Below are 117004 nucleotides of genomic sequence, written 5' to 3'. Positions count from 1 at the left end.
TACTCCTGAACAATATTTTAAAAAATCATATTAGTGTTTTGACTTTGGAAGGCATTACTGTGGTGATTTTGATTTATTTTATTGATTTATTTTGTTTGGCTTTTTTATTTATTTTGCTTAAAGAGCATTAAATCTGTACAAAACGTAACCTGCCATTTTTATGGGAGGATGGTTACTGTGTGTACATAGGAAAAGGAGACATCATATAATGACATGTAAGTTCAAGTAACTCCCCTTCCAAAAACAAGAAATCCTCAGCTTGAGACTTATTGTCTAGTTTAGATAGAACTGAAAAAGTTGTATAAGGAAGAAGAAATTTACTAGGCAGGACTTCCTGCTATTTATTATCCTTCCTTGTTTATTACCTGTTGCCATTGAGCACAGAGTGTTTTTGTGGTCTAACACTTCATCTGCATTCTCTCACACTCTTTGTAAACCTGGCCTACTAGATGTTTCTCAAATTCAGAGGTCGGGCTGTAGAACAGAGCAGTTGTGCTTTGTTTCCATGGCTTCTTCAGCAAATTCAACTACACTTAAACTCCTGTTGATAATTTTACAGGGAAGTAATTGCTACACATGAAGTATTCCCAAAACATCTAAGTGGGATATACAAGAGCAAGCCAAATTTAAGACAAAATCAGTGTGAAGCAAGTGGAACTGGCCCCATAGGCCATTTGCTTCTGGAATCCACTTTTTTCTCTCCTTGCATTGTTTTTCCCACTGTGGGTAGCTCCATTCATACGTGGACAGCTGCATTCAATTCTTGCTGCTCACTTCATGCCACTTACCCACCCCTCATAATCCAGACCAGAGGTTAACCTATTCAGCCTCAGGAAGGAAAAGTGTTGAGGCATATAGGTGGAGAGAGTGAGTTGTAAAACGTTATAAATTCTCCAGGCTCCATGTTTTGGAGTGTGTGCTGGGATTTTGGATATTTAGCTTTCTTTAGCTAAAGAGCTTGTTTGAGAAGTAGTATGTTAGATAAACACGGCAAGACATGTAGATGGTCCTGCTCAAGACTTAATAGAAAGCAAATAAACATGAGCTTTATAGACAGATTCAAAGGGGAAAATGTCATAGCTTGGGAAATGTGTTCTAAGGACAACTGAAGTGCCTCAGATGCAGCTATTTGGTAATTCAGTATGCTAATGACTTCAAAGTGACCTGTGCTCCACTGTGCTGCAAATAGATTTCTTTGTATTGGTACACACAGGCTTGTGCTTTCTGGTCCATAGCCTTATTCATTAATCCTTACTGACATCTGTTATTGAATTTGCCTTCTCTAAACAGTTGGTTTCCACCTCTGCTATTAAATCTCCATCCTAGAAAACAGACAAAAACTACCTTTAAAACACAGCCTGGTGAAGACACAAGCTAGTGACTCAGACATCCTTTTTTTCTGAAGACAGTACCCCTACTGTTTAAATATAATATTTTTTTTTCTTTTTTGTAGTTGATATTCACATGTGTGTTCAGATCTGACAAGAGTTTTGTTCACTTGGTGAGGGAATTTTTCCTGGAAGGTTACAAAAGCCCATTAACAGAAGCACACAATGCAGTGCTGAGGAGCGTGCATGCATGAACTACAAGTCTGCCAGCTTTTTGTGAAGCTCTGCATGGGGCAGTATACTGAAATAAAGCCTTTCAGACCCTTTTAATGTAGTTCTGACCTTCCACTCTATATTAAACAGATGACTGGAACCAGAAAGATAGGTCATTGTGATTGCAGTTAATATTTGTAAGGACCAAAGCAGCTCTCAGCCTTTGAGGTAGAAGGGAATCATCTTAAGTGTGAAAATGTATCATCACAAGAATGGAGAGGATCAAAGGAAGGCCAGCTGGTGCTCGGACATCTTTTCATAACCTTTATTACAATGCTAGAATACACTAACCTCAATGGGAAGTCCATTCAGTTCATGTATTTCAAATAGATAATCTGTATTCTGGTGAAACAAAGGACGTGAAAAAAAGCCCTTTCTAAAAAGGAGGTGGTCAGCACAAATTGCCTATGATTTAATCATTTTGGTTTTCTAAAATCAGCTTAGCTTTTTCAATGCAAATATATGAGTGTTTAACATGGTTATTTTAGAAGTGATTGAAAATTGGTAAAATTTAGGTGCAGAGAGTTCTAGCTGATTTTACTGTGGTTTACATCCACTTCAGAATAAACGCCCTCCACATATTCACTTGCCATGTACAAAAAGTAAGACATAGTATTTCATGAAAAAAAAGCCAACAGAACAACCGTAAACATTAAATCATCCAGAAGGTATGCATATGTGGAGTTGTGAAAAGGCCAAGATTAAGGCTGACTAGTTTTGACAAATACCCAAAATTTAAGTTTGGGCCTTCAGGGAACATCATATCACTGCAAACATATATGAAATTAGCAATATCAAAGCAGAAAATCAGTGAGGATTGCTCTTTGTTGGTCTGCTGCTCCAGTAAAGTCCTGTGCCCCGGGGCTGAGGGCTGTGCTTCCCGATCCATGCTAAATGGATAGGGAAAAGCAGTGGGCCTGCAGGCACAGACCAGAGGTGGGAACTTCTGCCAGGATATTTTTTAGATGGGGAATGCTGTGTATCACTAGAATATCAAAGTTCAAACTCAATTGTTAAATTATTTAGTCATTGCTTTTGGATTTGGATTTCAATCAATCACTTTCTGGATTTGTTCTGTGGACGCAGATAGTGGAAAGTATCCCTTCTACTTGTTGAGCAGGGACTTGCTTCTAGCCTGTTCTATTCAATTTTTTTGACTAAAAATGGACACCAGTGTCCAAATTGCATTATTTATGAAGATAGGACTTGCCAGGAAATGCAGCAGTCAGTCTCTTAATATTGCAAAATGCCAAATGGACAAAAGGATATTATTACCTTTTCCTACCCAGGAAGTGATGGCAGACAGTCATAGCATCAGCTGGATAACAACTTAGCCTGTGGAGCAGATCTGAGGGGCACTGAAATTCCAACAGCTCCAGGAAACGCAACTTCATTTCAATTTAAAAGTCATTAAAATAATTCCTAATTTCTAAAGCTCCAAAGAAATGGTACTTAATTTCTTTTTCTCCAAGGAATTTGCATGTCAGATCTCTCTCCTTCTCTCTCTCACACGCTCTCCCCCTCTCTCTCCTGTCAGTGATGTCTCTCTCAGCAGCTGTCTAGTCATGAATCACTCCTGTCATCTGAAGCATATTTTTAACACCTCTGGACGTGCTCTAAAAGCAAATGCTGTTAAGCAAACAATTTGCACTGTTTTTCCATACACTTCCTTCACTTGCCCAAACCTTTTATAATCATGACTTTAAAAGCTGGGTCACAGGGGAATCAGGTACTGGAAAATACAACCTTTTGTACTTGTGAGAGTATCATAATGTTACATCAAGTTCTCATGTAATGCAGATATTGTCTGACTTGCAGAAGACTTGAAGTTGCCTGAAGCTTGAGAGTTCATTAAGATTCATATAAATGTTGCCTTTGGTTTCACCCATTGTATTCTGCACCCTCTCAAACTCAAACTTCACTTTGAGTTTAGGAACTGAGCAGACAAAAAGAAAATCACTGTCAAAGCTTAGCTCAGCTGCTGTTTCAGTGAAGTAGATTAGATTATGCCATGTTTGCTTCAGAGCAGCTACTTTACAGCTGAAATGGAGAGCATAATCATGGAGCTAATAAATTATTTTCTTTGTAATCATGAGTTTCAGAGCTACAAGAAAAATTACAGGTTTTGATCTTAAAATCTTCTCTGTTTTTCTCATCTATTCTTTGGCAGAAGGATGCCCTCTGGGGCCTTAGGGCAGCAAGGATTTTTGCTAAGTGCCTGGAAGGCTTTTGGAGGAAGAAAATCTTGTTCTTCTGCCATTGGCTAGTAAGTTACTCTTCTGGTAACTTTAACATTTGTCAGGAATACAAGTTTTTGAACTCCAGATCCAAATTATTACATTGGCACATGGATGAAACAGGAACCTTGACTGTGCCCAGCTGGAAAGGACTTTCTTTTTCCAAAAAAAAATTGTGGCTTTTAAATACCCAGGACCAAGTTATGCTTACTTTTGCAAAGACTAGAAGCAGTAACCCTAAAGGATGCTTTTCTCTGAAGTCTAATGAAAGCTCATAAACTATGAGCCATGTACTTCCACTTCGTGTTTGCATCTGGAACTTTTCTTTCTTGCTGCTTTAATGTCACACCCCTTTGTATTTTTAAGTGCTTAGAAGAACTCTTCTGTGACAAAAAACTAAATAATACTCAAAGTCTGGAAACTATCTAATGTACTTCTGATATAGAGTGCTATCATATGTGGGCTGTGATATGGATGAGCACTGAGCACTCTGACTGTCCTGGGTATATAACTTCATCTTTCTGACAAGCCTGGCTGCAGTGGGATAATCAAAGTTTTATCACGTTGGAAAGCTTTGTTTTAAACAAGGAAACTTTGTCAGCCACCAGTAATCATACCACCACTATTCAGGTGCTTAATTACATGATTTGTGCTACTTGCTTTTCTCAAAAACCCTTCCCTTTGAAAAGAGCATTACATAAAACCTACCTTTGAAAGGGGGTAGCCCCTGTCATTGCAAGAAAAGCCAAACACGCTTTAAGTGCCTAGAAATCAGAAGACAAAAAGCGTTTCAAAACATCTCCACGAGTGTAAGCTGAGCAGTTGGCTTGATCCCGGCAATCCCCAGAGCCAGTGCCCCTGGGGCAGCGCTCCCGGCCAGCGGCTGCACGGCCCCGCTGCCCGCCGGGTGGCAGTGAGAGCCCGGGCGACACAGGGCTGGGCTGGGCTGGGCTGGGCTGGGCTGGGCTGAGCTGGGCTGGGCTGGGCTGGGCTGGGCTGAGCTGGGCTGGGCCGGGCCGGGCTGGGCTGCTCTGCTCTGCTCTGCTCTGCTCTGCTCTGCTCTGCTCTGCTCTGTTCTGGTCTGCTCTGCTCTGCTCTGCTCTGCTCTGCTCTGCTCTGTTCTGTTCTGTTCTGTTCCGCTCCGCTCCTCTCAGCTGCGGCCCCGCCACCCTCCCGCGGCAATCGGGCTGCGGCGTTATCAGCAGGGATAAACCTCCTCCCGTTTCGTTAGGAAGCGATAATGTGTGAACTGCTTTGTTATCCGCATCTTTACTAGACTGCAAGGACATCATTTCTTGCCCTTGGGCGTTCCTGCAGGGCAGAGCTGGAGATTGCATTGGCGGCGACAGGCAGAGCGCGGCGGTGCCTCCGTCTCGTGGGGATTGTGGCGTGTGACACGAACACCGCCAGTCCTGGGGCGTGTGACACCAACACCGCCAGTCCTGGGGCGTGTGACACCAACGCCGCCAGTCCTGGGGCGTGTGACACGAACACCGCCAGTCCTGGGGTGTGTGACACCAACACCGCCAGTCCTGGGGCGTGTGACACCAACGCCGCCAGTCCTGGGGTGTGTGACACAAACATCGCCAGTTCTGGGATGGGTTTTATTTGAACACCGTCAGTTCTGGGATGGGTTTTATTTGAACACCGTCAGTTCTGGGATGGGTTTGTCTCCGTGCTTTGTGACCGTGTGCTCCCACCCCACGCCTGAGCCCTTCCCAGCTGTTTCTCTTGCTGCAGGTTGGCACACAAGGTAAGCCAGCTCCCTGGCACTCCTGCAGAGCTCCCTTGGGAAACACTGATCCCCTGGCAGAGCTCTGTGGGTTCTCGGGTCCTCTTACATTTCCATTTCACACAAACCCTTAACCATTTCCTTCACATGAAGTGAAAGTGCTCAGCACAACACCACTGCCCTATTTTGGTCTTACTGGCAGCCACCTCTGCCATTCTTCGACTGTAGGATGCCCACCTGCCAGCTTAGGAAGTCACTCCACACTAAATCCCCCCACAGAAAATTGTTTTGGCTTCTACTTCTGGCAAGGGTATGAAAATATTGCACAGCTGCATGTGTTCAGGCTGAAAGGGCAGCGATTGCAGAAGCCAGACAAAGCATAAACAGTAAGAAGTCTGTGTTCAGAATAATTAGAGTAGGAGTGGGAAATGCAAAGCTGAAATTGTTCTGCAATGTCTTCTCCAAAACAAGAGGAGAATAGGTTAATAATAATAATAATAATAATAATAATAATAATAATAATAATAATAATAATAATAATCTGAAAGTATTTCCTGTAAGAGTAAGCAGAAAATTTCTTTAAAAATTTACAAAAACTAAACTTTAACAGTAAAGTAAAAAGTATGGATTTTGTTCCCTACATGTAATTTCTAAGGATGTCCTGATAGGGAGTTTCAATATTTGGCTTTTTGGTTTTGGCTGTACAGCTTGGTTATAGATACAGATCAAACACTATCATTAATTTTAAATCTACTTACACATCTGGAAGCAAAAAAGGTGTCTGTAAGGTGCTGTGAGTCAAACAGAATGACTTTGTCAATGCCAGAGCTTTACAGCCCAGCTACATTTCATTGCTGTAGCAGTTGTGGTGGTTGCTGGCTGTAACTGGAGCTGCCCTGTTGTTAGTACCTGTGCCACAGCAGAACAGCAGACTGCCAAAAGTGATTCAGGATGTGCCCTTCCCTCTTGCTCCAAGAGGGATTTGACTGCTGTTACATTTTCAGCTCTGTTCAGTTGAATTTTCCCAAGGAAATCTTGAGTAAATGTCACTGTGTCTATTTGCACATTGTTACTCTTTGAAAGCACCGTGCTTTCACAGAGTAACAATTTTCAAAAGTTTTCAGAGTGCACGGCAGCTGATAACCACAAGTTATGATCAGCACTGCTTGTTTATCATATTGTAAGTACCCAGCTCTACCAGAACTGTCAATTGCTCTGTTAGTTGGCAGTTTTGTAAAGCAGATCTGTTCAAATACTGTTCCATAAAACCCTTCTAAAACAACTTGAACCAATTACTTTCAAGAAAACAATTACTTTCCAAATATATTAAGTATTTTGGTAATAGTATTTTTCTCATTAATGGGGTTTTCTTTAAGTAATCTAAATGAGTTGGGTACATTGGATGTAAAGGCTATTCGGGCTCTTTGTTAGACTTGGGAAAGCACTGAGGTGTCTCAAAAATATACCCTCCTGTACCTACCTATGTAAAAATGTCTCTAAAAGTTGGCTGTGAGTTTCCAGCAGAGCTGGTCACTGGTTTTCTTTAGAGTTTGTGTATACAATACATGTTGGGTTAGTTACACTACTGAATGAATGTAGGGTCCATATTTAAGGTCTATTTGTAGTCACTGTTATTTGGAGTCATTATTTATGCTTGACATACAAAAATGTAATTTTTCCCAAAAGAGAGGAAGAATAAGCTTGATGAGGATGAAATGCCTCGACAGAAATGGAACTGCCATTGTGTGTTGTGTCTGTATGACACTCTTTGGGTTTTGTTTTTTTTTTTTAAATTAAAACATTTTTAAAAACTAGACCATGTCCCAAACTCATATAGCCTTAGCAAAAAATCAAGTACTGAACAGGCTTAAATTTCACTGAAATTCCATGAGTTAATTTGCTGATCCTCCAGAAAAAAAAAAAAAAAAAAAGTCTTAATAAAGTAATTAAAAGCCTCTATGCATTAAGATCACAAGTTTTCCCCAGAAGAAAATTTTGGAGACTTAGACTGACTGAAGCTAAATGTGATCTAGTTTAAGGAAAAATGTCTATGTGGATTAAATGTTCTTCCCTTGCAGTGGGAAGAAGGCACCCAGTCCTTGCTGCTGCTCCTCCTAGAATGTTGTCTAATATCCCGAGCTGCCCAGCAGGCTAGACTGGCAGAACAGACAGGACAGCTCTTAAATGGCTGATGTCCTCCTTAGGAGAAGTGATAGATTCTTCCTTGTCACTGCCAAATACCTCCTTACACTCCTTTTTGATTTTCTAGGAGTCAGCATTTACATATGATTATTGAAGACCGATGAAAACAAGAATAGACTACTGGAAAAAAAAACCCAAAAATATCCACCTGCTCCTCTCTATGTCCATCGAGCTGTTGCTTTATGATCCTCTGACTATCTGCAAACTCTTTTGCTGGTACAAGCCAGTTGGATTGAGTTCAGCCAAGCAAAATGCAGTTAGGCAGCTAGGAGTGTATTAAAATATACCACTTTGGACTTTTCTGTGGGAATTATGACCAGGACATTCTCACTAAACTACTACTACTATTAACTAGTTTGGCCATCCCAACACTCTTGAAGAATTGTCCTTTTCCGTCTCTCAAGCCTGAGGCCTGATTTGCTTTTCTTTTGGAATTCATCTTTGTCTGCAATGGGAAATGGAACAGGGAATTGTTAGTTTATCTTTGTCCAGTGCTTTGAAGATGTAAACTATTTTTTGGAAGCTGCTTGGTAAAATTGCCCATATTCTCCTCAGGGAAGCTAATGCAACATTTGCTCTCCACAGCCCTTAGTGGAGCATTCAAGGAGATCTCTCTTCCCTTGTGTTCACAGAAGGCAACTGGATGTCTTTACTGCCAGTTCTGATTGAAGACACTGATTCAAAAACCCAGTTTATGGGGAGTCTGGAATGTGTTTGGTGGATTTCTTCAGCAGACGTACTTTAACGTGTAGTGAGAATCCTGTCTTTCTGGAATTTCTCCTCATTTGTCATTCTTATTTTCTATTTTTCACAGTGTTTTCAACTAATTATTTTTCAAATGTGCAACATGTTTAGAGATTTGATTGATTTAAAATTCATAACTACTGGATTTAGATTTCTCAGCATGTAGGGTGCTTAATGCCCTCAACTGCAGTTTCTTGAAGTAACATAAGTAATTCAAATACAGCAGTGACAATGTTGTGCATTTTACAGAATACAAATAGGGGGGTTTAAGTTTTTAGGTCTCTTGCTGTGAAGTACCAGTAATCCTGTGGTAGTCAACATCTGTGCTGTCTGGATGTAGCTGGTCTTGGGTTTAATTTTTTTGAGCTAGCAGGGAAAGAATTATTCCTGTGGCAACCAGATCCTGCAGGGTTAATAAGATTTCTTTGAAGTTACTGCTGAAATTGCTTGCTACATCCTTTTGTCGTTGCTTTTCAAAGTATCTCCTGTTGCATGGATTGTCAGTTTAAAGGAATGCAAAATGGGTTACCAGGATAGGAAAAACTCTGCTGTTTTAAAGCTCTAATCTTACAGATGAGTGTGATATGCAGTGCAAATAAGCTGCACTGCACATCACAGGTTTCTGCTTTTATAGTTCTTAATAACAGGCAAGTGTAAAACCCTTTCCATTTAGAATATAAAACTGATGATATTATATGTAAATAGCAGTACATTTTTAATCCAAGACTACCCTTCTGATATTAGTTAATTAGCTACACAGTTCTGCTTCATTCATTGCTCAAAGGTGCACCAGGAGAGGTTCCAACTGGACATTAGGAGGCATTTCTCTGCCAAGAGTGTGGTCAAACACCAGAAGAGGCTTCCCAGGAAGATGGTTGATGCCCCAAGCCTGTCAGTGTTTAAGAGGCATTTGGACACTGCCCTTAATAACTTGCTTTAACTTTTGCTCAGCCCTGAATAGGTCAGGCAGTTAAACTAGAAGATCAGTTTAGGTCCATTCCAGCTGAAATACTTTATTCTATACTGTCCTATACCATTATTCCATTCCCATAATTACCTTGCTCCACCCACCCTGAAAAATATGAATATAATAGTGAGCACAGTACCTTGTTTTTTAGTAACATCTCTGTTTGCAGTTTTTGTTTTTCAAGGTACCATATTGAAAGCTTTCTAAAAAAAAATATACACCAGTGGACAGCTGCTGCATTCTAGGCACCTAATTCTAATAATTCATTACTTACTTAAAGGAATAATTCATCCTTTCAGTAAAGGTGGCTGGCTCATTAATGAGTTGCTTTGCAGATTCCCTCTTATTTTTCACTTGTTAGTCATGGGGAGTGAGTAGATGTTTTGTACATCCCCCTTTTGTCTTTTGACATTTAGATATCTGTGTAAATAAGCATATTTAGGAATCCCCAAAATGTGCCATAGTCAGTACCAGAATTGCCTAGAGATTTAGGCTCCTCTGTCATTTGGCTGTCTTGGACAACAGTTCCATAATGCTACACCCCTTTCTATTCTTTTCAGCATTTCTTCTTATCATATCTTTAAATATCAAACATCTTTTTAAAATGCTGACTTTAATTATCAAAAGTGATCTTTAATTTCCTGTGCCTCAGATTTTAAGTGCCCAAATAAAGAGTGAATCTTGATGAGCTGGCTTTTTTCCCTTGAAGCCAGTTAGATTCCCTGCTAAAGACTGAGATACCACAAAATCCCTTGGTGCTTTGAGCAATTTCAGTCAGTGAATACTGAAGTGAAAGTGAGATCCTAGAACTCCAGCACAAGTACAAATTGAATGAAAGAGCACAGACACAAAAGATGCAGAGCTTTGAATTTACATGTGCATTAGAAAATGTCTGATTGCTTTTTTTTTCCCACTCTGGCCAAGTTCTATTTGCAAGCTGAAATAAAGCAAGATCAATGCCATGTGCAAAAACTTAAATGGCAGCTTTTGAAAAATTGTCCCATTAACCTGATGAGTTTCTAATTACAGTAAGATATAAGAGCTTTTTTCCTCATGCTATGTAGGATTTTGTCCTAACAGATTTTTTTTTTAAAGCTACCCTGCTGTTAAAATAATTTAACTGCAGCGTTTGAGTATAATTTGTCCTATATTTCTTTTGCTTTCTCTGAGGAGTTACATAACTTTTTCATTTCTAATGAGGTTTCCTAAATATAAATTGTGATGTTATATTATGCACCTCCTTTGGCTGCAAACCAATTAATTTGAAGTGGTTCAAGGCCAAAGAGAAGTTTAGGATCACATTCTAGCATTCCTGGTGAAAGGTTTGTTTATGCACTTTTTTTTAAAATAAATGGTTTAGTGGTTAAGTCCAGCTTCTGTTGGAATTGATCTTATCCTTTAAATTCATGTAATACTCTAAATGAATAGAGGATTGTTTTGAACTACATGACCTTGTGTTACTTAGATGCTGTTTGAAATCCATTTGTATAATAGCCAAAATGTTATTTTGCTTCTCTAAATCAGGTAACTTTAGCCATTTAAATGACTGTTTAAATCATAAGCAGGATTAACCTGGGAAGAGATCAGTAAAAGATCAACCTCACTTTACCCCTAAAGCTGTGCTTCCTTGTGTTTAAGTACATCCCACCACTGCTGTCTCCCCAGATCCCTCTGCCAGACAGAGCTTTGCCTCCTCATCACAGGACTGTCACTTCTCTGCCCCAGCTTAGCCAAGGGGTGGGTCTGATACCTGGGAATAACAGGAGGCCTGGAGAACAATGCATCTGCATTCTCCCCTCCCTTTCTTGCCAGACCCAGAGCTGTCATCTCCCTGCTGATTTTGGCACCTTCTCCTCACCAAGAGATGAACCTGCAGGCCTACAGATGGTGTGAGGAGGCACAGGACATAATCTGCCTTGCAGCACAATTTATCCCTTCTGCTGCACCTGCAAGCTCGGAGCACTGATTCCCAGAGCAATCCTTCTGGCTTTGGCTGCCCTGTATTTTATGGGGGTGTATCACTGATGCTTTTGCCACCACTTGAGAAATACTGCTCTTGAGAATCTGAGTGCTTGGAACTTGTTCTGTCTCAGCATTATTCCAATGTGTGGACTACATTCTTTCTGAAAAATCTTATTTAGATAGCTATGTATGAATTCAGTATGATTAATCTAAGGATGCCACACTTGAAAAATGGTTTGGTGCTTTAAAGAATTTCACAGCTTTCCAGTGACCATTTCTCAGTTTTCCCCAAAGCAGAATTCAAACACATTCTTTTCAGTAATTTTGGAAATAACAGATGTGCATTCTTCAGTAACAATACCTTCATTTTCATTTGACAGTTCTACAAATCTGACAGTAAGTGAAAACCAGTATTTTTCATATTGCTATTTTCTGTCACGAAGGTATTACTTCTGTTCGTGCACAGGTTCACTATTCATTTATCCATTACCCATTTCAGTATGAATGCCACGATTCTAGACTTGCTCACAAATAAGCCTCTCACATATAGAAATCCAAGCATAAAATCCCAAAGAAAAAGTTAAGTTTTAGGTTCCCTGCTCTCCCAGTGTGGATTTGCTGGGGAGAGGGAGGGACTAAAGGGGCTCTATAACCGGAGCACTGCTGAGGGGAGCTCCTGGCTGCATCATGTGCTAGTAGCCATGCAGCTGACTCCACCTGGCAGGCTTCACCATGCATTTCCTGCACCTCTTTCAGTACATCACTTAATCCAAGTTTCCCTATTGCCGCCCAAGAGTTTAATATAATTTCTGACATTTATTAGCTTCCTAAAACAGATTTGTGGGAATGCTCTTCTTCTTTGGTATTTTTAAGTAGCCTCAGATACCAAAGAGACTGGATGCTTTAGGGGAAAAAACACTGCTGGGACACCTGACAAGCAGCAATAGGTAGTGCTGCTCTCCTTCAGCAGAATTTGTTCCCTTTCATGAATGCTTATGTTGCACAAGCAATTGCAGCATTTCCCTGCATCAGCACTGTTCCTAATCCTGATTTGGAAACATCAACTGTTAACTTGACAAAGCGTGACACATGGCACATTGAAGTGTTTTCAGCTGCACTCACACAACAAATTGTAACGGCTCCAGAAGAGTCATTTCAATTGATTGTGTCAGTAAACTACAACCCACAAAGAAAAAGACATGTGACCAACCTGAATAAAGTATCATCAAATCACAAATAATAGATTAATTGTCACAATTTCGGCCTCATTTTTAGAAAAACTATTCTGCAGGAAAAAAATCCTGTAATTTCTAGATGTTTTGCCCATGACGAATGAGAAGTCCAGCCCTATGGAGCATAGTAGTTTACAATATTTCCTTAATTTCCATATGTAGAGACCGCGTGATTTTATTTTTCACGTTTGTACTTCAGAATGAGGGCTTGGCAAGTGGTGAACATGTGGGCTGTCCCATGCAATTGCTTTTTCTCCAGCTTTTGGGAGACATAGGCCCATTCTTATTTGAAAATGACTTCTGTATCTTTTCCTAGACCAAGTGCCAGCAAGCACAAGCTTCACATTACTTCCTTTTTTCTATTTCCTCCAGTAGTTACTTCATTGGGAAGTACTACACCTGCTTGATGGTGAAGTGCAAATTTTCAGCTTTCATAGTCAGGCTGATGGCACACACGGGGAATTCTAACCTCACTGAGACCATTAAGGTTTTAGAGTAAGTAAATCAGGGTACAATCTGACCTAATGAGAGTAGCCACTAGGTCATCAATTCTGTGAGTGGGCTGCTTCTCCTGCTGCCCACAGACCCACAAGGGGCTGCCATGTTTCCTCAGAGATAACTAACACAAGATAAGGATTGCTGGCCATGACACCTCAGTGGCTCAGCAAGGATCTGGGTAATTTGTTAAGCACCTGGAACCTGAGTTACTTTGTAGAAGACAGAGGACAGTTTCTTCCCCAAATTTAAAACCTCCTGAATAACCACAGCAAAAGGACCTACAGCAGGAGCCCTGGAGAAAAGGCGTGTGCTAGTTTCAACAAATCAATTTATTTTCAAATAATGTCTATGCTAACAGCCTTGTTAAGGCAGCAACTTCTGACTAGGAAGTTTTTGTAACTAAGTTACTTCATTTTTTCTTCTAAAACCATCAGTAGCAAGCTAGAGTTGGCTATTTGATATCAAATTAAAGCCTTTTAATGGCTCATTTTACACAGCTGGCAAATAGAGTTATTAGTCACAGATATTTGTGTGTGCATGTACATGCAGACAAAAACCCAGAGCTTTTCTTCTTTTACATCACAGTACATGGGGTGACATGCACTTAAAATGAAAATAATGTAAGCCACTGAGTGTAAGTACTGAGTGACAACAAGTGTAGTGTTCAGCTGCTTAACAAAAAGATTTTTTTCTGAAAGACTAGAAAACCAAGTAAGACCAAAAGCAGATACCAAAAGAAATGCACAGTGGCAAAGACAATAACTCACTCTGTAAATGGGCTATCCAAATTTCTCCTTTTCTCTGCAACAGACTCTAAAACAGAGTAACCTGTGCACATGCTCACATAACTAAATAAAAAAACCTCACCAGCCAACTGGGGAATTTAAATCCATTCATCTTTATTCAATACTGATTCTTCCTCAGGCACACACACTTAATACACAATTGCCCTAAGCTTTTGACAATCTTCAGCCAAAAGGGCTCAAATATAAAATCACAAAAGCTAGAGATGAAAGAACATAGTCAGTCAATTTGTTAGACCATTTGCTGTGTTATTTGGGCTCCCTGTAGTATACTGTCAAATACACTTCTGATCATCACTTGGACTTTTGATGTCATTTGGATTCTGAATTACTTTGGCTCCACATACAAATGAATGGATTACACTCATCCTTCTGTGGGTTATTAATCTGTTCTGTTCAAGAACACTTGTAAGACACGGGCTTTGCCAAAATGAAATAATTCAAGTGTTTCTTGTTTTCTGAGAAACCCCTTCATTTCCACTCACAGGTGCAATTTTCTATATAACATGAAACCCCTTTTCTTCTACTTAACACATGCAAGTATGATTTATGAAATGTTACTCAGGTAAGACAAGCTTATTTTACACTTTATTTACTCAGGACAGGACACTGATGGGAGAAATAAATGAGATAGACAGGATGATCCGTAGCTGGAGACACGACTTGCTTTGTGCCACAGCTGGAAGGGGCCTTTAGCATCACAGACCACTGATCTCAGGAAAACGGGATACATGTTGGATTGAGCAACTGGAACAAGCCACGCAAAGAGGCTGCTCATGCTGGCATCTGCGAGAAGAGGCTGGCTGGTTTTGAAGCATGAAAGTGGCTCTAGGCTGAGCACCTGTCTGCCTCTCCTCTCTCAGAGCTGCCTACCATCCCAGGCACTTGTTGCATCGCCCACAGCGCTTTCCCTGCACCGGCTGGGAAGCAATGCACCTGCAAGACTACAAGAGGAGCATGCTGGCTGCCTCGGGTTATAGGAGACAGTGCGGTGAATACGAATCACTCTGGGCTTTTTCCGCCCCGAGCCAGCCGAGCTGTAAGATGTCCTCTCCCTCTCGCTGCAAGGCTCCGCAATACGCCTTTGCCGTGGATCTCCGCTCCGCCGGCCGCAGGGCTCGCATCCCCCGCTGTGCAGAGCGGACGCGGGCCGGGCTCGCACCGCGCTGACCCGCAGGAGCGACCGGCGGGAGCAGGGCCGGCGGAGCGGAGCTAACATCACCCATCGCTATTCCCCGCTCCGCGGCCGGGGCTCCTCGCCGCCGCCTCGGTTAGCGCAGCTTCCCCGCCCCAGCCGCCGCCGCTGCCCCGGCCGGGGCTCGCCGTGCCGGGCAGCGGCAGCGCCGAGCGGGGCGGGACGGCGGCTCCCGGGCCCGCCAGCGCCGGGCGCGGCGCGGCCCCGCCTGCGGAGGGGCGCGGGGGGCGGCGGCCGGGGGGGCCGGGGGGGCCGGGCGGGACGCGCCGCCCCCTCCCCTCCGCCCCCTCCACCTGCTGCCGCTGCGCCATCGCCGGCTGGGGGAGCCGCCGCCCGCTCGTCCCCGCGGGGCCCCTTTGTGCTGCTGCTCCGGAGCTGCCTCAGCCAGGCGGCGGCTGCGTCACGGCCCCGGCGCTGCGGCCGCCCCGAGCCACCCGCGGAGGGAGAGCCGCGCCTCGCCCCCCGCTCCGCCATCGCTGCGCGGCCGCGGCGGAACGACGCGCCCCGAGCCAGGGCCGGCAGCCGCGGCGGTGAGTGGCGAGCGCGGCCCCTGCCCTGCGGGGGGAGCCCGGAGCCGGGAGGGGGCGAGGGCAGCGCCGGGATGGGGATGGGGCTCCGAGCCCTCCGCACGCCGCGGGCTGCGGGCGATGCCGCACCGGGCCGCGCCGGCGGCATCGCTCGCACCAGGCTGACGTGTCGGGGATTTGGGGTGCTGCTTTGTGCGCGTGGTGGGTCGGGGTTTTGTTCATTTTGGTAGGAGAAGCTCTGGTCGTCGTTCGTACTTCCCAGAACGCCAGTAGCTAACCGAGTCATAGCGACCAACACCGATTTTTTTTTTTTTTTTTAATTTTAATTTTTTTTCCAGAAGGTATTTCGGGTCCCCCGAGGGCTGGGAAAAGGTCTGGTTTCTGATATTTCGCATTTCTTTGCGTGTGTGCCTGTGTGTGCCAGCAGAAAAATCCCTCTATCCTGGAAGAATGGTGAAACTGGGGAATAATTTCAGCGAGAAGAGCACAAAGCAGCCCCTTTTGGAGGATGGATTTGACACCATCCCCCTGATCACACCCCTGGATGTCAATCAGCTCCAGTTCCCACCTCCTGATAAGGTACAGTAGGCTTTAGTTTCCACCCTGGAGAATCACACCCAAATCTCTGGCAAACAACAAAAGAATAGGTTATGGGGAGAGAGCAGCTTAGGAACGACGAGAAATATGGGGTGTTTCAAGGCATGCTAGTTACCTCTAGGGAAAAACCCACACAGCTAAGCTCATGAAATTCCACTAATGGTGATTTGCATTAAAAATCAGTGTGAAATGTTGGCAATAAGCATGTAGAGATTTCTGTGCTGCTATATGAAACATGTACTATACAAATGCAAGCTTCTCTATGCTGTATTGTCATAGCCCTTCCTACTCTGTATCTTTCTTTCTTGCATCTGGAAGGTCCTGTGTATTTTCTGTGAATAATACAAATTTTCTCTGTCCAGAAAATTCCCCCCTGATGGGGGAATAGAGCTCTGCCTTATTTCTCTGTAAGGTGGGCTTGGCCGTACTAGCAACAGAGAGCACTTCCATTTTCCTTCTGTTCTTCAGTAAGAAACTAATGCTAACCTCAGATGAGCTGAAATAATGATATGAGAGCAGGCCATTGAGTTTTCTCCTTGGCAATTTGTTTTGTTCAAAACCCTCCGAATCGGTGATTCAGATATCCTCTGTAGCTGGAAGGGGGCAGTCCAGTGAGCTGCTTACGGGCTGGAAGGGAAATGTGCTTCCTGCATTCCTCATTAAATGCCTTGATTATTAGGGATTTCATTTTAAAGATTTAGAAAGGTGATGTGATAGCCTGGAAATATGTTTATTGTCCTTACAATAAAGAATTCAGTGAGGCACACAGGAGTGTGAGGCACATAGGAGTAGGATTTTTTTCAGGGTTTTCAGCATCGTGTTTTAATAGGATTCTTACTTGTAATTTCCCACATGCATCTGCTAATAAAAAGCTTTGTGGTCTTCATACAGTTTTTATGTTTGGCCTTGTGTCTTCCACAAGCTGAATTCTACTTCTAGTTAAACTCATAGCTATACATTCCTCAAACCTCAAAAAAATTCACATAATCTTAACTTAGGGTAAAGAGTTTTATCTTGTAAATTTTTCCTCGGTAGAGTGTTGCTTGTAGGCAATACAAATGAATGTGTGACCTCCATTTTAATTGCTATCAACACCATTCTGTGTTGTGTGTGGTGACCAGTTGGCAGGCATAAATGCAATAAGCCATAACAGCTGTTCAGGAGCCTGAGGGTCCATTTTATGCCCTCAGTTACATGGGTGTAAATCTTGTAACTGAGGACAAAATCGCACCCTAAGGCTTTAGAACAAGTCTTACCGTGTCTGATATATCTGCCGACTGGTGACTGGATAGAACCGATTACCAATGACCAAAGGAATCTGTTCTCTTCCTGCACTGCTAAGCAGAAGTCTGAAGGAGGGATCTGCATGGTAATAGCTTTAACCTGAGCAGAGCCTCTGTCGTGAGCCCAGGGGTTCTGTGCCAGCCCATTTGCTCCTACTAGAATGGGGCAGAACTCCTCCCACCTGGATGGCATTTGCCTTGAATGAAAGCAAATGTCCAGCTAAGCTAGAAACCTAAATAAAGGAATATTTGATTGGTTCTTCTACTCGCCACTGCCCAATTGTGTATTAGCTTTCTTTTCCTTTTGCACACATAGAGGGGGAAAATTAAATTTATTGGTCCTGCTGGTGTCCTTCTGTAACTGGTTAGTCACGTCAGTGTCTCTTTACTGGTTGTTAGGGACTCAAAGGCAGGAGCAGAGCCACTAACATGAAAAAAAGAAACTGTATTAAGAAAAGATTGACACACAGATCCAATTCTGAAGTATGCAGACACTCATGTATAATGAATAGAAGTACATACTTCATATGTCTATGCTTATTATCTACTTGCAAGGCTCCAGCATGGCAGTGAAGCATAACTTCTTGAACAGTAGTGACTACTGCGCTAAGGGTTTGATGATTTTGACAGTTTCTAAATTAAAGGGATGAAGTGATTTAAATTCATATTTAGATATGTTAAACAAAAGAAGACATTACATAACCAAGCAGTTAGAACTGTACATTCAGTGTCAGCTGAATGTGATTTGAGTTGCCTGAGATTATGTAACATAAAGGGGGGAGGAAGGGAACTCAGATGTTAAAAAGCATTCCAGAAATCATCAGGTGGTTACCTTCCATGATGCTGTTGGGCAGCTTTAGAGTTCAATAGGTAGTAACTAGTATCTTACTTATTATAGCTGAAAATAGGTAAGTAGGTTTTAAGCCTGTGTCCTGAACAAGTATGTGTAATACTGTGGAAGTGTCTAATGAAGTTTATGGTACTGAGTCTCGGTACAGTTACACATTCTAGGTGCCACTCAGGGAAGTGAGAAGAAGGGAACCCAAGGCTTCTCATTTCAGTGTCTGCTACCTGAAGTGTCACTGTCTTAATTTCAGAAAGAAGGAGGGAGACTGTTTACAAGGGGATGTAGTGACAGGACAAGGGGGAATGGCTTAAAACAGAGAGTAGGTTTAGTGTGAGGGTGCTGAGGCCCTGGCACAGGGCCAGAGAAGCTGAGGATGGAGGAACACTTCCATCCCTGGAGGTGTTCAAGGCCAGGTTGGATGGAGCTCTGAGCATCCTGGTCTAGTGGAAGAGGTCCCTACCTTGGGGCATGGGGTTGGAACAAGATAATCTTCAAGATCCCTTCCAACCCAGGCCTTTCTGTGATTAATGTGTTTGCTATTAATACCATGGGCTGTGCTAAAGATAGAATTTGATTTTCAGAAATCTAAAGGAATAAATACTTATTCCTTGGGAAAAACAGAGGAAATTGAGCAAATTGTAATTAGCACCATCACTACAATAAACTGTACCCTAGCTTGAGAGTAATACTTGGAAAAAGTTCCTGAAAAATGCAGAAGTCAAAAATGAGGCAAATAGGTTAGGTATGTGAAAATTTTGTATGATTAGAATGCCTAGGAGAACACTAGAGATACGACTGACGTAATGAGTATTTTGGGAATATGGCTAAGGTGCTAAATTGTGTAGCTTGGGGCAGCAGTTCATAGCAAGGAATAAACTGAAGAGCCTTGGCTGTTTGAAAAAATCTCATTAACACAAGGGTTCGTGTGCATCTTGCTGCTTGCAGCTGATAATTCAGAAATTAGATGTTAAAAATAAGAGTGCCAAGGGCCATAGTCTATCACATAGTCTATCACATGAATAGCAACTAGACTACATGGGTTATTTCACTTTTTTTTTAAACTCAAAATCCTGACATCAAAGAACATGGCATCGCCATCTGCAAGATTTTTATGGGTACTCTTCAATAATCTTCGGTTGGTGTCCAGTTTTAAATCCCATTAATGGAATTTCCTGAAGCAAATGGAGGTGGATATTTTCAAACTATACAAAGTGGGAAGGTCCATGATTTGGATTTGACCTATCCTTGCCTGGTATAAGAGCACAGTATCACCACTGATGAAAAAATGGAACCTTTGTGAAACTGTTGCATAACAAGTCTTGCTGTAGGTCCATCAAAACCACTTTGAGAGGTAAGTTAGTTGATGATTGATATGCTGGAAAAAATAATTAATAATTTAGCACTTTCAAAGAAGAATTACACAAAGTGGGGAGGGGAAAGATATGGTGCTAGATGTGCTTGTAAGCAGATAAAAGAAGAGTTAAAGAATAATTAAGGTTTTTGTGGCCAGCTTTAGTTGACAGTTTTGTGATTGATTCTTTTTCTTAAAGGTTGTGGTCAAAACAAAAACAGAATATGAACCTGACCGCAAGAAGGGAAAGTTCCGTACTCCTAAAATAGCTGAATTCACAATCAGCATCACTGAAGGGGTTTCAGAAAGATTTAAGGTAAGCAGTGCTATCTGGAGATGTTAATGTCTCAGTTGTGCTAGCAGAAGTGCTTAAAATCAATTGCTGGTTGTAGTCAGAACTGGCTATAACAGAGTGCCTGTGGTGGATATAGCTGGGCATGGGAAAAATTAATTCAATGTTATAATAGTTCAATATTGAACAATTAGAAACAAAATCAAATCCTGCAGCTTTATTGGTTGTAATCCCTCCCTGGCAGATGAGTTCCAAAGGCTTTTCTGTCAGTGTGTGGGCTCCAGAATGTGCCTTGCCAGGGTGTGTGTGGGCTGCACAGGGTAGTGCTCAAGGCATGGATAAAGCTCCTGTTTCTGTTGAAGGACAAGAACCACCAGAACATTTCTTTTCTTTTTTGGCTTCTTATTTATCACTGTGGCCAAACCATTCTCTTAAAAGCACTGTCATAGTCCATTATGTATTTTTATAGTTAAATATATGACTTGGCAACCCAGGGATATATACCAGAGCTCCTTCCTACCAGTTTTCCTGGTCCCATTTAATCTTATGGTTTGGTGATGCCTGTTAGTGCAACATGACAGTTCAGAAAGAATCTGATTCAGATTGTGTCCACACCCTTACTACTCCCTTTGTTAGTCCCATAGGAAACCTGAGGGCTTAACTGATGCAAGGCTTGAATATCCTTTCTCCCTTCCCACTAGAGGATAGTTTTTTCTTGCTCTGTGTAATTAAAGCAAAGCAGGAAAGTTGGCACTTCAGCTCGTGCTCCCCTGTCCTTTTAACAATAAGACTGCAGGTTTTTGGTGCTTCTAATTTGGCATCTTACCCAAGGATACCAAAGCATTTTTAAGCAGTAGGCATCCACACTCTGCAATGCACAAGTACAAATACCTTTGGAAAGCCTAACATTTAGTATGAGGAGGAAATACAGAGTTTCAGTAAAGGTGTAGATTCTCTTTCTACTGCACAGTTCTAAACTCTGTCTACGTGATAAGAATTTTAGGGCACACGCAGAGATTTTGGTACTGTTGTGCCTGAGCAGTGCTCTAAAAGCTGCCCAGGCCCTCTAAAAGCTGACCTTCAGAAGTGTATATGCAGCTCTCAGTGGAATCAGAGCATGCTAAACAAACAAAGTGAAGGCTCAAGGAGGGATTAGACTATATTTGGAAAGGAACTTTGCAGAGTGTTGCTGTGACAAATGTTGTAAGTGCCATTTGCCTGGTGGTCTTTAGCCATGCAGTGAGGCATGTGGGTTCCCAGTCAGCTCTGTGGGAAACCACCCCAGACAGCCAAGAAGAGATGTTATGGGATGTGATAGGGTTTTACCAAGGAGGTAAGAAACCTAGTTCCAGGTTTTCCTGTTCCTTGGTTTGGGGCAAGGACATCCCATTCCTCAGAGAAAATGCTACATTCCGACTCACTTCTCTCTTTGTCCTCCTGGCACCTTGGTACCAGTCCTTGAGAGCAATCCCCTTCCTCTCAGGTGAGGGTAGGGTAAATGCAAATGGACAGCTCAGAACAAGCAGAGCTTATGTCTGGCTGTCTTTGTGCGTGTCCTGGTCACACTAAGGTGATTGGAAAATGCTTACTGTGTTGTAGAAAAGAAAGGTGAGGCAGTTTTTAGTTTGAATGCCCTGATAGGACTTTGGTTCCAAGCAGCTGAGCAGAGCCTATACCTGAAGAACTTTGCACTTATGGTTTAGTAGTAGGGCCCTAGGGATTTAATTGCCGGAACATTAAATTGTAGCTAAGGAAAGGTTTTGAGTATCTTAGTCACATTTATAAGGCTTGTGCATCCTTCTGTAAACGTGGTGGTGGCGGGGGGGTTATCTGTCTTTGTTGGGAGAGCTGAGCAAATGAGACCTTGCTGAAAACAAATAAATAGCTTGTACTGTTGGGTAGTCTTTTCTAATTTGTGTAGCTGAACAGCTAAAAACCTGAGGATTTTTGCATTGCATTTTTATATACCTTTGGATGGCACACTTAAATAAAATATCCTTTAGATATTACTTTATGATGAGCGCTCTGGGATTAATCTCATGCTACGGGGTTGCTAGGTTTTGCTGCTAGGTAACTGCTGCATCAGAGAGGTTTCTGTAGGATTTGCTATCTCTTGGGTATTGCAGGGTGATTCACATTGTGGCTGTAAGTCTAGGTTTCCAGAGGAGAGTATGGGGATTCATCAGTTAGGAAAATTTTGGTTCAGTTAATTGAAAACAATGCTCATGCAGAACATTCGGGTCCTAAAAATGTCCCTTAGTATCTATATAACAATTTTAGAATTGAATTATGCTGTTTGCAACATTTTAAAGAAAACTGACTAGCTCTCCAGTGGGGATGACTGTCATATTCACCACTCCCAGTAGTAAATATTACATGAATAGTTGATAACATTTCATAAATATGTAGATGAAAAGTACTGATTGTGTGAGGTTTTCTCCTGGGTCCATATTAATTGTGAACCATCATGTTAACTTCTGCTGTTGATTCTGAGAGAGCAAGAAGATATTTGTTTGAAAATTAAATATTTGTTGTAATTATGAAATGCATTATTTAACTGGTGAGATATTGACTTTGGCTTGTGTTCATGTAAAAACTTTCAGATGCCATTTTAATGACTACAGTATGGTACATCACCAATGCACAAGCTTGCTACAAGACACAGCCCAAGTGTTGTGCTAAAAATAAAGCAAGTGAGTCAGTCATATTTACAAATAATTCACATGTGTATTCTAGGATGTACTCCTTAAATAATGACAAAGCAGATTGCATTTTTGGGATTCAGCAGTGCAGATCATCTAAAGCTGTTCTTCTTGAGAAGTTACACATTATAACAAATGAAGTCACTCCAGCATGTGCATATGTCATGTAGGTCATTTGGTGTTTTAGCTGTTTTAGCATCTGGTGAATAATCAATTATAAATGTATTTTTCTGTATTTGATTCACATTACCAGTTATTATAACAGAGCTGAGAATGTTTTCAAAGAAAACTGCAAGTATAATTTTCTTCTATGAAGCTGCATTCTGAATTCAAATCAGAATCTCTCAAAAGAATGTGCAGATTTCCTGATCCTGAGAACCCTGTTGTCTTAATTTATTTTTATGGCACTAACCACACCAAGGAAGATGTAATTTTTTCACTTAAGATTACTTCCCATTGAGAAGCAGATGTCTTGCTTTTGTTCTTTGAAGAGTGTAGGCTGATGTGGGGAGATGGTTCTGGAACACATCTGGAAAGCAACTTGGAAAAAGGCAGATTTTTCTCTCTTTTAAATTGTCCACTCTGCAGAGTAACAAAGGATCCCTGTGAACCAGGACATAGGAGGAAGTTGGGGCAGAAGAAAATTGATGGTCTGAGTTACCCAAGGCCAAACCTTTGCCTCCTCCATTGACAGAGCAGTGTTTTTACAACCTCCAGTTGGATTTTGTAGTGGGATGTCTACTCTGGCACCCACTGACTTGGCTGCAGCTGGCAGTTGTGCACAAACACAACAATTTAAAAAAATCTGTTGTAGCAAAGCATGACTTTTTTTTTCTGACTTTGAGAAAACCTCAATAAAGAACATTTAGAGGTATTTTGAAAGCAAACACTGATTTTTCATAATAGATTTCAAGCCCTTAAATCAACCCAAGCTGTGATGTGCCTTCAGCCTTTAGTTCCTGTTCAAAGGCAGTTCAGTTCTTCTGACTTTAGCCTTGACATCTCTGCATACATCTAGCTGCAGAGCCAAAGCCTCAAGCTTATCTCTGTGCTATGAGCATGCAAACTGTGTACTATCAAGTAGCAAGCAGCTGATGAAATGTCTGCATGAAGCTACGGAAGAGGAATTGAAACTTCAAGATCAATTCTTGCAGTTTTACCTGTCACTTCAAGACTGCAAAAATGCATGCATCATATATCTAACTGTTCAGGGCTTTTTTCTATCTTAAAAGGGACATCCTTCAAACATGTTTCTGCCTCAACACTTTTGTACCTCTTCTTAGTAATGCCAGTGGTTATTATTGCTGCAAAAATAATCAGAAGCAAGGAAAACAGTTCTCTCTTTGCTGCTGTGTGATTACTTTGTGTGTTGAGTAGCTCTTTGCTTCCACTTTAAAAGTCTTTTAAGAGCAGGAGATGTCAACTGATTCCTGTTCAGGTATCACTTCCTTAAGTGGATTCTGTGTCTGTCACTTAGTGCTGCAAGAGTGACAAGTACTTACTGTCATTAGTAGTTCTGTTTCTCCAGTGGAACTACTCACAGGATTAAAGTTGCTCACAAGTATAAGTGTTTGGCAGGCTTTAAATTTTTTTCATTACTACTTCAAATAAGAAAAATAAAGGAGGTGGTTCTTTCAATGTAACAATTATTTTAAAATAATTGATGCAGGTAAAGGCACTGCATGGCAACTGTCACTTTTCCTTTTTTTAATTCTTGATATTCTTTGATATGACATTGACAATCCTCCTGCTAAATTTTTGGTTGAAAGGAATTTTATAGTCAGAGCTGGAAGATTTAAATAGAGTGGATGCTTAACACAGCTCCCCTGCTATAAGTCAGCTGTCCTGTGCCACTGTCTCCATTAGAAATCCATTTACTGGAACAGAACCAGTCACACAGGTGACACAGATGATGTTTTGGATGTCTCCAGATGCATCACTTAAATAACCTTTCCTCTTCTGTAATAACATTATGCAGCCTTTTTTCTGGCCTCAATAGTATCTTCTGGGTTTGTATGAGAAGGTAGTAAGATTCTTATCTTGGTGCCACAGGGTTTCTTGAACTGCTTCCTCAGATCCCTGTTGAGAAATACAATATATGGTGATGGAAGATGACAGGAACATTGCCATGAACAGCTGAGTTAAGCTGCAGTTCTAGGATCTCAAGGCCAGTGCCTTGTTAACCTGTTTTTGTGTAACAGTGTGTCCCTCAGGTTTCATTAATCAATTCCCTTGCAGACTGGTCCTGTTGTCTTGCACTGTCGCTGTTAGTAAGCTCTGGTTCTGTAGCTTCTTTTCGCTTCCTGTCCTCATGAATCTGCCTGCCTTTTTTGCATTTTTTTGCTGCTACTCCCAGTCATCTCCAGGTAAGCATCCAAGACAGTTCTCTCCTCCTTGTCATTTCTGTTTGAGAGGGACAGTGTTTTGATTTCTACTGCTTTTTCTGTACAATCTGCCCCCAAACCATCATCCTCTTTGAGCACAAAGTTTTGATGGGAATGTTGTGGTGAAACAGTTGAGTTCAATGGATGGATACCAGTCATACAGCTAAACATGACATGTAATGTTAGACATACTCTTCTGAAACAAGGCACCTGGTTGTCTTTTGGGGTCACATCCTGTATATTCCCACAGCAAGCACAGGGCACTGTACCAGGCTGTTCTGTGTCATTTGCATTGCTCTGTAAATGAATGTGAGTCAAATGTTGCACGTATAGATGTAAATGTTCCTTTTTTCTTTCACATTGCCATTTCCCATTTCTTAACATTTCTTAATCCTTGAGTGTGTTGTTTCAGACATGTTTTTCAGTTAAACTTCAGGGACAGGCTGAGGTAATAGCAAACAAGGACATAATTTTGCAGAAGCAGTGATAAGTGGAAAGCTGATTTTTGTGTTCTCTAATGTGCTGGTAGAGGGCATTGTGTAGCTGGAGATGCAGGATTTTAGTGGAGAGAGGTGAAATGGAGGTCATGGCCATTAGCAAGAAAGTCAATGCAATGTTTTACAAATTTTTGTCTGTGGGATGTAGCCAGACACAATCTATTGTAATTACAGGCCGTCTGCCTAAAATTCTCTTGTAGTTTAAATTGGATAGCAATAATCTTAATTTCCTGTCCCAAGTAGTTGTACAGCGTTGCTGTGTTTTACCCCAAAGGTCTCTGCATTTTACTGGTGAGCAAAGCATTAATTGGCTCTAAATCATTTCCCATGAAAGGTGCTCTGTAAGTGTATGTTTTCACTCTTCTTGTTCAGTGCTGGCAGCAAGTCTGTGCCTTGCATTTCACAAACCTAACAGAAATGAAAGTTGTGTTTCCAAGAGGCTGCAGTTGAAATAGATAATGCATAGATCTGGAGCAGAGAGGAGATGTGACCAAGAGCCAGTGATTTAGCAGTGAAAGTCATTGCATATCTTGTTAGTTCTTCTAATAATAGGAATGCTTCTACATGGGTTTGTGTGCTGACAGAAGAAAAAGCATGAAGGAAGGCGTGGTGCAGAACAGCACAGAATGAGAGGCTTAATGAAAGAATCCCAGGCAAGAGGAAGGATTAGACAAGTAGATGTGAAGGCAGGGGATAAATGAATAGTACCCAGGCTTTAATGGGACAGTGGGATAAAATAAACAGCAAAAGGATGGAGCTGAGAGGAGCAAAATGGGTAGACTTGGGCATGCCTTGAAATATAACCAGGAAAGTGTGTGAAGAGAAGCAGGCATTGTTGGTACAGTTTTGCTGTAGTATTCCAGCTTGATTAAAAAGGGAGTCCAAATAAACATTAGTGGAGTGAGGAAGGAGACTGCAGTAGTCAGGCAGAGAAAATATGGCTTGTAGTCTTTAATCTATAGTCTTGTAGTCTTGAGGCAAAGTAGCATGGACTGATGGGGAATATCTGCTAGATCTTATGGTAAAGGCCTTATCACAAGCTGTTTACATGATAGTGTAGTTGTCAGATATGGTGAGTTTCATTTGTTCAGCTAACTGCTTACAGAGTCTGAAGACAGGTTTTTTGCTCTGGGTATGCTTAGTTCATTCATTAGTCATCTCTCATTTTGATTACTCTAATGGCTTCTGGCTAGACGTTGTCCTTCTTCTGCTCTTCACTTACAATCTATTCAAAAATCTGCCACATACGTAATATCTTGTCATCTTCTCTGTTTGCTTCGTTTTGCTGCCAGATCCCCTTAAAACTAACTTTAAATGTCACAGCCAAGATGAAAGCAAAATCACACTTTGAATTCCTAGTTAAAAGAAATGGTTGGTTGTCCTATCTTACAGTTACTTCAAGAAAAGTATTTTAAAAGCCCATCACTCTTGAGATGTGACAGTCACCTTGGAGTTCTGCAGGAGGTACATGGCAGTGAATGATCGCAGTAATTCACAGGAGTTCTGCTTGTGAATGTACTGTGTGGGGTCCTGCATTGCCAGCTGGCTACCACAAAAAAGGAGACTCAGTATTTCCTTCCAGAAGAAGGAAAGTGGTATTGTCCATGCATGGCAGCTGCTCCTGCCTGAGGAGGAGGGCAAGTTGTGAATAGTTGTTGGTAAGAAGAAGAAAATAACTTTAGTTTATAGCGAGTGTGCAAAGTTGCTGTGGAAGAAAGCAATACAATGACAGCTTTGGGGTTGCTTGTGGTCTGAAGAGCTGCTTGTTGCCTTCTCTTTTTTCATGCTTTTATCTCTGAAAAGCACGTGGGAAGAGAGGGCTCAGAAGGTGAGGCACAGAGGTAGGGTTGCCCTGTGTTAGGGAGAGAAGCTGACTGCCTCAGGTTCAGAAGTGGTCCATGTGGGCCATCAGTGGTGGGTTATTATGAGAATGAAGAGAAGAAATGGCTATTAGAAGAAAGAAAAGGATTTTCAGTTTAAAAGGGAGAAGTGGATTGGATTAACAGGTGATGGCAATCACCTTGAAAAGAAATCCATTGCTGGATCTCATCTGTGCCATTTTCATCTGCAACTGTCTTTAAATAGAACTTGCTCGTGTCCTGAAGGGTGCTAAGAGAAGGGAGCTTCTCTCCTAATAGGAAGGAGACAAGAGCTTACTTGATTAGGGATTTGCAAATGGAGTGTGATTGCAAATCACTGGAGATAATGAGAGTAAAAATTTACATGTTAATACCAAAATTAGTAACATTAGGAAATACAGTAAGTGAGAGAGAAAATTCTGTGGTATTTTTGAAGCAGGACCCCTGAGAACTCTTCCCATGGCTTACTGTGTGGCAGTGGAAGAACTTGTACAAGCAGTGAGAACTCAGAGCTCCTCACTGCCACTGACAACAGGTCTCAGCAAATCACCTGAGGCCATGGCTCTGCAACTTGCCAGGCTCCAGCAATCAACACAACACTGGGCTTTTATCTTCTTTTAAAAAGCAGTGACTTCTCAGACCAGTTTTGAAGCTTTGAAGAGTGATCCTGCAGTGACTGTGGAAATACAGGTCTCAGTATGTTCCTGAGACCTTATCTGTAGGTCTGAATGGTTACAGCTGGGAAGTAACATTACAATTCTACTACTGGCTGCTAGTTGAAGGGCCAAGAAACACGGTTAAAATACTTTTATACATTATTTTTCAAATATATTTTCAAATATATTTTCAATTTTTCAAGAGTATTTTTCAAAATATTTAAAACTCTTAGCTCCTATCTGTGGTGGAGACAAATAGGAGCTGAGCTGATCTTGGCCACAGCAGTTCTGCCTGATGCCTGTGTCCCATGTCACAGCCTGTGCTCCTGAAGGGAGCAGCCTTTGCTGAAGGCTCTGTGGACCCAGAAGCCTGATAAAAAACCTGTTGGAAGGGCTGAGCCAGGGCACAGCTGGGCCAGGAATGGGGACGTGTGGGAGTGCTTCGTTAGTTGTTATTAAACTGCGCCACAGAGAGTGACCAGAAAGGAAGGTGAAAATGTGCTTTTGTCTCTTGGATTCATGCAGGACATACTGAGGCATGGAAGATGTAAGGAGAACATACAATGTTGACAAGACAGAGGGAGCTATCCATGTTAATTTTTGTGTATGCAAACAAGTAATAAACTTGGAGAAAGGCTAATTAGACATGAAAATTGTTGTCAGTGTGATGTTTTCAGAGGTTAATTAAGAATACTTTTTTTTTTTCTTTTTGTACTCCAGTGACTGCTGAGAAACTAAACATGTTGCTCCATGTCTCATTTCAATTGTTACATTAATATCTACATTTCTACTGCTAAATTACTTTTTGATCTGCAGTTCTCCTTGCCTCTACTCCGGCCTTCCCTTTTTTTGCTTATTCTATCAAAAATCCTTATTAGATCCTTGGCTTCAGCAACACACAGGACTCAACCTTGTAGTCAACCTTGTTTCAGCCAGGCAGTATAGCACTTGCTGTTGTCTGCCCATGATGAGATTTGCTTTCACAGGGTGAGAAGTCCCTTAAGTTTATTGTTGTCCTAAAATGTCCTAACACCCCTGCCACACACAGCTTGCAGTGTTGCAAACTGTTAGTTCAGAGGTTTATCAAAAGGCTGCTGTATGGTGGTTGTTTTTACCAAGAGGCAAAGCTACAATTTTTTGTTGTTTGGCTTTTTCAAATACCAGATTATTCTTGTTTCAATTAATTGACCCTGATATACCTAAATTCATTTTTCAGGAGGTGTATCTAGCTGGTTTACTCATCTTACTTTAAATTTAGATCATATTATGCTTTGTTTTAAAAAATGAATAATATAATCTTGTTTGTTTCTGTTCATTACTGTTTCTTATGCTGTAGCACATGCCTGCTTCTTTCTAACTTGCTAAAAGAAAATTAATCTCAATCACTCTTACCATGTAGTCTCCATGACCTACTAATTTGCCTATCAGTAGACTGTTTAGAACATTAAAAACACACATCTGGGATACTTTCCCAGGTAAAGAATGCTATTTGCTCAGCTCACACTTTCCACCAAAATGGGTCTGATTTAGAGAGCTTTGTACTGTAACTGCTGGACAAAATGTTGTGCTTTCTCTTGTCAGTGGGTGATGTAATTCTAACGGTAACTCTGTCTTGTGACACACCAGAAGGCTGCTGGTCTCCAGCTGCTCAGAGTTTGTACCTGGGGAAGGTTAGCTTGATCCTGACACTGATTTCAGGTTTGTCTTAAGGTGGTGTCTTGGACTTCTCTGCAGCCCAAGCTCAGGGGCAGAGAGGTACTGAAGGACATGGTGGAAAGCCGTGTCAGGCTGTGTGTAATGGCTTCTCTGTGAGCGCTGGGAAGGGGAGCCACACAACTCCTGGAGGCCAACCCAGTGTTGAACAGAGGGTATTTCCTTACAGATCTGGCAGTCAACTACTCTGTACAGGCTCTGTGTGATGAAGTAGTACTGTTTCAACCTATAAATTAAGGAATATTGAGCAACCAAGAATGCAGACTACTGGTGTAACAATCCCTAAGTTCAGGGCAGGTGCAGTGATCTCTAATCCTAACAAGAGAGGGCTGACATCATTTGTCCATGCCCTGCAAGTCACCTCTGGATGACACCTGTGCTAACTTATTATCACCTGACTGCATTCTTGGACAGGCACAGGGAAAACAAACATGCTTAGCAGCTGACATAAACTAGACTTAGACTTACATCATCCACATACTGAAAAAACAGCAGACACAAGCTACCTTGGTGTGTCCTGGCCTCATGTGCCTTGAACAGAAATGCACTAAGAAAAAGCCTTGCAGTACACAGGCAATGGGCCACTGCCCAGATGATCCTCTTTCTTCTGAGAAGGGCAGGGTGGAAGCACTTATGTGCTGCTTCCCTGTTCTCCCTCAATAATTAAGCAGCTGGTTTTATCCTTGCTTGATTTTACTGTAAAGTGCATTCACAGCTGACTTCTGCTGCCTGCAGTAACAAGCAGCAATAGAAGAAGCAGTGCATTACTAACATCAGCATGTTTTATTTTTCTTTACAGGTAACTGTGCTGGTCCTTTTTGCCCTTGCATTCTTAACGTGTGTTGTATTTCTGGTAGTCTACAAGGTTTACAAGTATGATCATACCTGTCCAGAAGGATTTGTTTTCAAGGTAAACTGCATACCCATTCTAGAAAAACAGTAGAGTGTGTAATATTCTGTGTTGTTTTAGGCATAATCTTGATTAAGGCATGCTATATTGCACAGATTTGGTGTTTCTTTACATAGGTTAGTGTGCTTCCTGCTGTGCTTTTGCTTTGTAATTTATATTTGAAGTTGTACTATTGCACAATATTAATAATGTTATTTTGCTAAACTTTAAACATTGAAAATATAGCAAAAGTCTAGACACTGGTGTCTCTCAAACTAACTTCACCTGCAGTTGTCTGGACAAAGCCCTCATTTATGGGTCATATGGCTTAATGTTGCACGTTCCTCCAAATTACTGTGTCTTAGGAAATGAGAAAATGATAAAATGTGGAGGAAAAAAATCTGGAATATGTGTCAAAGAAAAAGTAGAGTGATGTTCTCATTAAGAGTAGTAGAGTTACTTCAGGGTTATTTTTGTACTAAGAACTTCTTGTTCTAGAGCAGTGACCTCTGAGCCCTACTGCCAAAAGTGATGCCAAAATGGGAAAACACATTTATTGTACAAAATACTGGTTCTAACCAAAAGGAGGCTGGGCTCACTTTATTCGTGTGAGATGGTGGTGCTGGCTCCTTTGCTATGACCTGGGCTGAATGTCAGGAAAGTAACATTGACTTCCCAGTGTAAATTTAGCAGAGTTGAACTTGGCTGTAATTAGGTAAGAAAAGTAGCAGCGATAATGGCATTATTCACTTTAATTTTTTTTATAATATTTAGTCACATAATAAATCAAAAGGGTACCCAGTACCAACTTCAAAAGGATTCAAGAAGGGATGAAGCCTCAGCACTCCTCAGCAATCCTGTTCAGGATTTTATCTGTCACTTCAAGCACACAAATATCTTACCAGAATCTAGTTCAAAATTATAATCAGTGATGCCCTTCTGGATTAATTTAGGTTCAAGCATTCAGTTGGTTACTCCTTCCCCTTTGTTCAAGGGCAAAAGATACTGTGGTTAAAATACTTGGCTGTAACTCAGGAGATCCAGCTTTTGGTTCTGCTGTTGGCTTTTTGTGATGCCACAGACAGGCACTGAAACCCCTCTGTGTTCATGTCTCAGGGGACAGTAGGCCTTTTTTTTCCCTAAGCTTTCTCTTGGCATTGAACAGTTTGGAATATGAACTGTTATGTTCCTTTCAAGCCTGTCTTGATGTGGTCCTGACTTGACAGGAACAGCCAGTTACATGTTCCTGGGTGAGTCTAGCAACAGCCTCCTGCTTCTGCCTCCTTTCACACCACATTGTCCTCTCCTTTGGCTCCTTCTGGCTTCTTGTGGCTTTTCTTGCCAGTGTCACAAATATTTAAGGAAAGAACACTTTCTCTACTACATTTCAGTTGCCCTGTGTCCAGAGTCTGGTTGTGTTTCTCTCTTTGGGGTCCTGTGTTTGAGACAGAAGTTAGGCAGAATGTCCCATAGCTCATGCTCTGTTCATAAGGTGCAGCACATGCACAGGGCTGCATCATGGTTACTCTCCTGGTGGTTTTCTTGGAGCAGGTGTTTTGTTTCCAGCTGCTTGATGGCACAATGCCAGGAGACAGAGCATCTTTGGTCATGCACCTCTTTTAAGAAAGAGTTCTACAGGATAAGGATGTTGGCAAATGACACAAGGCCTGCAAACTACCACTGTTAAGATGACTTTGTGTTTATTTGTGTCTTTTTTTTGGGAGAGTCCATGATATGTGATGGCATAGCTTGGCACAGATGTCTTAGGAAACATGAAGTCTGTCACCTTGTGACCAGTGTCTCTGTGGACTGGCTTCATGTTTCAGGTGGACTCAAGAACATTATCTGGCCTGGATGTTCCCAGGCTTTAGATGCTGATGTGATTTCCTGGTAAAGGGCAAAGATGTGCCTGCCTCAGGAAGCCTGGTGCTGCAGGAATCTCTGCATAAAGGCTGAGCTAACCACAGCTCTGAGTCAGCCTCTCTTCTCTGCTTTGATGCTCTCATACATGGAGCAGTTCCAAAGCTTTCTGCTGTACTACGCCTCCAGGGCATGAAGGTGTGCTTAAAAAGGTGCTCGTTTTCCTTTGTACAGCAGTCTTATTTCTGTGCTTGCTTAAACTTTCTGAGACAGCCTTAGCACTGCTGCTGCGCAGATTGCTTCTCTGGAGCACTCATCAGAACCTCCTGGTGAGACTCACCACAAAAACCTGAGTGCACTTACATCCTGAAGAATTTCCCCAGGGTTTCAGTATGTTCTGTACCGTATCTGTTACCCTTTAGCTTTTGTTGCCAAAGCGCCTGCATTCTGACAGACTTGTGGGCAGTACAACAAAGTCATTTCAGTGCACTGAAGACCACACCATCATCTGTTAAACTGGGAATTACTGACCCAGCAAAGTTATTGTGACAGAAGATACTATTTATAAGTGAATTCCACTGGGGTCTTCATGTCAAAGGAACAAAAGGAATCATCTTAATTCAGCCAGATATAGACAGGCAATCAGGATTTTCTCTGGCATCAAAGGCCATAACCAGTAACTAATTTCCAAAACAGAAGGGTTGTGAAAAAAAGACTGGCAAGTCACTCTGGAGCATCCCAGTTTCTCCTCATGGCCTTCCTTCTTCTCTCACCTGGGAACCATGGAAACAAATAAAAAGGATGGAAATAAATGTTCTACATAGCTGAAAGTGGCAGGGTAAGAATCAGCAGCAGTTCCCATTCTCCCATCACTCAGTCACTGAGTGTTGCATGGCTTGCCTTGACTGGGAACTAATCCAAGGGGCTGTCCTTAGGCAGTATTCAAGGGGCAATGAGTGAAAGGAGAGGTTGTTTTCCCATCTCTTCTAGAAGCATGAAATCCCAGGAGCAAAAATGCAGTCAAGACGGAAACTTATGTCTGTTTCTTAAGGCTCTTCTGTCAGATATCTTGCATGTTAGTAACTACAAGTCCCCCTGCCCAAATATAAAAAAAGAACCAAAAAACATTACTGAGTCATTTTTGCCTGCTACAAAGCAAATTGCTTCTGAAATCAACACAGGATTCTGTAGCTTTTTTCCAGACTGTCATTAATCTTGGCTTGTCTTCAGCTCTAATAATTATATTTGCTTGAATTGCCTTGGCAGATTTCATTAGTTCAATGGATTGTGTTCCTTTCCCCACTTTAAATATTTAGAATTGTGATTACTTCCCATGACTAAGTGAAATAATCACTACACATATGTCTGTGTCTTTGTGCTTCTTAGTCATTTTATCACATCAGAAGTAGTGTCAGTTATCCCAGATAAAACATGGATAATACTTCCAGAAGACGACATGGTTGATGTATATGAATATGCATCTCAAATACCTCTATTCCGTATTCCAGGATTATGTTTTTATAAATCTAGGTCTCAGTCTTGCAGCTGGCAAACACATTGACTTTGAGCACAGGAAAGCCTCTGTTGACTTACAGTGCTGGACTAACACAGGTGCTGTTTAGCCAGGATTAAATCCCATCTGCTTCACGGTGCTACTTCAACAAAACTGGGAGGGAGACTTGCCCCCGCTGCTGCCTTAACAGAAGGTTACAGGGAACCAGGGTGGCTGTGGAAACTCTGGGCACTCCTGTGAGTCTGACAGGCTTTGAGGCTTCTGTCACACCCACGGGTTCGAGGCAGTGAGGTGCTGACTGTGGGAGGGCTGCCAGTCTTGTGACAGCCAGGCATCTCTGAGCCATCACACGTGCCACGTGATTGGATTTGTCAGGGGCACACAGGTTCTAAGACTACCTGTGGGCTTCTTGTTTTCTTGTTTTGGCAAGTATTCCTTTCTTCTTTCATACCTTTTGATGATTTTTTTTCCTTTTTAGGAGGCAAAATTTGTATTAAGCCAAGACTGTCTGCTGGGTCTTTTCACCCATCTTTTGCTTTATGATTTAAAACCATTTGAAACAATTGTTACTCGTGCTTATTTATGCCTTTTTTTTTTCTTTTTTTTGACATGGACAAAAGTCAACTCAGAAGTAAATGTGGACACTTCTAGGGTAGTATCTGGTCCTGAAACCCATGGAATTTTTGCATGTGTTTTTCTGCTGAGAAATTCCTAATATAAAATTTTGTTTGCTGGGTAGGAGAACAGTAGCAGTTCAAAGCTGCTGTGCTGTAGTATTATAAATTTTAGTCCTCTGGTGCTGGAAACAAGAAGATTGAATACCCTATTTCTTTTCAAAACAGCCAGAGTAGAAATTACTAAATTAATTTTTCCTCAAGCTGCAGCTACTTCTAGCTTACAAGAGAATTTAATTGCTCAGGTGACTGCCCTAACACAGTAAAGTATCAGGCAAGACTGCCTGGACTAGCCAGTGTGGCAAGAGGACCTGCAGAGAGACCCCAAGACCTTCTGGGGCAGAACCTGGGGGTCACAGTATATGCCTAAACAACTTTTTTTTTCAGTGCAACGAGCTGCTCTGTAGGCTCTTCCTGCACCTTGACTGGAAAAGCTCCTGGATGATACTTGTGACAAACACACTGCACAGGCACATTCACTTTGGCTTTTAAGATGACAGCAAAGTGGATTTGACTTTTACTTTACTCTCTAAATTATCTATTTCACTTTCCAAAGCTCTGAGCATCTAGCAGGTTCTATTTAGTGCTCCTACAGTCTTGGGAAATGAAATAATGTAGTCTCACAGCTCCAGAGAGCTTTTTAAAAGCCTGCTGTTGGCTACATCTTTCTGACAATGAGGAGTGAAGTATTTTGTATGTGTGTACACACTTCCACATATGCTTGGCCACCCACAGAGTTTTCCCTATAATGTTTGAGCTACTGGGCTGTAAAACTGTTCATACATTGGCACCAATATATCTAGATTAATTTCTGTCCCTCTGACTGCAAATACCAGGGCAAATTGCCTGAAGTTAATCTAACAGTATGATACAGACAGCTGTAATTGTAAACCGAACAGTTGGAATTTGGTGGGCAGGAATAAACAACAAAATGGGCTGGAACTGGAGACTGAATACTTTTTTGAAGTGATTTTAGGCAAGCACATTTCTTGTATGTTAATTGTTCTGGCATATAAACCCAGATTGGTCTTCCTGGTAAATGCACAAGTAGTTTAAGGATTGCAGGGAAGAATATTTTGAACACTGTAGGACAATACTGTAGTTAATTGATGTATGTTGCATCTTGACTCACAGAGAGTGACTCTTGGCTTAGACTAAAAGGAAAAGGAGAAAAAACCCTAATCTACTTCATGTGTGTGTGGGGGCTGTATCTGAAATCTAAGGAATGGATTTTCTTTTCAGAATAATCAGTGCATTCCAGCTGGGTTGGAAAACTACTACTCTGAACAAGACTCCAGCGCTCGAGGGAAATTTTACACAGTCATAAACCACTACAACCTGGCCAAACAAACCATCACGCGCTCCGTGTCCCCGTGGATGACAGTACTGTCAGAAGAGAAACTGTCTGAACAGGAGACTGAAGCTGCTGAGAAATCAGCTTAGTATGATAAGCTAATTATTAAAACTATGTCATTTGAAGGTAACTAAGGGACTTCAAGGAACTTTTCATTAAATATAATTATGGATAATTTAGAGGTTACTCATGTTTATGGTGTAACTGCTTCTGTTTGCTGATACTGCTTTGCAAAAAAAAAAAAAAGAAAAAAACTGAAAACAAAAACTTGCTGCAGAACATTCATGGGCATAACCCCAGGTGCATATCAGCATTGCTGTAGAGCTTTGACACCATTTTCAATGTTAAAAAAATCCAATGTTAGGTATGTTCTTGCAGTATATTGGATACTGATAGATTTTGTCACTGGATTTTCAGGGCTTGGACCTTAGATAAATCATGTGTTCTGTTTTCTGAACAGATACTTAATTTATTAAGTTTTTGAATTCTTTGTCATTTTGCAAACTGAAACACCCCAGCCATAACTAGAGTGATCTCTTGTTTAGCTGAAAGCTGTAAGTAATGTTTAGTTTGGGCTCAAGCAAGAATGATAGTCAACACTGACATCGGGGCATAATGTTATGACTTGTATGGAGAAAGAAACTGTCAGGTTGCATTTTCCTTACATTTCCTTTACTGTTTTTGTAAGTGATAATGAAGTTCTCTGCAACAAGGCATGCTCAATGTTTTCTTATTGCTGTCAGCAGGATTTAACTGCATTTCCACTGTGGCTTTAGCATCTTGGTAAGGATGTGCACTGAAACACAAACTAGATAGACTTATGGAAAAACACAGGCAGTTTTAGTGGTGGGTGTTGAGGATAGTGTAAAAATTATAAAGTTCAGGATGTTTTAATGAGAAATGACATCTTTTGATCATACTAAAGAGGCAGAAAGCCTATTCACAGTACATGTAGTCCACTGTGTTATTTGTTGGATACAGCTGAAGGAGTAATATGTCTAAATTTTCTCCTGTATTACATTCACATTTTCCCTTTCTATTAGTTAGAAAGAGCTTTCTGTTTATGTATGGTTTGCAGTTTGATACTTTTTAAAACATGGATCATCACAAGTGAAACAGTAGCGTGTTAGATAACACAACTGGCTGTTAAAGCTCCATGTGAAACAGAGTGAAGAGTAGAACTGTTTGTGTATGGCTTGGGAGGGGAAAAGATGTAGAAGAACATAGTATTGTGGATGCACGTTAAAGTTCCATTGTAATTACAAACTTACCTATTCTTTGTGTGAAATCATGTTTTCATTTTTATTATAAATCTTAAATATACATTATAAAAAGACATCTTATTAATTTAACATACAAAAGTGTGTGAAGCATCTGGGCAAGGAAGTTGCCTTTTTATTCACGTGACTTGAATGGGACAAGGTAGAGTGGACATGTCAAAAGTTCTTTTTTTGTTAGAGTCTTCACAAAAATTAAGGGAAAACATCAGTATAGGCTGTTTCTCAAGATCTGTAGTAGAACAAATGTGGTCAGCTCTACTTCTGTTTTTCTCCAGCAGAAGCCTGTCATCCCAATTCAGTAAAAATAACCATTATGACTCAGTGCTCTAAATTTGATAGGAAATATGCATTACACAGTGCAGCTGTGAAAGGCTTTTTATTAAGTCATCATGGTATGTGGAATGCCTAAGAAGCAATAAACTATGTGCCAAATTTTTCTTTGCAATTAAAAATACCAAGCTTCTGTTAAGATCTTTAAACATCCATGTTTGCATTTTCTAACAGGCAGCTGCTTTATTGAATATAATTGATTCACATGTAACTTTTGACATTTTCACTCTGTGCATAGTAAAGAATAAGAATGATTATACCTGTTGTATGAAATGTATAGAAATATACATTTCAGAAGAGAGATAGGAAAACACACACATTTCCTATCAACATACTTAGGAGAGGACATTCAGATTTTACAGGATGGAAAGTTCTGTTTCCCAAGACTGCTCTAAACAGAAATGATTCACGATACATCTCCTCCCCTTAAATTTAGGACAATAAAAACTTTAATGCAAAAGTAAATACTGATGAGAAACAACTTCTTTTTCTCCTCGTAACAATAACAATAAAAATTAGTAAGCCTTACGATCTAGGAGAAACAGATTGTTTATGCTTCTTGAAGTCAAAACCATTTTCCGTCTGATTTATCAGGAGGGAGTTTATTGAATCTTATCTGCACTTGGTTTTGAGACTTTTTTTAGTTAACAAATTGCTCCCGGGTTTAGTACTTTTGAGTAGTTTAATTGTCTATCCTTTGGCTTTATTCCAGCATCCCAGAACATCTGTTTCATTGCACAATCTGTTTGTGCTGTATTCTCTCTTTTCACTTACAAGTAAAACTCTTTCGTTGACTCCTTATCATTATTAGTACCATTAGATCAAGCTGATTTCTGAGACAAGTAGTTTCAAAGGATTAGAAGTAAAGGTCATTTATGTGCAAAGTGATCACTGTGTACTGAAGTGGTGTGATGAAATAAACGCCTGAGACAGCGTAGATGCTTCTGCACAGTAACAGTTTTCTCTTGCACTGGGATGGGAGCTGGACTTCCCAAAGCACAGGTGGGTGGCTGTGACAAAACCAGTATTGTTGCTTTTTCTTCTCTTAGGTCTGCTCCAGCTTGTAGCTTTCTTCACAGCTCTTTCACAGACTTTTATGTTCTCCAGAGGACAAGCGTGGTTTTATGCTTGATACAGGGATTTAAAATGAATGTACTAATGGATATGTGCACAATTTATTTACTGGAAAATATTCCATCATAGAGGTATGAGAAAATGCATAAAATACCTAAGTGTGCTGTTATACCCCGCTTCACGAAAAAAATGTCAGAACATTTACAAACAGAGCATGGAGCCAATATATGTTTAATTAATTATCATACCAGTCCAGGAAAAGCAAGGAGAATGAACACATCACAAGGAAGAAGAGGATCCATACTCTAAATCCTGCATTGTTTTTGATGGCCTGTGAGGGAAAGGTTACCCTGTTACCATTACCAGTAAATACAATTTCAACAGTGGCAACTGAGAATGCCTGTTTGTGGCATCACTTTTCCCTCCCACAAGAAGTTGACCTTAATTTCAGGTGAATACAAGTCAGGTTGGCTGGTACCTCTTTAGATTTATCACACTGAAGTCACACTCAAAATCTTAAAAATTGCACAAATCAAACTCCAGGAGCTATATCGCTAAGTACATGCTTCAAAGTTAGTTTTAAGTTTCAAAAGTGAAATTCCTTGATTAAAAGGAATCAGGCCTTCATCCTTCTGATAAAGATCTGACTTGAAACAAATGAAAAAACAACAAAGCCAAACAACAAACAAACAAAAACAAAATCCCTGACACCTGTGGAGGTAACTCAGTCACTTATTTCAGTCTCAGAGCCAGCATTTTTCTTGGCTACTCCTTTCCAAAATCGAGACCAGCAGGGGACTTGTTTTTTGCTCTCATTTTTTAGATTTACATAAGGAATTAATTTTTATATGATACAAATACTAGCGTGAGTAACAATTGTTACTCAGGATGGTTTAGGAAACAATTTCACAATTGTTTCTCAGGATGGTTTAGGAAACTTAGTTCTACCTAAAAATGTGAAAAGTGAAATAAAATCTATCTTCAGTTCTTGCCATATTTGGTGCACTTTTCAGAAGAGCAGAGCAGTCAGTGGACAACTCATCCTTGAGATACCTTTTCTGTTTGCTCTCAGGAGGGAGAAAGAAGTGAGCCATTTACTCAATAGCCTAATTTAGGAACTCCATTTTTACTGAAATCTCAGTTCCCAAAATAAAACATCCTTTCCTTCTACTTAGTAAAAGTGGAAGAGGTTTGTTTACTAGGAGCAGACAAGAGGTGTTCCAAGTCTCTTCTGCTAACACTCAGCATTTTGTTTCAACCATTTCAACACTGTCTTATAGTGGTAGTCTGCAATTTCTGCCCCACACTTCTTTGTTTTAAAAAAACTTCACAGATGCTTAAATGCAAGCCAGGTGACCTTCATGTTTAAAAACTGCTGAGGCCAAGTGGATTTCTGCAGTCCTGTGTAGCTATTCCGATCATGCTTAGCAAGTGTGAACTATTGAGAAGCTCAGCTACCTTGAACAATTTTTCCAAGCCCCTGTCCTGACACCCAACACCCACTGCACCAGTGCCATGGGCGAGCTCACACATGCTGTTTTAAAGCAACACCTGGAAAAAACTGAAAGTTAAGAGAAATGAGTCTAAAACACAACTTCAAGATAGTACCTCTCTTATGTCTTCATTGCCTTCTTTTATATTCTCTGTTGCACCCACAACTAATTGATGGATATTGTCAATATCAGTCTCCTGTTTAAAATTAAGAAATAGTAATGAGTGTTACAAAAAAAAAACCCAAAACACTTCCAAGGACTTGGGTAACAAGCAGAACTCAAAAGTAAAATAAAGTCTGGTATTACTAACATCTTTGTTTCATTGATGCAAAGGCAGAGAGTATTACATTAAAGTTGTAATTTCTTTATTGGTGATTTTATGAACCTGAATGGAAACCACCAACACCAGCAGGAAGTCTCCCACTTATCTAGAATCAAATCTAACCTGCCTGATTTTTTCCAGCTCTTTTGGAAGAGGTGCCAGCATTTCCAAAAAGGATGCTGTTACATAACACGTTTAACAGGACACCAGTTCTGAGGCAGAGGGGTCATTCTAACACGTATCTCTCATTTTCCATTCCTGGTACATTCTAGTAAGTAACAACAGTAACTATCTTGATTTTGAATTTAAAAAACAAAAGTATTTTCCTTCACATTTGGATTAAGATTCATTAATTTTATATTCACCAGTTGGCAATCAAGACCAAAATGCCACCAAGAAAATCTTCCAAGTTGTATTTGCTGCTGTAGTATTAAATTATACTAACCTGTTGCAAGACTTTCTCAGTGAATATCTCTTGTAATCTGGAGATTTCCACCACTTTTCCTTCAATTTGTCTTGACAAAGAACAGAAACACTCCATTAGAAACTAATGCAAACATGTCTTGCTGCTGCAGATGCAGACCCTCCAGCCCAGTAAGTGGCTGCCCAGGAGGCCACTGTTCTGTCAGTTGTCTGCGAGGCAGCAATAGTCTGGGACTAGGGCTTGGACAGTGCCTGGTTGTAAGACAACCAGCCCACAGTGAAACCCTGGGAAAGGCACCCCCAGAAATGCTCAGCGAGCAGCTTTCACTGCCAGGATTTTTCACCTGTCTTTCTTTCATTTCATATAATAACACCCACTGCCTTTAAGCAGTTGATTTTGACACATCCTTTTCATACACTACTCTGGTATGTGCAGTTCACCCTGCCTAGGACTGACACCCAAAAGTCAATTTCTAGCTCAAGTAGCCCTTTGGGTGTTCTGCACAGCTGGGGAGAGTGAATGGCACCACTGCCTGTCTCTGCATGGGGTCAGCAATGGCACCTCCCCTGCTGTCATCTGGATATCCAGCAGACAACAGGAGAAATGGAAAATGCAGTACTTTAAAACGTGGATAAGGGAGAATGTAAGCCTTCCAAATGTAACCATTCATTACACTGTGGGACAGCATATGGTTCCTTTCCTGGGCACTGGTGATTTGTCCCAGCTCCTCCCACACCACTGGAGCAGGAGCTGGCAGGTGTCCTGCAGCCAATGCCCTGCACACAGGGGCTGACTGGGGCATGGGACCAGCACAGGCCACTGTCTGTCAAGTGACAGAAAACTGTACCTGACTTCATCGAAAAGATTGTTCATTTCACCAACAAGTCTCTGGTTCTCCTGTTCAAACTGGAAAAAGAGGAGAAGGAAATGACACACTAAATTTATACATTTAACTTCTCAGAAGTGAATCTGAAATGACAGGTACGTGTTTGAAGAAGGGTAACGGTGCATCTCACAGAGAAAGGTTTAGTCTTCTGACATGGGCAATTTCTATCATAAAGAATGAAGAAAAATATTTTATTTCTTTAAACATCCAGATTTCTTTTTGTACTGGAGGCTCACTGCCTACCTCATTGGTAAAGAACAGCCTTCTCTCCTGGGTTAAAGGATTCCATGGAGTCTAAGAGGAAGGTTACTGGGCACTGCCACCTTCACTGTGGGGTAGAGGTCAAAGGGAAGGTGCCCAGCTCCATGAATTGAAGGGGAACAGAGAGCAACATACTGCACAGTTCCAATGATTTCCACTCTAAATATCCAATGGTTTTGTCAAATGAAATAATACCAGTGTTGCAATTCATTCAAGTGTCATTGTCACTGCTGTATGTAGTGACACCACCTACAGAGCAGAGCATTTCTGAAAATATAATCGCCTAAAATATATTTATTTTATATTCACAGCAGCAGATGCTGTGCTTCATCACTGCACTGCTTTACATTTATGACTACTGTATGTCTGGTTCTGGTGGAGTCACCTCACAGCAAAGCCAAGGCACAGAGCAATGAAATAGAGCCACGAGATTTAGCGCTGTCATCACTGGTTGGTCCTTGAGTGACTAAGTGGGGCCACCATGCTGCAATTGGTTTTTCTGGCTTCTGTAAGGATATCCGTACAAATATTCAACATTAGAAATCCCCTATTTTACTGCCTTAAAAAACAGATGGTAACTAATTGAGAAGACAAATTTCCAGTAAAGAAACAGTGAATGACTCTAATCCTTTACAAATAGTACAAATCCACTTGAGAAAGTATTCTTTAAAAAGTCTCTTTGATATTTAAAACCTTCCACTGGCACCGACTGCCTTTTAAACTGCTAAATGATCTTTGCAACTTGAAATCATGGCTGATGGATCACTTGCACAGACAGCTGTTAAGATATGCTAAAACAGGCAACTGAACAAAGGGTTTGAGCACTGAAGACATCATACACCAGTGCGTCACAAAGGGATTTACATGATGGGAACATAAAACCCAGCTCTAGCAATTGGTATAGCTCAGTGATTTATGGCTTACTGAAGTAGCCTCTTTTATGACAGTGAAATATTCTGTAACCAAAGTACGGCATAAAGTGACAAACTGCTTAACGTGTGGCTAAAAATCCAAGGCGTGAAAGAAATAATCACCACTCCTTTTAGTTATTCCACGAGAGAAGTCATTAGATGTGCTGTCCCTGAATTTAAGACAAAACAAACCAACCAAAAAAGCTAATGTCAAAGAAAAGTAGATATTTTCATGACTCCAAACAGCAGAGATTTTTTCCACTCAATGCAATTGCAAGACATCTGCTCACAATAACCATAAAAAACATTAATATACCTGTATTCAGAGTTATAAACTCAAATTTATTGTGTAAATCATACAGTAGGCCTGCAAATATTTTGAACAACATCAAGCTCTCTCCTGAGGGTAAAATAGTGATAGGAATTGGTGCTTTAGCAATGACAGGGCTTTAATTCATTATTTTATCTACATGAAGGATCATGGAACCATGAGAGAGGATTTGTTAAGTATGATATGACACAAACCATCCCAACTTAAAGCCAACACAGCAGTTTACAGATTGCAAGCTATCCTCTTCATAGAATTGTTTAGGATAGAAAAGATCTTACAGATCAAGACAACAACCCAAGGCCACCACTACACCATGTCCCCAAGTGCCACATCTACATGTCTTTTAAATACCACCAGGGATGGTGACTCCGCCACTTCCCCGGGCAGTCTGTTCCAAAGCTCAAAAACCCTTTCAGAGAGATTTCTCCTGTGATCCCAGGCCTACAAAACACAACCTGCATTATTTTTCAGTCAGAAGGCCCTGTCAGAGCCAACTCTCATTTCCCCTGTTTCACTGGAAGCTGACAGCAAGGGGCCTAACAATATTGTGCCTAAAGAAAGGAGAATGAAAATATGTGAAGAATTATCTTACAAAAGAAAACAGAAAGCAGGAGTAAGCCTCTAGATTTTAGACTGGCACTCAAGAACAACATGAGAGCATACAGAGCAGCCTTCGAAGAACGTTTTCTCTTTAACAAGCCATACCATAATTGTGTGCAACTTAGTCATCTCTGACTGGAAGAATGATGTGCACTGTGTCTGGGAACACCTCGAATCACTGCCAAGGAAGCTTCACAAAGTCATACTGCTGCAGCCCTTTGCCCTGTAAAGCTCACTCTTCTGATATCTGCACAGCTACTGATTGAAATCAGTTTTTCTTTCTTTATATAAACCCAAGGCAATGTGTGTTAATGTAGAGAGGTTTTCTAAGAACCTTGAACTATGCTCAAAATGATAAATTTTAGGAGTATCAAAAAATCTGACAGGTTGTCAGCAATCATACCTATGTCAGAAATTTCCTATTCAAATGTAAGCAGAATTGGATCAATGCTGATAGCAGAGAAATGCAAAAATGTTAAAATTAATGAAATTCTGTTGTGGCAGACACCTTGTAGCTATTCTTTCAAGGAAACCAATCTCATTCTGATAATAAAAAAATTAAAAAGAAATAAAATTAAGTATAACTTCACAGTAATAGTTAAATAGTACAACTATTTGTGTTCTAGAAACTGTCCAAGAAAAAAAGGCAATTTATTCTTTCAGAAGTTTCATAATGATTCTTCTGATGTTGCCTTGACTTCTGTTGTTGACTGACTAAACAAAGCAATTTGTGATTGTAATGGTAGAAAACAATTTTAATTTCGATTGCTGAAAGATAGTTTTTATTAATTTCATGTATCCATGTAAATATTTTGTAGCATTTTTAAATATTAGCTGCTACCAGAAGAATCAGAAAGTCACAAGCAAAAAATTATTCTGCATAAAATGTTAGAAGTTAATTTAGGTGAATCTGTACTTCTTTTTTTTTACCACATGTGAATACAACAGAAAATACAAAAAAATGGACAATTAGACACAGGATAAACATACCATTTGTATTTCTTCAGGTGACAGTTCATCTTCACCTCTGCCATCCCCCCATAATCCAAGGTTACTTTGGGCATCGGGCAGATTCCTATCTGTCAAAGAACCACCAAACACTTGAGACACTGAATAGCACAGGGCACTGAATAGTTAAGTAAACATAATTTTTCATCCATGTCACACAGATCATTAAATTGTTGTATCTCCTTTGTCAGCTACTGAGATTCACCCTGTATTTACAGCACAAAATTACAACAATAACCTTTAACTTCCAAACAGGGCCAAAAGTCTTCATGTAGGTTTAATTTTGTAAACTAAAGGGGAGTTCCATTAACGTACTGACTGAGAAGGATGTAAAACAACTCATCATGCACTAAGAGCTTTTAGGGCACAAAATACTGTAGCAGCTGTCTTTTAACAGATAAAACCACACAATTTTCAAAATGACAGCCTATATGCAAAGTATTATCTTCAGTAAGACTTGACAGAACCACCAGCTCCTCCTTTCAGAAACCAAAGACAGAACCTCAAAGATGTTTTGAGCAAAGCTCACAGACAAACTGTTTAAACCTCCTATTACAGTGCAAATCCCACACCACACTGTGCAAGAGGTCTTCCAGCATATAACAGGCATCAGCTCCAACACCACAAATTAACCATAGCACATCAAAGCTGCTTCATTCATTTCAGTAGTATTTTCTCTTTGATTAAAGCTATTCATCTGCATAAATCTTTGTATGAGTTGGGCATAAAAGATCTTGAAGGGCTATTTCTGGGATATTCCCTTCTGGAAGATTTAATTTTAGGCTTAATTATATACTTCTGGTTATAGAGGAAGAAGTTAGAAGAGAGAAAAGAATCTGTGCTACAGGAATCTACTGCTTCTGAAGCTGTTCTGGCGTCAATGTTTAAAAACCTTGTAAGGCTGCAGCCTTGATGGAGCCTCTCTTGTCCCCACTGGCTGTAACAATCTTACAAAGCCCAAGAGAGATCTGTACCACCCCACAATGGATCAAGTCTCAACCAGCTTTGAGGCATCAGATGCAGGTTGCAAATTAAAACACAGAAATATTTAGTTTTTCGTTTTTCATACATTTCAGGCTCCCTATTTATTCCAATCATTCTTTTAAGCATTTATGTGTATTTTAATTTGTTTTGTTATAGCTTGCTAGACATAATTTTTTTCAATTGCTTAAGCAGCACTAATGCATCATCATTCAGAGACTGACTTGTCTTGGGGAGCCTCTGAAAGAAGTAGTCTTATTCATAAACACATAGATGAAAAGAGATACAAGGAGAAGCTTTCCTTTTTTACTTTCCATGTTACTATTTATGCAACTCTTGAAAACATCAATATTGTGAAAGAGTATTGTGTATGTCTCCTTTATAAGCTTTTTTTTTGGCCTCCCAACAACCTAAACAGGATACATAAACAACGACAATGTTACAAATGAGGGATGCAGATTAGGAATATAATAATTTAAAAAAAAAACCAAGGCCAAACTAAAAAATAGATAAGTTCTTTCTTATAGTAGTAAAATATAAACCAAAGAATCTCTTTAAAGATTGTTTAGAAAGCATCCAACTATTTTCTTCCATGAGGTATTATCAGCATTTCAAATCTATTTCACAGAATCACAAAACTTACTTGCTTAGGTAATCAATGTATTTACATTATATCAAAATTACAATAAATTATTTACTGTATTCAAACAAAATAAGATAATTAGTTTATGGAGGAAAAAAAATATAAAAACCCTCCTGTTTTATCCCAGAGGAACCAATTAGTTTCAGGCCCTGCCATCACTGTTAAAAAACAGCACCTGTATCCAATGTGATGGCTAATAAGCAAATATACTTATGGTAAGAAGTAAGCAAGAAACATGTATCTCCCCAGGGTTCCTCCTGTCACTGTGGTATGTTTTGGGCTTTCTGCAGCTTTCATGGAGCTGACATTAATGCTTTTCTGCAATTCAGCCAGCAAAAGCCAAACTACATTTTTATTTCAGAAAGAGAAGTAGTTAACTCGTAACAGAGATATAAAATAATGATCAAATCCTCTGAACCTTTCTCCATGCTGAAAGGAGACAGCTGCTAAGCTTGTGGACCAGTTCAAAAGCCACTCATTATTTACATTTATTTCCATAAACTAAATGTCAAATTTGTAATATGCAAATAAATACTGCCAGTATATAAAAGCACTCTCCAGAGAGACTATTTTCCTACAGTGAGGGATGTCCACTATAATTCTAATGTAAACAGGTGCTTTGCCTCAAAACAAAGGTAATCACATTTTGCTTTGGTTTCTGCCAAAAAACCAGACAAAACCCAAGTTGTGCTTCAGCACATTAAGTAGCACATTCAGCTGTTCATCATAGTGTTCAAATTAAGGACAGAACTACAAGCAGCTCTCAAAAGTATCTTTACAGATTAGATTTAACCCAGGGATCCAGGCATGCTGCTGATGGCTAATTCGTAAAAACAAATCATCATGATTCTCTAAACCACCAACATCCTGAAGATGAAAGAGTTCATTTCAAAATGCAAGCACTTCTCTGGCTTCCTAAAAATTTGAAAAGTTACTTGAAAAAAAAGTATAAATCAAAGGCTGTAAGATTTAAACTGAGCTTCTTGTTTCCTACTCATCTTGTTCATGTTATTTTCACACTTCAACAGCCACCTACCAGCAAAGTCACAAGGCTGATTCCTATAAGCAGCAGCAACCAGCACTTACCCTTATGTGAGGAATCACAGGCTGCGTGCATTTGCATACTGTTCCAGACAGATTTATTTTGATACACAAGTTTCATAGTTTTCTCAAAGTCTAGTCAGCAACCCCTTGTAAGTACTGCAGCAGCACCACTAGTGTGGCAGGACCCCTATTTTCTCATAAAAATTAAAGCAAAAACTCATAAAAGCGAGAACTGGAGTAGTCAAAATTAATGTGCAATAAAATAGCTGCATTTCTATTTACTGCAGTGGTTTGCCGTGTCCAAGGCAACCAAGGAACAGTATTTTCCATGGTGTGGCACAGACTTTTGGAGCTAAAAATTGTAATGACACTATGTGGTGGGAGAACGCAGGGACATTCGGTAACAAGGAAAGAGCACAGGGCAATGAAGATGCTACTATGCTGCTGCTTCTCCAGTGGCACCAGCTCACAGCTGCAAAACACTGATAACAGGTTAAGGTGAAACTCATCTGTGTGCCTGTGTGCTGCATCACTCATGACACACCATAAAAAGGTAAGCACTAGAAATGGCACATAATCAAAACCTGTACTTCTTACAATAAATTCAGTGTTAGAGGGGGAAAAAAGGCACACTGATAGGGCTGCAGAAGTACAAACTGGTTAGGAAGATAAGCAAAGCCATTATCAGAAAATGAAGTTGTTCAGACATTGTGAGGTAATTCAGTGTTAGAGACTTCATCCAGAAGTGGAGCACCCACTTCACATGAATCCACCCTCTGTATGGCCCTGGACTCACCTAACAGAGGAACTTTACTTTTAATAAAATCACTAAAGAAACAACAACTGTTTACCAGAATAATAGGGCCAGCCATTGCATTTGTTCTATCCTGACAAAGTATTATCACAATGTAATGTAATTAGAAGGAAAAAAAATTCCTGCTGTAAATCACAGGGTACCTTGGTCTCCTTTAGACAAAGAGTGGGAGACCTCAAGCCAGGGAAAGCAATTTCAGAATCACAGAAAGAAGATTTCTCTTTAGGCATGAAACCTGAAATTATCTGCATAGTGGTAATACTCCAAAAGGCACTTAGTCCAAAGCTCTGCCAGCATCCACATCCCAGGACAGGCTGAAATGGCTTCTATCCCTCAGCCTGAGAAGCAGGCAACCAGGAATGAGAACCAAAGCTCACAAACCCCATCAAGATCTGCACCATCTGAAATGACCCCAAGGTCAGAGATACTGCTTTGGACTTCTGGACTTCAGGGAGCTTCCTGCCCCCTGAAAGATGAGATTAAATTCTCCTAGCAGGGCAACTCAATGCTGTCAAGAAGAAAGCCCCAAAACTGCTGGATCTGACCAGCCAATAACCTCCTCTGTGTGAGCATGTTCCACCTTCGAGTTCCTACTGCAGGAGTCTCCAACTCAAGGTCTCTGTGCTTAAAAATTACAGAATGTTCCAAGAGAGTAATTGACCTACTTTGTAATTCCTTGCATTCAGTGAAAGCAATATGGAAAAATCAGACAAATTTCAGAAGATATGATATTGATAAAAACAAATGAAAAGGAAAGAGCACATAAAGAGGTTATTAAGAGGGTGGAGAATTCAGCAAAGCAATGACTTCTTTAGATGGTATGTCAAAAAGTTTAAGATTTTGCTTCCTCAGTCTCACAGTATGCTTCACAGAAGCCTGATCAGCTCAAGCAAGATGAAAATGATAAACATGCCAGTCATAGCAATTGGCCCTTCTGAAGTGAAAGAGGTGCTATCAACCAGACACGTCTTGCCACAAAAAGTAAAATGTAACTGCATTTTATTCCTACCTTTGCTTTCCTCAGCAGAAAGTTTTTCTTCAGAATCCTCTAAAGGACTCTGTGAAGATTTTTCAGTGGAAAGAGGTGATTTGGACACATTGCTCTGCTCAGGTTCAAGTTTGGACCTAGAAGTACAAGAGCCAATGATTTAACTAATACTACACAGATGTGTTTTTCTAAAATGAGAAAAAACACAGATTACTAAATTCAATACTTTAACTCTCGTGAACTTCACATTAAAGATTTTCCAGTCGAGATACAAAATGTATTTAGCAACTGTCACTGAAATATTGTTACAAAGGCAAAGAAAGTGTGAATAGAATTCCTGGACAAAATGCACCACATGCTCAGAGTTAAGAATATTGAAGGCTACAGCATAAAAATACTGACATTGTATTAAACTTCCTTTCAGAAATCCAGTGTATTAATTTTTTTTTAAGAGCCAATATTCAGGTCATATGAAAAGTTTTTAGTAGCAATGGCCAAGCATTACTTCTTCATTTTTTATAAATAATAATGACAATTTTACTTTATATTTTCAATTATCATAAAGGATACACAATAGAATTAGCTTTCTTATACTACTTCTAAGTCCCTATAAGGTAATTTTAATACAAAGACAATGCAAAACATGAGAAGCTTATTCAGTGATTATAAATTAAGTACTTGTCAAGTATGTTTCAGTGTGGCACCAAAAAATATTGAAAATTAGTGGTAAGGTATTTTTTCCAGTAAATTTCTGTGGTTTACTGTTGTCTATAATGAATTCTGTAACTGCTACATAGCAAGCAGTTAAATGTTTAGCAATGCTGTTGGAGAAGGTAAAGAACCAAAAACCAATGGGTGAAATCACCTGCTGTGCCAGGTGATTCCACTCTACCCTTTATCACTTCCTACCCTCTCAAATATAATCAACAAGTTATCTCATTATGATATTGTAATTATTATTGCAATTCTCCCCTGTGCCTAACAGAAGGTGTTGCTTTTTGTGTTCCTTCTTTGCATTGTGTCTAAATTCTAACCCTTAATTAGAAAATTCTGTGAAAACCAGAATATAATGCAATTGTCATCACCAAGTGATTGCTATTTAACAGTAGCAGGGAACCCTTTCTAGTGATAAAACCTCTGCAAGTACTGGGCTTTTGGTAATTTTACAGAGAAGAAATCTTCTCTCATCTCCTCCCTCTCAAATTTGCCTAATAATAAGAAAAAAATACTAATCTACATATCTGTGCAGTTCAAATAATAGCTTTAATACTAATAAAACACCAATTCCCCAGGTAACAAAAATATCAGCTTGATTTGAATAACTGCATACATAATTCACAAAATCTTCTAATGGAAAAAGAAGTTTAAAATTGAAATTAAATATAATCTTGAATACCAATAAACATTAAAATTGAAAATCACAACCAAGTACCTTTACAGAAAAAAATGCTTCTGTTTCTATTTCTCATCTTTTCTTTCTGTGAAACTAGTCCCAACCAGCAGAATTTTTGAATCAAAATATGTGAGTGAATACATAAAGGCAACCTCTGTAAGAAAATTATAACAGGCAATTTGTTGAAGAGCTTAGGATAGTTATCAATATAGAAGGAAACATGATGAAATATATTTTTATGGCAAACTTTTCAGTATTGCCTGATATGCACATATTTTAAATTGACTAAGCTGCAGGATAGAAGAGCTGCACTATGATTAATTTATTTCTAAAGAAACATACTCCTTCTTTGTTTGTTGTCCTTGTTGTGCACAGTATAAGAATACAGGAAACTTTCAATTTAAAATGAACAAAGTGTCTGGGATGCACAGTTTAAAAGATGCCTAGTTCTTTTAAGAGAAGGTACACATTCTTATCACATAAAGCACCCCCAGAAATCCTCAGGGAAGTTATAAATCAATGATACAATTTTTCTTTAAGTCGTAATAAAGATTTTGTTATGCCCTGTGATTTATTTTAATTGAATTTTAATTTAAATGACAATTTAGCCATTACATCACATCTGCAATGCATACAGACTCTACCTGGTTAACATCTGTTTCCTAGTTCTTACATCCACAAAGAGAGACATAGAGGGACCCTCCAATAAAAAGAATGAATTTTTTGGGTTAGTTCTTAATGCTCTTCAGTTAAGTGGTACTTTAACTTCAGAAATAATGCATCAAATTGAAGTTTTTTCTGTTTATTCCTCTGAGAAATCCTGACCCTGGGATTTCACATGGAAAGAGTAATGTAAGAGTATTAACTAACAGAAGAGCTGATATTCATTAGCCACTGCTTCGACTGCAGGAACAATGCTCTCTTTCTTTGAAGCTCTTTCACATGAAGAATACTGATAAGATTCGGTATTTTTACACATGAAAAAATCACACAGTTTGTTTCTGTATAGCTTTTTTTCTGAAAAGTTATGGGAGCTACAAAAACACCAATGCTTTACTTTTCTCTCATTACTTCTTACCAAATTTCAAAAGTGGTTTGGGATATTTTGTTTTCTTGGTTTTGGTCTGACTCTGACATGTACTACCATTTATGTCTCATATGGATATATTTGAGTGAATCTAATTGTGCTTAATCAGGCTGAAACATTCTGAATAAAATACATCTACAAACTTTTGAAAACATCTTTCTGGGTTCAATATAACTGTAGCTGATCAACCTAAATACCAAACTGATAAACCAGCATCATGTCTTGGAAAAATGCTCAGGAACTTATTTATGTGCATGTTCTAGAACTATATTTTTTAAAATTGAAATACAGATAATGGACCTTGAGGTTACTATTCAAATAATGCAGAGTGAGAAGACATGGCAAGCCTCTCAGGTATTAAATAAATTGTAAACCTACTCACCTTCCCTATCATTCTCACAACTGGGAGTATGCAGAAAAAGAAAGTGAAGGAGTATGGGGTTTGAAACTTGACTGAAAAAAAAATTCCCACCACACCAAAAAGGCAGCAAGGAATCACCTTTAATGTCTCCCAGACATGTTCAGCTCTACATTAGCAGCCTAAACAAGTGCCACTATAGGAAGTGGAAGCTAGCTCTTGTTTCAGTTCAGAAGTTACATTCTAGTTTTTTATTTTCATCATGTTTCTGCTTGCCATGAACACCTGCCATCTCAAGTAGTATTTATTAACAACACAGTCACTTGTTTAGCAGAAAGATAGGACCTTTAAAAAAAAGCAAAAAAAAAAAAGGTGAATTTGTAGAAGTCAAATAGGTTTATTAACTCACATTTAATGATTTGGTGCTTTTAATCTTTACTTAAATGAGAACTACAACAATATAATGGCACTCTGCCACTTTCAGACTTGGCTTCACATGCCTGAAGTGTAAAGAACCCTGGAATGCATCTGTTGACCACAGAAGTTGCTCATCCAATCACAAACTTCCATTAAAACAATCTCCTTAGAATCTTAAACACGAACAGTAGTTTTGTTCAATGTCCTACAAGTGAAAGGCACAGTTAAACTATTTTTTGACGTTACTCACAGTCTCTTCTTATCTATCACTCGCTTAACTCGGATGGCTCTTTGTTCAGAATACAGCTTGCACACTCCTGTTTCAAGACAGCAGTAAGCAAAATTTCAGGTTAAAAGAGCAAGATTCCTTTCTTGGAAAATGCAATCATCCGTTTGTAACTATTCAGTAAATACTAAGTACTTTTTAAGTAATCTTCAATGAAGTCCAAGACAGCTGTCCTGTGCTCCTTCACCTGAGCAGACTGGACACCCTTGTGTGCTGAAATACAAAAGAAAAATATAAAATAATCTTTTTAAAATAAAGCAAATAAAACAAGACTTTTTACTGAATTCCATAGCCCTTTGCACTTTGAGTTGATATGCAAGTTATATTCAAAAGCCTAGTCACATTTTATATATGTTATGTATTAGTATTTCTTTTAAACATAGCTATATTTAAATATAGATGATTCTCTAAAACAGCAAGTCATTACAACGAACCAAAAAGTGAAAATAACTAGTGTCCTGTAGTATTTTTATATATGCCACAAAGTTCTATTATGTCAAATAACTCTAAACAGGAATAGGTGGCATCTAGCTAAGAACAGCAAAATAGATCTAGAGATTTAACTTGCTTAAATTATTCAACTGTTCAATTGTTCAAATCTTCTGGTGTACAGACTATGTAGAAATTTTTGGGATTTATTGTGTCAAATCCTTTTAGTTCACATATATAGATTTTTTTCATTTTTATACTATGCAGTTCCCATGCATGACTGACATTCAGTGATTCTGAATAATGCTACAACTATGTTTAGGTGGCATTTTAAAGCTGATGAAAATCTTTTGTATATCAATAAAATACAGAGATGCAGCAAGTCAACTTGAAAATGGCAACACAGAAATTCTCTCTCTACGAGAGTGTAGTAAAGGTATGACCTCATTTTCAAGTTGTCAAAAACACTTTTAATCTACTAGGACTCTGTTAAAGTTATTTAATTATCTCAAACTTGGAAGTACTATACCTGCAATACCTTACAGGTAGACAAGCTAGTAAAAGACAACCATCTTAGAGAGCTTTGGTTTAGGCCTCTGTGCCAAAGTGCTGAATTACTACTGAAGCAGCAAATATTTAAGACTTGTAAAAAAAATTTTTACACTTGTAAACCTTGAGTGTTCCTGTGCTGTCACTCAAATTTTCAAGTTCAAATACTGGTGTATTTGAGCACATAAACAAAATTCTATGCTGTAGCTTCTTTTCCCACTATCATTAAAGAAAATGGAATTACAGTACTAATCAGCCAATGGGATTACACCAATGCAAACAAAAAGGCAATGAGACTTCCCCCATCTTTTTCCTAAAGTATTTAAGATTCACCATTATTCACCAATATTTAGCATTACCTTAGCCTTTATCAAAAACTTTAAAAAAACCATGTAAGAGCTGCTTAGTTTACCTTCTGTTCTGAGCTGATGAATGGCATCAGCACACGTTCTCATAAACACCTGGGCGTCTTGATCTATCTGGTCACGCTCTGTATCCGTCATCCTCACATACTCAGACATAATATGGCTGAGAAACAAGACAAACGTGTCACTTAAAAAATCCCAAACATAAAACCCACAAGCACACACCTTAGACCTTCTTGTGACCCACCATCTTTTCAAGAACTTTTCTGCAACACTGATTGTCACAAAAAAAGTCATAGAAAGTACAGTAACTACCACTGATAAAAAGGCCACTCCTATTAAGTTGGGAGGCTTTTTTCAAGAACACTTTTACTGTTAAAGTATGTAGAAAAAGCAGTATCTCCTATCATCTGCTATATCTGGTACACAGAGCAGATAAGGAGAAAATACACCTAGAAAATATATCATTGCCCTTGGTACTTATTCCAATAAAGTGTCCTAAAAACACAAAACCAATTAAGATAAAGGAATAGCTCAAATACTAAAAGAAGTACCAAAAAAAGAGGAATTTTCATTATCCTAAATACAGTGCTTCATTTTTAAAGTAGGTGTACTATGAAATTGAGAATTCAAACTAGAGGAAGAATACTGGAAAGTAATGCACAATTATAATATCAAATTGATTGCAGTATTTATTAAAACCTGTTCCCATTGTTTATTTTAATTTTAGATTATACATTATGCATTTAGTATTTTCTAATGCCATTAATATATCTTTTCGTTGCTAAATTAATAAAAGTGGAGGCCTGTCCTTAAAATGTTAACTCACTGTAGGTAACCAGCAGAAAAGCATACGGTATGAAGGTATTTAACAGTGTTTCCACAGCCATAGATGACAGGATAAAACTCTGCTACAGCAAAAAAAAGTTCATCTTGTGTTTCCTGGTGATGTAGTGATCAAAGCCTATTATATCTGGCTCTTTAAAAAATGAGAGAAAATCTTAACTCATACCTGCATTTGAAATTATTTTTTTAAAATGTGAAAATTTCCTCATGTGTAATGCAACTACATTACTGCAGTAATACAAGTAAAAAGAGAAAATCTTCAATATTTAGCCTGATATCCTTCGAGATCTCTTACACACTTCTCTGCAATAATGACAAAGCTCCCCTGTGTCTGCTGCAGTCTCAGCCACAGGAAAGCCCACAACCAGTTCACACAACCCTGTCTCATCAGTTCATCCCATACAAACCCAGCAGCTCCCTCCTGCATCATCAATGTACGGCAAGCATGGCTCCAGATCCCCTCTGCAAAGCTTTAAGTATACTCTAAATAATAATGCTCTATAATACTCTTTGAGTATAACACCAAAATCTCCTCAGTCCCATCCCACATTACTGGTTTTACATAAAAAAATCAGCATATGGTTCATGTGACTCGAAAATTAGCATCTGCTTATTGGTCAGCTAGCACACAAGCTCAGATTAGCAAGCAAACAGTAAGACAAACTAATTAGAAGTAATATTCTATATTTTACGTGTTTCCAAAACTGCCATGTATTTGACATCTAAATATCAGGGCTTTTTTCCCTCCCCCTGTTTAAAACTATTCTAAATGTCATAAAATTTTTCTTTATTCCTTAGTAGTGTTTCCATTTGTAATTCTAAGCATGTGAAAAGCCAGGAAATCCATTCCTACATCCATTTCCACAAAGGCCAAGACAGAAGGGGACCATTAAGACCATCTGGTATGGCATAATTCATAACATCATTCAGTGAGCTCAGCCTAGAGAGCTATTTGAGTATTTCAGGGCACAGAGATTTAGGTGAGAAATAATGATGGAGTAACAGCTGTATGACAGCTTCTTGACAAAAAAACTCCACTCTTCTATTTCAGATTACAATAATAAATTCTGGCTGGTCTGCTATCAAACAGGATGTAAAGTTCCTGTGTTTATATGTCTAGCTTCTTGTAACCCTCCCAGCTTTGTAGTGTTTGCAGAGCTCGACACTTTCCATGCACTTTTTAACATAAGAGGGGAAAATAAAGATTACAAAATGCAAACCAGAATTTTCTTTTAAATCAGACTTGGAAATAAATATGAAAAAACTTGCCTCAGGCACACTTCATTTTTTACTAAGAGTTTAACTAGTGGTAGTGTAGTGATACACTGAGGATAATTGCAACAGCTTTTTAACTTTGGGAAGTTGTTAAGTTACTTTTCCTAGTTGCTGATAGAAAACCAGGGTAGAATAAATTCTTAAATAGTAGTTTCACAGCTTCAAAGCTAGTAAAATGCAGCTTAATCCAGTAAACAAGAAACAGAATACTTTTCCTTTTATAACTGCTTACAGCTTACAAAGTGTCTGGTACCAGTGCTTTTGAACATGAGCTGGTCATGCCACTCAGAGAGAAGGATACCTGAAACACAACCTCCTTGGGAAGGCAAGAATGGAGTCATACAATCACATTCCATTATGTCAGAACACATATGGCATCCACTAGTACTAACAGGGTACTGAAGTCCCCACTGCACTCCCCAGTAAATCTGCACACAGAGATTATACTGAAAATCCATTTAATCACCATCCTCTACAGGAAGAGGAACCGCTCATTAAAATAAAACAGGCCAAAGAAAACCAAAACCACATAAAAACATCAAACAAAAACCAAGAGAACAAAAAAAAAAAAAAAACCACAAACCAAAAACAACAAATCCAGCTGTGTCTTGTAGGTCAGAGATACAAATGCATGCTCAGAAGTGCACTGGCAGTATCACAGCAGTGGACTGTTCCATCACTAAATCAAGAAGGGCCAAGCAAATCAGGTTTTTTAGAAGCAATCAGAATAATTAGCAAGATATGCACAGAAAATGAACAGGGAAAAGAGGAAAATAAGTTCCTCTGGATTTTCATCCTTGCCAATATGAGAAAACTTCATAAGAAACTTGGGCTAGAAGGCAACTCGGTTTATTTGTGATTTTTAACAGTGGGTGAAGAGTACAATGTAAGTGTAAGTAAGCAGATCCCATCAAGTAAGCAGATTCCATCAGTCTAGAAAAATAAGTAGGTCAAATTGCAGAGAAAATGCAAACTTAGAAATGCAAAGAAAAGAATTCAGATGAACTAGTAGTTTTCATACAGAAATTACATTATAATTTGCAATTCTGCCCTTGATGAAAAGGAAGAGTAGGCAATTCAGTGAGAGATCAACTGAGCTTTGTTGAGCTCAAACAGAAAGATCAGAATACAAAGTGCAAATTAGTTCTGATTTCTATTGACAGCTCTAAGGGAACACAGCATGCAGGGACACACTCAGAAAAGGATCAAGAGCAGGATGAGATACAATTGGGAAGGGATGCCAGTGATAACAAGAGATTACTCTGCAAACATTACTATAAGAAACACTTAAAAATGTGGTCCTGGCTTGCTACTCAACAGAGAAATAAAATTATACGCAGAGTACAAATTAATTCTAGATGTTTATTGCTTTGCTTTGGTTTTGGGGTTTTTTTGGCACTAACTTTCATCACAAACGTCACTTGAAAGCTGCAGTTACTATTCCTTTTAGCTTACTCCTTCTGAATCTTCTGGGCCAAATTTAATACCTCTGTCATTTTAAAAAGATCATAATTCTTTGCTGATATTATCAACAGCAAGTGTCAGATAATGTATTAGTGAACAGGCTGCTGAGTGAACTGTGTGAGAGAGAGAGAGCTACATGAACTAGGTCATAGCACAAGTGTACCTGAAGGTGCAGTGGCTCCTGGGGAAGTGCATATCCATCCTATCTGTGTGACAAAGCTGTGCTCTTGAACAAACTAACCAGCTTCCAAAAAAGCCCAGGACATATGTACATTCATAGAGTGTGCAGAGACAGGAGAGCCAGCCCTGGAACAAATGGGAAATACATCAAATGACAAGATGAATCCTCACTGCCAAGAACCAGGAGAGAATAAGCAAATGACACATTGATAAAAAGACAAAGGTCAGCAACTATCTTTGAAAATAGGGTTAAAGGGACAAAAAAGAAGTGCAGAAGACTTGTAGATCACTCAAGAAAAGTACAGGAATATATAAGTAATATTTAAGCATTTAGGAAAGAACAAAAAGATTACCAGTACCCAAGATGTATCAGTAGTACGTCATAAACAGTGTAATTTACTGCTGGGATGCAGTAACAGGTCTTATGGATGGATGAAAAGCAATCACTGCTATATCTTGATGTGGCTTTTGTTATCATCTCACATAACATTCTCACCAGTGAACAAATGAGTTAGAAGAACAGATGAGTCAGAAGAAATAAGCACCATGTGAATGTCAAACTGCGAAGTTGAACTTGGGGGTAGTTATACACCAAAACAGAAGGAAACACTGAGTTGTGCTTCACAGGATTTTGTCCTAAATCTGATGCTATTTAATACTTTCACTAATAACTAAGCATGATTGGAATACAGACTTACTAAACCTTCAGAGGCATAAAGTTAAGTAAATTAAAACTGTATCAAGATAACAAGACTTCAATTCAAAATAATATTGCCTAGAGAAACAACACAAAGATTTTGAATAAGAATGGTCAGAAGCTCTTTGCTGCAGCAAGAACAATTATCTGAACCCACAGAGAATGGGGAACAACTGATTAGGGAACAGTTCTTCAGAAAGTCATCTGGGATCATATTGGATTGTAAACCAAACACAACAACAACAACATACTGTTGCATAAAAAGTCATCATTACAATGGGACACATTATTCTAGTAACATGCATAGGGAAACAGGAAAAAGCAGAATGAAAATATTAAATCTTCACTGAAAGAAATATTTAAAAGCAAGCAAAACACTAGTCATTCTCTTTTTGGATGTTTCAGCCATGGTCCTTCCAGCCTAACATTTCTGTGATTCTATTTTGCTGGCAAAGCACAAGGAAGCCAAGCTGATGTTACATTAGCTTTTGGAATCAGTAATTCTGCTGGTACATAAAAGCATCTTCTGCTTACTAATCCAATAAAGGTAACAAATCAAGAAGAAAAAACTAATTTTCCTCCAACAGTGTATTACAAAAGAGAAAGAAGCAATAAGCAGAAACAAATCAGTTGCAAAATAGTAGAGATTTGCCCAACGTACCACCTGCAGTTATTGCCTAGCAAATCCATACAGAAATGCTAGCCATGTGCTAAGTGCCCATACGAGTATGGATAAGCTTAGCTGCAAATTCAGCAGTCACATTCTTCCTTTCGGGCATCTAGTATATTTTAAATTGTTTGATTTCTTAATCAAGTTTTATGCATTTTCATTTACTGCCTTTTTCCATCCAAATGCTGTCTGATACAAATCCAAGCTAAAAGGTCCTTGATTCAAATGTTAGAACATTCCACAACATTTTTTTACATAGGTTTTTTTAATTCTGTGTGTAAGCATCAGCTACTAGAATAGGCAATACAGGCATACCTGAATTAGCATTTTCAGTTTTGTGAAATATTGCTGGGATATTCCAGAGTGCTACTATGAAAAACTACTATTTCTGAAATGTGATATATGAATTTAGTGTAATAAAAAAAAATTGAAAATAATACCCCGGAGAACAGAAAAATATACTGCTCCAGGAAGAAAGTATTTACAGATCATCTACATGTTTTGCTACCTAAATACAACAAAGCAAGCCTTACTTCTTGTAAAAATGTGACTAAGTCAAGAAAACAATGCAGCCTGGCATTGTACAGGAGTCAGTAAGACACTATTTTTAGAGTCCTTTAATGGTTACTCCTTTTATTGCTAAATACAAGGAAACACTCTCCACAAAACATTGTGTAAGCATTCAATTATTTTCTATTAAGTAGCAAATGATGTAACTCATTCATTGACTCGAGACAGAGAAATGCTTAAGACAGATAAATGCTGGGGCAGGAGGCATAAGTACTGGGCATTAACAATATTAAGACAAAAAGATAATTTGTTAATAATTTTTCCAGGCATATTATTTGCAATTAACAACAAATGTTCAAACACTTAACTGCACAGAAGGACTACAGAAGCTATAATGAAGATACATCAAAAGCCACCCATGCAGCCTTTCTGGTGGAGAAAAGTGACATTTCTATTCAGAAGCCATCTACACTACACTGATCAACTACATAAGTATCTCTGCAGTTGCAAAACACAATTAATTAGATGTCTAATAATCCCAGATGGAAAGCTCTTCTCTCAAGTATTTTTCTTTTAAGTATGAGGTGTTCTGTGGAAAAAAAAAAATCTAGAATTCTCTCAATTCCTTTCCAGTGTCTCATTAAAACACTAGGAATAATGACTGGTCCTTAAACTGCCTAAACCTTGAAAGATCCTTCAGAGAAACTGAAGGAATCCCAAGAGGATTATTTCAAATTTCCAGGTGTTAGGGCACTACAGCTAGTTCCTTGAAGTATATTGAACACAAACATATGAATTGTCTTGGTGGTTCAGTGATGAAAAACATGAAGGAGCTCGTGATGAAAAGCAAAGGCACAAGTTGTTCACAGATGAGACATCAGACAAGTTAGCAAAGACTGAAGATGGGATCTGTCCTAGCACAGGGTAAAAAGCAGTGTAGGAAAGCATTATAGCAAATGGACTGAGAGAGGAACAATGCAAAATGTACAGCAGTCAATATACTAACAATGGGACCTCATCTGAAATCCTCATCTGAAAAGAGTTATTGCGTAATAAGAAAAAAATGAAAAAGTGCCCACATTTTGTCAACAGCTTCAGGACTCAAGAGTCCCTGTCTTCTCCTTTCCAGGAAGAGTGATCAACTTGTGTGCAATGGTTTTGCTTGGGATACAAAGAATTTTCTTCCCAGCAGCAAGTACAAGGTTTGTGTTTTGGATTTGTGATGGAAACAGTGCTGATAACTCAGAGATGTTTTTGCTGTTGCTGGGCAGTGCTTACATAGAGCCAAGGCCTTTCCTGCTCTGCATCCCACCCCACCAGTGAGGAGGGCAGGGGGGAACAAGGAACTGGGAGGGGACACATCCAGGGCAGCTGACCCCAACTGACCACATGGATATTCCACATCATATGGCTTCATGCTCAGCACATACAGCTGGAGCTGGGGAAAGAAAAGAGGAAGGGAGGGGGGGACATCTGGAGTGATGACATTTGTCTTCACAAGTCACTGTTTTGTGTGATGGAGCCCTGCTTTCCTGGAGATGGCTGAACACCTGCCCGCCCATGGTGAATAAATTCCTTGCTTTGCTTGGGTATGTGGCTTTTTCTTTCCCTATTAAACTCCCTTTATCTCAACTCATGAGTTTTCTCATTCTACTCTTCTGATTCTCTCCCCCATCCCACTATGGGGGCATTGAGCATTCGAGTGGCTCTATAGGGCTGAGCTGCCAGCTGGGGTTAAAACAACGACAAAAAATTCCTTATCACAGAAGTCAAAAACCCTACATGTAAGAGAAAGGAAATAAATCCTAATAAACAGGCGAGGATAAAGGTGGAGTGGCCTGTAAGCCAGCAAGCTTAGATCACTACATCAAGAATTTCCTGTTTTGCCACTTAGATATTTTGTAGGTAACAGCCAAATCAAGGAGAAAGAAAATGAGTAAGCAATTACTAAGTCACTTTAGGTATTTCAGTTAAATAGTTAAAGTTTGATAAAATAAGTCAGGGCTTTAGTTTCAAATAGTCAGTTGGAAGAGTGGTTTTCTCATTGCTTAAAATTTTTCCTTAAAAATGAATTAAAGACATACCCTCTGTAGCAGGATATTTCATGCATGCCAAAAATAAAAACTCCATTATTAAAGAATTCATAGTCTTCAAAGGTAAGGTCAAAGAAGCAATCAAAAACCTAGTTGTAACACATAATGAAGTTTTAAAAGGCACACAATAATACAACCTGGTAACTCAAAAGCTCAATTTCACCAACACATTATGTTATACAGTTGGGAAAACAAACAGCAGGACTGACAAATACAGAATAGTAATTTTGTTCATGAAATTTGACATCTCCTACGTAAGTTTCAGCACAGCCTTTCAATATTAAACTGTTCAAAACCTGTCCCATTACTTAAGTATTGAAGAGTTGTTAAAACTGCTGTTTGAAGTAGTGAGGCATTTGCTAAGACTGCAAGACTGATAGCATGGATGTTATGATGCTCTTTGCATCCATGAAGTAGAACAGCACAAGTAATCTAGCATGGAATTTGACATCTTTATGTCAAATTAAACATAAGCAATTTAAGTTTGACCATTAAGAACAGAATCAACTGCAATCACAGATGAGATCTGCAGGATTATTTTATAGTTTAATAAAGTAAATTACACTTTCCTCTCCTTAATGAAGGTTTGGGTGGGGGCGAGAGGAAGGTGAAAGGCACTGAGAACTACCATGATAACTTGTTGCAACTTCTTTGCAAAAAGAACATTAAAACTTCGGAAATCAAAATAACCTGGACACATTTTTACTCTAACTTCCATTTTATGCACACTATTGTTAAGAAAATACAAACACTACCCAAAATTTAACTGCTCCTGACTGCTCTTACTGGAATTATTTGCAGTTTCTCAACCTCTGCATGCACATGAAGTTTTCCCACAGTACATGCAGTTTTGTCAGTATTAAGTTGCTGGCACCACCTAGTGTTGTTGTTCATGCCCTATTCCTACAGGCATTGAAAAGCTGAGAGCCAGTCATAACACGGAACTGAGCACTACTTCTGCCTGCTCCTTGGAAACAGCATCCCTGATCACACACTGAACTGTGCACACCCCGAGCAGCATTTTCACCAGCACTGACAAAACAGCTCCCATGGTCTCTCACTTGTACAAGAAGCCATCTTCCTTTTTTGATTTGTTCTTAAAATAACAAAATACAGCTTTTAAAGTCTTGTGGAGACAAAAAAGGGTGCCAGAAGTCTTCTGATAACTTACTCGGAACACATTCTGGTTCCACTGATGAGGCAGTATTGCTGTTACTGTGACAGACCCTTTCAGGATTAGAGTTCTCAGAAAAGCTGTTCCTCCTTTATGGACTGAGCCTAAGGAATAGCAGATGGCTCATCTATTCTTATTGTCTTTTCCTAGGGAAACCATATATCTGTCTGGATAGCACTTCTGTTTGGTATCTAGGAAGCTTTTAACCCGAAGTGATTTTAGGCTGCATTTTATCTACCTTGATTGAAGCAACAGCTCAGCTTTAGTCAGGGCTGCGTCAGAAGTGGAAAGCTCAGCTTTAGTCAGGGCTGCATCAGAACCGGAAAGCTCAGCTTTAGTCAGGGCTGTGTCAGAAGTGGAATGCAGACAGGGCTGATTTGCCCAGTTTGTACGTAACTAAGTTTCACTACAAAGCAAATTTTACATTTCTCAAATGCTACAATGATTTGTACTCAGTTAACCAAAATACAGGCTGCACTAACATTTAGATCTTATGATAACTTGACTTAGTATCTGCAGACCAGAGGATACTATGTTTTTCTTACAAACACCAACTTGTAAATTTGAATTTTAATCTTGTAAAAATCCTACTACTAAAGTTACCAACAAGTAAACAGATACAGCAGTTTTGAATCATCTTCAAATTCTGAGCCTCATTTTATTCAGGTGCCCTGTTTTCTTGTGACAGAACTATTCTTCCACCTTATAGTGGTTTACAGTAAGCCAATTAGTAACAATCTCTGTTTTGGTTTCAGTCATTATGCCTATAGATTTTAAAGCTGTTCACTTTATAAGCATTAAGATAAATAAATAATAGATAAATCCATTTAACTACAGTGCACACTTACCTGTAAGCATTAATGTAATCCTTTCTGTGTTGTAGAAGAAAATCTTTCAGCTTTCCAATATGAGAAATCTAAATGAATAAAAATCATAATTAAATTTCAGATTATTTTATGTTTGAAGTTCAGTATTCCACACTTCAAGCATGAATTAATAAATTTCTTATTCTCTAATTAAATAGAATAATAAAATTTACTCTTTTATACTAGAATTTTCACATTTTTCAAGCAGTCAATACATGAAAATAATCTAAAAAAGATCTGTTGTATGAAGGTCCAGCTTGGAGAACAGTAGTAAAATTACATGTCTTCTTCCCAAAAAAACCCCATAAACTAAACAGTAAATATAACTATAATATTAAACATCAAAAATATTAAATATAGTAACACAAAACATTATCTAAATTGTCAGGATTTAAATCCAGAATTTAATGACTCCAGAATTTAATGTACACTTCAGATAAAAATTCATTTTGGAAGACCACAAAAGAAATTTTTCAACTCTTTACTGATCAGATATACATATTCAAGTCAAGCTATCAAAACTTGTATGGCAAGTTACTGACCCTCCCCTTCTATTTTTGCCCTAATACAGTGGCCAGTTTGTGCCCAAACTGAAGTAGTGTCTCTACTATCTCCTAACCATTAGTAAGCTTTGCCAGATCATACATCCCAATCTAATTTCCATTTCTGAATTTCCACCTCATTCTGGATAACTTTTACTATAAATCACTTTATTTTCTAAGAAATCTTTACAAAGATCTTTTGGAATGCCAAAAAAAAAAAAAAGCTGAAACGACTTTTGAAAACTTCAGTCTAATTTAAAAGATTTGGTATAGCATAAGATGCTGCTTATTTTAGAGAATGGAGGAACTACAGAAGTGTAGCTTAATTCACCAGAGAAATGAGAAGACATGATGGAGAGGGAGAGAAGGGAAGAGAATTCTATACATTAGTAGTATATATTTTCCAAGGCAACTTTTAAAACTATATTAATTCTCAAATATTAATTAATAATTCAGTGTAAACAAAGCATGCAAGGTATTTTACAAAGCAAAAGTTGTTTTTGTTTACAACAAATACGGATTACTCCGTGTATCTGGGAAAAAGTACCAGAAACTGTTCTAGTCCTAAAATCTCATTTTCATGCAAATGATCTTTGCAATTAAACAAACAGAAAAACCACAGAGAAAGAACACAGACTAGTTTGGACAAACAGAAGATTAACTCCCCCAAATATTTTTTCAAAAGCAGCTCTTTGAAAAAAAGTGCAAGGAAAAAATGTACTTAGTAAGACCACAGTAATCTGTACAACTCAAAGTAAGTGCTTCCTTGTGCAAATAAATAAGCCTCCATTTCTGTATTATTATTACTATTATTATTATTATTATTATTTGCTCTGTTTCAGTTTTACTATAATTCATCATATGGGAAAAGGATTTTCCTAGTTTTCATGTCTCAAGTTTTTTGTGATTATCACAGGAAATTTCATCCCATTCATAGCAAACTGAGTTCTGTCAGTACCTTCAGGAGTTTCCCAAAGTGTGTTAGCATCATTATACACAGCAAGAAGGGAAATTCTGCAATTGCTACAAGACCAATGAGGCTCAAAGAGTAAGCTAAACCATTCTACAGATATTCCTTCTCATCACCACTTGAACTTACTATTTGTACAGTAATCTCTTTCTCAGATCAGACTTGGTATGCCATCAAATTTGCTGAATAGATAAATCAAGCTTGACTATGAAAGCAAAACATCTAAAACAGTTATACAGTGTTCTAGTGGAACAATAATACTTAATAGGCAGAAAGAAAGTACTACAGAGGACAAAACAAATGTAAAATAAGAAACGTTTCAAAACATTTACATTAACACACGAGAAAACACTAAACTAGAATACAGATAAGCAAAATTTTGTAAGCAATAAATCTTCATATTACTGCAATAGTTACAATTTAGGAGTGATTAACAAGCAGAAAGAATCAGAATGACAAGCAAGAGCACTGTCTTACAGTAATTAATTCATCTAGTCACAAAGAGCATTCTATTTAGGCTAAAATTGTCATCATGTGTTTGAATTGCACTGACCCCACTTTGCCTCTCCTTCATTTGTAAAGCTATTTTCATGAATTTAGAATGACATCATTATGCCCACACTCACATCAAGCTCTTAGTTCCCAAGATTTGCATCAGAAGTGAGACTTCTTGTTTTAGTTTCCCCCATATTCTATCAGCATTTTCTGCAATCCTGCACTGCAGATATTTCTTTTGCCTTTTGTTACCATGTACTACTGGCATAGCTTTGAATTAAATTTGTCATAACCATGTGAACAAAATTAACTTATTTTATTAAAAAGAAGGTCTCACTAGTATTAAAGGGAGGGAATGCTAATTTTATTTTACAAATTTGATTGGTTTTATGTATGATGCTCAAATTTTTGTAGATGCAAAATATCCTGCATTATACAAAGATAAATCCTGAAGATATCTCCAGGGTCATCAACTTGCAATTATTCTGGTGTTATCAGAGGCCCACCATACACTCTTTACAAAGTTATCAAGCTTCAGCCTGAAGGGAATAAAGCTTCTCCCTATTACAACTGAGTGGCTTTATTAGAATCCCATTGCTCTTATTAATGTCAAATTATTGTCTAATTTCCAGGTTTACTGATTACCAACTTCTGTACATCTCTTCTTGCTTCAGAATGGTCATTTCCCTTAAAAGTTCTGTTTCCCTGCATGTGTGTTTGATTTTACTGTCAGTAATTCTATCTCTCTCTCTCTCTCTCTCTCTCTCTCTATCTATAACTTTTGTAGCCCAGACAAATTACCCCAAGCTTTTATTTCCTTCTCAGAAAACAGTTCTGAAGTTGCAGGACCCACAGCTTCCCTCTGCATTTGTTCCAGTTTGTATCCATCCATTTCCAATGCAAATGACTAGAAAGGAATTCACTGGTGTTGGTTACTTTGTAACTATTTCTGCTGGAAACACCTTTTTTTCCTACTAATTTTTCTAGATCCCAGTATGTATCTTGCTTTTACTTCACTGGTTTTTGGCTTTTTCCTTATTAATTTAGCCTAGAGTCCACGACTAAACCATCCCTCATTTATATTCCAATTGCATGACAAATCCACACTTTTTGCTAATTTTCTTTTTATTAAAACAGCTGATGAATATTTTAACTATAGGAGGGTTTTAATATCAGCAACTCATTGTGAACTTGGCCAAAACTAACTTTATCTTTGTAAAAAAAGTCTTCTCTTCTTGCAACAGTTTTCTTGGCCAGTCTTTCTCACCCTGCTTTCCACTACCTCTGGGATAAACGTCTGTATCTTCTCTTAATTAATCTTTCAAGTGGATCTAGTAGAATTTTAAATCCCACTTGCATTTCAGCACACCCATTTTTCCACTCCATTTACCCATCCATCATAACTGCAACTTCCAATTTGCTCTACACGCCTGTTTTCAAGACATTTTTACCACCACTTGACACAGGTGTCAAAAGGATAGATGAGAGCAATCTGAAGAAGCACAAACACATCTGAGTATTAGCCTCTCGTCATGGTTCTCATTCTTTGCATCTGGAAATTTACTTCCTTTTTCTCCCAAAGTCTGGAGCAGAGAAATAAGCCTTTCCTTCAACCCTGAAATAAAGAAATTATTTCCTTCCTTCCCCCCCAGCCCCACAGAGACAGGAGGGCTTAGAGAAAAGCCCTTCATAGTTGCAGCACTCTTGCACTACATAACAACTAAACTTATCTTAAAGGGAGGAACACTGCTGAATTTCCAGATAACTGACATTTCTAAGGGAATCAGGGAATAAAATACCTTTCCTCACAATGTTGTGAGCACAAATTATATAATTACAGCAACATCTTCTTGAGCTTCTGTGCACTACCAGAATACAGTGGGTTATGTTCCTTCTAACAATGAAGACTACTTAGGAAACTCCAGGCCCTCCCCTCTTCTCTTCCCATTCCCACTGACACTCCCTTGAGGGTCAATATCACACCCCAAAACACTGAAATCACTTTTTAAAAAAAATTATTCTTCTAGAAAGAATTGGTTTCTTTCATTTCAGCTCCACAAATACCTGTACCAGCACAAGGGAGGGCACGAGCTGAATATCACCATCAGGGAACTTCCTACAAGATGCATCTGCCATGAATGCATAAGGTATATTTAATTACAACCTAAAAATTTCAACATAATAACTTCCTAAGCTCAGTTACTGAATCTGAAGACTTCAGGTGTTATTTAAAAACTCCACATTTCTAGTTCTAATCATGAAAACCCAACTGACTCTCTACAGTGAAGCAGCAGCAGTTTGCCACTATGTGGCAAACAAAAGCATCAACATCATGCAAGTGAAAAACACTATAAATTCATATTAAAGCCCATAACATAACTTTTAAAAAGTTACTTTAGGTTCCAGTTACCACTTGATCCTCACTAAACTATCTCTTTAACACATATATCTGTGTTTTGTTGCCAATACAGATTAGTTAAACAACTCTTATTAAAGCATAAAAGCAATTATTGCATCTAATGCAGGTCTGACACAAAAGGAAGCTGTGAATGGCTGCCATCTGCTACCACAGGTGGCATGCATAGCTCTGACTTGGGGCCTGCACTAGAAATGGTAGATGTTCCTCAGTTTAGAGATTTTTCTAATGATTTCAGAGCAGGCTAAGTTATTTAAACAGATGAGAAACAGGAAAGCATTGCCTCCAAAGCAGCATCTTGACGAGACGCAGAGGCTTTAGAACGAAGACGCTGACTACGCATCCTTCAGTCTCTTAGCAATACATACAGCATTTCTTTCCACTCCCAACAAAGAATTGATCACTCATGAAACAGTAGGGTCCAATTTGCATGCGCTTAACCCACTGCAAGAAGCAGCAGCATTGTTTACGATTAAAATGATTGGAGTAGGTTCCCGTGACATATTGTAGAGAGAATTCAACCATGCTGAATAGTCATTTTCATTGAACAAATATAGCGTTTTATCAAATTTACTCTTCTACCAGAACAATGCCCAGCTATTTCCTACCACATAAAACTGACTGTTACACTTCACGCTGTATTGCCACTCTGAATTTTTTAAAAGGCGTACTTAGTTACAAGAAACTTTAAAAATTACTTAAAACCAAGACGTATTAGAAAGGCTTTTGTAGAAGTTGTGAGAGTGGTATTTACTGTTGATTTACTGAAGCACTGCTGACTATAGTGGCATACTATCCCTTAAAACAGCCTAAACCCTTTAATCCCTTAAGAAACCCTAAACAAAATTTTACATTTAATTTTCCAGTATGTTTGAAAAACATTATCTTCAATGTCTTACCTAAATAGACTCCATCTACAGATTCATAAAAAGGTGACTATATTCTACAAGGCCCTTGGCAAGAAGTGTAAAATTGAAGATTTTTATAATATTAATATCTAGGCACCTATCCTGTTTTCAATTCCAAACATATAGTTAAGCCAAGCAAACCCACTGCCTATTTCAAGAGAAATTCTGAATTTCAGTAAAGCATCAGCTTATGAACAAGAACTGCATGTTTCTGACCAAAAGAAGTACAGTTTCAGTACTAGGAGGAGATACAGTAATTAGTGTAAGAACATAAACTTGTTTTTCCAATGTCTAAGTCAAACAAACAAAAAAAAAAAAAAGAAAAGAAAAAAAAAGAGAAAGGAAATTTTCCATGGTTAGTGCATGTAATGAAGATAAGTGTTTTCAGAAGTCTGGAATAAAAACCCAAATGGAATAGATACTATAAATGGAAGCAAAATTTATATTAAATAATTTTTAAAATAAGAGCTTCAGCTCTTACCTAAACTATTACAGTTGAAAACTAATTAGGAACATTTTGATGCAGAAATTACTCCTATAGAGAACTTTTTCAGTACAAACCACCTTTGGCTAGATAGACGAACTTTTTAAAAACACAACACAGGACGGGCCAGGTTCCAAGCTGGTTATATTTTACCTACCTTATATTTTAAGCACTGTCAGCCCATTGATTCAACACAGGCTCTTGCTGGATGTTGTTAAGAACTGACAAGATTTTTGTTTTTAAAGTACTGTTCCTTGGATTCTACATTTCAGAACTGGAACCTTCAAAAGAGGAAATTTCGCTGGTACAGTGAGATAAATGTAACAGAGATAAAACCAATTAAATGAACCCAAAGTTTGAATCAGGAGCCGGAACTCTGAATTTACTCGTGCGAAGACTGTTCTTGCAAGGCTTTGGTGCGAGTTCCAGCGCCAGGAGGTGGAGCTGTGCCCCCAGGATTGACGCAGGACCTGCCGGCTGCCTCCACGCGTCAGCCGGGCCGCTTTGCAGCTGATTTGTCTCTTGAGGGGATACATTTGGTTTAGGTTTCCCCAGCAAACGTGAAAGTTTCTAAAATAGGTCACGCAGATCAATTGCTCTCGTAATCTGAGACCCGAAAGAGCAAATAATATCTAAACTGTGGCGTGGGGGTGGCCCGGAGCTGGAAGCGGGGAGACAGCCAGCCTGGCTACCTCTAATCTCAGGAAAATTGTGACTTTGTTCAGTTTCTGCTTTACATCAGCATACATGTTACAGCAACAGCAACGGGCACAGAAACATTTTTTACTGCATTTTATTAGTAGTCTTGCATTTGAAGCAAAGGAATTTGGAAGAATGAGGGGGGGGGTCATGTTAACCAAATCTGTCGTATATGGGATAAAAACATTCAAAACTGAATTAATGGAATTAAAAGCCATAAAAAATAAGAATGAGACTACTTGAAACTTCGAGGTAAAAATATTTTCTAAATTTTTTATATTATTAGTATTTTTCTAATTTAAAACAACACATTTTTAATATAAAATGAAAGGAAAATTGTAAGGAATCATTGCAGGAGATTTCATTAGTGATTGTGGAATATTGGAAGTTAAAACCTGTCTGCAGAATACCACAGGCAGTATTTCGTGCACATTAACAAAGCGATTATGAAATCTTTAAACTGCAGTAAGAAGCAAAGCCAATTTCCTGACACCTGGTCTGGAGTAGAAAACACTTCATTTTGCTAAATATCAAACCATCAAAAAGGAAAACGTAAAAAAGCACTGTATTGTACGTTAAAAAAACAAACAAAACCCAGTTGGCTCTAAACCATTTTTTTTTAATTTTGGATTTTTTTAGTTTTTGCTTAACATATTTTTATATATACTGTCTGTGGTTCAAAAATTGTCTCATCGATTTATGCTGCTGTCAGCTTACATTTAAATACTTTGCCTCTAAAGTGCACTTTGGATCTGCATTTCATTATTTTTATTTTTTATTCATTGTTAATTACCTGCAATGGAAGATTTGGTAGTCAATAACTCACTATCAGTCTAAAAGTCTCACATTTCACCTTACTATTCCTCCCATAAAAATAATCCAGAGTTAGTGTAAGATTCAGTCAAATGTATCAAGAAAAAATTATTCTTGCATTTTTGTGCCACAACTACTACCATCTGTTGTTCAAAACTCTTCTAATAAGAGTCAAACAAAATTAAGATCCAAGAGCTCAAAACCTGCAGTTCCTCACTGACCACAATATCCAGTATTATCACTGCATGAAGGTTTCACTGGAGTGCTATTTGGGGATAAGGCTGATAAGTGTTTTTAAAATATGCATGGTATTGACAGCAAACTCCACCTATATAGAAAAATTACTTTGAACTCACTGATCTATTTTTCTTTAAATTTTTTAAGGAAAATACCTTGAATATATTGTATATCCTTCAAACTGTTTTTAATGCTTTGTACTTTAGACATTTGTAAACAGAAGGGAAAAAAGTCTTATTTTTTAGGGTAATTATTTATGAATACTGAATTTCAACTCTAAACCAGAGAAATGCAACACACACAGACTTTAAGACAGAGGTCTGTGTTAATTTTGCCACTGTTTCCTTAGCTCTTGTGGAACGCACTGGTTTGACACCATCACATACAGAAGCACATCTAGATATTCTGAAAATGTCTGTAGACAGTCAATAGAAACATGAAATGACCTGAAAAAATTAACAGTAGGCTTCCTACAATGTATCATCACTCTAAATGGTTTTAGTAACTAGTTTTCACTTATTATCAGCAGCAACAAATACTTTCAATTAAGAAAAAGAAAGAGCACATCTGATTTTAATGAAACTTACTATTTCCCTTTTTCTTGTTTATTATCAAACTCTAATCTTAACTTTCTTTAACATTTGTATTTTTACACAATCATCCAAAAACCTCATTGACTAAAATACACACACCACAACAATTGTGGGGAATGTTCTGGTTGAGAGATACAAGGAAATTGGTCAAAATACGTATTTGCAATAATTGGCCTTTACCACTACAGCTGAAAATGCTCCATTTACAACCTTTCAGTAACTGCATTTAACGTTGCTTGAGTCTTTCTGTAAGAGATATTTTCCTCGGCTCTTGTTCTCAGTCTGAGCTCATTTTACTACGACATTTTCTTGACTGAAAGATGTTCTACGATATAAAGAGAGATGTCCAGCCTCATTTAACAGATACTCTTCAGTAAGAAATGGTTACTCTTTATGACCATTATGAAATCTTTTGATTTACTGAAAAGATTTTGCAGTGCAATTGAGAGAGTTCCGTGTACATGCGCTTCACTTAGGGACCAAGCTGAATCTGCTTCACCGTAAGCCACTGCAGGGCACCGCGGGAGCTGAACCCGGGGCAGAGGATGGGCCCGGGGCCGGGACAGGGGCTGAGCCCAGGGCCGAGACCGGGACAAGGGCCGAGCGCAGGGCGGGGGCCGAACTCGGGACAGGGGCCGGGGCCGAGCCGGGGCCGACCTCGGGACAGGGGCCGGGGCCGAGCCGCCGCCGCGCTCCCTGAAGCCGCGGCCAAGCTGAGCCTTGCTCAGGCTCCGCAGCCCCTCTGTCGGGCCCGTCCCACTCACAGCTCTGCATTTTCGGAGTACTTACACTCATAAACCCATTGCGATATAGAGCACGAACCGACACAACACCTATTCTGTCTCAAAATCCTACAACTCTTGTCAAATACTATTCAGAGGAGCAAGCATTTTCCCGGATTTTCATTATTTGTACAATAATGTTCTTAGTGCAAAAATACTTCTACCACGTTTCAACACCTTAATTTGTATTGACTGAACATTACTTCAGTGGTTGCTCTAGCATTTATACCAAATAAGTTTCTCCCCCACTAAAACACCAAGAAAAACACTCAGCCAGAAATGAGATGTTTATGAATCCTTATGTAAAGACCATATATAGATCAGGCACAAAAGCAATAAATAAATATACTGAAAATAAGCCAATTCAGTGCACATTAAGATTTTAATCCAAGTGCTTTATGGTATCAGCATAAAAATTAAGACAAAGGGCCCTTTCTGTCCCCTTTTCTTGAGCAACAGGAAACCCCAAGAGCTGGATCCTCTGTCCTACATGGTAGAACTTCCTGGGCCCTGGTAGCCTTAAGTCCTTCCATGGTTGATGCAGAGTGAGTGATGCAATGAGGCATTCAGATCCTCAGGAAACCCAGACAGAGCTTCTACATCAGGCACACACATCTCCTCCTCTGCCCCACTTCAAATGCTCTGCTTCACTGCCTTTTCTGAGCAAGCCACTACTCCTTTGTTAGAGCACCTAGGAAACAGAACCATACAAAAAAATACCTCCTCCATCCCTGGAGAAAATAACTCTTCTCCACTAGTCCTTATAACAACAAACTGAGGTGAGTAAAAATATAGCCTTAAAAAAAATCATCATTTTAATAACTCTTGGACCAGAGAGGAATACTAACATCAATCTGAAATCCAAGTATTATCCAATTCCCTCCATCCTGTCCCTTTCTGAGTGTCTTATAAATTGTTATCAAGGCAAACCATGACAGGTTCTCAGCTCTACAGGAAGGGCTACAAGTTTATCAGAGCTCAAGTGGGAATAAAAGCATCACAGAAGAAACACATCTTATCTTGCTCCCACTCTGAGAATCCTCTGACATGATCAAAGCCCAAAAGAAGAACCTCTTCCTGTAGAGCACACTGCCCTTCCATATTTCCATAAAGTTAATACCAAACGACCATTACACTCCCAAGATAACACATGAAGTGTCCAAAAGTATCTCCAAACTTCAGGATCTGCTCATGTTTTCATGCTGGTTCTCATCTGCCTAGGGGTATTTGACAGCTGTTTTGCCTATAAAAAGATGCCCCCACCATGGGCAGAGTAATTTCTATCTGAAAGAAATAGTCACATACAAATTTCTCTCTAGAAAGCGCTTGCAGAATTTGTGAGGAGAAAGTTTTAGCTGTAATTAAAAGGGAAATCAATGCTATTCTCTCACATCTGAGTAATACTGACAATTCAAACATTTATTTTTAATCACTGAAAGCAAAATCCCTGACAAGATTTCAAGTTGTGAAGTAAGGCACTTTTCCTGCCTCACTTTTTCTCAGCCATGAATCTCAGTAAGATTTTTTAAATGTCCACTTCCTGTAATTTTGGTAATTTTAGAGTACAATTATTTTTACATTTTTATGATGCCTTTGGGGTATCATTACAAATATTTTTTAAGCATTTAAACTTAGAAAAATAAAATTAAGTAATAGCTTCTCTTGAGGAGAGACTGTCAGTCCTGTTTTGAATAAACAATCCCTTTTAAAGGCAATCTAGAGATTTATATCCGCTGTAACCATAGAAATTAATCTAGAGTTTAAACAAAATAGAGTAAAACATAACTTATTTAATGAAAATCAGAACAGTGCTATTGCAAATGAAAGTTGGGTTTCTGTTTTTTTTTAATTCAACAGACAGCTTTGTATGCAATTGTAAGATTTTACTTGATGGGCTACTTCTTACAACTTAATCATACTCATTTAACCAATTTGAACAAAGCATTCAGATATCTGAGTTTTAATTTCACTTGATATAAATGCCAATCACTAAAAAAAAGCAGCTAAAGATTTTCAGAGTTAAAAAGCTAAAATAAATATATTAAACATCTTTAATGATGAGAGCAATCATGAGAAACTCCTTTGACATTGCAAGGCCAACAGGAACACAGCAGAAAAAATTTTGTGAGTTTCTCATATAAAAAGTTTGGGAGTAGCAGAGAATAATAAAAATGCATAAACTGGAAAGCATTTCATATATCAGCATAGCTAAAAAAATGTTAAGAAATAGTAGTTCCTATAGACTAAGTATTTACAAGTTTGCCTGAAACATTCCAGCATGCTGACCCTCAACAACAATTGTGCTACATAAAGAAATTCAAGTTTAAACTAATTCAGGATTTATAGGTCAGTTAATTAAGAGTTAAAAGAGCAACAGCATTTTTTTGTATTTTCAAAAAGCAAGGAAAAGAAGTTCACATGAGGAAACACTGATGTACTTTACATTGTAAAATCAAAACAAAAAAACATAGCCCAAAATCTAGAAAAAATTCCACATCACAATAGACTGAAATAGTTTCCTGTGGGAACATCTGTCATAGCCATGTAAAGTTGTGAAAAATACTGAAGTAAAAGTAGAAGGAAACAAAAAAATACAGTTTAACAGTAAATTTCTCTAATTCCTGCATGTTTTACAGTATACTGTTCTGTGGCACTTATGGTGGTTATATAACCTGCATGTAAGTCACCATGTAAACCTTCCTTGACCATAATCAATAGGAAATAATCAAATCCTATCAGGAAAGTAATGAAAAAACTAATAAAGTTCAGCCTTATTTATAACTAAACTGTGAACTCAATTAGTCCATCTATTATACAATGACAAACACTTTACCAAACAAGAGGAAGAAAATTAAGCTGCTTAAAAGCCAAAAGTTTCTAATAACTGTTCGTAAAGTGTCTAGTTCATAAGCCAGAGTACAAACTCTGAAAACCTCAAGAGATATGAACTTCTGGTCTCCTTCTCTTAATTCAGTCTGTAGGAGAGACTGATTTAGGAGACTGAGCCAAACCAAGGCTCACATGGGCATAACAAAGCTTGGCTTGTAATACAAATGCTGAAAGAGACTCACTGAAGTGAACTTCGCAAGATCATGCAAGACACCTCAAAATACAACAATCTGTTCCTGTCTCTGAGTTAACTGACCTGTATCCTGTAATTGGCTATCATTCCCTGCAACATTTTACTAATTTCTGAAAGCATTTTATCTATCTCTAGAAAGTCTCAAATTCATAGGAACCCACAACTTCACAGAACAGGTGGCTTTTTGATAGTACACATCCACAGAAAACACACAGTGCATAAACAGGGAGAGAAACAGAAACAAACAAACAAAACTAAAGCAAAATCAAGACGCACAAGAAAAGGAAACAAGAGGGCTGGCTGAAATAAAATGAAATAGCATCTGTTGTACTGAGACATACCACCACTGTATACTGCTGCACTAAGTCTGAGGTTCCAATCAGCAGTCAACTCCAAAGGGTCTCCAAGAAGAGAGGGCTGCAAACTACATCATTATCCTCATGGCTGCTCAGGAAAGGAACACGGTCTCCATTCTGAAATTACTAAGTGCCCAGCCAGCTGTGAGACAATCTTAGGAAACAAGATGGTGGCAAAGACACTGACATGTATTTATTGACAGATTCCTGTTCACAAGGACTTTGCAGTGAGAGCTGCACTGGCTATCCAGTACCTAAGTACACTGAGATAAGATCACAGAAACCACCAGTGCAATGAAAAAGATTGTGCTTACTCTGTAAACTCTCATGAATCAGAAGAGCTTCAGAAGACAAAAATCTATTTAAATATTTACTCTGCAAAATGAATGTGAGTTCTTATTTTACTTGAAACACTGTATTAAAGAGTGTTTAACAAAGACTACTTTGCCTTGTCTAACTTTTTATTTCATAGGCAACATCATGGTTTTTCAACAGTTTGGGGCACACACATTTCAGAGATGCTACCACCTACATAGAGACCTTCCTTTCACAACTTTCTGCTGATATACATAAGGCCATTGCTCTAGTATGCAGAGCAAGAAGGAACCATCAAGTAACTAAACCACCACCATGTCAAGAAGTAAACACACACAAACTGTCCAGGAGCTTACAGACTAGGACCTAAAACTTGCTAAGATGCTTTGCATTAATACTCCGTGTCTATCAAACAGTTTCACCGTATCTCACCAACTCATACACAGTGAAAAAATCAGTGTTACCTGTCTTTTGCCATAATAAATAGATTGCCCAGGTTGGGTTGCAGTAGCTAAATGCTACTGCATTGTGTGGGCAAATAACAGAATAACTGGATGAGAAATACTTGTATTTCAGCAGACAAGCATACAGAGAAATAGCAGTATCTCTTGTAAGATGGATACTGGTTTGCATACAGTTTTCACTCGAGGTTAGGCTAAAATGCTGCTGTAATTTGCCACAATGTTTCACAGCTCCTACATGAATTAGTGAACAGTCTCTCACGTCAAAGACAGAAGTGATACTATATTTTCCAGTTTCTATTTGGGTTACAAACACCTGATTTAACAAATGTCATGCCACTGCTCCACAGCTCTGCTCTGCATTACAGTTGAGTCAGTATTACTGAAATGCATTTAATCTGTATTTCAGTAGTCTGCTCATGCACTGACATGAGCTTAGGAAGAGAGAAAGGTAACATGAAGTACCTCCCTACTGAGGACCTACCTCACTAGCAACTTTAAGATGAAAATGTTACAGCTATGAATCACAATTAGAACATGAAAACTTAATACGAGAAAGAGAATTTATCATACAGAGATTGGTCAAGATTAAGTGGTAAATGTCAAGCAGATTTCTGACTGTATGAATAAATGCAACAAGAGCTGGTAAAGCTCATTGAGGCACAAGTGTGGAAAAATAAGAGAAACACTGAGAGGTGAAGGAAGGGCAGAATTGCAGACAGAAGGGGGAACAGAAACAGAAGCAGAAGGTCATGGTTTGAAGAAAAGAGTGAAAAAACATAAGTAAGATACACCCAAACTAAAGCAGTAAATACAACTGCAGTGCAAATGAGAGATGAATATTAGAGACATGAGAGCCTGGCATGTATTGGAAGAACAGGACTTTTATTTAGGGCAATAAACCAAAACAAAGGCAAAAAAACCTGAACTGCACACTTAAAGGGGAAAGAAACCAACTCCCAAAGCAATTATTAAATCTCTTAGGATGTAAAATATTATCCTTGAAAGTGTTCAAAATAGCCTAAACAAAACATTTTATGCTCTATATATGCTAGAAAGGAGAGGGTTAACCTGACCTCATGTTTTAATAACATGTTCTACTTCTTGGCACATCAGCATTAGAACCAGAGCATTCCAAAATTACAATTTTCCCCACAGAAACACAAAACAATTTCAAATGCCTGTAGCTCTAATATCATACCAATGGAAAAACATATTGTTGAACACAGTGTATAGCAGCAGTATATCCTTAAAGTCAGGATATCTAAACTAGTTTGAAGATATTTCATCTTTTTTTGTCCTGAATGTTCCTCAGTCCCCTACAGAGCAATTCAAATGTGGTTCCTACATAAGCAACTCAAGTGTCTGTCTGACTACAGCATCAATAAGCATGGAAGAGACAAAAATGACTAAGGATAGAAATAAAAAGGGAAGGAAAATAAACCCCTGTCGAAGTAGAAAGTTTTACTCACATAACTTTGTTTAGTTCTATCTTATTGTCCTGTATCAAATTAGTTGTACTGTGACTTCTTATGTAGCTTAAGTAACACAACATAACTTTTATTTAAAATGATTTGAGGACTTTCCACTTCAAAAAGTTTTTTAAAAGCATAACTTTATTGACTGCAAGCCTCTTTTTATTGCTTCATTAGTAGCCATTATTAATATTAATTAATGTCACAAATGGAGTCAAGAAAAGGAAAACGTCCAAAAAGCAATTGCTGGACAAGACAGGAAAAAAAAGACAAAGGAAAAATTACTTATAAAGATTAAGCTTCACATGGAAGGCACTTTGAATTCCTTTGTCTTATACAACAAATCAGATAGCAACAAGAGGAAAAAGCCTCCCTTCTACTGCAGAAAGTAAAACAACTGACTAGATATTTGTGGGCAACCAAACTATCCTTGTAGTTAACAGGTTCTTACCAATTAAGTAAACAAGCATCTACTAACTCTGTAATGTATAAAAATCAGCCAAAAAATCAGAAAACAAATACAGTAACAAAGGAATCAAATGGAGTGCAAATTAAGAATACCAACAATAAGAAATCAATGACACTAGAATTGTGAGAGATTTAAACAGAAACCTAACAAAACACAATATGCAGAACCAGAAAGAAAAGCACACATCAAAAACATAAGAGTTGAAAGGAACAAATGAAGGCAAAAGAAAGTTACTTCTTTTAAATAAGTGAAACAGGAGAAAACAGGGAGATTCCTGAAGAACCTCATTTTTTTTTCCAAAGTTAATACCAGGGATTATAATAAAGTTAATATTCCCTTTAGATTTAAAAATGATCTTACAAGGCAAATGCAATGCATTTCCTTGAACAGAGGCAGCCAAGAGATGTGTGCTCTCTGCCGGGTTTGGAGCGCCTGCTCCGAGGCAGGGGACACGAACAGCTACAGGAGCTGACTCAAGAGATCTGGTTTGAAAACAGCCGACACACAAATAGCCACTGAAGAACAAAGGACAAATGCTTTCACTTTTAAAATTTCTCTTTCCATTAAACTAAAACCACAATTTTTTAAAATACTTTTTTAATCTCACACTGCAAGTATAGTGTATGCAATGCACAGAGCAGAAAATCTATCAGGCAGTCTTTGGAAAACTGAAAATCAACAGTAGTTTCTTGCAACGGTCACAAAAAAAAGTCCTTTTTCTAATGAGCAAAGAGATGCAACTGAACCAACCAACCATTACTTGGAAAAACACTTGATGTGGTCATGAAAAATCTTGAGACTACAAAATAGTTTTTTTCCTATAACACAAATTCTGTCTATTGCAGCCAGCATAATTCTTAAGTTACTGTTAGTAGCCTTAGAATTTGGGGTCAGTAGTGTCACTACCCCTTAGAATTAAAATTATCGAGATCCAAATAAACACAGTGTGCTAAATCTAGACTTCTCATTTCAGGTAACCTGCAGGCTACAGGTCATGGCATCCTGGTCATAGCAGATTTTTCCTATGAAGCTGTAACACAGAATTATTAAAAATTCAGAAACTTACATCAACCATCCCTAATTTCCATTGCAGGCTGGTGGTACACTCTATGGCAGCATAAACTTGAAAACAATTTCTAGGTGAATTTTATTTCTTATGGTCATAATGGTAAGGAAGAAGAAAAGAGAGTGCTAGGAGACTTACTGGAAGCTGATTATGGTTACATCTTCTATGATAAATCTACTAATACAAATATGATTGTGCAACAGATGATGACATTTGCTACTAGCAACAGCTGAAAGGTCTTCTTGGCTCCTGATGTGGAGCAGAGAGAAATAAAGAACTTCCCCATGCTTTTGTAAATAGGATTTTGATGAAGGACTGGAATTTCAAATTGGATTTCCTGACTTCTGAGTGCATGACAGTCCTTCCTTTTTGAGAGAGAAAAAAACCAAAAGAACAAACCAGACTGATGTTATATACTACGACATTTCCTGATAATATACTACTACAAATTTTGCTTTAAGATTATGATTATTAATATAATTTTATACATTTCCATATTACCTCTTCAGAACAGTATCATTCATCCAGAAAACTACTATACACTAAAAACCAAACCAACCAAACAAACCAACCAAACACCTCCCACCCAAAAAACCACGCCAAAACAGAAATATTAGAAAGCTTTTCCCATGCTTACAAAATATGGAGACAAAATACATTCCATGCAATCTCTTGGGCTTCAGCTTTATGGTCAATGCAACATTCATTAGATCATTTTTTTCCTCAAGTGTTACAAGGAAAGCCAATTAAACATCAAAAGACTCCGGCTTGTCATGTCAAATTTACTACTTACTGGAACAGTGTGCCTTATTCATCAAATACGTGTTGACTTGGAAGTCACCGTGAACCACATTCTTAACTAATTACAGCAACTGCTACAAATACTGATTACTATTAAGAATAAGTAAGTTAAACTAAATGCACTAATTATCATAGGCTTCACTCGCCAAGAAATGCCATTCTGTCAAAAGCATACTGCACAATTAAAAGTTAAAAATAAAGCGTTTATTCTGTCCCTAATCATTGCTCCTCCACTGCTACCCAAGAGATAGGAAATGTTCTCCTGTAACAACCCCAGTCCTATGCACTGTACTGGGCTCTGTGAACTACACAGATTTGTTGTGAAGAACGCCTGCCAAGAGAAGGCCGCTCAGAGCTGCCCGATATGGAGTAACACCATGTTGGAAACATTATGTCCGACAGTGAATGCAGCACAAGATTCCGCTCATCAAGATGTATATTATATTATATTATATATTATGTGGTTTGTTCTGCTTGTGGGATAATATTAAAAGACGCCTGGGCTTCAACTTGGTGGTCAAAGTGATAACTTACACTAACTGCTACGACTTGTAGCTGTGTATGTATTCTCTATCACTGCCTATGGCTGAATGGATAGTTTACTTGCTTTAACTGAAATAAATTTTAAAAAATAGTTGAAAATTTATTTTCAGCACAGTTTCTAATCTGTGTCAACTACTGGTAATATTGCAGTCAGGTAGTCGGGGTCCATATTTCTAAAAGAGCCAAAAACACCAAAGGTGGGTGTTTCAATCTGAATATTAAATATATGGGTATCAGCACAGACATTAAATTACATAATTTTGTTCAGATTCTTTCATAATTTGATTGTGGCAATATTAAAGACTCAAAAGAGCTGTTAAATCCACTTTTTTAAAATTTAAAATTATTTATACAGTAAACTTTTAGAACTTGGTGCCGTTTTATTAACTTCACTGGAACAAAAAATGTCACCATAAACACTAAGTCAACAATAAAAACCTTCATGATCTAGCAACTAGGTAGCAAAGTAAATCCTTTAAAAACTATCAAGCTACACTAAAAATAAAATTACATATAAATTCAAGTTTTAGACTGTGGTCAATTGAGGTCTAGACAAAACCCTATGTTTGTTCACTGCCTAGTCTCCAGTCTGCTCCAAGTTTGAAAAGGTAATTGAACTCAGTCTATAATTACTGGATTAGATACAGATGGGCTCTGTACATTTCAGGGGAGGAAAGAACTGTTTTGATTCATTTTATGATTGCCTGTAAGGTCAGACTTTTCAAAATGTACTTTCATCTGTTAAATAGTTTCTCAAAGTCCCAGGGGGACATCTTCAATAACTGATGTTTTAAGCAATTTGAGTCTATCAGATCCAGTCTTTGAATGTAATATGCTGTCCATTTTCTAGAATTATAAATGTGCATGTAGGTTAATTGCTACAACTCAGAGAGAGTTTCAAAACTACATTTTTTTCAGAAAATTGCCAGTTTTACCCAACAACTGTTATGAATAAATATTTTCAGAATTATTTTGATTTAGGATACAGCATATCTTTGGAAATACAAATAAGTGACACAAATTAGAAATGTCCTTACTCATAATGCCTTCCCATTTGGGGAATGCTCTCTTAGGATCCAAGTGAACAATATTTGAATAGTCTCAACTAAATCAGTTCATTTCTTGCAAGAAAAAAAACAAAAACAGAGAAATACATCTTAATAAAAAAATCCTTAAGAACACTTGAGAAGACTTCTTTTTCCACAATCTCTTATTTGAGCCTTCATCCTCATTCTGAGTCGAGATAAAATGTGGAACAAACAACAAGCAAGCATTGAACTTTCACTCAGCTAAGAATTTTTTGCACAGTATTTTCTTCAATTAAATCAACCATAACTCTGCAGCCTGTTCCAGTACAACCGGGATTTCATCTTGCATCATTCAATGTCTTGCTCAGTTAACAGTTCAAACGCTCTGCAAAGGGAATCTAGCTCTGCTCTCAGTTAGGGACTCTCAGAGCTACTGTTATAGCAATTTAAAGCAGAAAACACACCATGCAATCAGAAGGCAATATAATAGTTCAGTTCATAGTCTTAAAAGAGGTAGGAAACTTAATTCCAAACAACTTACTATTCAAGAGTTTCAGTTTTTTTGTATTACAACAATCCTCTTCCTTATAAAATTTCGATATGAAAATATTTTTTTGTTAAAACATACATTTGTGTTTAAAACAACACTATCTCACTGACAACAGTCTCAGTCAAACAAGTTATCTTTGTAGGATCTATATCTAGACGTACATCTACAGTGTTGCTCTGCCAGAGCCTTAGTATTCAAGCACCGGCAATAAGGATAATTGGAGCTATGTTAATATAATATCCTTTGTCTCTGAGTGGGCTAATGAAAAAACTTGTTATCTCATGCCATTTCCATGATTAATATTTTATTCATATTGTTTCAAAGTTGTCCACAAGAGGGACAAAACCTGAAGGCAGACCCAACCACCACAAAGCCCCAGCAGAAAGACACATCCTAATAACCGAATTATTTGTGTGCCTGCTCAGACAGAAGATCCTGTCCATCATCAGTAGGCTGCTCAGAATTCCCACCCCAACTTACAAGTCTCACCAAAGAAAGAAACTTGTTCTGCTGCATTTTAAGAACTGATTGACACAAATCAGTTTGTTCAAAACACTTCAGTCCATAAAATGCCTGCAAACAGACTATGGATTGCTGCAGTAGTAGCTCTTTTTTAAATGTAAGAGCATCAGTAGCAACTATATTATCAGTAAATAGAAGGGGCCTTTGAAACAAGCCTGCAATTTTACTCAAATGGTAAAATCCATTCCTATTTGTAGATATTCTTCTCCCACATCTCCAATGGATGTTTTGAATGTATGTCTTAAAAACTGAAATAATACTCATATATAGAATTTGCACAAGATGCATAATTCAGTTAAGTCTCAATCTTTACTTTAAAGCTATACAGTAAGGCTTTTTCTCCTTCCTGGTAAGCAACAAAAAGCTTCCTTCAAAAAATACACATGCCTTATTTCCCTAAAAAATAAAAAACTAAGTATTTCAAGTGTATTGTGGGAGTCCACATACTATTCCTGAAACTACTGTAATTTTTTAGACAATAAAGAAGAAATGGTCAAGTAAGTGAAATAGCCAGGCCATAGCACCACACATTCTCTAAGCTGTAACATGTCAGAAAATAAATAGAATATAAGAAGTTACACCAGGTCACATTGTAGACCAACTAATTAGATCTTTGATATTTTTTCCTTTTTCTTCTCCTTCACATTTTCATTAAATGTAGTAGTGAAAAAGGAAAAAGGACTGTACAGTCCTTTACATCATATTTGAACCCGTAAGAAACAGTATCTGAGCTCTCATAAGTATTTCCCATCTACACTTTAACAGATTCCACAATGAGCCAAAAATTTTGGGAACTGAAAGCAACATCATCAAGAAAAATTAAGTGTATTCTTACAAGCTAGTGTCATTCACATTATGTTGTATCATTGTGTCTTTACACAGTCTTTAAAAAAAAAAGATATCCTATTCACATATATTAAATGGAGTCAGTATGCAGATTACAGCGATGTGGCACTATTTAATCAACAATCACTTCATACTGATTCCTATAGTCCTAAAACAAACAAACAAATAATTTAACCATCTTTGTACATCACTCATCCCCTGAAATCTGTGGAGAAGAAATCAGACAATTAAAAAAAAAAAAAAAAAAATTGGTTGCTTACTTCACAATTAGCAACAAACTTGTGTGGTAGATTAAGCACCCTGTGAAGTCAAATACAGCTATTTTATTTTAGAAATACTCTAGCATGATTTGTTTCCTATAAGTTCATTTATTATTAAAAATGAAGAGAGAACATTCATACATTTGCACAGTCCAAGGTCAGACTGATCAGAGTCACAGGAACAGTAGTCTGGGATCTGGAAAACCAGTATCCAATTCCTTGCTTTGGTATGAAGCAATAAGGATACGTACGTCCCATATATAAAAAGGAATTCCAGAGCCATCTCTGTGCATTAACTGCTGCACTATTTGTAGAGTACCGTGTGTATTTTGAAATGCATGCACTTGACTTAAGAGATTTCAAGTGATGCAGAATTTACCAAATCAAGGATCAGCTGAATCACACCTCAAATAATGCATCCTACTTGCAGCACTGTGTCTTATTTTGCTGTTCATAGGATCCATGAAGAAAACAGACTTTTTTACTTGTGATCATGCATCGTAACAAAATAAGGTTAAAGGATTTCTCACTACAAGGCAGATTTTTCAGACTTTGAATCATTCTTGTGGCTCTTTCTGTTAAAAGAAAACCTCAAAACCCAACAGAGCAACATCCCACCATTACTGCACTTCTGAAAAAGGTTGACATCAGTACTGGATGCAACATTTTGCCATTTTAAAAGCGCTATACACTTTCCCTTTAAGTGATCATTCCCTCTATGTTTCATTAAACTTACATCTTATAAAAACTTAGGCTCCATTATTTTGGTATTGGCTTCTATGTGCAATATTTACTAGGAGCCAAAACCACCAAATTATGCCCTACCACAGCCACAACCAGAACCAAAAAATGCTGCCCTTACACATGCAAAGGTAATATCATGCCCAAGAAATACATACATGTATTTCATACATGTACATTTGTATATATGTAATCATTTTTCTACATAGTTAAATGAGGAATGCCTCAATTTAAGCCTACACAAAGGAATACTTTCCCTTGAATATCACAGCAGAAACTGCAGCTGGCACTACACTGTCCAGCTGAATAGACCCAAAGAAAATAACATATAACAAAGACAACTGAAGAAAGAAGAATTTTGAATTAATCAAAAATTTGTAGCTGTCACTTGAAAACTAGTATGCAACAAGGTTCTGAAAGAAGAATATCCCAAGAACACACACATCTGTTTAATATTACAAGCCAACTGTCAACATCCTAAGTGAAGTTTTAATTTAATATTTTTTCTTTCTTGATGTTTTACCTTTAGTCAATGCCTTGTGAGAGTATCAGCTTTCTATAAGAAACTGTTAAATATAAAGAAATGTTATTGTAGCATGTTTATAAAATCATAGTTCGAGAACTTTTTATTTTTGTAAGGCCTGACCACAACTTAATTATCTGCAGGACATTCCAAGCTCACTATTGCAAGCTCCAGTTCCCAAGCAATTTTAAACAATATCTACTGTACAGGACGTACAGCACTGCAAATACCACAACATGGTAGTGTTTCGAGAAGTCACCATTAGAGCCTTTAGACATGGTTTTTACTTTCAATAAATGTTTCTCTACTAATCATTAAACGGTTTTCATCACCACTACATGTTTGTCTTTCACGCCTGCTTGCTATCGGTGTTTATTTTAATATAAGTGAACAAGTCATAAAAAAAGGCAGATACCATGTATAACATGCTGTATGTTACACACAAAGTGTCCTAAGGGCAGTGTGTTCTTCTACAGCTCACACAATGTTTTCCTTCTTTTCCAGGAAAGAACCAGAGTAAAAGCAGGAAACAAAACTTGTTAAATTGATGACAGGGGAAAAGTGAGATCACTAGCTCACCCAAAAACTCTCAAAGGAAGGTTGGAAATTTTTAAGAGAGACAAATCTCAGAAGTCCTGGGAATTCAAATTTGTTTTTCAAAACATCCAAATCATCTGAAAATAGTCAAGAAAAAAATTCCATCATGCAATTAGGTCCAGATTTTACCCATCAGTCTGAAAACCAGCACAACACAAGACTTTTATAACTCAGAACTCCAAGAGTCTGTTTTCCTCCCCAAAACACCTTGGTTTCAAGCCATAATTGACAAACTCCTCTTTTCCTACCCTTTTAATCAACTCTCCCCTTTTCTGGAGGCTGCTGACTCTGGCACTCACAGGCACGCTGCTGCCACAGAGCCAGGGAGGGAGGAGTCCCCAGGGCACTCATGGGGGGCTCCCATACAACTTGATGCTCCCTTCACACCTCCTCTTCTACCTGACATGCTTCAGGTGTGTATTTTATTCCAGAAATCCCCACAACTCCTGCAGCAAGATTATTTTTGGTCTTCTAAATATAGTGAGAATTTACTTTCACCTTGGCTGAACACTGGAGGCCTTAGATTTTTTTACCAGAAGAAAAAAAAAATACAGAATGACCTTATTAAAATTCTAGTTATTCTAATTAGAATATTAGAATAATACTTGATATTAGAGGTTGAATAAATTTAGGAGTAAAACCAAGATCCCTTCTCTTATTTTCCACCATTAACCAACACAGCATTTGAGAGATTATGGATATCCCCACAGAACCTCCACCAACATTCAGCTGAAATCCACTTCACTCTTCCTACACAGCTGAAAAGTTGGATAGGTGGGAAACACCAGTCAGTTGCATCTACAGAAATTTCTATACAGAAATGAAATATTCAACTTCGAACTGGTGAGATTACTTCCATATTCAAAACTGTTTAAAAGTCCATAAAAAAATATCCAGTGTGAAATACAACCAATCCATTAATAGTGGAAAATCAAAGAGTGAAAGAAAGTTGGATTACATTTAATTGTATCTGTTTTTTGTTTTGTTTGCTTTTCAAATGCTGGACAATACCTGCAGAAACGGAATAGATGCAAATTTGAGTCGATGCAGCACATGCACTTTTCTACAGGTCTCACCAACCTCCATCAAAAGAGAAGGCAGAGTCAGAATGAAAGTGTAAAAAGGGACAACAAACACTTGATCACTATAAAATATAATTTGTTGCCAGACAGACAGTTTTGACACACCACCCTGAAGCCAGGAAATGTGCATTTCCAAAAAAGTATCCATCATTTAACATTCTATGCAATTATACCACGATGTAATATTTTTAACACTAAAGAACATTTTCCTCGAATTACTGGAAATTATTCATACCTCCAATTTTCACCCCTTAATTGCTCACACTGCTGAAGTACTATCATGCCAGGTTTTAATATTTGCCAGTCTGAAAAATATTTTCAAGTATAGTTGACTGAAGTTTCAGAGACAGAGCATATAATTACATAACCTTTCACTGAAAAATTGTATCCTTTTATCTATGGTGAAACACACAAAAACTCAATCGACTCATTACCAAAAAATCACAAGCTATCAGCACAGCATTACAGCAATAACTAAACCTGACGACCAAAATTACCAAAAACACAAGTGTGAGTACTACTCATTGAAGGCAATGATATGTAACCAATTTTTGTGAGAAGTTCAAACACCCTTATGTTTTGAAATAGCTGTTCTCTGAGATTAAACTTCTTTGTGAAGCATAATTTGTATCCTAAATAACAGTATCTCCCCATTTTATTAGTATTTCAATATGCTTCAGAGTTTAAACCAATTAACATACGTGATGACTCAGAAATTCTTTTTGATAATTGTCACACAGGAGAAAACTCCTTAGGCCAGACTCGATTTAACAGAAGATAACAAAAGAAGTTACTTTTCCAGTGTCCAAGAACATCCGTCTCTACCTAAGCGAGGCAGCAGGATGCAGCATGCACAGAAAGAACTACAGGATGCTGGGAAGAGTCACAGCTAAGACCTTCTCTGGACTGCTATCCACCAAACTTGTTCTATTTTCAAAAAAGAAGAGGAGGAGAGCAATCAGACACCTTAAAGTTACCAGCTTCCAGGGAAATTAGTTTTATTCTGGCCTCAGTATTAATAGCTGGAAAAATAAACCCCACAGTGGCATCACTTAACAAATCACATCGATATTCTTTTGCATTTGCTGGTTTTTATGTTCATTTCTCTCCCAAACAAGGGATGATATTCCATCATACATAAATATAGAGCCCAAGGCTTGTAGCAATGGCAGTGCATCAAAGTACTCAACATAATGTGCTGTTCTTGCTCCAAAATCTTTGATAAAGAACTCAGTGAAACAGCAAAAAGTATAAATGCATCAGTTAAATTCAGTAACCCGAAAATATTAAGTTCCAGCTTTTTTCTCTCTTCTTCCCTTCCTCTCTTCCCTATTTAGATGAACTATATCATAACCTCATATAATTTCCTGATATTCATTCTTTTTTTCTCATATTTCTACCTCTAATACTAGACTGTATCTTCCACAACCTCAATCATTCCATTTTCTTCCAGCTATGCTTGCACACTTTCTGTTGTCTATCTTTTCCACGGTATCTCTCCAGCTTTTCAGACACCTCAAGGCCCACCACCTTGCCCCTAGCCCATCTTTCTCCTGCAGAGGTTATGCTAATGTAAATTATGTTTAAGAAAAGAAGGAGGCTACCCATAATAAACCTCAGCTTTCTTCCACATGCCCTACAAACTTTCACAATTGTTACCCTTATTTGTGAGAGGATGAAAAAGCAAGAATTTGCTAAAGATGTCAGCTTAATGGAACGCCACAATCAGGAAAGAGTTCATAGTTACCAGCTCCAGGATACCACAATTCCTCCAACTCCAAGCCAGGAAAGAACCTCCCCCAACCAGCCTGGAAGGAGGTGAGGTGAGGACGAAGACAACATCCTCAAAATGGGAACTGCAGTGTTAGATACTTTCGGACTCCTCAGCACCACATGAGGTCCAGTTAGTCAAAACAAAATTAACAGGCAACTAAGGAAAGTTGTCTCCCGAGCCAACTTTCAATCCTGCTGTTCTGTTAAATTCAAAAAATAATTCCCATGGAGTTGAGAATGTACTTTAAAACAAACAAACAAAGCAGGGGCAAACAATGACAGACATTTGCACAGACATTTCCCAAAATGTAGGAGTTCATAACTTTTCCCCAAGGCCAGCCAATACCCTCCTCACTGTTTTTGAAGTGACTTTTGCTAAAACCAGAAGCATCACATGGGGAACATTAGTGATTTGGCATTTAGTCCTAATGCACTGAACAAGGTCAGCATTTCATTTTTCTCCCAGTTTGTTGGTTTTTTTTCCAATCTTTATTTTGCTATTTCTTTAACCAGCTTTTTATATGTTTCTCATCTACTAATTAAAATTATCGTTTTTCCCTTCCGTCTCTCAGACTAAACTTCTCTAACAAGGATGAAGGAAATGAGAAGTAAAACCAATAAATGCTCATAATAAAAAACTAACATTAACTGTAATTTGCACAAGGGAAGAGATAAATCTGAGATATTAAGCAGCAGTACACTGTAACTCCCTATTTGAAAAAGTACAATTTAAAATTATATTTTCTGCCTACAACATGGGGGAGGGAAACCCATGTGCATGTAAATAAGTACAAAATGCAACATCATCGGTGAACTTTGGGGGAAAGAGAGACTGTTCATTAACTGTTCATGAGAGAAGGAATTAATCCTAATGATCTCAGCAATGGGCCCAATTTAACAGAACTTATCTCTCATTAAAAGTTAAGTGAACTGAAATCACTCACTGTCCAAAATTTGGCACAGTCATTTATTTCTAATAAAGACTCTAATTTGGCTACACCATAAACAGTATATATTTCCCCTGCATTCAAATACTCTCTCATGGGAGTTATTCTTATGCAATCAGCAGAGCTAAAAAAAATCTTATTAAATAACCTTATTAAATCAGGTTATAATTCTTTAGTTGGAGTATAAAACCAAAACCACTAAAGCACACAACTTCAGCCATTTTTGGCCACTTCCCTCATAGTACTGGTAAGTATCAGCTATTCAATTACAACAGAAGCAGTTCCCTACATGACCTTGCAGTCTTAGGTGCTCTGCCTGTGTTAGCCCACAATGCTCTTGGATATGGAAGTTTTAAGGATTAAGTCCTTTCAGTTCTGTTTTAGACCTGGAGAATACATGACCCATCCCATAAAAGTTAATACAGCAAATTGACTATTTCAATATTTTGGATATTTCCCAGTCTTTTGAAAAGCTCATACATAACCTGACTCATTCTGGAGTCACCAACCTGAACTTTACTCAGAACCAGCATCATAATAATTACAGTATATGCCAATAAAACATTTAATACTTGGCATTTTTATTTTTCTATGCCTTACACTTTTAGAACAGGGATGGTGTTACTCCCAGCATCAGTACATTGGTACCTGCCTCTCACTGAAGTTATGATCCATCTGAAATCAGCAGGCAGTGGAAAAGCCTGTGGACCTCCCAGTCTGAAAGTCAACTTATTCCTTATCATATTAGAATTGTATTAAGCACAAGGAATCCTCTGAAATCTAGATCTCTAGATTTGATCTACTAATATTTTTCAAACTTTCTATTTGTAAACACCTAGAAATTTTCCAGTGAGGGTCTTGTCTTTCTCTACTAGCACTGTGTATATTATACCATTTCAGGGGCTCAATTTTATTCTTGGTACCTCTTCAAACAATTCTGAACACTCTGAAAGGGATCAGAAAGTATCTATGTTTAAAAACACTCCTTTTTAGTTGTCCTGTGTCAGCAATTACATCATGCTATTCAGGGTGGTCCTCTATAGTCAGTTTGGGGGACCAGCTCCTGGTTTGGGCATTCCCCATGCCTTTTTTAGGCTTTATTCAATGCAGTGACAGTGGCAATGAATAAACTGTAACTTCATATACAAACACTCCTACCTTGTTCTGTCCTAGGGCAACACTCTAAATACCAGTCTGTACAAAGATGTGCAGGAATATCTCAAATCTGGCACCAAGGACAAAAAACCAGCTCTCCATCTCTTCTAACAGCACTGCTATTTTAAATATCACATCGGTTGCATTCCAAACAATGAAATAAGTTGGACTCTCACAGGTACACATGAATAGCTGTTTTACATATAAAATTAAAAACAAAATGAAATTATAAAGTCACTGCCCTATGTGTAGCCAAAGCAAGGTACTACAGAAGTCAAGAGGCCTTTGGCCTAAAAGGTTTGCCTAAAATTTATATTCAATGTCATTTGTTCTGGCTTTCACAAGAACTAGTTTTGGAGACAAGTTTTATGTGGGGATTTTTCCTCCTCATTACACATTTGTACAGAGCAGCTGAACATAATTTTTGTGTGAGTATTGGCCTATTGTACCATTCTTTTTTTGAAGAATCAGTTAATCATCCTACAGAATCCATATGCAGAACTTATATGAATAACAGATGTTGAAGCCTTGTGAATCTGGCATCCTTATGTGTTCAACAGCTACAAACATGGATATTTGATCATTCTGAAATTTTGCACCTAAAGATTTAGAAGCATTTAACTTTCAAATTTTCCATTCTCAAGGATATTTATTCAGATATGCCTGATATTGTTTTTGAATAATTCATGTTCCAACTCTTCAGTTTTTAGCTTTTCACAAAACCTTAAATGAGATGATTTCCCAAAGCAAACCAGATTTTATTCAAGACTGCAATTAAATCTACCATGAAATCCTGCTTAATTGTTCATTTGTATTTATTCCTGTTTATCAGCTGTATCAGCCTTGATTACATTTCTCCAACACAAATTGAATAGTCAGCAATCATAAAAAGTTCTTGTTCCTTCTATATTTTCAAATATCTAAGAAGTATATTTGACAGATGATATTCCCAATTGCTCTCATGTGCCATAAAAAAGTAAAAGGGAAGGCCTTTAGGAGTCACATTTCCTAATACTGTCCTAAACCAGCAGCTCAAATGCCAAACACTTTGCAAAACTGACAATATTTTAAAACATCCAAAACAACAGATTTTAAGCATTGTAAAGCTGTGAACCAGTGTCACATAAACTGAGGCTCTGAACTGCTTATGTTTGTCACTGAACACTTACTGTGAGCCCATTATTTTTGCTTAAATATTTCTGCTCTTATCTTTAAAATTCTTCAGTCATTTAGCTTAATCCCAAACCTGACACCACACCAAGGAACAAATGTATTGGATTTGTGTGGCAAGGTTTTGGTAGTGGGGGGCTACAGGGGTGGTTTCTGTGAGAAGCTGGCAGAATCTTCCCCCATGTCCAGTAGAGGCAATGCCAGCTGGCTCCAGGAAAGACATGCCACTGGGCAAGAATGAGCCCAGCAGCAACAGTGGCTGTGCCTCTGCAATAAGAGAGCTAAGAAAGGAGTGAAAAAGTGCTACTGCACAGCAGCAACTGCAGCAGGAGAGAGGAAAGAGAACATGTGAGAGGAACAGCCCTGCAGACACCAAGGTCAGTGCAGAAGGAGGGGCAGGAGGTGCTTCAGGTGCCAGAGCAGGGGTTCCCCTGCAGCCCACCATAGCAAAGGCAGCTGTGTCCCTGCAGCCCATGGAGACTCCATGGTGGAGCAGGTGGATGCCCACAGGCAGCTGTGACCCCATGGGAAGTTTGCACAGCCTCCTGGCAGGACCTGTGGAGAGAGAAGCCCACACTGGAGAAGTTTTGCTGACAGGACCCTCACAAGGGATCCACACTGGAGCACCTCACAGAAGATTGTCTTCTGTAGAGGAGACCCTCCTCTGGATCAGGGGAACAGTGTGAGCAGTCCTCCCTTGCAGAGGAAGGAGCAGCAGAGGTAATGTGTGAGGAACTGACCTCAGCCTCCACTCCCTGTCCCCCTGTGCCACTGGTGGGAAGTAGAGAACTGGGAATGAAGCTCAGCCTGGGAAGATGGGAGGAATGGGGGAAAAAATGTTATTAATATTTGGGTTTATTTCTTATTATCCTCCTCTGATTTCATTGGTAATAAACTAAACTCATTTTCCCCAACTCAAGTTGGTCTTGCCCGTGACCCAATTGCTGAGGGATCACTCCCTGTCCTTACCTCGACCCATAAGCCTTCCACTCTATTTTCTCTCTCCTGCCCAGATGAGGAGGGCAGTGACAGAGCAGCTTTGGTGGGTACCTGCCATCCAGTCAGGATCAAACTGCTACAACTACATAAGCCTATATAAAAGTATGAAGAAATGCAAACCTTAGTAACCCTGGATACTGCATTTTAAATAGCCATGTCACCATAAAGTCTAAGAGAAAGAAAATGTTTTGTTTTCATTTATTAAAAAGCACTAACATACACATAACAAATTCTAAGTCTTTTATAAATTGCAAGTAATGGAAAGTCTGTCACTGTAACTGTAGCTTTCCTGTAGCTACAGGATCCCGTTCATCCTTAACAATAATTTCTTACCTGGTCCTAGACATTATGCAGATGGTGAAGAGATTGAGAGGTGTCAAAAAATTTCACCATGAAAAAACATAATTCATATTACTTATCAGACAACCCAATGGTTGTACAATGGCAGCTGACAGACCAAAGAAAAAAAAACCCAAACCAAATAAACAGTGATGAGTCAATGCCAGGGCAAAGAAAATCCTTTCAACAGCTCAGAGCCATAACAGTCATCTTTGACTTATATGAATGGAACAATTTTATCACAGTTTAATAACAACACCAACAACACCAGCCTCTGCAACTAAATTTACCATGGTTATAGATGAGCTCATTACATCCTTGTGTTAAGAACTTAGTCTCAAATACAAAAACCTTCCATCAGTTCCCCAGAGACTGCAGCAACACAGTATACCTGAGCATAAAACAGCCAGCTTCAAAAAAATACAAATCAATACAGAATGCTGAAATATTTTCTTGTAACACAAAACACCAAGAGCACATATCTCTAAACCAACTTCCACACACAATATAGACTCAAGTCAAAACTCTTATGTTCTACATTCTCTGTGCCTTCAGTCCCACACTCCAGCTGCATTGCAGCTGTGAGCAACTGGCTGCTACTCCTGGAGCTTGGAGCACAAGCAGCATCAGCACAGCCCTACCTGCAAGACGCTACGCAAACCCACACAGAATAGAACGGTGAAAGGAGTAGTTCTTTGTGTAGACTCTTATTATTTCACTACTTCCACATTTGCATGTCAGATGGAGATCTTGCACTAAGGACTTTGGGCTTCTCTAGTTTGGAGAAAGGATGCTGAGGGGCAGCCTCATTGCTCTACATTTTCCTGAGGAGAGGACATGAAGAAGGAAGTGCAAATCTTTTCGCTCTGGTATCCAGGGTCAGGATGACTGGGAAGGGTTCAAAGCTCTGCCAGGGGAGGCTCCAACTGGACATTAGGAAGCATTTTATAATGAGCAGGTGGTTAAACATCAGAAGAGGCTTCCCAGGGAGGTGGTTGGTGCCCCAAGCCTGTCAGTGCTCAAGGGGCATTTGGTCAATTCCCTTAATAACTTGCTTTGACTTTTGCTCAACCCTGAAGGCATCAGGCAGTTGGAGTAGATGATGGTTGTAGGTCCTTTCCAACTGAAATATTCTATCCTGCAACCAAGTAAGGCATGAAGAAAGTGGTGACTAGGTGTAGCTTATTCAGGGTCTTTACTATTAGAAGGTTTGACACATACATGATCAAACTGAACTGTATTTGACTGAAAAAAACAGGTAAAATCATAATTTATTTTACTATAAATCTTATTCTTCTAGCTGCAGTTTCAATGTCTTATTCACACATTAAAATTATGTTCTGTAGTCTGGTGGACCATTGGCTCACTGTCTCAAAGGCACAGAAGTTAGAGAGCAAGGCCAGTCCACCTCACTCCTTCTCACTGACCAGCTGTCAACAGGCACCACGTGTTCACACAGCAACACACTGCAGCTTTTGCTTCTCCTCCAAAGTCATGCTTATATAAGCACCATTAATTAAAACCCTTGTCCCCCTCAGACAGTTCAGCTCATCTCCTTTGGCACTAGCTGTTTACTTCACCTGGTGCTCTTACAAATTAAACAAGACATTCTTCTCCACTCCTTTGTCCTTCTTTCTGGTGTCTGGACAGTGCACTGAGGAAACTCAGAAAGGGTGAGGAGTTCAGAAAAAAAAGAAAAAAAACTGGGATCAGCAGGAACCAGCAGCTGTGAACAGGGGTAAGCCAAAGAACCAGGGCAGAAAAAAAAGGCCATGGCTATAGCATGCTATCACTGCACAGGATCACAGCAGGGCAAGGAGAAGATGGAGGTGAAGGTAGGCTTGAGTATGAACAGAACTTTAAAAAACAAAACCAAACTTGGGAATAAGCAAAAGCAAAGAAGCCCAGGTAGCAGGAAGGTAAGGGGGAGCAAAGACTAGAAGGGAGGAAGAGGTTGGCATGCACCTAGTCTGAGACTGTAAATACTCTGAAATACAGACACAGAAACTGAGAAGGAGGAATCAAAATGCAGACAGAGGTAATACTAGTGGCAATGGGACAAAAGACTTGTTCAGAGGGAACAAACAAATCTGTGGCTATAAGAATATCTAGAATGGAACCTAAAAACCTCAGATTTCCTTGTGCTCCCTCTGCTACTATAAACCACTCGTGCATTTCTCATTTACTCCCAAACTTGCAAATCCATTCTGTAAGTCTGTCTCCTCAGAGTTCCTTAGTTTTTCAACATGCTTAGTTTTTCAACATGTAAAGTCCAGTGCTTTATCAAAGACAAGTTATTCAAAACCTGCCTTTGACTCAGAATGGAGGAAAACAATATGCAACATAATTGTTTTTACAGAACGACTGTGCACTGGGGACTGCTGTTAATGCCGATCATCTTTCACCTCTGTAATTCCTTAACTTTTCCGTGTTTGTCTTTGCAAGTCTTAAAACGTTCCGATGACCCTTGTACACATAATCTGCCTAAGGCTGGCACTCAGCTGCCACACCGTGCGATAGCGGAAGCAGCCACGCCAAAGGCAGCGCGCAGGGAGCAGCGCCGCAGACGCAGTCGGACGCGTGTGCTATGGCAGCGCTCTGTTACGTGGCAGCCGGCAGGAGCAATCAGCCGTGCGCACGCAGCCACGGGCCGGAGGGGCGGCGGATCCGCACGGACACAACCGCGGCCCCGGCAGGAGGGCCCGCAGAGCCGCCGGGAGAAGCCGCGCCGCGGGGAACGCGGGCGACGGGCGGGCTAGGAGCCGGCCCCGGCCGCCGCGGCAGCGCCGGGCCCCGGCTCTCACGCCGCGCTGCCAGCCCACCCCCGTGTGGGAAAGTGCTGCCCTGCGGCTCTTTGCGGGCGACTCCGGGGCCCGCTCGCTGTCCCCGGGGAGCGCTGGACGCTCCGAGGCGGCGGTGAGGGCCGCGCTGCCCGCCCGGGAGGAGCCGCTGCCGGCGGCCCCGGCTGCCCCTCGCCCTCCCCCCGGGGCCGCACTCACCACCTCCCGCGCCCTGCTGGTGAAGTCGCTTTTGGAGCGGGCGGCGCCCCGCTTGAGCAGCTCGTCCCTGGCGCTGTCCCCCGCCGCCGCCACCCCCAGCGCCTTGTTGCGGGTCTTCACGGTCTTCACGCTGGCCTTGAAGAGCAGGGTGATGTCCACCGCCATGGCGGCCGCCGGTGCCGCCGCGCGCCCTTCCCCGCGCAACGCGGCCCCGCGCGCGCGTTCCGGCTGAGGGGCGGGGAGGCCGCGGCGGCGCGGGAGCGGCTCCGGCCGCCCGGGATAACCGCGGCCTGCCAGCGACGGGACCGGACGGGAGCCGCGTCCCGGCACAGCCTGCGCCTGTAACCAGCGCTGCGTGAACGCTGTACGGAAAACAGAACACGTACGGTGTAACGACCCCCCTCCAGAGCGTCCTGCCCGGTGTAGCCAAGCAGTGCTCCTGCAAGGCAGGTTCATTAGAGTTGATTAATACACATTAACGAGGTCTGCACTGCGAGCTGGGGTAGGCGCAGGTGTGAGACTCCCCTAGGCAGTGGCGTCGCCTGTGATGAGACGCTGGTCTCTTCTCCGTGGTGACAGGGACAGGACCCGAGGCAGTGGCCTGCTGTTGTGTCCGGGTGGTTTAGGTGGAGTGTTAGAAAATGTTCTTCTCCCAGAGATGGATCCTGGCACAGGCTCCCCAGGGGAACAGCCACGGTATGAAGCCTGACGGAGATCAGGAGGAGTTTGGACACTGCTCTCTGGCACACGGTGTGACACTTGAGGTGTCCTGTGCAGGAGCAGGAGTTGGACCTGATGATCCTTGTGGGTCCCTTCCAACACAGGATATTCAGTGTTTCTGTGATTCTGTGTATGTCCCATGACCACTTATCCCTGTGTAGGCGGAGCAACCTAGTTACACCTGGAGTGTGCAGCGATGGTTTCCTCTGCAGAAGAGAAAGCTGACTTCCCAGGTCCCCCGTCTGCTGCCATCCTGCTCTGGGATAGTGTCACATCAGTACCTGCAAGATGTATCACAATGTTTGTAATCTGATTCCAGAATAAACTTTGTGAAATAGCTTTTGTTATAGATGCAACTTTATCATAGTGTTCTGTGCAGTGGTCTAGCTACGTGAGATTACGTGGCACGGTCGGGAGGGCTTTTCACCAAATAACTAGTGCTGGTGTTTATATAAATGTGCTTATGCATACATATGTGCCACCCAATGCTCCGGGATCCAGCAGACACCATGAGGTTTTTAACTGTCCTTTCACTGACCTGAAGCACATTCATTCCCTGACACAGTCTCCAAAGAACACAATTTCAAAATCCTACCTCACCCCAGCAGACTGAAACTTAATCAACCAGAACTACTTTTCCTATCTACTCTAGGGTATCAGGCTTTCTTCTCATGTTGATTACTACTCCGCTTTCAGTTCAGTTCCCATCAATTCAGCCTTAGCTGCATATTAGTGGTTCCCTCACAGTTATATTGTAATTAGCATTCATTCATACTTTGTTATTATTGTTCTTTTGTAAATTGTGTTTTTATTGTGGTATGGATACATATTTCTAATTAAAGGAATAAACTGTTTTAAGTCTCTGTCCTCGGTGCTGGATTTACCACGAGAATATATTTAAGGCATTAAATAAGTGAACAATGAAGGAGATTAAAGTTGTCATTCCAGGAATGCCAGCAGTACTTGACTGAACCCTTAGCCAAATGCTTTCTCTTTCAAGATTAAGAAATGCAGTGTAATGATACTTCAGCAAAGGACATGTTTAATAAAGCTATGGGAAACACACACATAGCAAATCAGATCCTTTCAGGTATGTTCTCAATATTGATGGATTTTCTTTTCCTTGTGTTACCAAAACCTGAGCAGTCACATTTAGTAAACTTTCAGGAATGACTTGATCATGCTGACATCCTCAGTCTTAAACTTCTTGAAGACTCTTCTGACATGTTCATGAATGCTACCTGTTAAGGTAATTTTCATGTGCTGTGGTTCTGCCATCCCCTTATCATAATTAATAACTCATTCCACAGACACATTCCTTCACAGGCACTTGCACAGGTCAGTTTTTGTCAGTAGAAATAAGAAGGACACATCTTGGCCCATGGTAGCATGCTGCTGAGAGTGTAGCATTAACCTGTGGTTATGTGCACATTCAACTATATGGTTTGTTCCTATGTTTAATGAAGCAAAGATTTACACTCCCTTAAAGTATTGTCATTTAAGTGGCCATTGGATAAGAATCTACAGAGCTTTTCTATTAGAGTGCTGCTTTTTTTTTTTTTGCATTTAGACTGCAGAAATATGGAAGCTATTTTGAAATTTTGAACTTCACCTTCCCTTCCTGCTTTTATCAAAAAAAAGTGCCTTGGTGCCTGTGTCAAGTAATAGTTTAATTATTTTCTAATGAGATTTAGCTTCTTTAAAATAGCTGGAATGCTCTATAGATATTTTGACCAGAAAAAGGAATCTACAGTTCATTAAAGCAGAGTAAATTTTACCAGACATACTATATTTTACCTCCTAATTTTGCAAAGGTTTATACACATATTAAACTACTTTGAATACTCCCACTGAGGTCAGTGGAACCTCACAAGGCACACACATAACTCTTTTACTAGATCAGGACCTTAGCTGGAAATTCTTTGGGAACAAGATCATGTCTTTATTTCTACTTTTACTTATTTATTTGTGCTTTATGCATGTGACCAGTAGTTACTGAAAAATACCCCAAAACAGTAATAGTAATATTACACAACCAATTTTGAACCTCAACAGTCTTAAAACTTCCATTCCAGCCCAAGGAAATAAACAGAGACACATTTTAGAAGAAATGGAGTATTAAAATTCCATATAGCTGATCTCACCTGAGTCTGTCAGAAATAGACTGAACAGTTAATCTGGCAAAAGAAAAAGTTAAAGTACCTTTTTAATGTGAAAGAAGGTTGCTCAAATGGTCTAACTCATTAGGTATATAATACCCAGGGCCTCAGCTGTAGAGATAGATAACTTTGGAGATTACAACTGCTTTAAAATCAGTTGCTAAGAACTGGTGCCCAGAGCTTTCATTGAACTTGATCCGAGCTTCCTGTATACAGTAACTGCATCTCCTCAGTAGTCATTTGCACTTCCACAACCACCTTCTTTTAAAAGCTTAGAGCTCACTTTGGAGCAGATACGTTTCAATAGTACATGCTGGAGCTTCCTGTAATTGCTAAAAACACTCACCTTGAAATTTAAGATTTTAAGGTTGGAGTAAAATCCCAAAAACACTCACAAAGCACTACAGTCCCACCACGAGCCATGCAGGTAAATTGGTGAGACCACATGCACTCTGCACTCTGTTGTGCCTCAGCAGGAGCATGTCTGGAAGAGAAGAAATTAGGACATTGCAAACTACAACAGTTTTGTGTTCAATGTGAGGACAGCAAACTGATCATCAGGTATTGGTATACCTGTCTGCTTAATAGGCAGTCCGAGGAAAATCTGCCAGTGAAAAGGAGTTTGTGTTTCCCTGTGATTATCAATCAACATGCTCATTAAAAAGGGACTGGTGGGGTTGTCTCAGAGAGAGGTAACTCCTCAAATCGTAATTTCCTTTGGTGTGAAAGACAAACAAAAGGGAAAAAGCTCCTGAACTTCCTCCCAATGTTACAAAGGTCCTAATTTGGCACAGGCAATAGAAAACTACATGTGGTCCATTTTATACATTTTTTATTTTTTCTGGCATAAACCCAGTAACTTTTTTTTTTTTTTGTGTGTGTGTGATGGCAGTGTTGCAAACTGAAAAGAATATCAAGAGGAGGGCAATTTACTCACAGTGCACATTTGTAACCAAGACAAATCAGAAAGGGAGAAACTCCATTTGATGACAGCTTGAACTTTTAAGCCAGTAGTGTGCATACTTACTGGCTTACACTCAAAGTAAATACAATTTTGTGGATGTGCAGAGAAATCTTCTTCAGTGTTTAAAAGTGGGGCTGGAAGACAGTACAACCTGTACAAGGGAAGTATGGTCACTTCATTTGAAACAAAGTTTTGTGGAAAGAATGGATGTGAACTGCAGCTTATGTTGTCTGTGGCCACAAATATCAGCTGCTAGGAACCAGTTCAACTGGCAGAGCATGATCTTCCATTGATTCAGTGTTAACAACATGTAAAAGTGATGGTAGGGTGGCCCTTACGAAAGGATGGGTAAAACAAAAATGCAAAAAGGGTAGAAAAATTAAAATGTAGAAAGAACCTATTTAAAGAATTATTGTAAAGGAGAAGAGGGGAAAAAATGGAAAGAGCTTCTCTGAAGTTATTTACAGACAATGGTAGGAGAAAGGAAGTTATGAGATCTGGACCATTTTTTTTTTTCAATTTTCTCATCAGAAACTCAAATCCTGCTGTGTACATAACAAACCATCCAACATGATGGTTGGACAGGCATTGAATTGATGTTATTTTATGTGCTTTGAAAGAGGAAAAATCAAATTGGAATTTTAATTCTGTTTCAATTGATGTAAACAGCAGTGACCCACTGATATGTCAGGAAAACAATGTCTTTCTTAATGCCTGAGTGCTTCCCACATTTACAGGGTCAGAAATAACAATAAACCAAATCAAAGAAATTTCCATTGCTGGGATTTGAGTCAGGCCCAGCATACGTCACTAGGAATCCTACAATGTCTTTGCCAAACCCACAAAGGACTGGAGTAATTCCATAGCTCCATTTGGACATTTCAGAGGTTAGGCAATGGCTCACTATCTGCTGGATATCATGCAGATTAGCAGGAGAGTGGCTTGTCACAGTCGCCTTTGCACTAACTAAAGGCACCTCCACTTTATACCATTAAAGGCACCAAATTAATTGACATTGCAGTACTCAAAAATAAGTTATCTTTAGTTCTATTACTTATGACTTTGAGCTTCTGTATGTTCTCCCAATATTTGCCTGGTTTTACTACAACTAAGCTCCCTGACCCTTTTCATGGCTCAGTTGCCTGAAACACTACTGCGGGTACAAGAGAAGGAATGGAAACAAATAGTTTGTGGAAGAAAGTGTAGGAAGGCTCTGCAACAGCCCCAGCTCAGACTGGTTTATTCTGTCAGTGAACAAACACTGAACACAAAACCAGCAGAAATAAATCAGGCAGAGTAGCCTTATAGAGAATAATTTTATTCTCGTTTGTTTAGTAACTCCACAAAGCCAGCAGAAGAGGCATAGAAATGAAGTGTTTGACTCTATTTTTGTTTATCTTGGTAGAAGCAGGAGTTGAACTAGATGTAAATAGGTGTTAGAGCACTTTTGGCAGGTTTGTAGCCTGCATAACAGCTCTGTACAGAGATCCCTGAGCTGGCTCCAAGCAGACTGGCATGTCCACAGCATACTGGATTCAGTGCCCTGGTTGGTTTCTGCCAAAGTGTAATCATATCCCTTTTCAGCTTAGATTTATACAAAGGCATTATTATTGCAATATGGAATGTACCTTACCTGACAGGGTCTTTTCATGCTGATGACTGAGTCAATGATCTGGTTTTCCTGGTCATTTTGTCTTTTCCAACTGATGAACCTGCAGTTTAGAGGAGAAATCTTTCTTGTTAGTCCCTAGAGGAAAATAAGGAAATAATTTATATTCCTTAACTCTAAATAATCTCAGAGTTGGTACACAGTCTCAGCTCATTCTCTAGCCACCTCTACAGCCAGCAGCCCTTTTGGTACATGTGCCATTCTCTAAGGGACATCTGTGGTGAGTGAGGGGCATCTTATTCTTCCAGTGCCTGTTTTCACAACCAGGTTTAGATCAGACCTTCAGCTCAGACTGGGCGTCCTTGGAGATTAGATTAGTATAATCTTTCTTATCATGATGATTCCTGTGATAAAAATGTAATATACCAAAATTAAATGATTCAATACTTCCTTGAGAACACTGGAGGGAGCTCACAGAAAGAGACAGGAAAAAAAGAGAAAAGGTGGCAAGACAGAGAAGTTGTTTCAGTTCTGTGAAAAGTTCAGTGAATATTTACAGTTAAAGATTGCATTTCATTTCAATACATGTACAAATGTTGGAAAGAGGTATTTTTGCTTATATTAAATTCTGGTGATTTTTCTCTGTATTTGTATCCTGGCATCATTGCAACTTTCTATTTTGAACACATTTACTCAGAAAACATGCGTAAGAGGCCTTTTCTTTTTCATTTAAATTATGTTTATTTGAGTTCTCTTGTTTCTGTTCACTTGGCTTCATGCTCTGCAGTCTGATATTTAATCTAAAATGAGGGAGAGGGACTTTGGCAAACTGCAGTTATACATCCCCTAGAAAAATACCATCTTCAGTGAACAGAATATAATGAGGAGGTGTCCTATTACATAATTGAGGAGGCATTGTCTTTTATATGCATTCTGGTTCATTTTTCACACTAAATTAATCTTAATAAACATCTGCTTTGAGTAAAGAGAGTTTTGTGATATTTCAACCATGACCTCTCTGGAAGTCCAAATGATTTTGCTTTATGTTTCAGACTGGAGTATTCTTTTGAAACATTTCCTTTGCTATATGATAATCAGTGTGTTAACATGAGCTGATTAATCCCATCAGTCAACACTGATACCATGGTTCTTGTGCCCTTTCCCTAATAAACTCCTGGTTACAAAATCACTGGCTTCCTAAATGAATTCAGAGCAATCCTGGAGATTATGGAGGTCAAATTGGATGATCACAGTGGTCCACTCTGGCATATAATCTATGAATCTGTAAGTCAAATTGGAAGAACTACAAATAACTGTACCATAGCAGTAAATGAAGAAATAAAACTAGCTGCTTTAAAGAGACATCTTGGTATATTAATGAAAAAGGTTATATAAGCTGGTTGTCTGAAATAGCTGGAGCAAGGATTTGGTGGCTCTGCAGCACTTCCAGATCTATTTTACTGTGTTTCAATTGCTCATCAGCTTGCTCTCATTTTTAATATTTGTTTTATAACAGTTTTTGATACAGTTACTAGGATAACAAATTAAAGATGGATTTTAGCTTTTTAAAGAAAGGCTCTCTTTCATTTCAGATGACAGACTGAATTGAGGCCTATGAATAATGCTTGTGTTGACCTGCCAGAATATGTCTTCACAGCAATGAATTCTCAAATACCCAGGCTGAGCTTATTCATTTTGAAGTCAATGGGAGGGAAGGCAATACAGCCCAGTGCTGGATCAGGCTGCGTTTTAGCACAACAGTGATCATATAGTGGGGTTTTTTAAAAAATAAGAAAATCCATTGCAAAAGCCACATTTGGTTTTCTGTGCGTGACTTTTGCTATAGAGTTTATCTGCTCAAAATCCTGCGATAGTGCCATGCAGCATGTGTTAAATAAAGATGTTAAATGTAAAAATGTGTTGCAGAGTTCCAGAGTTACAGTTCTTTCCTGTCCTACTAGTTTGTAAGATTGGACAGAGTTGCAGCTCAGGGAAGAGCTGAACTGAATGAATATGGGGTGTGGAGACATTTCCAAGAAAAGTAGGAAGTGGGTTTGGTAATTTATTCGGTAACACACTAAGAATCTGGTCCAATTAAAATAATGGGCAAAGTTTACACTGGCTCAGAGGGAGTAAATACAAAGCAAACCATTTTAAAAGCAAACTTCTTACTCCGGAGATACATCTCAGATGAGACAAAAAAAGTCTCCCATTCCTTTTTGTCATTACCACTTTCATGGCTGTTTTTAACAGGATTGAGACTGGGAAAAGGATTGTAGACCATCATGTCTTGGCTAAATTTCATCTCCAGTAGCTGTTTAACTACCTTCATTTCATCCTGTGGTTTCCATTATTTATAGTGGTGCTAGATTTTACTACTGCTGCATTTTCCTCAAAGGGTACTTGCCTTACAGTAACAGGTGACTGGCTCCTGGTGTGTTTTGCTGCCTCATGGAAAGATTTATGGAATTTTGTAGATATCTGTGAAACACTTAGAGCTACTTGTTTGAAAAAGACCTCGGTGATGCCAGCTTAAATTCATAATCACTGGAAATCTCAATGGAAGCAGAAGATTAAAGCAAGAACATAGTTTCTTTTTTTCACATTTTCCCTCGCTCTGTTTTATTCCAGGTCACCATTTCTGCTGCTGTTTGTATTTCTTTGGCTGCCCGTTGGCAGAGCAGCAGCGGATCGCTTTCCCGGCGGGCGGGATGCAGTTACCGCGGCTCCGGGGCCGCTGCGCCTGCGGCGGGCGCTGACAGAGGCGGCCCTGGCAGCCTGTGCCCCGGGCTCTCACTGCCCTTGTGTGGCTGCCCAGGCACAGGGCGGATCGCCTTGCATCTTCTGGAGGCTTGTGTTTCCATCGGATTGGTTTGCTCACGAGTGCCAGCATATTTAATGCAGCGAGGGTGCAGAGCCAGGGGCGAATGGGAGGTTGGGACTCCCTTTCCCAGCAATGACCCCATGCAAGGGTGATGTGAACTGAGACAGAAACCATAGCTGTGGAGTGACTACTGATTATGGCTGCCCTTGTTTCTGGGTGTCTAATTTAAGGTATTTTTGGACCATGTGAAGTCAAATATCCTCTGATAATCAGATACCTTTATGGTTCTCAAACTTAGCTCTCACACACACACAAAATTTGTGAAAATCTTGGCTACAGTTATTTTTCTTAGGGCTTTATCTCTAGGGTAATGTTTCAGACATGGATTATTTGGTTGTTACCTGTAAGGAGACGAACATCAAAACCTTCTTCTTTATGATTGTGTGATGCTATAATGCAAATATGAGATAACAAAATAACACTAAAGTCGTGTTCTAAACTTAGTGTCAAATGAGTGGATTTCAAAGATACATTACAAGTCCCATTTGTTTTGTTTAAAAAAAAATAGGAACTTTTCTAAAAGTTAGAAAAGTTTTAAAAGAAAAGTTAGAAAAGAATATTTAGAAAGATATACCTTGCAGTGTATCATGTCATGTGAATTTTAACATGCCTATAATCCAAACTTTGAATTGAAATTGAGTGGGTATCATCCATCATGCATCACCAAACCCATTTATACAATTCATTGTCTCCTTTCCTTTCCAGTTCATTGGAATAATTCATATTCATTCATAATTGCTTGCAACATACATGCCTAAACTTGCAACTGTAATTCATTTGTCAACACATTTCCATTAACTAATCACGAATTATCAGCTTCAGTTCTGTAGGTCTGACTACACGTAAATTTTCCCTTAGTCCAACACACTTCAGAGTTCAAATGGAGATTTTGAATGTGATTACAAGTGATAAGATATGTAATGATAGCAATGTTTTGTGCTTGAAAGGGTATCTATGCTTGTGAATGCATTTGTTAGAACTAAATTACAATGAAACTCTATATGGTGTACATATAGTCCAATGCATATGACTGTGGAATTATACAGTGCTTTTAAAAAGCATGTTTAGCAACTTTATTGCTTAACAACTAACTTGGATCATATGAACTATAAATATTTAAGTTAAGAGAATTTTAAAGGAATATTTTCTGTAGGAGAGATATGACTGTGGATTAGAATTTTCCTTGGAGAAGAATATTACTTAAGTGTGGGCAGGGTGGTCTTTCCCAGCTGATTCATCAGGTAAGAAGGAACATGAGGTTCCTCCACAGCTCAAAACCACTTCCCAAAAGTTCTGACGTAGCATTGTTAGAGAAGTCTGGTTCTCTGGGGGGCTTTGTGAGCAGATATGAAGGGGCTGTAGGTCTGTGGGGAACAAGCCCACAGCTTCAATGCATGGAAAACTCTTGTGTTATTCACAGCTGCCACTGAGGGAGCTCACCAGAGCTGGGTTTGTTTGACCGCCCCAGGAGTGAGAGCAGGGCACTGGCAGACAGTCATGTGTGTTTCCAGCTTTGTGAATTCAGGAGCCTTAAATAACCTGTGTGATCACGGGCAGCTTATGAGTGCTGATGAGCACATGCCTCAAAGCCCACTTACTCATTCTGTGAAGTATTTTCTTTTTCATACTCTCTAGCAAAAGAAATTAAATTCTTCAGGTGCATTCAGTTTCAAATAGTGTTAGGTTGGGCTAATTGCTGATATTAGTTATAGCAGAGAGCTTGAAGGCATAGGTTTTCATGTCAGCATGCAGCAAGTATTACCAGACATCACTTACTGGACAATGCTGTCTCAAAACAAAACTTCAAATCAGAAAATTCTAAAGCCTTTCCATAGGCACATGTGTTATATTCATACACAAACTACACAAAATAAAAAGACTGGTTTTTTCCTGTATTTTCAGATCCAAAAGATTGCACTTTTCTCACTGACTTGAAGAAAGGAAGCCAGGCAGATACAAAGCTAGAAAAAATATGAAAATATGATTGGTTTTATCTGAAAGATGCCTCGCTCTGTAGTTTTGGAAATGGCAGCAATAATATTGCTGTTAGTTTCAAAGGGTAGGTTTACTTTTATGAAAATTTCTGTTTCTCATTTGCTTTATTGCATTACTTCCTTTTTTGCATGACAGGTTTTACAAGTGAAATAGTTGACTACAAAATATTTAAACTTGACAGCTTCTGATTAAAACAGTGTAAATCCTGAACCCACTTGTTCAGATTTTCACCACCTTCCCCCAAGTGACTACAGATTTGCCCCCAAAAGAATTTTAGATTTTTACATCCAAATTGTTAAGCATGCTAACCTATTCATACATGTGTTTTCACATATATTTCCTTTACACTTAGAAGTCAAATTGGTGTAATCCTGCAGATTCCCAGTCTTTGTGAGTTGATTTTGAAGCAATGTCCATGGTCAGCTCTTGTCAAAATTTAGCTAAATTCCTAAAGGATTGTCAAAGCAACGCAAACATTTTACATTGAGACAGTCGTATTAGCACAAACATGGTCACAGACTGTTCACACTTGACTGAATTTATGACAGCTTAACTATTTTAAAAAGAAAATGTCCTTCTGATAACATAACTGCATCCAGATTAAGGGATTATAGCAATTTAATTTGTCTTTTTGTTTGTTTATTTGTTTGTTGCTGGCTTTTTACAAATTATTGATTCGGTCAAATTGTTGGGTGCAAAAAGTGCGTGTAGATCAGGCCTCAGATCATGCTCTTATTAGCAAACCAAACACTGGTTTTGTTTTTGTTGCTGACGTTGTTTGTTTTCATTGCTGTCTGAATGAGCCTTTTATGGTCTCTGGCTCTGCCTGGCTGACTGCACCCGATTGTATTTAATTACATTTACTCAGTAGTTTTAGCCGGGATCCCCGGCCATTACCTATCAAGTCCAATCGCTATTATTTAAATCCAATGACTCAGAATCAGAGAATTTATCTTTTACACAGTTATTGCCTAAACATCCAGCATAAACATGCAGAGATCTGGAGGACTTGTTCTGACTGTGCTGATTAAAGGCAAAGAGCAAGATGGATGGAGTCAGTTGTGATCAGCAGGCTACAGCGTCCTGCTGTGCTCCAGTCTCTGCCATTGTGCGGGGCTCTGGGTACCAGACTCGCCATGGTCCTCTCAGGTCTAAAAGGAAAGCTGGCTTTGTTTGCCTGTAAGCATCTGCAAACTGTTCTGACACATGATCTACCCTCTCAGCAAGGCCACTCATTAGGCTGATTATCACTTCAAAGTTTGTATTATCATCCATCTCTAAAGGCAATTAGGAATGGGTGGCTTTGAGTATCAGACACTGGGTGACACTAAGTGACTCATCTTTATTGATTCTTTTGTGAGCAGAGACAGTGATTGAGATGATAGGATTGCAGCCTACCTGCCCCTTTGACTGGTAAATACTGAAGAAAAACGGTGTGTAATTAACTGACAGTTAATATAGGTTCTGTTTAGTGTTCAGAAAGCACAATAGTGGAAGCTGCCCAAAAGGAACAAAGTAATGAAACTCCTTTGACAAGTTAAACTCTAAAGCCAACTGTGTAATTATCTGACAGTTAAAGGGGGGAGGGGAGGGCCGGGCTCAGTATTTATGAGACCAAAGGAATTCCTGCGCCTGAACAATGGGGACAGATACTGACAATAATCATAACAGCTACACAAAATATTTGTTTGTGCAAGCCTGCCTTTCAAGTGAATAATGATCGGTTTAGGGGTCAGAGGAAGCTTTGCCGTTTTGGATCTCCAGATTCCCGGGGCCAGTGCGGAGGTGGAGCCGGGGATAGAGCTGGGGCTGAGCTGGGGATGGATCTGGGGATGGATCTGGGGCTGGAGCTGGGGCTGAGCTGAGGATGGATCTGGGGCTGGAGCTGGGGCTGAGCTGAGGATGGAGCTGGGGATGGAGCTGGGGCGGGAGCTGGGGCTGAGCTGGGGATGGATCTGGGGATGGAGCTGGGGCGGGAGCTGGGGCTGAGCTGGGGATGGATCTGGGGATGGAGCTGGGGCTGAGCTGGGGATGGATCTGGGGCTGGAGCTGGGGCTGAGCTGAGGATGGAGCTGGGGATGGAGCTGGGGCGGGAGCTGGGGCTGAGCTGGGGATGGAGCTGGGGATGGAGCTGGGGCTGAGCTGGGGATGGAGCTGGGGATGGAGCTGGGGCTGAGCTGGGGATGGAGCTGGGGATGGAGCTGGGGCGGGAGCTGGGGCTGAGCTGGGGATGGAGCTGGGGATGGAGCTGGGGATGGAGCTGGGGCTGAGCTGAGGATGGAGGTGGGGATGGATCTGGGGATGGAGCTGGGGCTGAGCTGGGGCTGAGCTGGGGCTGGATCTGGGGCTGGAGCTGGGGCTGAGCTGGGGCTGAGCTGGGGATGGAGCTGGGGCTGAGCTGGGGATGGAGCTGGGGCTGAGCTGGGCCTGGAGCTGGGGCTGAACTGAGGATGGAGCTGGGGATGGAGCTGGGGCTGAGCTGGGGCTGAGCTGGGGCTGGATCTGGGGCTGGAGCTGGGGCTGAGCTGGGGCTGAGCTGGGGATGGAGCTGGGGATGGAGCTGGGGCTGAGCTGGGGCTGAGCTGGGCCTGGAGCTGGGGCTGAGCTGGGGATGGAGCTGGGGCTGAGCTGGGGCTGGAGCTGGGCCTGGAGCTGGGGCTGAGCTGGGGATGGAGCTGGGGCTGGGCTCAGTGCTGTCGGGGCTGTGGGACATAAATCAGATTAACAAACCACTGCTGGGAAAGTCAGACTGGCACAAAAGGGCCAGAGCCTGGGCTGCGTGAAGAATTGTATTGGCAAAACTTGATTCACCCTGGCTGGCGTTCATGTGAAGTGTTGTCCCACTAACAAACTCTTCACTTTTCCAGAATAGTTATAAACATTTCTGTTTACACAGAGGCACAAACCTGTCAGAGCAAGCCTTCATCCGATTACCACCGAGGCAATCTAGGGTCTCACTCACTGGTCTTCTGCTGCAACACAATAAACTGTTCTCTATGAAGGCACTCTCCCACTATGCGATGTTCTGGCATCATTTTGAAATCTTCTGCATGAGGATCACAGTAAACAAGGAAGAAAATGTCCAATTTATGTTTGGGTTTGACCCACATTATTTCGGAAAAGGATCTACTCTGTTGTTTTCCTCCTGGAGTTGTTAAGGAGAGAGCCACTGACTCTTAAAGTTCTCAAAGAGGGAGCTCAGTTACTGAAACGAGCCCTGTGGTAGGTGTTGAAGTCCTAAAGAGATGATCAGTGTGTTGGAAATGTCAGAGTAGATCCTTTCAGAGTCTTTAGGGTGGCAATTTTTGGACTGAGGGCTATTTAATATTACTTGTGATTTCATCACCCTGCGATTATGGGGACTTCTGTTTTAATATTGTATAAATTGTCAATGCATAAGTAATGCTTTATGGTTTTTTGTCGACTGAGAACCACAAAGTGCATGTCGGACTAAATAAGCCTGAGAATGTCTCCATGAGATGGGCAAAAAAAGGAAACATGACAGCCCTGCAGATTTTAAAAGGTATATGCATATACAGCATATAAATGAAGATGAAGTAGCTTGTTGAAAGAACACTGCTACATGTTTTCCTTTCCTCTTGTCTTCTGTTAACTTCCCATTGACCTTTCCTTTCTACAGAGTGAGGCTTTGGGGACACATAGCAATGATAGCTGGGGGCTTCTCGTTTGGGCTGTCTCTGATGTAAATGATTTCCCGACAGAAAGCACTGATCACATCTTGTTGGACATACTCACAGCAGGGAAGAAAAATTATCTGTGCAGTTTGTGGGGTTCAGTGAAGGCCCAGGCAAGGAAAGAATTAGGACATGGGGAGCTGTGAGGTTAAGCATGGGAGGGAAGGTAACTGGTGGAGGATTCACTTAAATGGGGTGGTCAAATCTTCAAGCAGTATCTTTAACTTGTGGCTGTGGGAGACAAGCAGGTCTGTGTGGACAGAGGCATGTACAGGTTATCTACTTTTTGTCATCATGGTAAATAATGAGCTGAATACGGTATGGCTGGAAAATCTCTAGGTGTGTCAGCAGAGGATTAGGCAAACATAAGCAAAATATTGCAACTGTACATGGTCTTTCTGAAACTGCTGCAGAAAGAGAATATTGTACTAAGTTTGGATACTCTTTTTTTCGAAAGAAGAATACTGGCAGGGTAGCCAGCTATACAAAACAGCTATAAAGATGTGTGAATGACTAAAAATCCTAATTATTTAATTTGTCTAAAAGAAGCTGAAGACCATTCAAAATCATCAATTTAGTTGAGATATTTTAATCTCTCAGACAAATACTTAACAAGAATCAACATCTGGAAACTGAAAGTGTCCAAATGCAGGGAAAAAAAAATCATACATTTAAAAAAATGTACCATCGAAAGACATTACACAAGAGTGCAAGGTTACATAGGGGTGATGTGGCTTGGGTTTTGGTTTTAAATCAAAAAGTCTGTAATAATTAAGAAATAGGCCAGAGGGAATGGAAGAAGGGTGCCACTATAAAATTATCCAGCTTGTAGGACGATGAAGGGGCATTGACTAGATAACTGTTTTCCCCTCAGCATTTATTTTTTTATGAGAGAGTGAAGTAAAGAGGAGCTGAGGAGGGAGGGAGAAGTGGAATGATGCATATATAGCAGCTTGCAGATTCTGCTGGAGCACAACAGATCTCTGGAATCCTGGCCCTGACGCTGTAGGCCTGCTGTGCCTTTGGCAAGTCATGATGTCTTGCAAGGATTTTAATTCCCCAGGCATCCTGTGATTATCTTATCTACTTGAAATGAAGTCGTAAGAGTGCTGCTTCTGAAAGGACCAGTTGAACTCTCATAAACAGGTTTTATTGCAATACAAAAAGAGAACAAATTCAGAGAACTTTAACGTGGTTAGTGTCTCACTTCCAAATCACATCCCAGTCAAGTGTCTGAGTCTTATTGCAAAAAAATTTAGGATCAATTTGAAAGACTTGCACTGATACAGCAATTAAAATTAATCAGCTGAGGAATGCAGAGTATAACAGAAAGTAATAGCAGGCAGAAGAATTGTCAACACGGAACAGTGTTACAAAGGAACCGACTATGTTAGCTTTAATTGTGGTAGATTATTTTATTCTTCACAAGATATTTTCTTATTGCAATACCGAGACATTTCAAATTCACATAATGTAAAGAATTTCCTTTGGACATGTTATAGCTACCCTTTTCCACAAAGTGCACAGAAAAGTCAGACAAGAGGAAGAGAGAGCTTCAAGCACAATGTTTGTTAATTCATTTTGACCTTCACTACTCATTTGTGAGTGCGTTCTACTTTCTCTCTCACTTTTACCTTCTTTCCAATTTAATCTGATCCAAACAAATTATACAGGAACAGTCATTTTCATTTGGGTCTTGTTCACTGAGATACTTAGCAAACAATCAACTGAGGAACAAGATAAGGACAGAAAAAGAAAGCTAAGCTTTTGTTTAGATAGTGGGATCACTGATAAAGACCTAAGCTGGCCTGCATAAACTCAAGAAGCAGTGATATTATCTTTGAAGCTGTGGCACTGTGGTTGCACTTACTTGCTATATGTGCTCATGAAGGCTAATTTAAAAATAATTGGAAATGTACACAGTCCAAGTTTGGTTTGGTTTTTTTTTTTTCCCTTTTGGTTGAGAGAAAGGTTTATTATCTGCTTTTGAGTCTTTGTGGCTTTAGTCTGGAAAAAGCAAAGCAAAAGAACCAACGCCTGCCCCCTGCAAAAGAACCATAGAAATCATCACCTAAACTGACAGGACAAGAGGAAAGAGAAAGAAAAAAACCCAAAAAGACAGTGTAGAAACTGATCTTCTCATTGGGACTCAGTTTTATTAGTGGTGTTGGAGAGCTGGTACCATGACTATAGATGTAGTAGCAATTCTATAGAAAAAAAACAGCACCATGGGAAAAAAATCTTTGCTTTTGAGTCAAATATTTCAAAGCACTTCATGAACATTAGCAAAATAAGCTCCACAGCTGCCCTGTGGAGTAGGCAGGAAAGATTAAGCCCCCCTCATGGATGGGCAAACTGAGCTCCAAAGAGCTCAGGTGAGTGGCCTGAGGTGAAGCAGCAGGTCCTGCAGGGAGGGGAATGGAACCCTGACCTGCTGACACAGCCTCCATGCCCTGAGCACAGGAGCTGTACCTTCTGCGATTGTCGATGTCAGGTAACAGTCTCTAGATGAAAGCCACAGCAAGCTGCAGGCTCTGCAGACATTTGTTTGGCACTTTTCACCAGCACTGCAGTCACACAGTCTTGGGAAAGCATGGCCTCATATAAAATACATCGCAAACTGTAACTATTCATTTATTCTGTGAGACAATACATATATACAGTTAGAATACAACCAAATATTTAACTTGATGAATGAAACAAATAATTTGTTTGGTGAATATGAGATTCACTAGCAGGTTTTGCTAAGAAGATGTGTTTGAGTGTTATTCTAGCATATATACAATATATATTTGCAAAAAATGTTGCTGGAATATATATTTTATTATAAATATGTCCTCAAATTATATTTAAATATGGATGTAAGGATTTTTTTTAAATATGAGCAACTTAAAACTTGAGCCTGCAGGTTCTCCATGTCAGAGAAATAGGCTTTTTTGTAAAGTTTTCTTGTGACAGCTTTGTGTATCTGAGGAATTGTTTCTTTCCTTTGGTTTGTGTCATACAGAAGCTTTAAACCACCACTTCTGCAATTATCACTATGCAATGAGAAAGCTAAATTTACCTACAGACAATCTAAAGAGTGGATATACATACCCAGAACTATACTGATTGAAGCCTTATGCTGAACAGTCCCAGCCAAGGCGCTGTGTGTGGACACAGGTGTTCACACGGTATTTAAAGAGCCATGACCAGTGATGTTGTGCTTGTCTGCTCTTTTGCCTCCTCAGAAGATCAAAGCAGAAGCAAATTTAAAACTTTCCCAATGTTTTGTGCCACAAAACTCAAGGATGGAAAGGTGAAATTTGGCTGCTGGGGAGCAGAAGGGTGTGATTGATCAATATAACACAAGAACAGAGAGAAGGAAAAGGAAAAGTTTAAGGTATTTTGAGGAGAATAAGGTGTAGTGAAATGAGAAAAACTAACAGATGGATTCCATGTAAGGTAAAGACTATAACAGCCATGGTTTAAACAGGCAGGTTTAAAAGATGGGGAAGGAAAGGAAGAGAAGGAGAATCAACTAAATGTTTAAAAAGTCAAACATCAAGGAGCGGGTGAAGGGAAATCTGAGCCACCAGAAAAAGTCATGCTGTGGAAATATTACAGGGAAAACAGTAATGTATTTTATCTGTACTTTGGAAGTTTGGAACAAAGAACAGGGATGACCTGAGGAAGAAATGAAATTTGAAAGGAAAGAAAAAACTCCTAAATCAGATCTAGATCTGGCTCCAGGTTTCACACATCCTCTGGAGTTTCACTGAGCTTACAAAGGGGGGAGCCATTAAAAACTGGATTCAGATTCAGTCACACTAAAGATACAAGGTTTTGGTTTGATACCATCTTAAAAGAAAACCCTATATAAAACAGCTAGGAGTTAGGTGTCTATAGAGGCTAAAATATAGAGAATTATGGTGATTGATATTTGTTTGGGAGTCAAATTTGTTCTGCATGAAAAAGCCAGGGAAAGGGTTCCTCTTCTCTGATTCACTGAACAGAAGGTAATTGAAAGATCTCTTTATGGCAGGATTTACAACCCCCAGCCTCAGTCGTTTTGAGCTAAATAATAATGCATTTGCATCCTAAGTGTATCTAATTTGAATCTCGCTTCCTGCCTAAACACTTTGAAAAGATGCATGCCTTGAGGTGTCTGCCTGAATAAAATTCCTGTGGAACTAAGGCTAACAAATAAAGTATGTCGTGGTGTGTTAGAATCTGCTCTGCCCTGGAGAATAGCTCCCCTGATAAACTGTCTGATTTATAATGACAACTGCTCCCACTGTTGTATACAAGTATACCTTACAGTAATGGAGAATTAAAGAGGCTTTCATGTGAAGCAAATATTTAGCTTTGAAGTCAGTGGGAGCTGAGAGAGCCCAGCACCTCACAGGATTAGTCCCTTGGGAATTAACCTTTTCACCTTACTATAGAAGAAGGATGAAATTTTAAGACAGGATTTTAATGGTGTGAGCCTACAAAGTAATAGGAAGGATGAGAATTCATAACAGTGAATTACCTTCTGGGGCACTGGGATAGTTCTATAAGACTACATGACTTTCTCAGCACCTTATCCCTACTAAGACTTACACAGAATTAGTTTTCATGGAAAATGTAGCCTATGGTCCTTTGTCATAAGCATGATCACATAATATACGAGCTTCAGGAGGGGACTCTGTGTCGTTTGAGTTGCTGTATTAGCTAACTCATCAGCACCACATCAACTGTGCAAAAGCAAGAGCAGTTTTTATCTTTTCCTGTGAGAAACTTTCCATCTGCTTTTTAACTTCTGTTCAGTGTTTGAATTAGCAAAAGTGACCATGGAAATCCAGCCCCTTCTGCAGTTTCTTGGTCAAAAGTTAACACATTTTTTCCCAGGTATTCTTTTGTTAATGATGATATTAAAAGTGACTTTTAAATTGGCTGTTGTGAAACAAACAGAATCTGCCATTAAGGGAAAAGACAAACTGCTTATAATTAGTTCTGGCAGCTGGAGGATGGCACTCCTGCTGTTTCTGCTGCTGGCACTGTCAAGTACATCATGACACAATGCATGAATTATCTGAGGTCAGCTCTTCAACACACCCAAATTGCTACCAATTATTAATTAATTAGTATCATTATGGGACTGCCTTAAGGGCCTTATCAGTCCCCTTGAAACAAATAAAGTGACTAGGAAAGAAAAGTCAGTAGATGTGATTAGTGGTGAGTAAAAAAGTAACTCTAAGGAAAATATCACATGAGTCTAATCTTGTAAGATACTTACTGATCCCCACCTGATCTCCAATGCCCTCCTCATCATGTGCAAATGCATTTGAATTACATGGGAATATAAATCACCTGTTACATGTTCATGTATTTTTCATGACTAAAATTTTGTGATTTAAACATTACTGTTCAGCTGTGTGTTCTTTTATCTTGGTTTACCTGCTCTTCCTCTGGAAGCTTCCCCTACCATACTCTAGGAGCTGTGTCTCATAAGATGTGTAGTTATAATGCTAAGTGGTGCTAACATTTTGTTCTCTGTCTTCTGAAATAACCTAGAGAACTTAATACTGCAAAGCTCCCAGTGCAATGCAAAAGTTAAATAACTTAGAATGGAGTTTAAAAGAAAAAAATGCAATGAAAGGGCAAGAAAGATGCAGTTTATTATCTGGCGATTACAGTTAAGAATGGGTGAGACAGAACGTTGCTAATTCTACTTGAGTGCCACTTATGGAGTAAAA

The 117004-nt window shown here is 39.2% G+C and overlaps 2 protein-coding genes across 5 annotated transcripts; one reads left to right on the top strand and one right to left on the bottom strand.

Moving 5' to 3' along the window:
- Positions 1-15444: 15444 nt before the first annotated feature.
- NSG1 (neuronal vesicle trafficking associated 1) lies at positions 15445-38246 on the top strand. 3 transcript variants are annotated; one of them, XM_038134673.1, is made up of 5 exons: positions 15445-15703; positions 16125-16279; positions 19978-20094; positions 30681-30791; positions 36060-38246. In XM_038134673.1, the coding sequence occupies exons 2-5, from the start codon at positions 16151-16153 to the stop codon at positions 36258-36260; spliced, it is 558 nt and encodes a 185-aa protein (XP_037990601.1). In that variant the 5' UTR covers positions 15445-15703; positions 16125-16150; the 3' UTR covers positions 36261-38246. The 3 variants fall into 3 exon arrangements, with proteins under 3 accessions (XP_037990601.1, XP_037990600.1, XP_037990599.1); XM_038134672.1 differs by having other exon boundaries at positions 16039-16279; XM_038134671.1 differs by having other exon boundaries at positions 15448-15703; positions 16128-16279.
- Positions 38208-98731, bottom strand: STX18 (syntaxin 18). 2 transcript variants are annotated; one of them, XM_038134669.1, is made up of 12 exons: positions 97259-98731; positions 64203-64270; positions 58194-58336; positions 54493-54608; positions 53238-53315; positions 53067-53133; positions 49583-49698; positions 45074-45162; positions 41942-42000; positions 41116-41185; positions 40464-40544; positions 38208-39186 (listed from the first exon to the last, which is right to left on the bottom strand). In XM_038134669.1, exons 3-12 carry the CDS (start codon positions 58229-58231, stop codon positions 39091-39093), a joined length of 810 nt encoding a protein of 269 aa, XP_037990597.1. In that variant the 5' UTR covers positions 58232-58336; positions 64203-64270; positions 97259-98731; the 3' UTR covers positions 38208-39090. The 2 variants fall into 2 exon arrangements, with proteins under 2 accessions (XP_037990597.1, XP_037990596.1); XM_038134668.1 differs by lacking the exon at positions 58194-58336 and having other exon boundaries at positions 97259-98730.
- Between the last annotated feature and the right edge of the window lie 18273 nt (positions 98732-117004).

The sequence above is a fragment of the Motacilla alba genome, chromosome 4 (assembly GCF_015832195.1).
Source record: "Motacilla alba alba isolate MOTALB_02 chromosome 4, Motacilla_alba_V1.0_pri, whole genome shotgun sequence".
NCBI lineage: Eukaryota > Metazoa > Chordata > Aves > Passeriformes > Motacillidae > Motacilla > Motacilla alba.
Note: the sequence above shows the minus strand (reverse complement) of the source record. Positions and strands in the feature narration are given on the sequence as shown.

Coding starts and splice junctions, on each gene's coding strand:
- NSG1 (XM_038134673.1), top strand. CDS start 16,151: ATGGTGAAACTGGGGAATAATTTCAGCGAGAAGAGCACAAAGCAGCCC. Junction 16,280..19,977: donor AGTTCCCACCTCCTGATAAG/GTACAGTAGGCT, acceptor TTTTTCTTAAAG/GTTGTGGTCAAAACAAAAAC. Junction 20,095..30,680: donor GGGTTTCAGAAAGATTTAAG/GTAAGCAGTGCT, acceptor TTTTCTTTACAG/GTAACTGTGCTGGTCCTTTT.
- STX18 (XM_038134668.1), bottom strand. CDS start 97,714: ATGAACCTGCCTTGCAGGAGCACTGCTTGGCTACACCGGGCAGGACGC. Junction 53,134..53,237: donor CATTGAAGATTACTTAAAAA/GTACTTAGTATT, acceptor GTCTTGAAACAG/GAGTGTGCAAGCTGTATTCT. Junction 39,187..40,463: donor GCAATGAAGACATAAGAGAG/GTACTATCTTGA, acceptor TTTCCCTCACAG/GCCATCAAAAACAATGCAGG.